This window comes from Saccopteryx leptura, chromosome 11 (assembly GCF_036850995.1).
Source record: "Saccopteryx leptura isolate mSacLep1 chromosome 11, mSacLep1_pri_phased_curated, whole genome shotgun sequence".
Classification (NCBI taxonomy): Eukaryota; Metazoa; Chordata; class Mammalia; order Chiroptera; family Emballonuridae; genus Saccopteryx; species Saccopteryx leptura.
The window spans coordinates 2,070,780-2,212,260 of NC_089513.1; the positions used below are offsets into that span (position 1 = coordinate 2,070,780).

The window sequence follows — 141,481 nt, forward strand, 5'->3', positions numbered from 1 at the left end:
TTGCTTAGAAAAGCTAGCATCATCTGCATATGTTCCCCCGTCAGTTACTCACAGTGAAACATGAATGAGAGTTGGGGACAGAAAAAGTTGATGGTTTTGCCATTTGGAGAGAGGAAGGGTGTTAGTAGGTCACCACCTAACGGTTAAGCCGTGCGCATAGTGTAGGATTATAAGAACAAGTAGTAAAGAAAACATAGCCAAGATCTGGAAACAGCCCAAGTGTCCGTCAGTGGATGAGTGGATTAAAAAGCTGTGGTACATAACATAGTGGAATACTATGCGGCCGTAAAAAAGAAGGCAATTTTACCTTTTGTGACAGCATGGATGGACCTGGAGAGTATTATGCTAAGTGAAATAAGCCAGCCAGAGAAAGACAAATTTCATATGATCTCACTTATATGTGGAATCTAATGAACAAAGTGAACTGAGGAACGGAATAGAGGCAGAGGCGGGGTCACAGGGACCAGAGGGACAGCTGTCAGAGGGAAGGGGGATGAGGGGATGGGATCAGAGAAGGTGAAGGAATTAGTGAAACTATATATACATAACACAGAGATACAGATAACAGGACAGCAAATCCTACAGGGAAGGGGGGAGGCAGTTAGGGAGAGGGGCAAAGGAGGTATAAAAAGGGACACAGGGGTGTGGGATGAGGGAGTTATATTCAGTGGGACACTTGAATCCATGTAAACACAATAAATTAATAAAAATTAAAAAGGAGAAAGAAAACAGGCCCCTTCTTCTCTGACTTAGGAAACCTTTCTTTCTTTCTTTTTTTTCTTAAGTGAGAAGCAGGGAGGCAGAGAGAGACATGTTCCTGCATGCACCCCACTGGGATCCACCCAGCAAGCCCCCTACTTGGGCCATTGCTGCCTTGAGAACCATCTTCAGTGCCCGGGCCAACTTGCTCCAATCAAGTCATGGCTGTGGGAGGGGAAGAAAGAGATAAAGAGAGAGAAAGGAGAGGGGGAGGGGTGGAGAGCAGATGGGCGCTTCTCCTGTGTGCCCTGGCCAGGAATTGAACCCAGGCCATCCACACTCCAGGCTGATGTTCTGCCACTGAGCCAACTGGCCAGGGCCTGGGAAACCTTTCAAATAAAACTCCTTGTTGAGTGTGTTTCTCCTTCCACAGATTCAGCTCTGAGGCCTCCTTCCTTTACTCGTCCAACCAGAATGAACACATCTGTGGAATTCCGTCTGAGCTGTTCTGTAGCCAGCTGCTGCTATATCTTTTATTTCTTTCTTTTTTCCCCTGAAGCTGGAAACGGGGAGAGACAGTCAGACAGACTCCCGCATGCGCCCGACCGGGATCCACCCGGCACGCCCACCAGGGGCGACGCTCTGCCCCTCCGGGGCATCGCTCTGCTGCGACCAGAGCCACTCTAGCTCCTGGAGCAGAGGCCAAGGAGCCATCCCCAGCGGCCGGGCCATCTCTGCTCCAATGGAGCCTCAACTGCGGGAGGGGAAGAGAGAGACAGAGAGGAAGGAGAGGGGGAGGGGTGGAGAAGCAGATGGGCGCTTCTCCTGTGTGCCCTGGCCGGGAATTGAACCGGGGACTTCCGCACGCCAGGCCGACGCTCTACCACTGAGCCAACCGGCCAGGGCCATATATCTTTTATTTCTGTTGAAATCAAGAACAGATCCAAGGACCGTCTACCTGCTGCAAAGGCCTGAGGTAGTGACCTAAGACTGCGAACGGGGAGGTGGGACAAACTGCCCTTAGAGCTTCTATGACGCTTCTGCCTTCGCTGTGAACCCACACTTATACGCTGCGTTACCTCTGCTGTTAACCAAAACAGAGGCATGACCATCAGTGAAATAAAATCGATGTTGCCATAATAATACCGTCGTGGCTTATCATGGCGGGGGGGGAGGTTATCTGAGCAGAAAGCAAGGACTGATTGTTAACAATGCCAGGTTTCCTGGGAGTGTTGTTCAGTTTTCAGCCAGGAGCATAAATGAGTAAGGCATTCTCTGTGTCACACACAGGAATGTTTTGTACAGGATCTCAAAGAGATGCTTTGCTGATTATCAGACTCTCTAAACATGCAGGTACGGCTACCTGTTGGAGTGTCTTCAGACTTGGACACCTTGGAAGAAAGAAAGCTCCATGAATGACTTGCAAACAACCTGCAGGTCTCCACCATGACGAAGGAAGTCTAAAAACTCAGCCAGTTTGACCCTACGTTATCCTGGGTGAGAAGCTATCCTGTTGTGAACATGGGAGTACCAGGGTATAGGTCCCACTAGAGGTAAGGGTGTCTACTACCTATTTCATTGTGGAAGTGTACTCACCACCTTCAACAGAACTAGAATTTCAGAAACGGAACTGAGACAGCTCCTGCCACTGAGGTGAAGAACATCCTATTGGTGAAGTTCAGTTGGAAGCAGTCTCAAAACGTTCTGTCGAGGACTCGTTAAAAGATAATCATAACTTTGCCTCCTGTCTTCGCCAGGGATTTTCATATGTTAAATTCCACACTGATGCACCCAGATGTCCTGTGTCCCTGCTTCCATAATCTTCATGTAGCATAGTCTCCGAGTTTCCAAGTTCTGTGAAAAAAGAAGACTTTAGGGGAGGACAGACAGTATGTTAGGGTTGGGGTGCTATTTTTGAAAACTTTGGTGATGAAATAGCCAATTTCCATTTACTAGGGACATGGTGACAAAGGACAGGCAGCCAGCAGCTGTCTGCTCCTAAAAGACTCCTGATCTAGAAAAAGCAGGTTGACCACTTAAATCAAATTTGTCCCTAATCCACTCTGAAATCTGTAAATTTAAGTTGGTTCAGAGAGCTGAAGATGACTCCTAGACTTAGGTATATAACGCCATTCTGTTTTCTCAGATATAACTTAGGGAATCCTACTAAATTCATAGGGAGATAGCACTCACATTAAATATTTACTAATAAGTAGTGCACTTAAGTTTTTCAGCATGCATATTTAATAAATCTGCTTTAGTTTGTTTGGATTTCATACATAGTTCAGAGAGGTTCACTTTCAGGTTTCACACAGAACAGGCCTTTTTGGGGGGTTATTTTTGTTTACTTTTTTATTATTATATTGCTAGCTATTCTTTAATGGAAACCCTCAAGAACCTTTCTTATCTAAATGGCCACCAATCATGCCACAGCCTGAGTTAGACAAATCACCGAACACCGTTTCACTAAAAGGCTGTGTTCCTTAGCTTGAATAAGCAGAGTCCCAAAATGCTGAACAAAGAATTCATTAGACAATAACAGGCGAAAATATACTGTTCACAAAATATGAGGGGATATTTCAAAATGAATATGAGGCGATAAAATATCCCCTCATTTTTTGTAAGCAGTGTGTTTTCTTCTCCATCTATATAGTTCATGAGCCAGAATTATTGTAAAATTATATATTTATAAATAACTAAATGTATCTGTTTATATTGTTGACTTTTCTCCACCCAAATATTGTCATCTACTTAAACATTTCAAAACAGAAGACTCTGAGGGGGTGGGGAGAGCTCAGGAATTTGTCATTTGCACAGAAAGTGTACTTAATCTTGAACGGCTACTTTCCATGTTTGAAGATACTAAACAGTTGAAATTTTGACAATGTGAGATACGTTACAGGCATAGTAGGGGAACTCTCATTTACATATTTTGCTTTTATACCAATTTTCCTGTGAAACAGGCTATGAAGGGCATTGGCAGATGAACAAGGACGGGTGACTGTGTACAAGTGACTCAGAGCTCATTTCGTCTGTCGTGATGGTTGCTCTGCTGGGTAACAGAGCCGGGCTAGCCGTCCAGCTGCCATTTTCCAGAAAGAACCTGTTGGTCATCTCTCAGATTACACGCTCAGATTACTGTGTGCATTGTAAACACATATGGAAGAAAAGAAATTTCCTAAAAGCACCGTATTTCTGGAAAACAGCCCTAGTTGTGAGTGAAATCACAGGTGGGTAGATGCACAGCTCGTAGTAAAGGAGGCCAGTGCCAGAAATCACCATTGTCTGTGGAGAAGTCTGAAGGTTTGGTCATCCTTTGTTGATCTAACTAATGTGTCAATTTTCAACCCATGGAAGTTTTTGGTACACTACTGTAGTAGTTTTCAACAGACCCTAGTATGCAGATGAATGTAGATTTGTTTTTTGGGGTTTTTTTTGTGTTTTTTTTTTGTATTTTTCTGAAGCTGGAAACGGGGAGAGACAATCAGACAGACACCCGCATGCGCCCGACCGGGATCCACCCGGCACGCCCACCAGGGGCGATGCTCTGTCCACCAGGGGGCGATCCTCTGCCCCTCCGGGGCGTCGCTCTGTTGTGACCAGAGCCACTCTAGCGCCTGGGGCAGAGGCCAAGGAGCCATCCCCAGCGCCCGGGCCATCTTTGCTCCAATGGAGCCTCGCTGCGGGAGGGGAAGAGAGAGACAGAGAGGAAGGAGAGGGGGAGGGGTGGAGAAGCAGATGGGTGCCTCTCCTGTGTGCCCTGGCTGGAAATCGAACCCGGGACTTCTGCACGCCAGGCCGACGCTCTACCACTGAGCCAACCGGCCAGGGCCTGTTTTGTTTTTTAATCATCACCTCAAATCCACTTGAAAAGACTACAAAAAAAAAAAAAAGACTATTAAAATGTCAAGTATTCAAAGTTTAATCTCTTTATGGGTGATAACACCTATGTGTCATAATCTATTCATGTCTAGAGATGCCATTTAGATCCTCACCGTTCATTGACCTGGAGGACACCTTTATTTGTGATTTGTACTGTGCGTTGTAATGAATGGTGGGCACGCGGATACTTTTCTGTGAATCAGACTGACTGCTCACGAGTACTTCCCACTGAGACGTTCAGGCCGGAACCAGCAACAATTGTCACCAGCCCTTACTGACCGTCTGTGCCTGCTTCTCCAGACCAGGGCAGATCATTGATCACCAAGGGGCTAACATGTTAGGATTCTGACTCCTTCTCTCCAAGGCTCTCAGCCCTCTCGTCGTCCCCACCCCCACTCCCTCCACCGAAACACCCACATTGTACGCGAGCACGCGCGCGCACACACGTCGCCCGTGCAGAATGGCCCCTGTGTTTGGAGTCCGGCTTGGCAGGCACAAGCTCCTCCCTGGAAGCTGTGTGTAGTAGTTTCTGTTGTAAATACCCTAAGTTGGAGAGCCCCCCCCCCCCCCCCCCCCCCCGAGCTGCAGCTGCAGAGAGAGTGCTATCCAGCATTAGGCACCGAAGAAATGCCACCACGGAAGGTCTCGCCCGGACTGCAGCGCAGCTGGTGGAGCAGAGAGACGTCGAAGGTGGTGTCTTGGACGGAATCCATCCCCACTGCGGAGTTATCACGAGGAGAGAACAATATGGCCAGGAGCGGTGGGAGAAGACGCTTCCTCCTCCCCAGTTCCCCGCTGCGCCCCCACCGACAGTGGGGGGGTACCCTCCTCGCCTTCCCCCACCTCCTCTCTTTCTTCCTCGCCACCTCCCCCAGCTTACCATTAATACTTTTGGAGGTCAAACTGGAATTTTTTGTTGTTGTTCCCAGAGGCAATTTATTGCAACTAAATACGGCCCACGGGGGATTAAGTGGCTGGGGTGAAGAAATGGAGTTTTTGAAAAACAAAAATTAGAGTTGAACTTCAAGGATAAAAATAAAGACAACAGTCCTTTTAAAATTGCCTTACAGCAGAATCCGGGTTCTGAAGTCTTTCCAGAGGGACCCTTTGATCTTGGTTCAGGACTTATTGACATTGATACGCCGCATCTGAATACCCCCAACACATTTGCCAGGAAGTTGAGTAAATGCACCCCTCCAGGCCGTTTGCAAGGCACATGCCCTGGTACCGCCGTAAGGAGCCCCACAAATCGCTCTGGACTCAGTGCTCAGGTGCCCAAGCCGGCTAAGAGGTGCATCCCGACACGTCTGCACGTATGGATGCGTGCGTGTGTGTGTGGATCCGTGTGTGCGCGTAAACAGCTTCCCATAACTGGAGCTGTGGCGGCGGAGTCCTTGGGAGAAAGGGGCGACGACGAGCCGTTGGGATCGTGATTCAGGGCTATTAGGGGAAGAATGAGCTGCGTCTGAGTCATCGCGAGCTTCCAGACTTTCCCCGCAGTGTGGCAGAACTTTGTGCTGATGAGACAATAGTGGAGCGTGTGCGTTTCCTACAGGGCAGACCATTCCGAGGCTGGGGGAAACCTGGGGCCTACGCCGGGCCGCGGGGGCTCGGCCTCCTCCCCGCGCCGAGCAGCCCCCGGAGCCCGACCGGTGCCGGGGTCCTAGTGGGGCGGGTGCGTCCGGGGCGCGCACGGGCGGCGCGGGGAGGGAGTCCGGTGCGTGGAGGGCTCCGCGCGCCCTCGCGCGTCCCCCGCGCCCGGGCGCAGCTGGCGCGGTCGGTCTAGCGCAGCGATCGGCTCCGCGCCTCCGGCGCTCGGCTTAACCTTCAGAAGCGCGGGGCGTGCGCGTCCTCTTTCCCCGGCCGCCGCCTCCCCGCCAAGGTAGAGGACGCGGTAGGGGGGGCGCCGCGGGCCCGCTAGGGGGCGGGGGGCGCGGGGCCCCGCCCTGACCACGCCGTGGACTGCTGTGTGCTCCGTGGGTGGGGGGCGCCGGGGAGGGGCTCCCGGGCGCAGGGAGGGCGGCTGGGTTTTTCCTGCTGGTAATTGCTGGGCTCTGCAATCCTAAGAGAGGGAAGATGCAACTTCAGGAGGCGAGGCGTGCGCCGGGAGGTGGTTTTTACCGCAGTGGAGGGCCGGGGTGGGGGCCGGGGTGGGAGCGCGGAAGAGGCTCTGGCTTCGTACACTTCGTCAAAGGCGACGCGGGAGGAGGGGAGCTTGGATGCGCTCTCCATCCATTAGGAGACAAAGAGCAAATTGCCTTACTTTAAAGTAAAACACGCTGGCTAATGAAGGTGGGTGATGGCGCTGCGGGGCCCGAGGAGCCGCTTCAATTATTAAGGGTTTGGCTGATGGGATCGATGCAGAGAGCACCGCGCGCTGCTGCCTAGGGGATGTGTTTGCTTACGACCGGGGGGGGGGGGGGGGGGGGGGGGGGGGGGGGAGGGGGGGGCGTGTTGTTTGTCCTTCCCGCTCCCCTGTTTGCCTGCCTATCGGTGGGAATGTATCAGTGACTCTAACATTAAAGAAGTGAGAGTCTGGAAGGGAAGTTAGGGCAAGGGTGGGGGCGAGAGTTCCCGCAATGACTCGGACAGAGGTGGGCAGAGGTGGTCCGGGTGGCAGGGACTCCTCGGAGAAGCACACAGCCAGGCTGGGGCAGGGGCTGTGGCGAGGGTGGGGTTAGAAGGAGGTATTGATCACAGTATATACTCGGGTATATGCAAGAAAAAAAAAAAAGCCATGATGTGTGGTGGGGGTTGTGGGGGTGTGTGGGGGAAAGGGCCTCGTCTTCCATTTCCAGGGAGAACTACCATACTGAATAGTTACGATCGGTGTTTAGATTAAGCCGCCTCGTCAAGTTTTAAAGAAACTTTGTATAGATAAGTTTGCTAAAAGCCAGAGAGTTGGGTATTTAAAACAGTGGTTTATGGAGGAAGGTGGCGCGATGACTATCAGCCCTGGTGGGCTGGGAAGCCAATGGACCCAGCAGTTAGGGACCAGGAAGACCCAGCCTATTACCGGAAAATGTGGGTCCCTAAGCCAGCCCCATTTATTATCAGCATTAATAAGCTCCCTGCAGCAGACCAGGATCAGACCAGCAGCTTCTTGGTTGTGGATCTTGTATGTTACCCATTGCTCTGGGCTTGTTGATAATTACTTGGTCTCCGGTGTGCAAAGATGAACTCACTCAGCCTTATTTGAAAATTATATTCCTTCTGTGCCTTATTTAATCCAGATGCACAAAAAGCCATTTGCTGCTTCATTGTTGGTTTACAATTTTTGAAAAGCCGACTGGTGTAACCTGTGGAATTTGAAATGCAAATAAAAGCCTGTAGGAGTTGAGGCAGAACAAATCGGTGTTTATAAAGTGAAAAAAGATTTAATGTCTTTGAAATCATTGCAGAGGGGAAAAAAAAGGGAAGGGAGGGAGTTATTTTTCAGGGAGTGAATTGTGTTGATGTCAGGTCTTTTTGGAAAAGATATTTTTAAGGTCTGAAACCTGGGTATCTAAAGTGCTTACAGGAAAAACAGATTACAAGATTAACATCTGTTATCATGATCGTTTATCTCCAGCCAAAAATAGGTCAGTTCTTAAGGAAACACGATTGCTGGCGCATGCTTAAATAAAATTAAAATGAGTTCATAAACTAGGACCTGCATTTTTTTAGAATCTGACTTGTAAAATACATTTTTTATATATATATTTCGAGATCAATGAAAGGTCAAAAGTTCCTTGGATGTTGAGAACCGCTGTCCTCCCTGCGTCCACCCCTCCCAGAAGGACCCCCTTCTCCTTACTCTAAGCTCCCTCTTTGCCCCCTCCCGGGATGGCTAATTTCCCTTTTCATCCATTGTGGAAGTACAAAATACACTTAAATGGATATTGTCTGACGCCCTCATGAAAGAAGGAAACCCCTTCGTGCAGATGGCTAACTTTCAGAGCTCTGCTTTTCTTTCACCATTAAATGAAACGGTGGGGAGGGGGAAAAAAGGAAACAGCCCTCGCAAAGTTTCCCTGCCCCTAAGTGAGAGTGACGGCTCTGCCGGCCAATCCGTAGCGGCTTTCTCCATCCCGGAGGTAATTTGGGGTGTGAGTGTGTGTGTGCGCGCGCGCGCGTGCATGCGCTCATGTGTCTGCACACTGTTAAGTCCCACCAGCCCCGCACATCCGCAGGCTCCTAATTTGCACAGCTGTATGCTGTAGACGTGGATCCACGCTTTTATCTGAGTCCCTGCAGTTCCTAGGGCAAGCCGCAGCCCAAATGGAGATCCTGCCTCCTCCAAGTGTCCTGTAAAGAATGGACACAAGAGGCGCTTTCGGATTCAAGTGGAAACCTGCAGAAAAGAGGAATGATGTGATCATGCTTCTTCTCAACAGCTGGGGGAATCGGCTTTTTCTGCCTCGTTCCCACGCGGCAGGCGCGCCCTTGCGCGTCTGGAGCCCGTAAGATGCAGCCCACTCGACGGGCTCCATGCGCACAGAGGACGAGGACTGTTGAAACTGTGATGTTAACTCCGTACAAAAGTGAAGGCAGCGTGTACCTTCCGACTTCAAATTTTATTTTGTCTCCGGAAGTTGTCACTTAGTCCTTGGCAAATTCTAGAGTGTGACCTGCTGCTGGTCAGTGAAAGTTCGGCGGACCACCGACTTAATGAGTGTGGAGCACGGGCCGCATCGCTCGCATCATGAGCACTTTCACGGGTGGAGAGCGTTACGGGCCGCCCGACGCTGGCATACCGGCTTGATCTGGCACCAGTTTCCCTGGGAACGTTGGTAGTGTTGTGTGTGGAAGCGTGTGGACCAGACCAGGCTGTGTACCATCTCTGTCACCGTTGCACTTGCTGGCCTGCCTCACTCCGGGATGGATGGTGATGCCCCAGGGCACGGGTTAAGGACCCACGTGTGCCCCTTCCTCCCCGGAGACCCCTCCTTGGAGATCCCTGGGAGGGACTCGCTCCTGGTCCGCTGAGCCGGACTGAGATCACCTCAAGGCCCATGGACAACCCCAGGCGACCTTCGTTCTCCTTCTGTAACAACCTAACTCGGTTATGAGGCGGTGTCCAGCCCCATGCCTCCAACTTGGGCCGTTTCCGCCCCCCAAGGCGGAGTTGGATCCGATTCTGCCTCCCGTCCTCCCAGTGAGCTCGCCGGTTGAGGAATGGGCTGCAGTGGGGTGTGTAGCTGGATTAAATCATTCCTATTTTTGTATCTTCAAGCGTTTCGGCACTGGGCCTGGGGCGCCGCGGGGTAGGCGTGGACCGGGTGGGGGCGGGGCAGAAGCAGGGGGATCTACCTGCCCGCCTCGGGGGTGGGGGTGGGGGCGGTGGCAGCTTGTTGCTGGGCTTCCTGGGGGCAGGCCGTGGGCGGGGCGGCAGGGAGGGAGGTGGGGGAGGGCCCGGCCCTCGCCCCCGCCCCCGGCGCCCGCCCCCCGCCCCCGTCATGTGGAGCGGACGTCACACGCCTGCACTGTAACCCAAGAAGTGAAAGAGACGGGGACCCACGGCCCAACTTCTCACCGTAACAAAGGCGGGGGTCGGTGTGGGCCGGAGGGGGATCAGCTGGGGAGGGAGCGGGCAAGAGGAAGCGGTTCGGGGCGGGGGCTAGGGGGTGGGGCGGCGGGGGGGGGGTAGGGGCCCGGCTGTGCGGGGTGGGGGTGGGGGTCTGCGCGGGGCGAGGGAATGGGGCCCGGCCTGGCCCGGAGTCCATCGCGGGGCAGGGGTCTGTGCCTGCCTGGCCTGGGGGTCTGCGCCTGGCCTGGGGGTCTGCGCGGCAGAAGGGCTCGCACTCCCGGGGCTCAGGCGCCACGGAGGCCAGGTGATTGGTTTCTATTTTAAACTTCACTTTGTTCTGGTGGAGGTGGGGCGGTGGGAAAGGCGTGGCCCCCAGGAAGATTACATAAGTGTTCACACCTCATTCCGTCCGGGGTCTGGCATCCCGCGCGGATTTGGGTGGGAGATCTGGGGTGCAATGGCCCAGGCGCCTGGCGGGGGCCATTGCGCGTGGGTGTGTGTCCTGCGGTTAGACCTGACTCAACTGGGCTGGAGGAGCCCGGTGGACTGGGGGCCGCCTGGGAAGCCCAGATGTGCCCGTGGGCGTGGGCCGGGCCTGCCAGCTGGGCCCACTTCATAACAAAGGGCAAGGCTACGGGACCCTCGGATGCGCACCGCACTGACCTAACAGCAGGTCACAAAAGGAACTTTAGAAGGTGGTCTTGATTAAACACTGCCCCCTCCCCCCGTGAACCTGCCATTAAGTCACCAATGCTGATTAAAGATGATTTTAAAATGGATATACCTCCTGCTGTGGCTACGTAATCAATACCCTTAAAGAACTCACCGGCGTCGGAGCAGGGCGGGCTGTTCCCCCCAAACAGGACTTTCTCCAGATTATTTTTCAAGCCGCCCTGTGAATAGGATTGGGGTATTTTGGTGGAGGAATGTAAGTGCTACTTTAAGGAAGGAGGCATGCGTGCTATTTGATAGGGTACTCTTTTCTGCCGCGAAAGAAGCTCATTTTATCATTTGTTTGTTCCTCCTTCATTTTCTCTTGCATTCTTTGATTGTGGCATCAAAAATCCCTGTTATTTATATACATATTTACCCAGACCAGCCAGAATTAAACATACCGCATGCCAGAGCTGCGCAGTCAATGGGGAGTTCCCCCTCTTGGTCAAATTTGAGCAAGTTGGGCGCAGTGGGGGTGGTGCCTGGTTGAGAGTTGGGTTGCAAGGAGGACATCTTTGGTTTCACAAGAGCGAGGGGCATGCCATCTTGAATGGGCCCTAGGAGAAACTGAGCTCGGAGCCAGGCTGCTGGAGCATTTTGGTAATGGAATTAGACTTTGGATTTGTTAAGATAACACACGTAGCATGTTTGATATTTTTTCTTAGTTGTTTGTGTGCGTAGGACTGACTTGTTTTCTTCAGCTTGCTGCTTTGAATAGGCTGAAACATTCAGAGCCCATGAACATACATGTTCAACAAATAATAATCCCATGGGATGTGTGATAAAGTGACTCCGTTGGCCTGGGAATTGCTTCTCCAAAGTGAAACCAAACAGGGAAGTGTGTGTTTGGTAGGCACTGTGTTCAGCAGTGGGAAGGCAGGGGTTTTTGCTTATTTTTGTTTTTCAGGGTCATTTTCCATAAGGCTGACTGTAACTGAAACTTACTGGCTGAAAAGAACTTTAACTTTGGGATATATCACTGAGGACCTGGGAATCCTTGACTAAAAGGGGCCTGGGTTAATCCCCTGTATTTGTAAACAACCTTTAAAGTTGCCCTGACCAATTTAGAGATTCATGGGATCTGAAAGCCCACGTCTCTAACTTGACAAGATGTTGTCCCAGAAACCAGCAGGCAGTGAATAGAATGCAGGGTTGATGGTGGAAAGAGGTCAAGGCTCAAAGCTCTGTTGTCTCCACTTCTGCCCTACTAAACTTAACCTTTATTTACCTTTCCTTGTTTCCTACCTGGGGATGTTTGAGTCTTGCAGGTGAAGCAGTTGATGTTGAGATGCATTGAACCAAGAGCAAGGAGACTCCTTTAAAAAGGATGTTTTTTCAAAAGGAGGTGTGTGCTCTCACAGATGGTTTATTAGCCTTACCAAATAGGGAAAAATGGTAATGTAACCCGGAGATTTAAGGAGGGTTTAGTCATGGATTGTTCTTGAAGAACCAGTACTCTGTGTATTGGGTTATGGGGGATTTTTGTTTATTCGATTTCAGAATACGTATTGTTCTTACTCATAATTTACCAGAAGGAATCTTTAAAAAATTTTTAAGGGAGTGTCTGGCTGTAAGGCTGCGTGGGGGCTGTGTTTAGAGTTTCAGCGGCATTATACCTTAATGCCACAGAAATAGGAAACTGAAATATAAGCTGATTACGTGCTGCAGGAAGGAGCTTGTCCAAACGTGTGTGCTTTTCCTTCTGTAACGTGCTTGTTCTCAGTGTTTAAGGTGGTGCTGTTTTTGCTGTTTATTCCCTTTTCACTGGAGAAAAGGTGTGTGTGTGTGTGTGAATTATATAATAGAAAATGGCATTTTTCTTAAGAGTGTACCTAGATTTCTGAGTGCGTGAGGCTTCTCAATCTTACGTGAAGGAAACAATTAACTTTCTGATGGGCATTTGATGGCCAGATAGCTTGGAGGTGTCTCAGCAGTGGGCACGGAGTTAGGCAGAAGTCACAGAACCGATGGAAGAAAGCAGAAGAACGTTAACTTTATTTAATGGCTGTGTTCTACACGTTAGAATGTAGAAGGAACACTCCTTCTTCAAGCAGATATCTTCCGTGCTGTAAATGTTTACATACTTTAGCGCGTGGTTAGAGCTTCTGACACAGTTGATTCGTTCTTTGAAAAATACATCTCTTGGCTGCACTGAAGGTGGTTCACTACCCGTGGGCCCACGGGGGGGGGGGGGGCTTGCATGTGTTGGCCCAACCCTGAACCATGTTCCTCCTTGAGTGTGGGCTCACCTGCGGCCCAGGGAGCACCCAGCACCTTGAGCTGCCCGGGGTTGGCTTACCACATGGCACCTTTGACTTTTACTTCCAGGATTATTAATGTCAAAACCTGAAGAATTAATTGCGTTCCTGTCTTCAGCACCCAGACCCTGCGGTGGCTGGTGGTCGAAAAGTACCTCTTGTGTGGATTTGCGTTTTTCAAGTGAATTTCCCTGGTGGGATGCGAGTGGTTGGAAGACATCTCCTGGTGTCACGGAGATAGATGGCAGGTGGATGCAGCTGTGTGTGTGGACGGCTGACTGGCATCTATGGACTCTGTCCTCTTTGCCTGGGAGCTTAGGGAGCAGCAAATTGTTCCACTTCCTTCTGTGTGGGGCTCGGTGCTAAGGGGGCGCAGGAGCTAACTTCCATAACTGTGGTCTTCCTCTCCCCTCACGCCTTCCCTGGGATTCTTACCTCCCAACCTGTCTGGCCAACAGTGTGCTGGCAGCCGCCTGTGAAGGCTTTTACTGTATCCTGTGGCAGCCTATTCCAGATTCAAGCTTTGGCCTTGGTCCTTTTTGGCCCCAGAAACAAGTGAGTTTGGGATACGGGAGGTGGATAGTTCTCTTTGATGGTTGAGTGATTTCTGCTCTGAGCGGGGTGAGATTACACCCCCTCCGCACTCTCACCAGAGGTGGCAGAGTGACTTATAATGTGTGTGTGGGTCCTCTTTATCCTTGGACTCGAGCCGTGAACGATCCTAACAGTTTTCAGGAATACTGGCAAATGATGACACACCCCTTTCAGGAGAGAGGAATCACATCAGATACTTAGGAAGAATTTATTAAACCAACCTTCTCTTTGGAAGACCAAAGAAAAACTTGTATGAACTTAAAACGTCTCCTCCACTTCTTTCAAAAGCATCTTTCTTCCCCACGAATTGTCTTCCACAGAGGACTGTTCTGGGGGGGAGGCGTGACCTCGCTGTTGGAAGGGCACGTCCTCGGGCACTGTGAATGCGCTGCCTGTATTTGAGGACAGCCAGCTCCGAGGCTCGGTCTGTGGAGGGTGTTTGAGCGGCCTGGGGAATGAGCAGTTGTAACTGTCCGTTTGTGTCGTCTTTGTCCCTCGAATCTGGCCGCACGTGATTTGGAGCAGCTGCAGCTTTTCTTTGCGAAGCCAGCCTGGCTGTCCCGTGGATGTCCAGAACAAGAGGGTGTCCAGTGACGTGCCTTTGAATGATATGAAGTGTAAACCCATGCTGTTTCCCCAAAAAAGAGGACCTGACAATGAGGCTTCCCTTCCAGGGCCACTGAAAACCTCCAAGCAGGGGCAATCAGAAATGCGACTTTTTTTTTTTAGCACGCAAACAGGTCAATACCTGTAGAGTAAGGGAGGAAGGAGCACCCCCCCCCCCCACCCCCGCCCAGGGGCCTAGAAAAATCAATTGTTTAAAAAAAGCAATGGCATCGGATGTGTACATACACTTTGCTGTTTACTTGAAATTTGAGTTCATTCTGGTCGATAGTCTTTCTGGGGTGTGTGTGTGGGGGGTGTGGGTATGTGTTGGCCAGGAGTTTAATCCACTTGTCCAACTCTCAAACTCACTTTGAGAGAAAGGTATCTTGTCAGACGGGGTGGTCCATAGGTAGGTTTATGGTCGTGAGAATGTGAAACACAGTTTATTTAATATTTATTTGCACTGCTCGCAAAAACTAGGGGATCAGGGACAGTGCAGAAGCTCCAGTCCTTTCAGCCTTTTTGTCTACTGCATGCTCACCAATGAAATAAAAGTTGGTTTTGCATCTCACCTGCCTAATCAAACAACTTCCTTTGACTTGTCCTTTGCTTTTCTGATGTTCTTGTTGAATGAAAAAAAATCAAGTGCTGCTTTTTTTTTTATTGCTTCATATTAATTTTGAAATATCCTAATTTCTGTGAGTAGTAGTACATTGTCTTTCTCTTCCATGCAAGCCACTGTGAAATGACTTTTGCCCCACCCTGTATAGGATGGTGAAGTTTAGACAGTTCCTCGACTGAGGCTGGGGAGGAGAGACAACTATGTTTTCTCTTCAAGAGCAGGATTAAGCCGGTGGTGTATTCCCTCTGAAGCAGGTAGACTCCTCTCTCTCACCATGGGGCACCCCAGGGAATTGCTGATGTCAGCTCCACCCTGGACTACAGCTGTCCTCCTATTTTCTTGCTCATTTGGGGGCTTGTGAGTGCAGGCGACATGTGGTGTTGGCTTTCAGGGCCCTGTGAAAGAGAGACTTAGAAATTTGAGGTGCTGTTAAAAGTCAGTATTTAACTGAGGTGCAGTATTTTTTTTTTCCTTGATGAAGAATTAAAACAACAACAACAACTCTTTTTTTTTCAGCATTATTTTGCAACCCTCCTCAAACCCGCTCTTCTCTTTTCCCCCTCATGCAAGGAGAGGATGGTTGTTTAGGAATTTCCCTCTTTGTTTCAGAAAAGGGCAACAATGTGTCTGTCTCTGCCATCTGGCACTATTTAACCTGTGGTGCTCCGGCCTGTGCTGGCCAGTGATTTATTTCGGCATTTGAGAACATTGTCTGAAATTTATAGTGCGGGCGCAGGGCGCAGGGGAAGTTGTGACAGAGGCTGCCCCTGGCACCTACAGCTTGTTGTTGGGCCCATGGGTTGGGGTGGTGAGCTAGTTAGTGTCACTTGTACGGTTCCCGAGATAATTTTTGTGGGAAATAGTTTGACGTTCAATGCGGACGGGTTGAGTCAGTTCAGGCAAGTGTGGAGCCCAGCGTGGGTGGTTAACATTTCTGCCAGTTGCAGACAGACTGAGGTTGGGCTGGTGAGAGAGTGCTTTCCCTGCTTCCTTCCTCATCGCTCAGTGAATTTAACCTCGAGCTCACAAATAGGTTTTTTTTGTCCACCCCTTCAAGACTTGTGTGTTTTTTTTTTTAATGGATGAATTGGCGAACAGATCCTATTTCATAGTATTTTATTTTTTTCTGACTTTAATTCATTTTTTATTTTTTTGGTTCCAGTTAATAACACAGTATTCTATTAGTTTTGGGTATCCAACCCAGCCATGAGACATTGTGTAACTTCCCAAGTGACCATCCAGGTGCATCTGGGATGGGTCTGACACCACAGGCAGTTATCACAGTGTCACGGACTCTGTTCCCTATGTTGTATACTCCACGTCCTTGTGACAAGGCTGTGACGACGACTCTGTTTCATACTTTGAATCTTTGTGGTGCCCTGGCCTGGGAGCTCCGTTGGTTAGAGCATCGTCCCCATATGCAAAGGTTGTCGGTTTGATCCCTGGTGAGGGCGTGTACAGAAACAGATTGACGTACGTGCCCTCTCTTTCTCTCTTTCTTCTTTCCTCTTTCTCTAAAAAATCAATAAAAAACATTAAAAAGAAACTTTTGTGGTGCTGTTCTGGAGTGATCTGGAGGTAGCCCTGGAATGCCGTCACTTACGGATGTGTTTTGAGTACCCATGCTGTACACTTTTGCATTTTGGGGATTGGCTTGCATTTAATTCACAAGGGGACATCTTCAGCCACAATTTGGGGGGGGGGACCCCATGGAGACAGAGCTGCATGGAAGCCTCTCCCTGCGTTTTCCACGTCCCTGCAAGGCTGTGGCCTCACTGCCCGTGCCCGCCCATCTCCGGGCCCCTCGCTGTGGATGGATCCATCTCGTTAGCTCGAATCACACCCCGCTTCCTGGTTTTAAGGAAAGAAGTAAGCACATTGGTACTCCCTCCCGCATGTGCACCCGTCACAGGGCCTCCACACGCGTGTGAGGTGGGGCCTGGGTGTTGCTTGGAGAACCGCAGCTGTGGTCAGGAACGCGGCTTCGGGCGATGCATAATTTATATTGACATTATCAGTGATGCAGGGAGGGACACTTTTATGCCATTTGAGAAAATATCACCACTCACCTGGATAATCCTATCCCGTCCGATTCAGACTCATCACGCCAAGGCGTCTCTGTCTTTAGCGTGACTGTTGGCATCATGATGATCATTTTATCTCTTTGTCACGCCAGGCATCCTTGAACCTGTGTGATTGTGCTGAGGACCGCCCAGCCCAGTTGGGGGCTCATTGTGGCTTCCTGGTTTCCGAAACGGGGCCGGGGGGGGGGGGGGCTTTCACTTTTTAAAATATGAGGTAAGGATGATGATTTCATGCCCAGAGCCAGCTTGGAGAATTGGACTGTTAGTAATTTCGAGCGTCAATGTACTTGCCGTGGTCACATGAACCTGGGACAGGTCTGTGGAGTTGTGGGATAAGGAGGAAGATTAAAATTGTTCTCCATAAATTACCCTGGTGACAGAAAAGCAGAATCTGTTAATGGTTTTATAGGAAGATTGGCTTATCAGTGATTTTCTAGGTTGGTGAAAGATTATGACCTGTTTAGAATGTGAACTTTAGCAGGGAAGGTTAATTTTCCTAATAGCCATGCCTTTTTGTTCATGGTGTGTAGGACTTGGTTGCGGAAGGAGTTTCCTGCAGTTAGGATGCAAGGAGGGAGAGGGGTTTCTACGATCCCTGTTTGTTGTTCACCTAGAGACATGAAGGGACCGGGGCCACTGTGCATGTCAGGCTGTCTGGAAGTCTTATCTACTGTTCCCGGAAGCTACAGGCCATTTTGGAAAGTACCTTAGATCCTTTGGGCCCCAAAGGCACCATTTTGGATGCTTCAGAGGGGATGGTTTACTACCGCACGGCCTCTGCCTGCCCGGAGCAGAGTTCACATGGCACCTTACTCCACAGTGTGGACTTCATACCGGTGTGAAGTGGTACTTGGATTCTGTGGAACGACCGTGAAGGAAAACGTTCATTTTCATCATTATTTACCTTTGTGGATTTCTATTTGGGCTTGTTTTAGAAGGTTAATATTGAGAGTTACGTATATGTTATAATGAGCAAGGAACTTAATGATGATTTTTTTGGAGTGAATTCTGGCATTGTACAGGTACTGAGATGCAGAAGGATTTGGGAACTCAGCCAAGGGCCTAGCGATGGACAGGGCTCTGATCCTGTTTTCTTCTTCTTTTCCAAGTGAGAGGAGGGGAGATAGATTCCCACATGTGCCCTGACTGGGATTCACCTGGCAGCTTCCATCTGCGGCTGATGTTTCACCCATCTGGGACAATGCTTAGCAATCGAGCTATTGTTGGTGCCTGAGACAGAGACTCCAGGGAGCCATCCTCAGTGCCTGGGGCTGATGAACTTGGACCAATTGAGCCATGGCTGCGGGAGGAGGAGAGAGAGAGAAAAGGGGGAGAGGGAGGGGTTGAGAAGAGAAGCAGATGGTTGCTTCTCCTCCGTGCTCTGACCAGGAATCAAACCCAGGACATCCACACACCAGGCAGATGCTCTAACACTGAGCCAGCCAGCCAGGGCAATCCCGTTTTCGTGAGTCCCAGGTTCCACCAGGGTGAATGTGCACAGGAAGCTGTGGGAACAGTCCACATTCCAGATGAGCTTGTTAAGAGTGGACCAGGTGGCAGAGAGTGCAGACCCAGGCCATGGCTGGGGATTGAGGAAGGAGTCAGTGCACTGTCCCTGCCTCCTGTGTGCCCTCTGATGCCCAGCTTGAGATCCAGAGAGAAGAACGTTGACTAAATTTTTTACATCGCTCAACAGGGATGTTGGATCAGTGTGAGAACTAGATGGGCGGTCCCATTCCAAGGCAGCAGGGGTGGGGAGCTGAAACTCAGGAACCCCAGGTCATCAAAGACCCCGCAGCTGTTGGCACGGGCTTCCCAGTTCAGCTCGGGGGCCAGCCACACACGCTTTTTTGGGAAACCCAATGGTCACGCCCACACACAATCACTTTTTAAATTTATTATTATTATTATTATTTGTATTTTTCCAAAGTAAGAAGTGGGGGCAGCAGACAGACAGATTCCCGCATGCGTCTGATTGGGATCCACCCACATGCCCACCAGGGGGCGATGCTATGCCCATCTGGGGTGTTGCTCCGTTGCAACCAGGGCCATTCTAGTGCCTGAGGTGGAGGCCATGCAGCCGTCCTCAGAGCCTGAGCTAACTTTGCTCCAGAGGACCCTTGGCTGCGGGAGGGGAAGAGAGAAATAGAAAGGAGAGGGAGAAGGATGGAGAAGCAGATGGATGCTTCTCCTGTGTGCCCTGTCGGGGAATCGAACCTGGGACTTCTACACGCTGGGCTTCTACTGCTGAGCCAACCGGCCAGGGCCCACAATCACTTTTTATGAGAATAGTAGATAGAGGAAGGAAATGACCAGCATAGGAGAGAAAGTCCTATAAGAAAAAAACCACCAAACGCTGGCAGGGAGAGGGGTCAGAGAAGACAGATGGTAGTTGAGATGGTTCCCTGCTTCTCTTGTGTGACCCTTTCCTGAGCAAAAGAACAATGAGTAGGTTGAGCCCCAGATTTAGAATGTGCTGTCCCTTCTCTGCACTGAGAACTGTCTCATTAATTACCAGAAACTCTATCCCAGGTAGTTTGCTACCTTTCTAGAAATTTCTTAAACTCCCTGATGACCTGTGTGAACTCAGACTGGCCTGGGTGGGTGCAGTCGGCGTCAGACTTGATGGTTCTCCTCCTTTATGAGAATGATGTGTGTGTCAGAGTTTTCACAGCCCTGTCTTGAGTCTCTGGTCATGAAATCTTGTCCTTTGCATGTGAGTTGTGACAGTTTGCTCCGTATACCCACCTCTTTCTGTCAAGGGCGGGAGGTGCACTTGAGGGTACACTTTAGATAGGCAGTAAAACAAAAATGAAAACCAAGAAGAAATGGAATAAGAGGTCACGACAGAGGCGGGGGAGGGGGGCATATTACGGATTATAGTATTCCCTCTAGGGGGTGTACAGGAACCAAATGTCAGAATCCAGTAAATTTCCGGCAAGAAAAGCAAAGAGAGAAACATGGCCCTTATATGTTGAAGAGAAGGACAGAACTCCCATAAAACAAAAGGCTTTTTTTTTTTTTTAATATTTTTCTGAAGTTGGAAACGGAGAGGCAGTCAGACAGACTCCCGCATGCGCCTGACTGGGATCCAGGCCGACGCTCTACCACTGAGCCAACTAGCCAGGGCCAAGGCTTTTTTTTTTTTTTAATGTCAAACCATAAGGAATCTTTTTTACATTGATTTTATCCTGACTGGTTATTGTATGTATTTTTACATAGACATTTGTCTTCAGTAGTGTCTTCAGGGCCGATGCCACAGTGGCCCTTGGCAAAGCGGCAGCATAGGTATGAAGAACCAAGGCCCGTGAACAGAACGTGAGGCATGGAGAGTGAGTTTTTGAATCTCCATGATGGTGTGACCCAGGTTATTGGGCGTGACCATGTCCCATTTTATTGGAAGTTGAACGTTGACTCCTCATGACTGACTGTAGAGTTGAGTCGTCCTTGGTGAGGACGTGATTTGCTCACCTGGTCACAGTCCCATGGCTGGGTTGGCTGAGGGGACCATGTTTTGGACAGTCACCCTGAGTTCCAGTTTTCCTCACTGCTGTTCAGACGTGTAGAGTTTATTTGCGTTCTTGGTCTGCGCCATCTGGAGTTATATCACGTGATAGAAGACCAGGGTCCCCTCTCTTGCCCCCCTCCTCTCTCCTAAGTGGCTGGGGTCACCGATGAGCCACCCAGGAGGAGATGGGAGTTGCTGTGTGGTGTCCTGAGATCGAATGCGTATGGTGACCCTATCTTCTGTGAAGACAAACAGAGGTATTGAGGGACCCATCAAGAAGGAGAAATGTCTAGAAGAGTCAGAGGGTTTGAAGCAGGGAAACAGCGTTCCAGCCAGCCGTAAGGATGCGGCCCCACCCTGGTCCCCTGACCCTCTGCTTCTCTCTCCTCCTTTTCTCCAGTGCGGCTTAGGGAGTGTCCCCTCTCTATGCTCCGGAAACTGGGGGGGGGGGTCTGTATTTCCAGAACTCTAGGACAGGGGTCACTGACGTTTTCTGTGAGGGGCCAAATGCTAAATATTTTGGGCCCCGTGGGCTCACATCTCTGATGGCATTACCCAGCAGAGGCTCATGGCGCGGGAGCAGCAAAAGACTGCTCACCAGCAAATAGATTCCCTTCGTTGGGGGACTTGCACTGGATGTTGTTCATGGGCCACAAAATACTATTACTTTTTGATTTTGTTCCAACTGCTTAAGAATGTGAAAACCATTTGTAGCTTGCTCGCTTTACCAGAATAGGTGTTTGTGCAGGGTCAGGCTTGCTGGCCGTGGTTGGCTGACCCGCGGGGACCGAGTAGCCTGACAGAAATATGACGCACCTGTCATTGGAGATTTTCTGGCGACCATGTGAAAAGTGGTTAAAGAAATGGGGGAAAGTCACGTTCATACGTTTTCTGTAGCCTAATGGTTCCACGCTACTTGTGCACCTAGGTGACGTGCAAATGATTACCGAGATATCTTTTCTTTTACATGAAGTCGGTGAAATCTGGTGTGTTGTTCATGCGTACAGCTCCTCTCCATTTGGTCTCTGCCCCTTTGGTCCCCACAGGGGGCTGAGATGATGGGCCCGTTTGGGGAGCCCCCACCGTAACCATGGCCAGGTGCTGAGGTTGAGTCAGAAATCTACACTCTGCAAGTTCAGCCATTTCTACACAAGGACATTGAGGGAGAGATGTTACTTTGGAACTATCTTAGTTCAATTCTAGCAGTTTCCTTAGACCTCTTTGGGGTCCGTGCCAGGAGCCCAGGGTGGCTGTGTGGGGCACCATGCAGGAGGGTGGGACCGGGCCCCACGGCGGGTCGGCCCCCGAGTCCTGGGTAAGTTGGTTGAGGGTGCTCTTGGGCAAAGACCCACCTGTGTAGGTAGGTGTCTTCCCTGTGTTTCTCGTGGCCGGCCCCCCACCTCTGGTACAATGTCCAGGGAGAGAGGAACCAAGGGAAAACGCACACTCTGTGTTGGACCAGCCTCCAGTCGGAGTGAGTCTGGGCCACATCCTTCACCGTTCAGGTGTGAAATAGGCTGGCGACAGAGAGTGAGAGGTGCTCTGGGGTGAAGGGAGACACAGTCCTTGGTAACAACCAGTTCCAGCACAGACCTTGTGATGGTTGGTATTATTCTCTGTCTCATCCAGCGGAGACTTTACCTCCAGTGTCAAACCAGCATAAGCAGTCTGGTTATTTCTAATCTTTGTGCTTAAAAAAAAAAATAAAATGTTGGCCCTGCCCGGTTGGCTCAGCGGTAAAGCATCGGCCTGGCATATGGAAGTCCCGGGTTCGATTCCTGGCCAGGGCACACAGGAGAAGCGCCCATCCATCTGCTTCTCCACCCCTCCCCCTCTCCTTCCTCTCTCTCTCTCTTTTCTCCTCCCTCAGCCAAGGCTCCATTGGAGCAAAGTTGGCCCGGGCGCTGAGGATGGCTCCATGGCCTCTGCCTCAGGTGCTAGAATGACTCCGGTCGCAGCAGAGCAACGCCCCAGATGGGCAGAGCATCGCCCCCTAGTGGGCATGCCAGGTGGATCCCGGTTGGGCACATGTGGGAGTCTGTCTGCCCCCCTCTTCAGAAAAAAAAGTTTATTTTAGAAGAGTTGAGCATGGTGGTCACGTGGAACGAGGTAGATGTTATAGTTTGGTTCCCCTCACGATGTAGAAGGCACATGCACAGAACGAGGCCACTGTCCCCGGGGCTTGGACTCAAGGTGCACCGGCCGTGAGGACCAGAAGATGTGAGCAGGTGACGGCTTTTCAAGCCTCCCTCCACGCTCCTCATGGACCAGTGCACCTGCTGCTGTGGGGTTCCCCCCACCCCTGGTCCTGTCCCTGAGACCTGGGACATGGTGGTTGCCTCAGAAGTCAGTGCGCCGCCCGTTCTGCGTAAGAGCTGGGGAAGGGCCCACGGTCAGGGTTCTCACTTAGCGAGGCTGTGTGGAGGCTACCACCTTCCTTCCCTGGCGTGGATCTGGAACGCACATATGTCATCAGGCCTTTCTACGGAGCTCGTTGAACTAGAATAATACTAACAATAATAAAAGTGAATACCACTCCACCCCCCAGCAAAAAAGGATCGCAAGCAGTATGGCTCAAAAAAGCTGTTTCTTTTTTTTTTCATTTTTCTGAAGCTGGAAACAGGGAGAGACAGTCAGACAGACTCCCGCATGCGCCCGACTGGGATCCACCCGGCACGCCCACCAGGGGGCGACGCTCTGCTCACCAGGGGGTGATGCTCTGCCCATCCTGGGCGTCGCTCTGTTGCGACCAGAGCCACTCTAGCGCCTGGGGCAGAGGCCACAGAGCCATCCCCAGCGCCCGGGCCATCCTTGCTCCAATGGAGCCTTGGCTGCGGGAGGGGAAGAGAGAGACAGAGAGGAAAGTGCGGCGGAGGGGTGGAGAAGCAGATGGGCGCTTCTCCTGTGTGCCCTGGCCGGGAATCGAACCCGGGTCCTCCGCATGCTAGGCCGACGCTCTACCGCTGATAAAAAAGCTGTTTCTCAGAAGGAAAAGGAAGTAGCTCTGGCAAGGCAAACCAGTCTTCTTTAAAAGGATGCTTTTTTGCAAGGAGATGAGGGCTGAGTACATTGTTATGAATTTCGTTCATGTGCACTGTATTGGTGAGTATGGTTCCTGTATTGTTCCCGGGCTCCTAGGAATTACAGTGAGCTACACGGAGGAAGGTTTCAGGGGTCCTGCCTCAACGGTGTAACTGGGCCAGTGTCTGGGTCCTGGGGAGTGTGTTTGGGGGAGTCTGGAAGGCAGGTGGCAGGGAGGGAATTCATCAGTGTACAAGTGTGAGAGAATCACGGCGTGTTGGTACATTATTGTGGGCCTCAACGTAGGCCCGGAACGCTGGACTGGTTTTTTGGAGATGGAGCTAAGAAGCTAAAGCTAGTCTTGCTCCCCATGTGACCCCAGACGGCTGTTCTGTTTGGCGGTTCCGTTTTGTTCCATTTTCAAGGTGAGACACAGTTACATTGCTGACTCATTCTGGGGCTGGTCCCGTTCTTTGCGACAGGGTGTGTGGCTCACCTCTCCTCCCTTGCCTGTAAGTCCAGGGGTTCAGCTCAACAAGTTGATTATTTTGACTGAGGGTCAAAGTTCCATTCCTCCCCCCTATCAATCACTGAAATGCTCCTTTCGATAGGGAGCCGGTATGGAGACAGACGGGAGCTGGGGGGGGGGGCAGTTTTGTTTACTGTCCTGCCTGTGAATGGCCGTATCAGCATTCAGCCAACTTATCAGATTTTTATTTTTTAATAAGATCGGCCAGCATTTGGGTGGAATGACAAAGTACACAGCAGCGTGGTTCAGCCGTGATACATTGTGCTGCTTATATTTTCGTGTGTCTGTGGCTCAGCCAAACAGCGCTTGGCAAACACGGGCAAAAGGGTATTTCTGCGCCGAGTAGAAAGACCAGCCTTCCACGTACAGGTCACGGTTAGGGTGGGACCTAAAAATCCTCCGGAGAGTTTTGCAAAAATCCACATGTGTCTCGACGAGTTAGATTGCATCAATGAGCCCTTATCTCGAAAATGATTTCAGCCTCCTTAGCCGGTCACCCCCTATTGGCCATCCGTGGCGGGAGGGTTAGGGAGGAGGCCAGGAGCTTAGGCGATTTCCACCTAGTCGTGTGAAATTTATAGGTGTTCAGTTGCCCAAGGATCTGCTCATCAGATGAGACTTGGGCATCGCTGTCAATGAAAGTGTTTTCATGAAAATGGCCCTTTATTAGCTGGTCTGGGAAATTAGTGGGAAATCAGTACCCCCCCCCCCACAGGGGGGGCTTCCTGTTCAGTCGCTCAGGTCAGACTTTCATTTTCCCCTTGCAAGTCACTTTATTTAATTCGCTTTAAGATGTCCGAAGTTGAGCCCTGTCTCTGAGTGGGAGGAATCATCTTTGTGCTGGGTGGGAAGGAATAGGCGTGCTCCCTTCCTGCATGCCCATCTGTCACAACTTTGCTGCTCCTGCAGAAAATCCCTTTGCTGGCCGAGCGTTGGGCCACGTGTCATTATTCCAGGGGATGATGTGATTCTACCCAGTGTCAGTACTGAACTGGAATGAAACATCAGCAACAGGTACCCAGTGTCTTACGGGGTTGTTTCTCCCGCATCAAGGGATCAAGACAGACACGATTACTTTGCTCTTCAGACACTCACAGAGGTTTTCAGCAGTACTATAGATGTTCACAGTCTGAAGATGCCACACTCCCTCCCCCGCCTTGGTGTCATAAAGGGGGCTCGGGGACAGTGTGGGAGTCCCAGGAGGTAACACACAACTTCATTTTCGCCTTCATTTGTCTGAATAATTTAGTTGTGGCCCAATACTTAGTGTTCTCCTGCCCAAACTGAATGCTTTCTTTCCCTAGCTAATTATGTAAAAGGAAGAATTCATCCAAAGTCTTCCTCATCTTTGTGTTCAAGATATAGTTACCATCTAAACTGGAAATTGCATTTTAAAACAAAAGAATGTGTTTTGGACATATGAGGACATTGGATGTAATTTTTATTTTATGCAAGCTACTGTGTATTGAGTGCCTGCTATGTGCCAATCACTGTATTAGGCATTCAAATATATGTATTAGCTTAATGACGGTGAAGCATTTCAGTGTTTATAAACTTTAAAAAATGTATATGAACTTTAAAAAGTTAAAGGCTCCCGTGTCATGCCAACATGACACACTCCCTTTAAGGGGCGCGTGGAGGGCACTTGCCTGCACTTACCCTCGGGGTGGTCCGGTTCTGACCCATGGGGAAGATTTTGGCACCCAGGAGCCAGGTGTCTACCTGAAGAGGCTGTGCTGTTTTCATCTGCCCCACTGGGGGTTTGGGGGACTTGCACCTTGTTGTCTGTGGGTGTAGAGAACCTCTCTGATACATAGTGCTGGGCTATTGTGGGAATATTTCTTCAGGAGAAATGGAATGTTTGGAATGAAAGGGGTAGGTGAATGGGTAGGTCTCCCCAAATTTCCCAGCTGAAATGTCAACATGGCAACAGTCTCTGAGCAGTGATTGGCCTTTCCTTGTACCACTGGGTGTCCTTAGATGAAGTCCCGGCCAACTCGCTAGGGGAAATAACTCGCTGTATTTAACAAACTCAAAGGGGTGTTGATCATTTCCTGTGTTTCCTGATCATTTTATTTTTCTTGTGGACCACCTGTTCACTCATTTGTTCAGTCTCTCCAAGGAGTTTTTCTTGATTTGTTGCTTGATAAACATAAGTGGTTCATCAGGGTCACCACTGTGTGCTTTATATGGATTGGCTTTTGTTTGTCGTTTTTGTGTCTTGCATCCTAGGTGAGTTCTTTTTGCTCTAGAAATAATTAGCTTATATCTAAATGAGCTGTTTCTCAAAAGGTGTCTGATTTTAAGTGATCTTTTCTATTTTTTTTTTTTTTTGCATTTGAGTGGATGGAGGCATGTATAATAAATAGTTCTCTTGGTTGCCTACATGGTCATTGGTCTGCTGACCTTTTCTGTAGATTCCTGAGTAAAATTTGGACACTTCACTAGAATATCAGTCATTTCTTTGGTCCATATTATTCAGTGTATTAATCCAGAATTTTGAAAGACATATTGTTTTCATTTTCCTTTTGTTGGTGGTCAGTACACCGAATTCCCTCCACCCCCAGTCCTGCCTTTTTTCATCATGTCAGCTAATCATTTATCTCATTGGGTTATCAAAGAACCAATTATTGGTTTCATTTATCACTTTTACTTTTTTCCTGGTTTACTTTTTACAATTGACATTGAAAGCCCTGGCCAGTTGGTTCAAGGGTAGAGCATCAGCCTGGCATGTGGATGTCCTGGGTTTGAGTTCCTGTGAGGGCACACAGGAGAAGCGACCACCTGCTTCTCCACTCCTCCCTCCTGCTCCCCCTTATCTCTCTCTGTCTCTCTCTTCCTCTCCCACAGTCAAGGCTCATTCGGAACAACTTGGCCCCGGGCACTGAGGATGGCTCCATGGCCTCCACCTCAGATGCTAAAATAACTATAGCTCAGTTGCTGAGCAACAAAGCAATGGCCCCAGATTGGCAGAGCATCGCCCCGTAGTGAGCTTGCGAATGGATCCTTGTTGGTTGGGCGCATGTGGGAATCTGTCTCTCTGCCTCCATGCTTCTCACTTAAGAAAAAAAAAGAAAGAAACTTAAGGTACTTAGATCTTTTTTGTTGTTGTTGTTACTGTTTGAGTTAGGTGTTTTGTTTGTGTATTTCCTTTGATGGGGTGGCTGGGGACACTGAGTTTTGAGTTTCGGGAGACTTTGCACTTGTACTTTGATTTCTTCTTGCCCCAGAGGTCCTTATGGAGTTTGGAGTTCTCCTAAAGGCTGGACTTTTGTTAATGCTGTTTTTATATGTTAATTTGGGTGTCCTCCTGGTACTCTATCTCAATATCCCTGAGATCGGTGCTGTTGCTGATTTTTGGAACTGAGAGAGGCCGTCTTTGTGGTCAGGAGGAAGTGGCTGTATCTTCTGATGCCCAGTCAGCAGAGGGACAAGTATGGGGTTTGATGCTTGCATGTTACACAAACCTCACTTACTAATGTGAGTCCTTGACCGTTGTTCTTGCCTCTTTAATCTGCCCAGTTTTAGGGCAAGTGGTCATTTCTCCCACACCTCTATGTTTCCTCTCTGTCCATCTCTACTCATAGTTCCTGGGGTGCTGGCCGCGTGGATTTCAGTCTGTGTTAGTTGACATAAAGGTTGAGGACAATTAACCTGCTTTGTGACTCTCCTTTTTCCCCTTGGTAACAACCCCGGGACTTTTGTGCACTTTTGTGCCTTTGTAAAACTATGACTCAGACTTTTTTTTTTTTGGTTTGTTTGTTTGTATTCTTCTGAAGTTGGAAACGGGGAGGCAGTCAGACAGACTACCGCATGTGCCCTACCGGGATCCACCCGGCATGCCCACCAGGGGGCGATGCTTTGTCCATCTGGGGCGTCGCTCTGTTGCAACCAGAGCCATTCTAGCACCTGAGGTAGAGGCCACAGAGCCATCCTCAGTGCCTGGGCCAACTTTGCTCCAATGGAGCCTTGGCTGTGGGAGGGGAAGAGAGAGACAGAGAGGAAGGAGAGGGGGAGGGGTGGAGAAGCAGATGGGCGCTTCTCCTGTGTGCCCTGGCTGGGAATCGAACCCGGGACTCCTGCACACCAGGCCAATGCTCTACCACTGAGCCAACCAGCCAGGGCCAGTGACTCAGACTTTTAATAGTGTTTTTACTTTCGCTGTTGTTTTTATTTGCGTCTTTCTAGTATATTTTGTCCGCCTGTCCAGATGTTCTGAGCGCCTTTGTTCTCGGTGTCTTGTGTAGCGAGTGCACCGTTGGATGTAGGCTTTCGACTTCCTGCAGAGCCTCTTTTCATAGACACTTAGTCCGTGTATTTTAATGCTAAAACCGACTTACTTTATCTTCTTCCCTAAATTTTTTTAAATAAACTTTTATCTTGTTTTACGCTTTCTCTCCCCTACCCCCTTTATTTTCTGCTGATTGGCCCCTGACTAGTTTCCTCACCTTTAATTCTTGAAATCAGAAGACAGGTACAGAAAACCTAATGTTCTCAGCTCGACGCGTGGTTACATTTATAACTTTTACTTCAGCAGTGTCTCTCCACGTATCAGCCTCGGGACGCGGAGCGCGGCTTCCTCTTGGGGAAGGATGAAGAAACGCCTGTTTCTCCTGCTACCTCCTTTCTCTGTCTTCATCCCGTCTGCTGCCTCGCTGCATCCCTGTGCCTCCTCTTTGGGATGTTGTGTTAGTCAACTGTCGTTCATTTGCTTTTTTACATTCTGTGCCTTTGGTTTTAATAACTGTGATCACCACGTGTTTATCCACGTGTGGATCCACAGGTATTTGGGTTCAACGCAGTTTCTACTTACTTGGCATCCTGAGTTTAGTGACCACGGCCAGACTCTCAGCATTTCTACTTTTCTGCTTGTGTGTCCCCCAGTGAATGTGTCCTCTTCTGTGTGACCGCGTGACCTTTCCATGCAGACCAGGGAGGATGTGCCCGTGAGGACGCTAGTCCTGTGGACAGTCAGCTCCCTGAGGGGAAGGTGCTGGCTGAGCCTCTGAGTGGGAAGTGTCCCAGCCCAAGAGCAGATGATTGTGCATGTGTGCTCACATGTGCACATGTGTGTGTACCTGTGCTCATGTGCATGTGTGCGGGGTTGCAGGCAGGTGAGGGGCGGTGAAGGCTGATGTCTACAGCGTCATCAGGGTCAGAGTGTCAGGACTGTGGATGGTGGTAAGGACTCTGGTGGGACTGAGAGCTGTGTCCTGGGGACCTCTCAGGGTCAGCAGTGGGGGCTCCAAGCAGGCGACTGAGAAGATGCTGGTCAGGGCAGCTGGCCCAGGTGGAGGATGGTGCTTGCCACTGGACAAGTGGCCATGAGATGAAAGAAGGGCCGCATTGGGAGGTGTTGTCCTGGACACGGTGAGTGACCCAGGGATCTGAGATGGCACCAGGTCCCTGGGAGGGGCTGCAAGTCATGGGACGCAGGCCGAGGGCTGAGGGCCAGCATCGTGTGGATGTAGTGAGCGTGGGGCCGCCGGGCAGAGGTGACACTGAGACTGGGCTTTGCTTACAGAGAGAGACGACAGTGTCATTGGGCTGGTCTGTCCCCAGAGCTGGGCCAGGATCTCGGAGTGTCTGCTAGATGTGGGACTCTGCTGTCACATGACATTACACAGTCCAGGGAGGCCCTCGATTTGTTCCACAGAGATGCCTGACCACTGCTGCATAGTGGGCTGTTCCAGCTGTGGTGGCCTGGGTCTCCCCAGTCCCAGAAGCACTTGGTGTGGCCCCGTGGCTGGTGGCTGTGGGAGGGGGCTGATCTCTCCCGCCTGCGCAGGATGGCACACGGGTCTCCCCTGGGAGAATTCGGGCACGGAATTCAGCTAGCAGGGCTGAGGCCCCTCCTCTAGTTAGGGAACAGGCTGAGGCTAGACGGTGCCCGATGTGGGAGTGGTGGGGGTGTGGGAATGCAGCTCAGCCTCGTCCCCTTCGACTGAAGTAGCAGATTGAGGGCTTGCTGAATGTCATAACCTGTGGACTGACCATACATCCTCATACGATAGAATTGTTCTTTCAACGTCTGGAACAGGAACAATATCTTTATCTCTGTTTCCTATTTCTTCTGGCCAGCGGACTGGTTCGGAGTCATGTCAATCAGTATCTCGGATGTGAGGAGTAGCATAAACCGTAGGAAAGGTGTCTTTTAACCAGTCAGCTTCCGAAAAGACTCTTGAAGGAAAGAAGATGGCTGAGGAGGAGAGACAAATATGGAAAGCATTTTAAAAATCAGTTTTCATGAACGTGGTGGGAACATTTTCCAGGGCAGGCAGGGTCAGCCTGGCAGCGGGAGGGAGGGGTTTGTAGGTCATCTCAGATGAGGCAACAACCCGCGTGTGAGTTAAGTCAGAACATTTGTGCTTTGGGTTGGGGGTGGTCGTACAATGTCTGTGACGGATCACAGATGAGCTGGATCAGAAGTCTCGGCATGAACCCGAGAGCACAGAGCCGGGTGTGGGGGGCGTCCCCTCCGGGAGGACGTGGGGTGTGCTAAGGCTGGCTTTCAATGAAAAGGCTCCTTGGAGCCCACACCGCAGTGTCCTGTGCAGCACTGCGTCTAAAGTAACTTGAACTTTTGCTTTGTGGAGCCTTCGTGCCAAGGGAGGAGCCCCCCCGCACAGCAGTCTTGGGCTGGGGAGAAGCGCCCCCTTTCCAGAGCTCTTCCTTGTCGTCCGTGGATTAGAATCGTTCCCATAAAAACTTTAGACTTGTTCCAGAGCGAAGGGAGAAATTGTGGGTCGGCTGTGTGTGTGTGTGTGCATGTGCGTGCGTGTGTGTGCACGTGCATAGGTGTGTGTGCGTGTGTGTGTGCACATGTGTGCACGTGCATAGGTGTGTGTGTGTGTGTGTGTGTGTGTGTGTGTGTATTTGGGAGACACTTTCCTGTCAGTGTTTTGGCCCAGAGAACTCAGCACTCAGAACTTGAGGCGGAACAGCAGCATCCCTTAACAGGCCGCTCCGAATTAGGCGTGAGAAAATTGGCTGCCTCGTTTAGAGGAAAAAAAAGTCTTTTAAACAGGTTACGGATTTTCGCTGGGGCCTTGGAGATGTGGACATCCAGCCCTCAGTTGGGGTCAATCTGTCTCAAGAAGTAGCATGTTTCATGTACTCTTCATAATTGATTTTTTACCTGATAAATCTGACAAAGATTATCTTTTGGATTTAAAAAAAATATTTATTCATTTTAGAGAAGAGAGAAAGAGAGAAAGAGAGAGAGAGAAGGGGGGAGGAGCAGGAAGCATCAACTCCCATATGTGCCTTGACCAGGTAAGCCCAGGGTTTTGAACCAGCAACTTCAGCGTTCCAGATCGATGCTTTATCCACTGTGCCACCACAGGCCAGGCCATCTTTTGGATTTTTAAGGGACTATAATATTAAAGCATTTGGAATGATGTTAAGCATTTGAAATGCATATAATTTTATTTTGAATTTTTTATCGTGGTTAAAATATACACGACATGAAACTTGCCGTTCTAACGATTTTTCGGCATACAGGTCAATGACTACATTTGTTTTTTCGTCAGTGATGAATATCCATTAAGAGAAACATGAGGTGATGATCTGACATTGTGAGTACAGTGTGACTTAACCTTTCACGGTCTTGGAGTTCGAATAGCATGAGATAAAAGTAGCCCGTGATGTTTCTGTTCAAGCCCGGCCTGAAATTTTATTCTTTAAAAATATTAACGTTTCTGGCCTGGAGACGAGGGTGGGCATAATCCCTTTTCTCTAAAATGGGGCTCTCGCCCTGGCCGGTTGGCTCAGCGGTAGAGCGTCGGCCTAGCGTGCGGAGGACCCGGGTTCGATTCCTGGCCAGTGCACACAGGAGAAGCGCCCATTTGCTTCTCCACCCCTCCGCCGCGCTTTCCTCTCTGTCTCTCTCTTCCCCTCCCGCAGCCAAGGCTCCATTGGAGCAAAAATGGCCCCGGGCGCTGGAGATGGCTCTGTGGCCTCTGCCTCAGGCGCTAGAGTGGCTCTGGTCGCAAGCAACATGGCGACCCCCAGGATGGGCAGAGCCTCGCCCCTGGTGGGCGTGCCGGGTGGATCCCGGTCGGGTGCATGCGGGAGTCTGTCAGACTGTCTCTCCCTGTTTCCAGCTTCAGAAAAAAAAAAAATAAATAAAATGGGGCTCTCCTCCCTTGGCCCAATCTGGTAATTTGACTTAATAATTTCTTCTTACACTGAAAGACAGAAAACCTCAAGACAGTCCTGGGAGCTACTACTAGGTTTTTGGTTATTTCTATGTCAAAGGGAAAATAGGTCACCCCACATCACAAGGACTTCCTTGTAACTCTCCACTCTGTGTCACACACACATTCACAGACCTTCACTGCAACTTATTTTTAAAGATTCCATTAAATATAAAGATATAATGAGTGTAGCTTTACACTCATTTTTTTTTCATTTTTACACACACACACACACACACACACACACACACACACACACACACAGTGTCCGTAATGTCAAAGGGAAAATAGGTCACCTCACATCACAAGGACTTCCTTGTAACTCTCCACTCTGTGTCACACACACATTCACAGACCTTCACTGCAACTTATTTTTAAAGATTCCATTAAATATAAAGATATAATGAGTGTAGCTTTACACTCATTTTTTTTTTCATTTTTACACACACACACACACACACACACACACACACACACACACACTCTCTGTCCGTAAAGTCATGGTGCACTTTTGACCGGTCACAGGAAAGCAACAAAAGACGATAGAAATGTGAAATCTGCACCAAATAAAAGGAAAACCCTCCCGGTTTCTGTAGGATGATGTGGCAGCATGTGCGCATGCACAGATGATGACATAACACCATGTATACAGTGGAGCAGCCCATGGCCATGCCAGTCGAGATGTGGACGGTACAGAGGAAAGTTCAGTGTATTCTGTGGCTCGCCTAATTAGAATTCGTGACCAAAGTGCAACGTGAATATCGGCACGTTTATAACGAAGCACCACCACATAGGAATAACATTACTCGGTAGGATAAATTTGAAGGAAACTGGCAGTTTGGTGGAGAAACCCCGTTCTGGTAGACCATCAGTCAGTGACGAGTCTGTAGAGGCTATACGGGATAGCTACCTAAGGAGCCCTAAAAAATCTGTGCATGAACCCACATCGAACTGCACTGAATAGGTATGAAACTGGGAGAGTTTTCCTTTTATTTGGTGCAGATTTCACATTTCTATCGTCTTTTGTTGCTTTCCTGTGACTGGTCAAAAAAGTGCACCATGACTTTACGGACACACTATATACATACATACAGGACAGGAGGTCATTAATAATAATAAGTTTGGGTATAATTTTGGGCTGGAGACCTCAGCCCAAACCAGCCCTGCACCATGGTTGCTAATTTTACATTTTGCTGGGACAAGAGAGCTGTCTTCCAGTGGGGGGTGGGGTGGGGGGGGAGGTAGGGGGGGAGGGGGGTGGAGGGAGGTAGTTAACACACCCTCATTTGACAACCTCAGTTATTTATGTTCAGAATTACAGGGCTATACACATGAGGAAACACTATCACTACATTTAAAAAAGAAAAACTTCTCAAGAACGGACCTTCCATGCCTTTTAAAACCAGTCTGGGAAGTGGGCGTCATGACGGCACGTCCAGACTTGAAAGTCCCCTCCCAGTGGGTCATTTCGTCAGTGTTGCACCATGTAGGTCAGGGTCCGCCCTGGGTGCAGAGATGTTCAGGTATGTGAAGGGTAAGGACCAACTGGGCACCCGGGACTCTCCTTGTCCCTGAGGACGAACCCGCAGGATTCATGGGTGTGTCAGTCCACCTTTGTGTGCACGCCCCCAGAGTGAGAGGTTTTACTGTGGAAACGGCGTGTGTGATGATGGTTTTTCTTAGTAAGTGGACCTGGGTCGGGTCTACCCACATCACCCATGTAGGGGGACATTGCTGGTCTTCATTTCGGCATCTCTGATTTCAGACAAAGAAGCATGTTTCTGTGTAAATGGGAAGTGAGTTCCCTGTCCCTCTCTCACGTGTCTTGTTTCCCATGGTCACTGCCCCCCCCCCCCCCGGGACCTGCCCTGTCAGGGGGGGCAGCTGGTGTCTATGGGCACTGCAGGATCTGTGTGCAGGTGGGTGTAGGCTGGCGTTCAGAGTCCCTGCAGGAGTTCCCGTCTCCATGCAGCGTTGTGGGCTGTGCTGCCGCCACCCTCGGGCAGGCCGAGGACTTGGCGGGATAGACATGTCACAGAGAGGCACCGGCCACGGCCTTCCAGTGACGGCTGTGTGCTCGAGGCGTTGCTGCCCCAGGAGGCTGTGTGACTGTGGTGGTTACCCGGGGGGGACAGCTGCGTCTGGGCACAGAAGGCGCAGGAACTGTGTGGCCTGGCGTCTGAACATGGCTGTGAGCGTGGGACATTACCAGCTCTCACTGGGACGAGGCCGCCCGTGCCGGCTGTGGACGGTGCTTCAGGCTCAGACCCTAAACTGGTGTGATGAGCTGTGTCATCCTCAAGGTCTCAGATGTTGCGGAACGGGCACTCGGACCCTGGCTTTAGGTTCCTAGCCAGCGGCTCTTTCCTGAGTGGCAGGGTCACCTGTAGCCCTTGGAGGACGACAGGGTTGCCTCTGCCGCTGAGAGTCTGATTGGGTGGGGAGGTCTGCAGTGCAGTGTTTGCTCAGCCACCTGACCGTGCAGTGGCCTTATCCGCCCCAAGGTTCTAGCGGATAAGAGGGCTTGAGGCCCACAGTTGCCCTGGGTGACCGCTAGTTGCCCTGGGTGACCGCTTCCTGGCATCCAGAGGCTCGTTCTGAGCTTAGCCTGTGTTTTCAGTTCCTCCCGTCCCTGAACCTGGTGTCTCCCCGTCTCCCTGCATGTGGTGGGGCTCCCAGGGTCAGCTCCCCGGCCCCCTCGAGTCTGTTCCTGGTACAGGGCTCTGCTGGTTTCCAGTGTCCTTGCTAGTCCCAGGAGCTCTCATCTAGGCAGTGGGGGCCTTCGTTTCGTCCACCTACTTTTTTGTTTGTTTGGGGTTTTTTTTGTACTTTTCTTTTTTTTTTTTTTTTTTTTCTTTTTCATTTTTCTGAAGCTGGAAACGGGGAGAGACAGTCAGACAGACTCCCGCATGCGCCCGACCGGGATACACCTGGCACGCCCACCAGGGGTGATGATCTGCCCACCAGGGGGCGATGCTCTGCCCATCCTGGGCGTCGCCATGTTGCGACCAGAGCCACTCTAGCGCCTGGGGCAGAGGCCACAGAGCCATCCCCAGCGCCCGGGCCATCTTTGCTCCAATGGAGCCTTGGCTGCGGGAGGGGAAGAGAGAGACAGTGAGGAAAGCGCGGCGGAGGGGTGGAGAAGCAAATGGGCGCTTCTCCTGTGTGCCCTGGCCGGGAATCGAACCCGGGTCCTCCGCACGTGTACTTTTCTGAAGTTAGAAGCAGGGTGTCAGCGAGACAGACTCCCACATATGTCCGACCGGGATCCACCCGGCACGCCCACTAAGAGGCAATGCTCTGCCCGTCTGGGGCGTCGCTCTGTTGCAACCAGAGCCACTCTAGCGCCTGAGGCAGAGGCCATAGAGCCATCCTCAGCTCCCGGGCCATCTTTGCTCCAATGGAGCCTTGACTGCAGGAGGGGAAGAGAGAGACAGAGAGGAAAGAGAGGGGGAGGGGGTCGAGAAGCAGATGGGCGCTTCTCTGTGCCCTGGCCAGGAATTGAACCCGGGGCTTCCACACGCTGGGCCGACACTCCACCACTGAGCCAACTGGCCAGGGCACAGTTCTTTGTCCACTTGTTCCCCACCCCTCTCCCAGACTCTCCCCCACTGCCCTCCGTGCCCTGGGGACACGCTGCCTGCCAGGGCAGCTTCCCAGCACCTTGTCCCCAGGATTGGAGTTCCAGTCCCAGAAGTCCCTCTGCCCTCCGATTGTTTGTACCTAGACCCCCTCCCTCTTCTTGCCTTCCTCCTGGAGGGGCAGGCGTGTACCCCACACAGGTGAAACATAAATGCACACAGATACAAGTGAAGTGGTTACCAGGGGAAAGGGGTGGAGTAAAGAGGGACAAATATGCAGTGACGGAAAATGATCTGACTTTGGGTGACGGGCACACAACGCGATCAACTGTTCAGATGCTACAAAGTCGTTCACCTGAAACCTATGCACTCTTATTGATCAGGCTCACCCCATTAAGTTTAATTTCTCAATAAAAAAAATTAGGATTGATATGAACAGTGCCCATTTCAGACTCTGAGGGGCTGGTGAAGTTGGTTCTCATCCTGAGAAGGGCAGCTTTGGAGAGGGGGGTGGCACCCCTGGAGGGTCTCGTGACTCCTGTACACACTGCCCAGAGAACCGGGTGTGGTTCAGCGAGAACGCCTTCCCGCTGGACACAGCCGGGCGCGAGGCTGGCAACAGCTTTCCCCTCGGCCCTGCTGTGGGCTGCTTCGCCTGTATGGCTGAAGGGGGAGTTGCATGGCATCTGCCCGCCACAGAAAACAACCGGACGAGAACGCTTGGTGTGAAGCCTCCGGTCTGTTCCCCCCTCGTCGTGAACTCACAGGATCACAGAGCGAATCAGAGCAAAGCTGTCCGGGACCTTCCCTGTGAGATGGCTGTGTCGGCGGATCTGAGCGTGGTCCTGGGGTGGAGGAGACAGCACTTTGGTGTTTATTATCTGGGAGGACGATGGTGGAAGGGTATTTGTTGCCGTATGAGTAGAACGACCATTCCCCCCCCCCCCATTGCCCACCCACCCCTACCCCAGGGTGGTGATTTTGGGCAGTGTGCTTCCGAGAGGCAGACAGCTCCCTGCCCCTTGCCTGTGGTGGTGCTGCCCTGGGTTTGAGGGTTCATGGGTCCTAGACCTCTGGGGGTCCCCTCTGTCCTGTGTGTGGGGTCTGTCTGTGTGGGCAGAGGGAAAGCTTTTGGTGTTGGCTGGGTGGGTCCTTTAGGAGCGGGGTTGCTTTTCATTCTGCACACTGGATGTGCTGGGGTGCCTGTGGACTCGGGTGACTGTGTCCACCTCGGCAGACACTCTGGAAGCTACATGCCTTGGGCTTGCAGCTCCTTATAAGGAGAGGTGTGGAGGCTGCCTCCTTCATCGGTCTCTGCGGGCTGTGGGGTGATGACATCTGTGCAGGGCTTTGGTTTGAGTTCGTAGGAAGGGGAGTGTCTGACTTGGAGAAACGGGAAGGTGGACTTGCTGTCCTGTGGGGACCCCATGTGGCACCTGGCCTGGCAGGTCATCGTGGTCATGTAGGGTGGCTGGGCTGGCTTGCCGGGGATGCCTGGAAAGCCCTCTGTGACAGAACTGTGTTCAAAGCAAATGCGGAAGCCCAAAGGGATACTGCTTGTGATGTTAACATGAAGGATGGTTTGATGCGAAATAGGGTCAAGAGGGAAAGCATGTGTCTGACCTCTGGGACAGGAGACAATTACTGGACTCAAGTGTCTGAAGAGCCGGGAACAGAACTGCCTTCAAGGATAAGGCAGATACCTGTCTGCAGGTGTGGATGCCCAGGTGAGGCTGCCGGTGACTTGCCACATTAGACGGGGTGATCCAGGGCTGCTCAGACAAGGTGTGGCCCAGGTGTCTGGAAAGTTTGATACTCTTGATGGTGAGGAGACTGTAGGTAGCTTCGTCCATGTGGCCCATATGCCACACAGATGGCCCTGTTTTCAGTGGCCATGGAGGTGGGAAAGCCAACCATGTTCCCTGAAGGAGGATGCTGTCCTGTTCGTGGTGGTGACCGGTGTCCCCTTAGAAACGGGGCCTCTGCCCCGCTCTGTGGTTCTCTGGATGCCATCCCTGCCAAGTCAAGTTCAGGAGGTTGTAAAATCCACTCCTGCTCCTCTGTTCCCTTCAGAAAAACAAAGGAATAAGTCATCCCCGGTGAAGAAGGGAACGGGAACATCACATGGGTTCAGTGGTTTGAGACGGAGGTCCCTTCCTGTCACTTCTTTTTTGTGATTTCTTTCTTGGGATGAGTTCAGACCCAGTAGACACTGGTTATGCAAATCCGGAAACTCTCATTCTGAGTTAATAACCATCACCCGTGTTTCCTGAGCTACTGCGTTTACTGAACAAAGAAAGAGAAACGGGCCACCAGGTATATCCCCCAGTTTTTGTGTGAGGCCAGTGGCTGATGTGCCAGCTACCCTAAACCTTGCCTCTCGTTTCATGGGTATGGATTTGGGCCCTCAGAGGGTCATGGTTCCTCCCCCCCCATCTCCCACTTGACTGATGGTGATGCTCTGATCACACTGTGGCCATGATATTATTTTGCATTTGGGGTGCAGCCCTTTTACTGGGAGGTTGCAGCCTGTCTGGGTCTGGTAGCATCTGAATAGAAGTTCAGTGTCATTCAACATTTGGGCAAGGTTTGCCCCCACTGCCTTGGAAGGTCGTACTCATGGCCAGCGTGAGCTGCATGGAAGCTCAGAGCAGCGTGTTCTGAGCATCATTTAGTCCTCGTTGTTAGTGGGACTCCTTCCTAGTCGTACGTTGATGGTTGTGAGCTGAGAGGCTCTCGTGACCTGAATGTGGCTGCATTTTTGGGGACTGGTGGCAGGGCCCCCTCCCCCACATCTCTGGTCACTTGACTGTTGTCCGTCTGCTTGGGACTCAGCACTTGGCCATGGGCAAAGACCTGATGCTGATCTGTTTTCTTTGCTGCAGACACATGAGACACGTGGTGTCACGTGCATTTACATGTCAGATCTCAACATGGATGGCATTTTGTTTTCTGTGTGGTATCTCAGGCAGAAACATTCTGACCCTACCTGCGCGCCCTTCAGGCTGGCCCGGAGGAGGGACAAGTCTGAAGCCCCGCAGAGGCATCCACCCCAGCTGTGGCTTTCCTGTTGCCGTCAGCGGTCAGCGGTCAGCGGGCAGGGATCGGCGTGACTTAGCACCGCCTTTCCCCTCCCTCCCATGAATTAGTGAATCTGCCCATTGATCCTAGCAGATGTGCAGAGACCCTGCAGTGCATCTGAAGCCCTGTCCTTGGTTCTGAGGGTCACAGTTTGGCCGAGTGTCCCAGGGCCGTGGGTTCTGGTGGCTGTGGTGGGCCCGGAGGACTTCCTGGGGTGGCTTTGTGCTTCAGGAACAACGGGCCAGGTCATGAGACTCAGCATGAGGCACTTTACACTTTGTGGGTGACCAGCTTGCTCTTTATTGTTCATGGATAAAACGGTGTAGTTGGGGGGGATCAGTTAAGCAAAGCCCCCAATGGGCTTATTCCCCTGAAGATGTCGGGCTGCCCAGGACCCCAGGGCTCAGATAGGTGGACAGGGCCCTGCTTGAGCCGTTTAGGGACGGAGTTCAGTGAGCCAGGCTAGAGGGAGAGCCCAGTCCCGCTGGCCTCCTGTGGCGTGACAGGGCCTGTCTCTAAGGGCGCAGTGGGCTTCATGGCGTCTCAGACCAGTGGACCTGCCTTCATCTTGAGTGAGGGACCGTAGCTGTGCCCCAAATGATGAGCCGCCCTGGCTCCTGTCTTCAGTCATGTCTGTCACGACTGTAATAGCAGCTCGCTGGGTGAGCTGGTGGGAAACGTACTTCGGAGCTGCCATGTTTTGTTTCCCAGGACCTGGTGAACTCGGCGGGCATGCTGCCCACGTTGGGTGGTTTTCTCCCCTGCAGCATCTGTTCTCAGGAGGGAGGACCCATGCAGCATGTTGCCGGCAGGTGGTGACGCAGTGTCTTTGTGGGACAGGCCTGCACTGAGCTGTGTCGTGGGTGCTGCACAGCCAACTGACGAGAAAATGTCCCTCTCACCAGAGAGGCACTTCCAGCGTTGGCTTTGGTGAACTCTACCAGAGTCGTGCTCTTGGACGTGATTGTCCCAGGCTGTGGTGGTCACAGTCCTAGAGGACTCAAGGGCAGGCCTCCCAGGACATCAGCCAGCTGGTTTTGCAGGGGGGACCCTTGGGACCTGTGGTCTGCTGCCCGCAGTGCCCGGCACAGCTGCTCACAGCACCGGTACCCAGCAGACCCGAGAAAGGGACCCGGAGTTGGGGGTTGTGTGTTGTGTGCATGGAGGTAGGGAACGAGAAGGGAGCGAGGAAGGGGACAGCGGTGACAGAATGGATGTGTCGCACAGGGCATGCTCACCACTGTGCCACTCTCCCTGTTAGACTGGCCCTAGCTGGAACCAACGGACGACCTAGAGGTCGTCACTGGATCTGGGTGCTGTGCTCATTAAAGCACACACTCTATTCCCAAACACCTCAGGCAGGGCTGACGGGTTCAAGATTTCAAGTTCAATATGGGTCCTCTCTGGGGACCTGGGGTTGTCAGAAGTCGGGGGGCTAGGAGCTTAAAATTCAAGAACACATCTCGTTGTAGTTTACATTTGCTTTTGTAACCAAAAGCTGTGTCTGGGTAAGGTGCTCTCGGCTTAGGAAAGAAAAATAAAACTGTCTCTCATTTCTGCACGAACCCTTCAGGTATAGCGTTTTCTTAACTTCTATGGCTGCCTAACACACACACACACACACACACACACACACACACACAAACACGTGCACACGCGCACACACACGATTATGGGGAACGAAAATGGAATTTTGCTTGTTTATTCTTTTTGGTGCCTTTCGAGAAGAGTAGAGAAGATGGCCTTTTATCTTGAGAAGTCAGAACCTTGCAGTGATGTGTTATTAACCGGGCCTGAGAATGTATTTTTAGACAGGCAGGCAGGATGGGTCCCAGGGCAATGTGACATCATGTTCCTGTCGAGAACTGCTCTTTGTAAACTTGCCCCCCGCTACTCCTCCCCCCCCCAGTAAATCCGCCTCTTTAAGGGGCTGAACACAGCCCAGCTGCTTTCAGAGAGAGGTGCTGTGTGGGTGAGCGGTGAACTAGGTCACATTATGGCGGTGCCTGGCAGCGTGGCCCTGGAAAATTTAAGCTGGTTAAAATATATGCGTGCTGGACAGTGAAGCATTGTGGGAGCGCCTCTCCAAAGCATTGCCTGGTGTGTGTTCATACAGTGGCTCACCAAACCTTAAATAATTTCTTGTATCGGTGCGCCTTTTGGCTGTTCTGTGGAAATGTCCTCAGTTCGGGGATATCTCTACAGAGAAAGGTTTATAAGCAGTTGGTTAGGATTCAGCAAACTTGATGATGGAAGTGGTTGTTTTTCCCCTCCCCGTGGGCTCTTCAGGAAGGGATTTTGGGCGGGTGGCTGAGTTCGGTGCCAAACCAGTACACCTGGGAAGGTAATGTTTAACAGAACGGTTTATGGCTTGCTGCACATAATTATCTCTCTTTGTGTTCTCGGGTACAATTCTTTCTTTCATTTGGTGGTGGGGACTTCTAGGTTGTTTCACAAAAAAAGCTCAGAGGAAAGAGATAATGTTGTTAGCTAGGTATTAATTGCAGTCTGTTTTCTTATGCTGGGAGAGAAATGGTGGTTTGGGGGAAGAGGCTGGAAAAAAATAGGTCAGTATGTATGTTGGGAGCAAACCTTGCCTGTTGTTGTTGGTTTGTGTGGGATAAAATACAATGGTTGTAACAGATTTTCAGTTAAAATATGTTTTGCAGTCATCTACTGGGAATTTCAAAAAGATCTGGCTGGGAGACCTGGATGTTCAGCGTGGTAAGAAAATACAAGGAGTGTTGCTGTGCGTGATTGTTGCCACTGCTGAGAATTAAACGTGTCCCCCCCCCCCCCCAATGTCTATTAGATACTGAATTGGTGGTAGTTCCTGCACTCTGAGTTTAGGGTCAGTGAACACCGATGAGCCAATTTCAATGGGATATTTCCCCCCCCTCTGTAGTCCTTCTGGGGCCTTCTGGTTGTCCATGTTTGTTTTAAAAACAGGAGTTGGCCAGTCTTCATTTCCTCCGGTGTCCCCCAGTGTCCAATGTGTCTGAATTACTCGCAGCCTGGCTTTAGTCGTGCAGAAGACTCAGGACGGAACGCTCCTGGGACGAGTCACCCAGATCCCTTCTCTGTTTGTGTGAAAAGCCAACGGCCCCTCCGTGAGGACAGTTGTCCCCAGAGCCGCTCAGGTAGGGAGATGTGGTCGTGAGCTTCTGGGTCGTGGGGCTCTTAATGGGACAGTTGCCACGATCCTAACGCTCCCCTTCCCTCCCCTCCAGGGGGCGGCGGTCCCAGGAGGTCCCAGGGCCTATGGAAAGAGCAGGTACTTCACCAGGACAGGCACCTGCCGGAAATTGGGGAACAGGCTCTGAGGCCTGTGCTTGTGTTCTGTGCTGTTCTGGGTGTTTTTTTCCTCCCGTTTAGGTTTTGTGAAGTTTACTTTTTTTAAAAGACAAACTGATTGATAAGGTCACTACTGAAGATAAGACTTGGGAAATGGCAAAAAACAGGTAACACGAAGCATTCATTTTGGAGAGTGAAAGAAAAACAAGGATAAGGGCACTTTTATTTTTTTCTTTTAGTATTTTTCTGAAGTGAGAAGCGGGGAGGCAGTCAGACAGGCTCCCACATGCGCTCGACCAGGATCCACCCGGCATGCCCACCAGGGGGTGATGCTTGGCACATCTGGGGCGTCGCTCTGTTGCAATCAGAGCCATTCTAGCGTCTGAGGCGGAGGCCACAGAGCCATCCTCAGCGCCTGGTCCAACTTTGCTCCAATGGAGCCTTGGCTGCAGGAGGGGAAGAGAGAGACAGAGAGGAAGGAGAGGGGGAGGGTGGAGAAGCAGATGGGCGCTTCTCCTGTGTGTCCTGGCCAGGAATCGAACCCGGGACTTCCACATGCCAGGCCGACGCTCGACTGCTGAGCCAACCAGCCAGGGCTGCTTCTTTTGATACCAACATTCTCGCCTTGATTTCCACATGGACATCTCTTGATTAACGTCTCCATAGTTCCACAGCCTTGGTTTTTTCAGGATGTTATTAGTGGCTGGGAAGAGCCTAGTCCCCCTCCTCCCTTGCTTGCTCTCGGACTTTGTGAGTGTGATTTAGTAACTACATTGTGCATTCATCTGCTTTTTTTGTTTCCATGTCAGGTCAGATTTGAACGCCATTGTATTTTAGTAAAAGGGTATCAGTCCAGGTGCTAGAGGCTTGTTAATTTTTTTTTTTTCATTTTTCTGAAGCTGGAAACAGGGAGAGACAGTCAGACAGACTCCCGCATGCGCCCGACCGGGATCCACCCGGCACGCCCACCAGGGGCGACGCTCTGCCCACCAGGGGGCGATGCTCTGCCCATCCTGGGCGTCGCCATATTGCGACCAGAGCCACTCCAGCGCCTGGGGCAGAGGCCAAGGAGCCATCCCCAGCTCCCGGGCCATCTTTGCTCCAATGGAGCCTTGGCTGCGGGAGGGGAAGAGAGAGACAGAGAGGAAAGCGCGGCGGAGGGGTGGAGAAGCAAATGGGTGCTTCTCCTGTGTGCCCTGGCCGGGAATTGAACCCGGGTCCTCCGCACGCTAGGCCGACGCTCTACCGCTGAGCCAACCGGCCAGGGCGAGGCTTGTTAATTTTAATTTTTCAGAAATATATTGGTCTACCTTCATCAGTCTGTTTGTACCTTCCGTCCAGAGGTGGAGGTAGAGCCTCTCGTCCTGCGCCTGGACTGTCCTTTGGGTTTTTGACAGATTGTGGTCAACAACTGCATGAGAGGTCCCCGATGAGCAAGGACAGTGTTGAGGTCGTCCGGGTGTTTTTGCTGTACATGGGCATGGATTCTAAAGCTGCGGCCAGAGGAACAGACGGAGTGAGTGGAAGACAGTCTGGCCTCAGTAACTGGGGAGTTTAGGGAATCATAACCCTGATTATGGATGGTGGTTCCATGGTCACATTTGGAGACTAACCTCTCAATGCAATTTATCTGGAGGTGTGACATAATATAAAGGAGGCCTTTGTTTAAGGAAATGGTACTTTGCACCGTCCTGTCCGATGATTCGCGTGAGACTTATCTTTAAAAGTGTTTTTGTACCGTGGGGGGCACGTTCTCCGGCCCCCAGGAGCGAAGCCTGTGATAGGCAGCGTGTGTGCCTCAGGCCCCGGGATAGTGGGTTTGTGTCCCCCCCCCCCCCCCGTGGCGAGGGGTGGGTGCGGTGGGGTTTCTTGTGAATGCGGCCGATTCTGGTTGTCCTTATTCATTTTCTCTTATTCGAGTGGAAGTGTAGTTTGCTCATAATGGATTATTGATTGGTCTGAGCGAGGCGGCCCCCAGGCCTCCCGTGAGGGTCCTTACTCTCCTGAGCAGTGAAAGGGTCACTTCATGGAGTCCCTGGAACCCCGGTCTGGGGGACTATAAGCCTGGGATTGTGAATCTCGGGCAGGTTGGTGCGTGGGGAGTGGGATCTCCTCATGGTGGCTCTGGGATTTCTCCCCATTTGTTCAGAGAATGGGCTGTTTGTGCGTGGCGGCCGATAAGCTTGTGCGGGATGTGAAGGATGTATTTTAAATCTGTGGGTCATAACGCTACAGTTTAACCAGTCGAGCTCAGTTCATTGTCAGCGGAACAGACGCCCAGTCTATGCTAGACACACTGGCCCAGCAGCCACGGGGCAATGCCCTGTGGCCAGAGTCCTCTTTCAGAGCCCCCCCCCCCCCCCGCTGAGCTGGAGACTTCTCCTTTCTTCTGAAGCTGCTCTCTGGAACCCCAAGGCCCCGGTCCACGTCCCGGACCGCCTATCTGCTGTGAGCGGTGCTGTCTGTGAGGACGTCATCTCTCCCGCTGGCCCCGCTCCTTCTATTTCTCACGCTCTCCTGTGACCAGCGCTCTGAAGACCCTCTCCCCCAGGACCACAGGGCCCCTGCCCCTCTGGCTCAGGCCGTGCTCATTCTACCCACTGTTCCCTGGAAGGTGACCAGAGCAGGAGAGAAGGATCAGTGATTGCACAGCGTGGAGGAAACCAAGACTCTGTCTTCGTCTCACGATATGCTTAATTAATGAACTAGAACTAAAAACAAAACAACACCCAGAATGTAGAGGGCTCTTTGAGAAACGGCGTGAGCCTCAGGGTTGGCTTCCCTGAACTGCTGGAGACCAGTGACCTTGGTGCATGCAGGAAGCGTCCCGTCCAGGGTTCCAGAGGCTTCTCCAGCCTCCCCTGGGCGCACATGGTCCCTTTGGGTTGCTTTCAGAGTTTCTGTGTTATGGAAACTACGCTACGTGTTCGAGGTGGTTGGAAAGTTGGAAAGTTGAGCCTGCCGATTGCCTTTTGCAGGATAACCGTGGAATAGAATCAGCTCTGATAGTTTTGGGGAGACCAGTATAGAACGGGTGGGCTTTAGCTTTTTTTTTTTTGTATTTTTCCAAAGATAGGAAGGAGTGGGGAGGCAGTCAGACAGACAGACTCACTCCCACATGTGCCCATCCGGGGTCCACCCAGCATGCCCACCAGGGGGCAATGTTCTGCCCAATTGGGGTGTTGCTCTGTTGTAACCCGAGCCATTCTAGTGCCTGAGGTGGAGGCCATGGAACCATCCTCAGTGCCCGGACCATGTTTGCTCCAGTGGAGCCTTGGCTGCAGCAGGGGAAGAGAGAGACAGAGAGGAAGGAGAGGGGGAGGGGTGGAGAAGCAGATGGGTGCTTCTCTTGTGTGCCCTGGCCGGGAATTGAACCCTGGACTTCCACATTCTGGGCCAACACTCTACCACTGAGCCAACCGGCCAGGGCGGGCTTTCCCTTTGCATTGAGTTTAATTCACAGAACAGAAGGGGGCAAGATTTTCTGTCCATTGAGAAATAGGCTCACTGTTTCAAAATGTAGGCTTGTTGACCTTTTCTTCCGATAACACCATCTGAACTGGTTGGAAACTGGTTGTTTATGGAAGAAAGTCCTCCTCAGTGGCATCACTGGTTTCCACCATGGAAAGCATAAACACCGGAGGTGGCCAGGCTGGCTCGTCTGGCTGGCACTGGTCACACTGGGCCCGGGAGCCTGGGGATGGGTTCCTGGGATATCACTGGTCCAGCCTCCTGGGAGATAGCAGCCAGCCGTCTCTTACAATAAAATACTGCTTTTCATTTAAATAGTTCCATATTATCCAGATGCTTTTACTTTCTTTGACTGCCCCACACTAGAATGAACAAAAGGTGCTTACCTGGCTTGCATTGCTTAGAGCCCTCTGAGCTCCTTGGGGGCCCAAGGACGGGGAGGGGGGGAGAGTAGGTGGGAGAGGGAGGGTAGGAAAGGGGTGAGGTGGGGTAGGGCGCCCCCCAGGCTCCCCCAGAGTAGCTCTGCTTTTACTTGTGTTACTGAGGTTGCAAGTGGGAGCCATTGTTTTAACTTCTTTTGTGAAAAACTTAAAAAGAAAAATCCGTCGAAATAGAGTAACGAATAAATGTGCATCCCCCCCCCCCCCCCCACCGGTTGGTCCAGCAGTTTGCCTTCTCTCTCTTTTCTGTCAACCACCTCTAAGGTACTTCATCCTTGGTCTTCAAAAACTGAGAGGGTCTCCAACATCAGCCACCCCACAAACGTCACAGTGGTTTCCCTGGGCTGTCCGCTGTTTATTCCGCAGTGAGGTGGAGTGTCAGGCAGGTTCTGGCCCTGGGCTCCATTGGGCGGGTCTGCTGTGAGGGTCACCGTAGCTGCTGGTAGAAGACCTGGTCCTGCTAGTGACCTGTGGTGAAGCCGGGGGCCCCGTGTCTGCACAGGTGTTGCTAGGGAGCAATTTCTGGGCTAGCTCCCGAAGCTTCTGTTTGTCCTTTTGAATTTATCAAAACAAATACTGCCCTTCCCAGTGACGAGGAGTCTCTGGGTACTCCCCTGACATTCTGTTCATTGATTGCACAGTTATTAATTATCATACCTGACATACCCTGGCCGTTGACTGCGTGCTCAACATTCCAACTTGCTTGCCTTAAACTTCATAAAGTACTGTTATCATGACCGTCATTTCCATGTTCAAGAGGAAGGAATGGACTGGCGAACAGAGAGATTCAGACACTTGTTCAAGGTCACACAGCAGATTCAAGTGAGTGGAAACACTGGGCCTGTCAGGTCATCTGACCTGGAAGCTCACGGTCGAGACCTCCTCTCCCGGGGATTTGGGGTGAGGGCGGAGAAAGCTCTGTGTTTTGTGAGCCTGCCCTCACAGAGTATGTTGTCTAACACACAGGTGTGTGACAGATTAAAGAAGCAGTAACGGGACTGTGTCCAGAGGTGTGCTGTGATGCACCCGGGCCACACAAGAGTGCCTGGGGTCGGAGGGGGTGCTCCAGGGGCCTGATTCAGTCTGCTGCACACGGGGCTTAAGCCAGGCCCTTGAGAAAGTCAGTGACTGAGGTGTCAGGGCTCAGAGGTCACTGTGAGTGTGTGTCCAGTTGGGATGTGAGCAAGACACAGGGTCACGGATTGGGGGAGCTGGGGACAGGCATCCTCGGTGCCGATGTGGCCCTTATAAGCTCAGGTAGGGGAGCCTGGGTCCCGTCTGCAGGATGTGAACACTTGTGCGGGGTTGGAGTCTCAGACTACCCAGATGTGCGTTCTGGAACTGTGGTCTGGGCTTGAGGTAAGAAGGGGGTGTGAATTCAAGACTGAACTGGAGACACAGTCAACAGGACAAGGACTTTTTTTTTTTATGACAGAGAGAGAAAAATAGAGACAGAGAGAAGGACAGATGGAGTGACAGGCAGGAAGGGAGAGAGATGAGAAGCATCAGTTCTTCGTTGTGGCACCTTAGTTGTTCATTGATTGCTTTCTCATATGTGCCTTGACTGGGGGGCTACAGCAGAGCGAGTGATCCCTTGCTCAAGCCAGTGACCTTGGGTTTCAAGCTGGTGAGCCTTGCTCAAACCAGAGGAGCCTGCGCTTTAAGCTGGCGACATCGGGGGTTTGAACCTGGGTCCTCCATGTCCCAGTCTGACGCTCTATCCCTACGCCACCGCCTGGTCAGGCACATTTTTATTTAGTAAACATTTAATTTTCCCTATTTTTATAGATACTACCTTTTTATTTTTATTTTATTTTTTTATGTAATGCATTCAAAATATAGTTTTCTTTGAAAATTACCTAAGGCATTTTTATTTTTATTTTTTATTTTTATTTTTTTTTGTTTTGTTTTTCATTTTTTTTTTCTAAAGCTGGAAACGGAGAGACAGTCAGACAGACTCCCGCATGCGCCCGACCGGGATCCACCCGGCACGCCCACCAGGGGGCGACGCTCTGCCCACCAGGGGGCGATGCTCTGCCCATCCTGGGCGTCGCCATATTGCGACCAGAGCCACTCTAGCGCCTGAGGAAGAGGCCACAGAGCCATCCCCAGCGCCCGGGCCATCTTTTGCTCCAATGGAGCCTTTGGCTGCGGGAGGGGAAGAGAGAGACAGAGAGGAAAGCGCGGCGGAGGTGTGGAGAAGCAAATGGGCGCTTCTCCTGTGTGCCCTGGCCGGGAATCGAACCCGGGTCCTCCGCACGCTAGGCCGACGCTCTACCGCTGAGCCAACCGGCCAGGGCAAGGCATTTTTAAAAAGTAGCTTCAAACTATTTGCTCTTCTGGAGAGAAACACACATGTGTGCGCGCGCATGCGCATTTGGAGAGAAACAATGAGATGTCCATTGGACATCTATTTTACAACCCTAATCAGCAAGCCATTTTTATGCCTAAACGATTAAATTACAGTCTTGTCTGGCAAGTTCCCAGTGGCAGCCTTGGAAAAAGTTTGTAACACAAGTAACAACAAGACTGCGATTTATTATCGGGCCAGTTCCCATGGGGCTGTGCTTCATGCATGTCGGTGGTAACCTGTTGTCATGTGTCAGCTGAGACACACGGACACACGTGTGCTCTTCAACCTCCCCCCCAGCACCTCCTTCCAGATGTGTTCCTGGAGGTCTTTCTTGAGTCCTGGTTTGGGTGAAAAGCTTGTATTTGTTTATGTCCACAGTTGGTAAGGTGTAGGTATCAGTAGGATGGTGCGTTTTAGGGGGGTTGGCACACCTAACCCCCTGGCAGCTCAGGACTGGCATGCTCTGTACTCAAACCAGAAGTGCCACCCTGTCACCTGGTGGCGTGTGGGTGTGAACTGTTTACCACAGGGGCCACGCCAGTGGGGAGAAGCCGCCCGAGACCCTCCCAGCTCACAGGGGTTGGGGGTCTTTTAATAAAAGAACAGCGAAGCCCGGCTGGTTTTGAGGGGGAGTGTGCCAGCAGGGCTGAAAAGGTCCCGTAACCCTGTCACTGGAGTGACTGCCCCAGGGCCCGTTACTAAGTAGGAAGTTCTGATGACAGCATTCTTGTTCTCTTTAGGAAAAGGAGGGAGGGGTGAGTCTGTCTTAACGAGCAGCCTTTGCCGGCAGCTAAGAAGGAAGGAAGGAAGGACCGCAGAGGTCTGCTGACTCGGCCAGGAGAGAGAGAGAGCCAGTGCTGGGAACTACCGTTTTGGCTGTTTCTTAAAAGGTTTTTTGCAGGAAACTTAATCAGTCAACTGTGGGCATTCTGGAGGGGCGGCCGAGTGGGCCTCCTTCACGCAGAGCCGGTTTTTGATGTTCGGATTTCCTTAAGATAATGGCGATTTGGGCTGAAATTGTTTCGACCGTTACAGCACTTTTCCCGTGTTTACTGTTATACATTTTTCCCTTCAGAATGTTGTTCAGTGCTTGAACAACCCTGGGCCATGCCGTTCTGCCGGGGACTGACCACCGGGCTGAGTTTTGGGAGATTGGGGTGGGCACAGGAGACCAGGCTGCCTGGCCGCTGCTGGCCGCCCTCGCGTCCTTTCTCTGGAATGTTCTGTAAAATGGAGGGCCTGCTGGCTTTGGGCCAAGCTTTCAAACTAGGTTTGGAAGGAAGCTGGAGAAGAAATGAAAACTGTCTTCTCTATCTGGATTCTCGGTCTAGGCTTTCATCGGGGTTTGGGGTAATATCCAGGTGGTTGTGAGAACATGGGGATTTTTTTGGGGGAGCAGATGAGGCAGTGCAAAGATTTTTCAAATGTGTAGGAGATTTTGAGCCCCCCACCCCCACACCAGGAAGGAGGGAAACATTGCTGCTGCAACGCATTCTGAGAGACCCAGTGGGCCTGGATGCTGGGAGTGTTTGGGGACCCCTGAGCTTTGTTGTAGTGGCCAGGGGGCTGTGCTCACACCTGTCCTGCCCCTTTGCCCCAGCTCTGGGCCTGGGCAGGACGCTACCTGGTACTGGATGTGACAACCTGTTGGCCAGGTATATTCATCAGCCTGTCAGGCACTGGGGCAGGGATCTGAGTGGCGTTCAGTGGAGGGGCCAGTGAGGAGGTGCTTGTAGGGGCTTTGGTGACACATGGCTGCTCTGTTGTGATATCCTGACTCTCGGCACCTGACACATGAGGAGATGCCCCTGGGGTGTGTAGGATGTGCCCCTTGGAAGCCATGTAGATGGTTAATGGGGGACCATGGCTCTCAGGTTCCACATGGCACCCCTTGGCACTGGTTGGGACCCCAGGACCTGCCACACCTGGATGGCACAGAGACGGGGTCCCTAGGTGCTCACCCTGGAGCTGCTACTCAGCTTTGAAAGATCCCTTTGAGTTGGAGGACGGGCTGACAGTTCATACCGTGATGGACCGTCAGGTTGCGTGGAGTCTAAAATTAGTTCAGAGCCACCGGTTTCCGGTATTTTAGTTGGTTTTTCCCTTCGTAAAATTATTTCTGTATGTTCCTTAGACTCCTAAGATTTTTATACCCAGATGAGGTTTACTAAGTTAAATACAAGTGGCATGCTTCATTCATAATTTTGTATATAACGTCACATTCAATACTTTGGGGGTAAACTAGGTCCTGGGATAGACGAGAATATGTGCAAATTATCTGCCTCATAAAGTCATCACAGATAATGTACAGATACCTAAAACTGGTGCCAAGGCCAACCCCGCTTGGAAAAACAATTTTAAATTAGCTTAAAATGTCATTAAGAGGTATTCTTGGCCTCCTTTGTCCAGTTTTTGGGGGAGTGTTTGTGGATGGACGTGGGCGGAGTCACTAATTTGGGGCTCCGTGTTCCATCAGGGGGACCCGTGTGCACCTGTTGGTTGGGACGGTAATGACCACTGAGCACAGTACTGGCCACGCAGTCCTGGGCAGCTGGTCCAGGGCACACATCTTCAAGGAGCGGAGGGTTCCTTCTCTGCACTTCATGACCTCTCTCTTACTAAATCATCCAACTTCTTAACCGAAGTCTCCTTTCCCTACTCCTTAATGTCTTTGTAAGGCCTTTCTGAACTGGACCCTGTGGCCTCCTGCCCCACCTTTGCGGTGGTTGGCCACTCACCCCCATTACCCTTTGCTCCTCATTGCCAGGCTGTAGCTGTGTGTCTCCCACGCCCAGGAACTCCCCCTAGTCTTTCCTGAAAGATTTTATCTTTTTGACAAAACAATTATTTTAGCACACAGTCAGGTACATTGGTGGTTTATTTTGATTCTTTTCCACTGTTCTCATCAATAATTCATGGCTCGAATGTTGACCTTGGCTTGTGCAGCTTTGTATTTTTGTGGGCGTCTCCTTTCTTCAGTTTGAAGGGATGGATACTTGTATGGAGGACTAGTGCTGGTGGAGGCGAGTGAATCCCTGTCCCTGGGGACACCTTCCTAAGCTCTCCGTGTCTCTCTCTCCCTGTTCCAGGTGCCAGCTGCCCTGCGCCATGCTGTCCAGGTAGGACATGCGGGTGGCGGCGACAGGCATGTCTCTGCAGCCGGGAAGCAGGAGGTTCCTCTGAACATGGAGAGATAAGACCCTGTCCCCCAGGCCTGCCTGACAGAGAGCCGTGCCCGCCTCGGCTGGGCCAGCCTGCAGCGTGCCCCAGATGGATCGCAACCGGGAGGCCGAGATGGAGCTGCGGAGGGGCCCCGAGGGGGCCGGGGACAAGGCCGTGAGTCACAGCTGCTGCATCTGCGGCAAAAGCTTCCCCTTCCAGAGCTCCCTGTCACAGCACATGCGCAAACACACGGGCGAGAAGCCCTACAAGTGCCCCTACTGCGACCACCGGGCTTCCCAGAAGGGCAACCTCAAGATCCACATCCGCAGTCACCGCACAGGGACTCTGATCCAGGGCCATGAGCCCGAGGAGGGCGAGATGCGCGTGTCTGAGGGCCTGGACGGCTGCACCAGCCCCACGAAGAGCACTTCGGCCTGCAACAGGATCCTGAACGGGGCTATCCCGCTGGACAGCAGCAAGATCCTGCTACGGAGCAGCCGGAAGGAGCCGGAGGGCACCACATGCGCCGCGGAGGATGGCAGGGTCGTGGCACAGTGCTCCTTCTGCAAGTGCAAGTTCGAGCGCAAGAAGGACCTGGAGCGGCACGTGCACCGGACGCACAAGCCCTTTAAGTGCCGGCTGTGCAGCTATGTGACGCTGCGGGAGGAGTCCCTGCTGAGCCACATCGGGAAGGACCACATCACTGCGCAGGTGCCCAGCGGCGAGGCCTGCGTGGAGAACGGCAAGGTGGAGCTGCCGCCCGGGGAGTTCCCGTGCGAGGTGTGCGGCCAGGCCTTCAGCCAGACCTGGTTCCTGAAAGCGCACATGAAGAAACACAGGGGCTCCTTCGACCACGGCTGTCACATCTGCGGCCGACGATTCAAAGAGCCGTGGTTCCTGAAAAACCACATGAAGGCGCACGGCCCCAAGGCGGGGAGCAAGAACAGGCCCAAGAGTGAGCTGGACCCAATCGCCACCATCAACAACGTGGTGCAGGAGGAGGCGATTGTGGCTGGCCTGGCCCTCTACGAAGTCTGCACCAAGTGCGGGAACCTGTTTACAAACCTGGACAGCTTGAATGCCCACAACGCGGTCCACCGCCGGGTGGAGGCGGGCTGGCCGCGGGCCCTGGCCGCGGAGGGTGCGCTCGGCCCCGCCCACTCCCAGGAGCTCTTCCTCCAGTGCCTGAACCTGTGTCCCGCCGGGACCGGTGCCGGTGCGCCCGCTCAGGGACAGGCTGGGCAGCGGGTGGCCGAGTTGGACCCGGTCAACAGCTACCAGGCCTGGCAGCTGGCCACCCGGGGCAAGGTTGTCGAGCCGGCTGAGTACCTCAAGTATGGCACATGGGATGAGGTGCAGGCCGGGGACGTGGCCTTCGACAAGGAGCGGCGCGAGTACATCTTAGTGAGCCAGGAGAAGCGCAAGCGTGAGCTGGAGCCAGGGGTGCAGGGCCCCCCGCGCAAGAGGACGGGCACGCCCGGAGATTCTGTGCCTGGACCCCCGGACCCCCGGCCGGCCGCGCGCCCCAGCCGGCGCGCCACCACCCCCGCAGGCCAGGGCAAGTCGTCCGAGTGCTTCGAATGCGGCAAGATCTTCCGCACCTACCACCAGATGGTGCTGCACTCCCGGGTGCACCGCCGCACGCGCCGCGACCGTGACCAGGACGGCCCCAGGGACTGCGCGCCCCACGCCCGCTGCGGCTCGCTCAGCGAGGGGGACTCGGCCTCGCAGCCCAGCAGCCCCGGCTCGGCCTGCGCCGCCCCTGACTCCCCGGGCTCCGGCTTGGCTGAGGAGGCCACAGAGGAGAGCGGAGAAGAGGGCACGGTCGACCATACACCAGGTGAGCAGGACCACCTTTGCCGCCAGGTTACAGGTGGTTGGTGTCTAGGTGTCTCAGGCTCAGGAAGTCCTGGTGCCCAGGCATCTCATGCTCCGGGAGTCTGGGCTCAGGTAGCCCTGTACCCAGGTGGCCCAGGCCTGGGTATTCTCAGCTCAGGTAGCCCTATCCCCAGGTGGCTCTGGAGTCAGATGGCCCCTTGCCAGGTCGTCCTTGCCCAGATGTCCTATGCCCAGGTGGCCCCGTGATCTGGTATCCCTGAGCCCAGGTACCCTCCCTAGCTCATTGTTTAGTACCGAGGTAACCTTGTTCAGGGTAGCCCTTCCCACAGTGTCTCTGAGCCCAGGAGCCTTGCAGCCTTAGAGCCAGATGGCTCAGGCTCAGATGGTTCAGGAGCCCAGGGAAACCTGGTGCTCAGGTGCCCAATGCCAAGGTAGTCAGTGCTCTCATAGTGCCTTGAACCCAAGTGTCCCAGGCCCAGCTGCCCTATAGCCAGGTGGCTCATGGTCCTAAGCCAAATAACCCTGTGCCCAGGCGGTCTGGGCTCAGGTAGGCTCGCACCTGGGTGACTCTGAACCTTGGCTGGCGGGTGAAGACACAGGTGCCTAGGACTCAACCTGCAGGCTCCTCTTTGCTCACTGCTCAGGAGAGTTTGCACAAATGGACACCTTTGTCCGATTGAGTGGATGGTCCCTCTAGGGCAGGGGTCCCCAAACTACGGCCCGCGGGCCACATGCGGCCCCCTGAGGCCATTTATCCGGCCCCCGCTGCACTTCTGGAAGGGGCACCTCTTTCATTGGTGGTCATTGAGAGGAGCACATTGACCATCTCATTAGCCAAAAGCAGGCCCATAGTTCCCATTGAAATACTGGTCAGTTTCTTGATTTAAATTTACTTGTTTTTTATTTTAAATATTGTATTTGTTCCTGTTTTGTTTTTTTACTTTAAAATAAGATATGTGCAGTGTGCATAGGGATTTGTTCATAGTTTTTTTTTATAGTCCGGCCCTCCAACGGTCTGAGGGACAGTGAACTGGCCCCCTGTGTAAAAAGTTTGGGGACCCCTGCTCTAGGGTGTCGGTCATTTGGTTAGACCACACGTGACAGGCCACCTTGGGGCCTGCCTGTCTCTCCTGCTGCCGTCGCAGACCTGGTTCCCTCACCGTGGTGTGCACATGAGGGCAGGAACAGAAGGCACAGTGAGTGCACACGCCCACGTGCCTCCGCCCCTCCTCCCTGGCGCTTGGTAGCCAAGTAAAAGAGGAACTTCAAGTCAGTGCACAGTTCTAATTAATCTCCCTGGGTTCAGGTGACCCGGTGGGTTCAGAGACAGCTAATTGGCAAGGATGACTTTCCAAATAGCCGCTATGGAAACACATCAAGAGGCTCTGCCAACTTTTGTTTTCACCGCTTTCCTACGTTTTATAAATTCTAAACATGTTGACACTTTTTCTTCCTTGTTTTGTGTTCCGGGTGTTTCTTGCAAGTCCCGGGGTCTTGTAACTTTCTCCGCATAGCCAGGAATGTTTCCCCCCCTTCTAACTCTGAAAACTGGGTAATGGGTGTGGCTTTTACCTGAAGGGTCAGGCGTGATGGAAGGAATCCCGAGTTCCTTCAGCAGGGCTGTTTCTGGTTTGTAGGGAGAGAAATGCCCTGGATGAGTGTCTGTACACATAAAGGAACCATCACACATCACTCACTGACCCACATTTCTTACCTGTTGCTTGGTCATTAACCGGTGAGTCGGAGCAGGGGACCGCTTTGTACAGTGCTTGTTCCCTGAGATTTTTTCCTTTTGATTCTTCTAACAACAGCTTGTCATGCAAAACCTGGTGAACCCAGTCGTGACCCCTGCGTGGCGTTTTAAATTTTTGGGTTTCCTCTTGTCAAGTTTTTATGATTGGAGATTTTATTTGGCCACGGACCAATAACACAATGACTACTTTTTTAGAGCCTAATAGGTAAACTCTTTTAAGCTAGTCTTAAATTTTATTTATTTTTACTTTGAAGGCAAATATTTTTAATACTTGGAAGAGCCCTTGGGCCTGGTCCCCATCTGTTATGACAGTGGTCGAATGATTAATCGTGAACTACTTCAAGGGTGTTTTTAAAGGCAAAATAAAGTGGGAAGATCGAATTATTTTCAGTATTAATTAGAGATTACTCTTTGGCTCGGGTTTATTAAAGTTTAAAGACTGTCATCTAATTCTGAATAGAATGATGTATATTTTCTCTCTGTGTTACCTACCGTTGGAGACATTAGATACCGCATTTGAGTCTGTAATGAGATTTTGGATGACAGGTGAATTTAACATGTTGACAGTAGAATGAACAGAATATTGTAGCTCATTGACAGGCTCCAAACAGAAATTTATGGCATGACGATGCCTTAAACCGGTGAAGAACATTGTAGGTCTATATGGGTCACTCTTTGTATAACCCCTGAGGACGGTATCTTTCCTTGTTAAAACCACAGACTTCTCAATCCTCATGACCTTGAATGGTGGAGCGTGGCATGAAATTGCTACGTGACACACGGTTCGGGGTTCAGGAGAGAGATGTGTGTTTTGGCCTGGTCTCTCACCGCTCTCCCTTGCAGAGCTGGGCTGAGGGCCTCTCCAGAGAAGCTACTGTGGAAAAGGGCGGGGGGTATTTTGGGTCCTTGGGGTCCTCGTTCATGATCTGTAGTGTGCCTTTGTCTTCTTAAAAAAACATCGAAGGGACTTGACATTCTCATAGAACACTGAGGAGGTGACAGGTTAAAATTGTTAGAGCAAGCACGGAGCCATGGAGGTCAGAAGATCTCAGGGGTCCTCGTACGAGTGAGTCTGGCAGCTGGGAGCTGGGGCAGCCCAGTTGATCTTTGTGACCCTCCCAGTAAATGTCCATTTTGCCATACTTTTACTCAGAGACCCTTTTTTCTCCGACATCCAGGAATGGATTTGAATGTCCCTTGTGCATCGAGAGATAATTTGCACTAGTAGAGTGAATGTAAGAAACGTCCTTTTTTTCCGTGAGGTGGTAGCTGTCTGTGAGTGTTGCCGCCTGTGATCATCCCGTTACTTTTGTTTCCACGAGACTGGGTCCCTGGCAGCTCTCCTCACTCGGTTCTAATGGGAAGAGCAACATTGTGAATGAAGTTCAGTCATTTCGAGTGTCTTACTGAGCTCCATTTAAATCTTCTTTGGAGAAAGTGACCAGGTCCAGGTTAGAGTCCACTGTCGGTGTTCACAAAATTCATTCTGTTCATTAGGGACGAGGAACGTGGAGAGAGAGGGAGTATGACTGAAGTGTATAAAAAGACAGCATTTCCCAATGCAGAGCAGGGATCGGGGTGCAGAGGTCACCACGGAGGGCCGTGGCTGTTGCTTCATGTCAGCAGGTGCAGAGACCACGGGATGACATAGGGATGTTGGAGGATACCACGTGCTTCTGGAAGGACCTGCCTCACACAGTACCCACCGAGCACCTTCTAGCGGCCCTGCCTGGTGCTGGGGGCCATCGCAGGTGTTTGAATCTGCCTCAAACACCGGACTGCCAGGACTCTGTCTCTACAGTTTATCTGTATATTGTGTCCGCTAAACTTGATGTCACTACCCCAGGTTGGGACCATTTCCTGTTCTGACCTCTTTTATCCCATCAAATCCATGTTCTGTCGAGCTCACCCCCGTTATTTATCTTTGGATAATCGCCACAACTTGATCGATAGTAAAACCCCTAAATTTTAGGTGGAATAGCATAGAAATTGCAAGTAGGTGACTGTTTTTGATGGAATAAGACGGCAAATGAGATGTGTAAACCTCAGGGCCGCAGTAGCCAATGCAGCTGGAGGCGTTAAGGGGACAGTGTTGGCATGGTCACGGGAAGGGAGAATAAATTCAAGTGAGAAGTGGGGTTACTGTAGCAGCAAGTGTCCCCCCCTCTGGGCAGCACTCTTGCAAATTTGCAATTGAATGAAGACCCGCAGTCTCTGGTTATAAAATGTTATCTGAGTCGTGCATTGTGACTGGCTCCTTGTCCCTAGCTGTGTGCTGGCCAGCGGGGAGGGCCAGACTTGGTCGTGCAGTCAGTTCAGAGGCTGAACAGCTGTCGTGTCTTTGTAATAGAGCCACAAGGACAGCATAGGGGACATGTTTCTATATGTCCACCCACTGCAACAGGATTTAGGGTGAATTGTGCTAGAAGTCAGGATGTGGGGTGTAGGGTGGGCTGGTGACAAGGAACCTCTGGACAATGGAGCCGGAGATGGATGGAGGGCAGTTCTGTTCTGAGTCACAGCACAGCAGCCACAAAGTGCTCACAGATGAAGCAAAACCTTGAGTGGTGACAACCATCTTCACACTGCCCTGAGGGCTGAGCAGTTGATTTACAGTAGTTGGGACCAGGTGAGGTCGAGAGTAGAAGACTCTCCTGAAGAAACACTCAGACGTGCTTGACGGTGAGCGCAGTGCTTCAGCCGCATTTTAGCAACCAGAAAATGGCTCTCTGTCAGCGCTGTGTGCACACAGACTCAGGGACGTCTGTGTGACGCCATTGCACCCGTTCGCTCTGAAGGACCCGAGGAATATTGAGTTAGGACAGGAGCAGTGTGTTTTGCTGTCTTCTGACACTGCAAACATTGATCATCTACATATGACGTGCGTGCTCGCATTTGCTTGGAGAGAGCACCACGTTCGCTGCCCTTCCAGAATAAAATTATTATTCTGTGAGAGACATCAGACCCTGGAGATGAGGCTTTGGGATTTTCCTCCTGTCACCGGGAGACATGGATGGGACCTGTGTACTCACTGTTGTAAAAGAAACAACACCGTGCACAGCAAACATTTTGGCTTGCTGGCAAAATAAAGGTGACCTTTATTTATTTATTTTTTCTTTTTATTTTTGACTTGCTATAGAATCATAGCATTTTTGAGCTGGGAGTTGCAAGCTCAGAGTTGTTTATTATGCATTCCCCCCTCCCATTTTACCAGGGAGGAAACTGAGGCACAGGGTAATCTCATACTTTGCCTGGAGCTGAATGCTGTGTTTATTCCCGAGGAACAGAGTGGCTGGAGGAAGGCACGTGAGCTTGGATGCCCTAGGTCGTGATTTTTTTTTTTAATTTGCACTGAATAGAAGTGTGTCTTCCATAAATTCTCCAGCCCTGTGAGTGTTCAGTTTCCATGGTGACAGTGTGGGGCCGTGATTCCATGGAAGGGGTTGTCGTTAATGTGTTCCTGCATGTGCGTGGCATCCTGGGTGTTTGATACACACAACTCTTTCTGACCCTAGTGTTAAAACCAGAACTGGGATCCACAGGGTCCAGTTCACAGCCTACCAAAGGGCTCCCATCTCAGTTTGTCACTCGAGGGGTGAGGGCATGTGGTCAGAGGCTAGCTTGAACCTGAGCTGTCCAGGGTGCAGACCCCCTGTCTGCACTTTACAGCGTCCCCGTGGGCAGGAGGTGGAGGCAGCTGCACTCGCTCTGCGGAAGCCGGTCTTCTGTGTGGAGCGTGCTGGTGTCATCCTGTCATGGGAGGTCACTTGTGGTAAACCCTGAGTGAGCATTCTCTAAAGGTGACCTTAACGATTCTCCTGGATTCCAATAAAAATGCATGTGCTGCGTTTCCAGAGCCCTATTTGACACGACCACTCCGTCTTTGCTCCCATCCGGAGTCCCTTTGTGCCCGCCGTCTTGGCCGGGCTAGACTTCGTGTTCCCAGTCGGCAGTGTGGGTGACGCTATGATTCCAGCTTCTCCTCTGGGGTTTACATGTCACGAAGAGGAGCTCTTGACCTTCTCCATTAGTCAGACTTGAACTGATATGAAATGTCAAGACTCCTACTTTTTCGATTTTATCCACCAATAGTGACTAGAAACAGCTGAATTGGGTTTATCACCCCAGTTCCATGAGGTGTGACCTCACATGTGGAGGGCTGCAATGTACCAGTCCAGGAGTGTCCGCAGAGCAAGTTGCTCCGGTCTTGCTTCTGAGCCATTGGTGGCGGGCCAGTGGGATGTGTACAGGGGTTGAGGGTCAGCCCTGGAGGAGGAAGACCCCCCTGCAGGAGACGTGGGTTCACACCTGGTGAGCGGCGGCCAGGACCTCGCCCCAGAGCTGACGCCTTGTTGCAGAGCCCTGGTCAGTAACAGTGGAGAGCCCTGGTCAGTAACAGTGCAGAGCCCTGGTCAGTAACAGTGGAGAGCCCTGGTCAGTAACAGTGGAGAGCCCTGGTCAGTAACAGTGGAGGGCCCTGGTCAGTAACAGTGGAGGGCCCTGGTCAGTAACAGTGCAGAGCCCTGGTCAGTAACAGTGCAGAGCCCTGGTCAGTAACAGTGCAGAGCCCTGGTCAGTAACAGTGGAGAGCCCTGGTCAGTAACAGTGGAGAGCCCTGGTCAGTAACAGTGGAGGGCCCTGGTCAGTAACAGTGGAGGGCCCTGGTCAGTAACAGTGGAGAGCCCTGGTCAGTAACAGTGGAGGGCCCTGGTCAGTAACAGTGGAGAGCCCTGGTCAGTAACAGTGCAGAGCCCTGGTCAGTAACAGTGGAGGGCCCTGGTCAGTAACAGTGCAGAGCCCTGGTCAGTAACAGTGGAGGTGCCCTGGTCAGTAACAGTGGAGAGCCCTGGTCAGTAACAGTGCAGAGCCCTGGTCAGTAACAGTGGAGGTGCCCTGGTCAGTAACAGTGCAGAGCCCTGGTCAGTAACAGTGGAGAGCCCTGGTCAGTAACAGTGGAGAGCCCTGGTCAGTAACAGTGGAGAGCCCTGGTCAGTAACAGTGGAGGGCCCTGGTCAGTAACAGTGGAGAGCCCTGGTCAGTAACAGTGGAGAGCCCTGGTCAGTAACAGTGGAGGGCCCTGGTCAGTAACAGTGCAGAGCCCTGGTCAGTAACAGTGGAGAGCCCTGGTCAGTAACAGTGGAGAGCCCTGGTCAGTAACAGTGGAGAGCCCTGGTCAGTAACAGTGGAGGGCCCTGGTCAGTAACAGTGGAGAGCCCTGGTCAGTAACAGTGGAGAGCCCTGGTCAGTAACAGTGGAGGGCCCTGGTCAGTAACAGTGGAGAGCCCTGGTCAGTAACAGTGGAGGGCCCTGGTCAGTAACAGTGGAGAGCCCTGGTCAGTAACAGTGCAGAGCCCTGGTCAGTAACAGTGGAGAGCCCTGGTCAGTAACAGTGGAGAGCCCTGGTCAGTAACAGTGGAGAGCCCTGGTCAGTAACAGTGGAGAGCCCTGGTCAGTAACAGTGGAGAGCCCTGGTCAGTAACAGTGGAGAGCCCTGGTCAGTAACAGTGGAGAGCCCTGGTCAGTAACAGTGGAGGGCCCTGGTCAGTAACAGTGGAGGGCCCTGGTCAGTAACAGTGGAGGGCCCTGGTCAGTAACAGTGCAGAGCCCTGGTCAGTAACAGTGCAGAGCCCTGGTCAGTAACAGTGGAGAGCCCTGGTCAGTAACAGTGGAGAGCCCTGGTCAGTAACAGTGGAGAGCCCTGGTCAGTAACAGTGGAGAGCCCTGGTCAGTAACAGTGGAGGGCCCTGGTCAGTAACAGTGGAGAGCCCTGGTCAGTAACAGTGGAGAGCCCTGGTCAGTAACAGTGGAGGGCCCTGGTCAGTAACAGTGGAGAGCCCTGGTCAGTAACAGTGCAGAGCCCTGGTCAGTAACAGTGGAGAGCCCTGGTCAGTAACAGTGGAGGGCCCTGGTCAGTAACAGTGGAGGGCCCTGGTCAGTAACAGTGGAGGTGCCCTGGTCAGTAACAGTGGAGGGCCCTGGTCAGTAACAGTGGAGGTGCCCTGGTCAGTAACAGTGGAGGGCCCTGGTCAGTAACAGTGGAGAGCCCTGGTCAGTAACAGTGGAGAGCCCTGGTCAGTAACAGTGGAGAGCCCTGGTCAGTAACAGTGGAGAGCCCTGGTCAGTAACAGTGGAGAGCCCTGGTCAGTAACAGTGCAGAGCCCTGGTCAGTAACAGTGGAGAGCCCTGGTCAGTAACAGTGGAGAGCCCTGGTCAGTAACAGTGGAGGTGCCCTGGTCAGTAACAGTGGAGAGCCCTGGTCAGTAACAGTGGAGGTGCCCTGGTCAGTAACAGTGGAGGGCCCTGGTCAGTAACAGTGGAGGGCCCTGGTCAGTAACAGTGGAGGGCCCTGGTCAGTAACAGTGGAGGGCCCTGGTCAGTAACAGTGGAGGGCCCTGGTCAGTAACAGTGGAGAGCCCTGGTCAGTAACAGTGGAGGTGCCCTGGTCAGTAACAGTGGAGGGCCCTGGTCAGTAACAGTGGAGGGCCCTGGTCAGTAACAGTGGAGGGCCCTGGTCAGTAACAGTGGAGGGCCCTGGTCAGTAACAGTGGAGAGCCCTGGTCAGTAACAGTGGAGGTGCCCTGGTCAGTAACAGTGGAGAGCCCTGGTCAGTAACAGTGGAGGGCCCTGGTCAGTAACAGTGGAGGGCCCTGGTCAGTAACAGTGGAGGGCCCTGGTCAGTAACAGTGGAGAGCCCTGGTCAGTAACAGTGGAAGTGCCCAGTTAGGAACAGTAGCTGGGCCCAGTTACAGTAGCAGTGGCTTCAGTCAGAGAGTGTACTGTGAGTCCTTGTGTAGTAACACAGTTTTAAAGTTGAAAGTGGGTGAATGTGAAACAGTATCCTATCCTCTTGGATGGGCAGGACTTCCTTACGGTTTTAGCAACTTTTGGTGAGGTGTCAGACTAGGGATCTGGGAGGGTGCCTTTCTCATGGCTTCTGGGCCTGCATGTCTTTGCCGATGCCCTGACCTGGAGTCTGCGTCCATGGCCTTCTTCTGAGCCGTCAGTCCTGTGGTCAAGTAGCAGAAATGGCGGGCCCCCACCGCACGCAGGGCATGGGGAACTCAGAACAGGGGCCTCCCTCATCCTTGACCCGCCTGGTGCTTGGCTGTGGCAGGCAGGACAGCCCAGGCTGTTGTGGCCAGTACCGCTTTGGCGCCCCTGTGGTGGGCGCGGGGTGTTCTGGGGCCTATTGTGAGGTGTCCTGGGGCACAGCATCCAGAGGGACCACAAGGAGCTGTCTTTTCCAGGGGAGGCCTTCCTGTGCAGACAAGCTGCAGGGACCCTTCCAAAGCCGCTGGCCCATGTGACCTATGGTCCCGCCTCGGATCCTCAGGCTGCTGGGAAAGGCAGGCTCTCCTGTCCCCACTTGCTAAGCCCTGGGCAAGTAGGAGTACAGAGTCAGGCATGGCCCGGGGGCTCAGATGCAGCCCCTCCCCCCACCGGAGCTGGAGCTAGGGCGGCCTCTCGGCAGTCAGGGCGCCCCCAGAGCCCAGGCCTGGCTCGGGCCTGTCGGGGCTCCGCTCAGCGGGCTGCTGCTGCGTTCCTGTCCACTTGGTCTGCGTGTTCTTAGGGGGTGCCGCTGAATTATTTAGTAAGTTGAGACTCTTTCCAACCACTTAAGCTTTATTGACTAAGCGTTTTCTTTTCTTTCTTTCTTTCTTTTTTTTTTTTTGGTTGTGAATGCATTTCTGAGACACATCTTGACTTCTTCCTTTGTAAGTTTAGGTTGATTTTCTCTTTTTTTGGTTCTTAACGTCTGGTGTTCCGAACCTAAGTGGAGGCCCAGTTTTGTTTTTGTTTTTTTCCAGAAAATCTCCATAGGCTCCTCAGAGGAGCTAGTATTTGCATAAGCCTCTGCCTATGAAAACGGATGGTGGTTTTTAGATTCGTACTTTACTGGAATTAAAAAGGCTAGGGGGATATTATTCTTCAGAGGAAAGGTTAGAAGGTCACACTTTCATTGCTGCCTGACGCCCTGTGTGTGCTGTCAGCATGGTGGCGTCTATCTAAAGGACACCTGCCTCCCGGTTGATTGACACAGGCAGCCATTGATTTGAGAGGAGCGTTTCCACAGATGAGTAAGACGTTTGGCCTGACAGCGGGCTGCTAGATACGTTCCCGTGGAAATGTCATGGGTCGAAGTCTAAACTCATGTCCTCTCTCCTGATGGCAGAATGTTGCCTTTCTGCACGGTGAATAAACTGTGTGCCAGACTTTTCAGGGTGACTGTTTTATATCTAATAACCTACAGCGGTTATTGAAGTAGATCATTCACAGTGAGAATTCCGTGGTGGCCCCCAATGGCTTGGCCATCCCCTCGGTAGGACTAAGTTTCCTGTGTTGCCAGACTCTTGTATCTGAAACCTCCCGGAGAATGGTCACTTCCCTCCAAGCCATTACCTTGTCCTGACATCGATTCCAATATTAGTGTCATTGGAACTGGTCATTAACTGGACGGGGCTGTTGGAGAGCATCCTCTTTGAAACTGAAATGAAGGGTCAGGTTTCCAGTGTGAGGTCTGGTTGCTGTTGGTCCTTTGGTATAAAACGCGCTTATAAATATCACCGGTTAAGAAAAAGGACTACCGCCCGATTCGTGGGATACAATTTGCCCCCCCCAGACAGTTTTGGTATCAGGCTAGAAATTAGAAGTGGTAGGGTAGATGGAATGTTTTCATTTTCAAGAAATGTTTCTGAGTACTGTATTTTTTTTTTTCCAAAAAGGATGGAATTGGGTAAGGCAGAGAGCTCTGGAGGTTGAAAACAAGGCACAAACCCTTAAAAACCTTCTTGACTGACAGAGGAGGGTCAGCCGTGTCCTCCCATGTGTGTCCCCTGCAGGTGACACTCAGAGTTCCTGTGTGTCAGGGCCGAGGAGAGCTGTCGCCCAGTCCTGACTCGGGAACATTTTGGAAACCAAGCGGAAGCCACTGGACAGGTTGTGCCTGGGCCGAGGAGGAAGAGCCTCAGCAGTTTCCATGGCGATAGCCTGCACACCACTTAGCATCAGATTCCTGAGATGTTTGGAAGCCCAGTGACAAAGGGGCCTATGCCTGGGAGTGAGTTCGAAGAGATGAAATCGTGGAGGCGGGGGCTGCCTGCCTGCTTCCATTCTGGGTCAGACCTTCACGCACTCTCCCCCTCTTTTTTCTCAAGTGAAAGGTCTTTGTCTTTGAATGTGAAGATCTGCTCTCTGAGGGGATGGCTGTGGACGTTTGTACAAGTTTTCAGAGCTGTGCCCGCCTCGGGGCAGCTAGCTGGGCCCATCTAGAGTGGTGGTGACAACCAGGTCTTTCCCTTCCGGGCATCTGTCCCCAGGGGCAGCGATGGAAGCCCAGACAGAGGCCGCTGGACACAGGAGCACCTGGAACCCGCCTTGGTCACCCCCATGGACCCTCTGCCCCATCCCAGTGTGAATGTGTTAGTTCTCAGCTCCTTTGTTGGAAGTAATTCGTTCCAGTAGTGTGTTTGTGTTAAGATGAGAACAAGTTCGAGCTGCCTGATTTAGTGACTAAAAAATACAGGATGCCTGTTAAATACAGATGGGGGAACCCGGTTCTTTTTTTAGTGTCACTGTCCCGTGGCCTGTTGGAGACACACTTAATGCTCAGCAGTTGTTGGTCGCATATCTGAAATTCAGGTGACCTGACCATCATCTGTGTTTCCTCCGGGGCACGTCTCTGCGGGCAGGTCAAGTCGCCTTGTGCAGGTGGAAGTCTGTCTGGTTGCCTGGCTGACGTGTTGGCCCATGAACACCGGCTGAGCAGCCCATCCTGTGATTACTGTAGGCTGGGAGACACTGGTTCTCTCTCCGTGTGGCTGCTACAAGAACCATTAGCCAAGGAAGAAAAGGGGTAAACTTTTGGTGGCGTTTGCTTTTATTTTTTCTCTTTATTTTTTTAGTCCTAGTTGCTAAAATGTTTAAGCCCAGGTGTAGGCTCTGTGGAGGGTCAGAGCAGGGCCGTGGAGAAAGAGAGTCGGAAGAATCAAAGGGGGTCTTCAGTCTGTTCGCTCAATGATAAAGTAACAGGTTTGCTAGCGGTTGTGTCCAGCGTCTCACAAGGACACCAGACACGTGAGTACTCTGTATAGCGCGGGGGAACTTGACCTTTGAAGTTTCCATTCAATCTCTGAAGTGGGACCTGAAGCATTATGCTGTGGGGTTGTGTCCCCAACTCAGAAGTCAGCCCCCAGAGAGGAAGGTTCTTCTGTGTGTGTGTGTGTGTGTGTGTGTGTGTTTTGTAATATTTTCAAAAGTTTTAATGAGTAACTTAAACTTGCAAAAGGAGTGTAGTTATTGTATCAGTTTTGATACTCAGAATGGCCACATACAATCATTTCAACTGGTACACATTTTATTTTTAAATCATTTTTTATCGTTCAATTATAGTTGACGTACAATGTAATACTAGTTTCAGGGGTACACCCTAGAGATTAGACGTTATATAAAATACTAAGTGATCATCCTGATAAGTCTCATACCCATCTAACACAGACATAGTTACTAGAATATTATTTTTTATTTAGAGATGAAATTTAATGGGGTGACATTGATTAATAAGCTTTATATAGGTTTCAGGTGAACATCTCTATAGCATTTGAACTGTTGATTGTGTTATGTGCCCCTCACCCAAAGTCAGATCATTTTCCGTCACCGTATGTTTGTCCCTCTTGACTCCCCTCCCCTGATGACCACTTCACTTTTATCTCTGTGCATCCTTATGGAGTATGATTTTTCACTTTAGTTGTTCATTGATTGCTTCTTATATGTGCTCTGACTGGGCACACCTGGGGTTTCAAACAGGCGACCTCAGCGTCCCAGGTCGATGCTCTGTTCGCTGTGCCACCACAGGTCAGGCTTGAGCATGATTTTTAAGTCATCTCTCTTCAAGATAATAGGAGTTCTCAACATGGACCAACTGGTACAAGTTTTATTTTTAAATTATTTTTTTAAAAATTGTATTTTTCAATGACATTTGACATTCAGTATTACTATGTGTTAGTTTCAGAGTAGTGTCTGGGATGTCAAGTTCAGTGTAGGGACCATCGTCAGTAACATTGTAATAACTACGTAAGGTGCCAGGTGGGAACTTGAATTATCGGGGGTTCACTTTGGAAAGTTCTGTCTTGTTTGGGATCTTGTAGGTGGCGTTTCTGAGTGGAGCCTCTGTGGGCCTCCCTTACGTTGACGCCGTTTCCGCGGTGAAGTGTCGATGCCCCGGGTGTAATGTAGGGTCCACAGATTCTCCCTAATATGTGGCTCACTGACCAGTGCCCCACAGCGTCCAGTAAGGATGAAGGTGTGAACAGAAGACTCCCATCCTAACCACTGAAATTATGTCTCACGTATGGACCTCCCTCCGTAATCCAAAGTCGGAAACGTCCCAGGAATCATACTTGAGATCTAAGCTGCCCGGGGACAAGAGAGAGATGCGCTGTGACTTCCGTGGTCCGTGATATATCTGTAGGCTGAAGTTTTCACAAATAATAGTAAACAAATGCTCCGGAATAGCTATCCCCTCCCCCCAAAGCAGTGTAAGATCAGTGTTTCCTCTGGTTCTCAGTTGATTTTGCCTGGGGTTGGTCTATCTATCCTTACTTAGTTTTGGTTTCAAAAACTGCTAAGCAAATATGTGTGGAAAAAAAAAAGAAAAAAGAAACCAAAACAACTCATGGCAAATAACTATTCTCTTGGGAATCTTTGTCCCATGTTTGAATTGTTGAAGAATGACTGACATATTAGTAGTGGATTCCTCTGCACGGATAGAAAAGTCATAAAAATAGTTCCTCTGCCCTGAACACATGCAGGGAGATCTTGACATCCTTACAATTAGATTGGCTCGTCATTGAAATAGAAGGTTCTGGAACCTGGTAGTTGTGTGGAGGTGAGGTCCTGTTGATCTAGTTGAAGGTCTGAGCCTCATCTGAGTGCGGTTGCGAGGTGAGAGCAACTCCTGACCAGTGCAGTGGACATGCGTGAGAAGGACTGGGGGCCTTGGGAGGAGCCCAGTCTCTCCCGAGGAGCGTAGGGACCTCAGGGCTGGGCCAGTAAGCGCCCCCTTTCCTGTCTGGTGAAGAAACCTGCAGGCTCCTGCTGGGGGTTTCCCTCAAGACGGCTGGTGTGCGGAAGTCTGTGAGTTTGTGTTTGAGTTGGTCTTCACTAGGTCCTGCTACTTGCTGCTGACCAGAATCCTGGAATCTTATTTTTCTTCTAGTGATCTCCTTTGGGAAACCACCAGAATTCAAGGAAACAGACCATTTCTTTTTTTCTTTTTTCGCATCTGTGATCACAGATTGCTGCAGTGTGTAGAAGTTCAGTAACTTTTAGGTACGTTGAAGGTCAGGTACCTGTTTGTGGACTAGTCTGGGAACTTCACTGCTACGTGTAGAATTTTCTGATAAGAACACATTTTTATTTTTGAACAACCAGCTTATAAATGCTTTGTTTTTGGACTCTCACACATTCAAGAGGTATAACCCCCAGCATTTTAAGGTGGAATGAAGGCATGTGAATCAATCAATCAATCAGACATTCTTTTTTTTTTTTTTTGCTACAGGAATTGCTTACGCTCTTGTGTTCTTTTGATCATCTCAGGTTTAGGAAAAGAAAATTCTTTTTTTTTAGCTCTCCACGATACTCTGTGAAATAATGCCACTCTCGTCCCTCTGCATAGAGTAGGTTCCCTCACCTTACAGTGAGACGTGCTTGTGACCATGACCTTGGCTAGCTGGGTGTTCTCCTGTGTCTGGTATTTAGTGTTTTAGCAGTTTGATGACTGTTTCAGCAGCTTTTCGGTAGAGCTCAGTGCACCGTTGTGGATAGTTCTGCCCTCAGGGGCTCAGAGAAGGGCAAGAAGGAACTCTTTTCTGGCATCCAGAGACTGAGGTTGTCTGTGTGGGTGTGGCTGTGACTTCTCTGGGTCCAGGGGACATCCACAGGGAGCCCTGCCCCAGGGGGTTCTGGCCTCGGCTGGCTGTCGGGTCACCACAGGCACTTGGTGTCTGTCATTTCTCACCTGGCAAGCGAAATGGTCAGACTTGGGGGGCGTGCGGGGGCTGTTCTGACCCCTCTCCATGGTGGTCTCAAGGAGGAAGTAAGTTCTCTTCACTTCGTGGCAAATTGGGTCCGTGTTGATTTGTTCAGTTTTTTTTTTCACACTAAAGTCTTTATGTGGAGTTGGGGGTGGCAAAAGTAGATTTATATAGCTGTACTTGTGAGATACAGAATTGATTCTTGTGATTATTACTTACTACTATGTTCTCTTCCATAGGAACAGCTGTAGACCTCCCTTGGCCCCGCCCTATCTTGCAGAGGGGGACAGTTCGTTTTCCTGTCCTTTCTCATGGTTACAGGTTTCCAAAGGGAAAACAATGGAGAGTAATTGCATTAGAAATGAAGTGATTGTTAGAAGGTTTTGTTCTGACCTTAATTCTTTTGTCACATGTGGAGCTAATCCAAGAAGCCATCTTCTTTTTCCTTTCATTTTTATTCATTTATTTCTTTAAGTATCTTAGGTTAGTTTATTTCGGGCAGTGATCTGGGTGACTTAAAATTAGTGAAAGGTGTCCCCAGCAGTGATTCCATAAATGGGGGACTCCCGAAACACTGGGAAAGAGAAATGAAAAAAACAACAACAACTGTTTTATTGACGCATTTATTTTACCAACAAAACCGCCTCTTATCATTTGATTTTAAAAATTGAAAGAATTGTAACTTGATAACGAGCAAAACTGTGGGGTTTCACATTTAATAGGTGAGCACTTTTTTTTTTTAATCTTTGACGATTTAAGTACTATTCAGAGGTTGAGACAATGTCAATAAACAGAGATTCAGGAATTTCTGAAACGTACACAAAACCTCCGATGGCTGCAATAATTCCGTAAAAGGGATGATATGGTTTTTTTGTTTCTTTGTTTTTTTAGGAATATGCAAATCTTCCATGCGCTATTTTCTCTCATTGAAAGCTAGCAAGGTAGTGTAATTAATGGCATTACAAAAGGGAGGGAAAAAAAAAGATTCCTTCTCGATTTTGTGACTGCTTGGCTTTTTATGTAGCCACGATTTTATCAGATGTAAATCCTGAGGCAGGTTTTTAGGGGGTTTCGCTTATTATGGTCGGTTAAAGCAGCGGAAAGTTGTTGTTGGACCCCGCACCGATCTTAATGGGTTAACTAACAGAGCACAGGTTCGAGAGGTCGATGTCTTTGCTGGTACGTACCTTCCTGGGTTGAGACCCAGAGTTGGGCATGCTTTCAGAACTGGGTGAAGGCAGATGTAGTTTCAGGTTTTGAAAGTTTCCCAAGGTTCCCAGACTTTGGTTTCCACGTTTTCAGGGGTTAATAAAACTTCAACGGTGCACGCACCGGGCGGGGCGGCAGGCAGCGTGACCCACGGAGGCTGAGGTGGGCTCCCAGATCTCTGCCCTGGCCGGATGCAGAGCCGGCCTGTTGAAGTCCGGGACCAGGGACCAGAGGCACCGTCAGGGGTTGCAAGGAGTTGGAAGCCTCTGGGTTCAAAGCCGCTCCCAGAGAACGCCCACCAGGTTCCATCTCAGGACGTGACAGCCGCCATCAGATGGTTGCACGCTGAGAAGCATTGTGAAAAGTCTGTTTATTTCTCCGTCTTCCGGACCGCCCTGACCCTGGAGTCTCACAAGTTATTTACGGAGGTCTTTCGGGCTTGGGTTTCCCGCGTGTGAGGACGGCTCAGGAGTCCTGCCTTCCTCTCCTCTTGGTGTGATGATTAACAACAGTTGAAATTGGGGGGTGAAAAGCTGCCCTCTTCCCCTTTTAATTTGGAGGAAGAGAATAGGAAAACAAGGGAGTTCTTTGTTCTTTTGTCTAGAACCAACCCAAGAAGGAGGCGGTATTGAAGAAGGAGGGAAATGTCTATTTCCATTTCTTTTTTTTTTTTTGCTCAAGATTCAGGGTTTTACTTCATATGAGACTTGAAAGCTTGGTTTTGGTCTAAGTGATGGTTAGAGGTTCAGGGGTGTGGATGCTGCTTCTGAAAGATGGCCCGACATTTCCTGTGCGGACACGTTGCAGATGCAGTCTGAGTTGTAAGTACTGTAGGTTCTGTTGGTGTCTGTGTCTTGAACCGACAGAAGGATGCGAATTGCAACATTCTGATCTGGCCTCTGGGGTTGAATCGAGTCTTAGGATGTGAAACTGGATTAGATGTCTAATTAAAAACTCCCCAAAACCCAAAGCGCTAAGTTTGAATAACTTAGAGATCTTGCCTTGGGGTCACTGATGGGAAATTCATGGCTTTTTAACATTGTGTAAAGCCTGTCGCTGGTGCCCAAGAACACGCTATGACATGGACATGGATCCGGGGAACGTCAGCAGCTTTGCCTACAAGAGCCCGTGTGGTTCTTTTCTCGAGTGTGACACAAGAGACTGTTCTTCCTGTGGGAGGGGCCCGTCCCGGGCCACATGCTTTCCAGCGCTGAGTTTTTATGACGTAAAACAGCGGTTGCTTTCCTACCTTGGTCTTTCCTGAGTGCCTGCCCCTCCCTTCCAGTAAGATGTAGTGATTCCATGTGCAGTGCTGGAGTTTGACCTTTTATTCACAATCAGGGTGCGTTTTGTGTGGAAGGATGTGTATTGTTTGGAATAACTGACAGTGTTGTAAGAGTTAGTGAATTTCATCTCCAGTTGTCAAAGACCGTTGCTGCCAGGATATTGACTCATTTACACACTGAACTAATTGGTATTTGGAACTGAAGCAGCTGTTGAAATCCTTAGCTCCCTGGTGGGACGGATGCTGACTTTTGAAGAAGCACCTGGTGACGGGGCTCAGGCTCCGTCACCCTCATGGGAGCGGGGGTGTGGGGACGGAGCTGGAGGCAGAGACTTGGAAATGAACCCCGTGTCCTCAGGACATGGAACTGACATTCCTGGAGCAGTTTCAGACGCTTCTCTGTGCGGCTAAAAAGTGACAGATACGTGACTTCCAGCAAGCTCGACAGAGGCTTCTTCCCACGTGGCCGGGCTCCGAGGGTCCCACACCCTGTTTCTTCCACGGCAACTGTGTCCTCAGAGCCCAGGGACAGGCTCTGCTTCAGAAACCACAGGAGCTGCCGGGGTACTTGCCCCACAGACCTGACAGATGGACACACGAATGGACATCTACTTCCACTCTGTAGTCCCTCAGCGACAGGACCGCAGACGGTAGTGTACGGTGCCGGGAAGGACTCTCGGTGGTAGTGAGAGAGTGGACGCAACGTGGGGTTCGCTTGGTGCCCACGCTGGAGCCGGGGTCGCTGTTACCGCGCCAGAGTCAAGTGACCGACCCATGGATAACGTGGCCGATGTAACTGCGTTCACCTCCCGTGCCCTGGCCCTTCTCCGTCAGCTCTGCTGGGTCTGAGTTTGGTTCCTTGCTCTGTGACCCGATGGCTGGCAGCGTGGACCTGCTGTGACTCCTGCCCGGGGCTGGGGCTCCGTGTGGGCTCTGGGGCTCTCAGTTGGGAGGTGGTGGGGCGTGGGGCGCCAGTGCACCTCCGGCCAAGGAGGAGCATCGCCACGTGTGGAGGGCTGCTCGCCCACCGTCTGCATTCTCGGCGGGGGAGCTGTGGTTTTGAAGACATTGTGACTATTGTGTGTGACTAATAGAATTTTTCCCAGTTTCTAAAAATAAGAATCATTTCATTCTTTTTATTTTTTTGCAGTTACATGTTGTAGATTTGCTGTGGGTGTTATATAATCATAAAAGCTAACAGAAGTCTGAATACAGGAAAAGATGGGACCCTTGTGTACCTGAGGCTTAGCTCACACTGGCTCATAAGATTTGTCACTTTTAAGTTGTTAAGGGGATGGACAGATACTCTCAGCTTTCAAAAGTAGCCTTATCTTTCTCTCTCTCTCTCTCACACACACGTGTGCACATTTTCTTCTTTTAAAGAACAGTGTGTTCCTTTGGTTGAAATTCTGGACTTAGTAATTGGCTGTGGGAAAGGGAGTGAGTTCTCAGGACTCAGGGTCATGTGTGTAATTATCTGGCTGGAGAGTACTGACCACAGCGGTCCTCCCATCCCAAACCCTGCAGGTCTCTTGTGGGAAACTGTGTGTGTCTGTGTGACTCCATCTGTACATGTGACTGTGTGTACATCGCATGTGTGCGTTTCCTGTGGGCGTCTGCATTGAGACAGCACCCATGTGCACACTTGTCTGAGTATGTGAGCAGCAAGGCGTGAGGACAGACAGGAAGACAGAGTGTGGATGGGACAAGGTCTTGCCACGCAGTGTGGAGGCTGAGCACAGCCTCGTTACTTCCGGGTGGTGACAGGGGGACTCAGCAGCGGCGTGGATCATTAACGTCCGGGACTGCGGTCTGTTTTCAGATGTAGTTTATGGCTCGCGACCCAGTGGCTGCCACCCTGCCACCCTCGTCGAGAGGCCTTTCTTCCGTCCTGTCTGCAGTTGTGAGAAATGGGGCTTCTCTGTCCTGGGTGGTGGAAACGCCGGTGCCTGACCCTGACTGAGCTGTGTCTCAGGTCAGAGAGAGGAAAGTGTAAGCTGACCAGCTCGTTAAGTGGCCACTGTTCTTACAGTGGGGTTTGGGGAACAGACCTGTGGCGGCCTTTTCCCGTCACGTCCTGCTTTGCAATCAGGCATGCTTGCCTGTTGCCTTAGCAACCTCACTGTGGGCTTGGGGCGGAGCTGGGTCCCCACCCTCACAGGCACAGTCCCCTCACCTGGGTGCACACTGGGAGAACACCAGTCACACAGCCTGGAAGTGGACTGCAGAGCAGGCAGAGCCCAGGCAGCCTGGAGGAACCTTCTGGTCAGTGCTGGGCCTGCCGCCTTCACCCCTGGGAGGTCAGGCTGGCTCCTGGTTAATTGATAAGCACCTACCTCCCCCCATGGACAGCCGTGTGTGCTTCCTTCACCAGCAAAACCAGCACGGGGTGTGACAGTGACTGGAAAGCCTTTATTTAAAGAACGAAAAGAATGAATTTGTGTCCACCAAGATGGCATCCTTACCAAGTAGAAGACGTGGGGCAGAGAGGTGACTTACACCCTCAAGATGTGTCCTCAGAGAGCCACCCCCAGCCCCTGGGATGCCCACCCCATCACCTCCCATACGTGCACGCGTTTGCACACACTGGCATGTGTTATCCTCGCTGTCCGGAAAGGGCCTGCACAGTCAGTACTCAGCAGTGCTGCTATTCTCTGTCCTTCTTCAGAGCGGGTCACATTCGGGGGGGGGGGGGGGCTGTGGGGGGTGTGGCACTGGCTGAGCGAACAAGGAGCAGGGTGATCCGTTGTTTCCTGACCCGTGTGTGCTCCTCAACTTTGCCCCAGATATCTCCTGTCCCGAGTTATTTCGGGCTGGCTGGGCCAGCTGCATGCTTCTTAGACAGCCGGGGAAAGGAAAGCCACCAGGCGGGGGGGGGGGGGGGGGTGTACAGCAGAGGGACAGGGCCGAGGACACTTATGTTCAGTGCGGCTCATAGGATTTGCTAGAACACCCTTTCCCATCCCGTTAAAAAACCTCTAATTCGTAGATGTGGGGCTCGGGCTTTGGCCAAGGGCTCCTGGCAAATAATCACAGAGAGTAGATTTTGCAGCTCCCTCTCAAAATAGAAATGTGACTAAAAGGTTGAGGAAACTCAGGCCGCCTGGGGCTTTCCAGAGAGTGCTGAGCCCCCGGACGGCTCTGTCTCCTAGGGGCTCATGCTCCCGTCTGCCTTGACTTGTTAAAAAACAATAAAACGGCAGGAATTGAAGGTGTGTGATAAATTAGGAGCAAATCTAAAGACACACAATAAAGGGGAATCCATTTATTCCCTCTTTAGATAAAAAGAAGAGGAAACCAAACTAAGGGATGGATACGTTCACAAAAGAAAGTGTATACACACACACACACACACACACACACGCTTTTTTTTTTTTCTTTTGCGTTTAATGACGAACATTGTAATTACAATCTTAGTTTAGTGCCTACGGTGGGGCAGGCAGCCTGCCTGAGGTTACAGAAACATTTAGGGATGGGGTTTGGGAAGGGTGGCTTGAATGATTAAGCCAAATAGAAAGCAGTTCTTTCCACGAAGTGTAAGAAGGAATGGAGCTTTTGAGATACAGTGTTTACATGAGAGTTAGAACTTGTCCTGTCGGAGAGATAGAGGAGCTACCTATTTTATACTCACTTAGACATTTACAGCCATAAGACGCTGTAAAGATTCCTGCGCCAGCCTTCTGGTGTGGACATGATTACCAGCAGACGAGCAGGTGGTGGCCAGCCCGGCTCACTGTCTCCACGGCCACCTCCTGTCACCTCCTTGCTGACGGCTCCGTGATCCCTGGGTCACGTGGCACTAGCTCGGGGCTCCACACCCCGTGAGAGAGGGGCAGGTGAACGAGGTGAGGCGGGCCACTCTGGTATCTCTACGCTGGCTTCATGGAGTCATCAGGGTTTCCACTTTTTGGGCACGGAGTTCGCACGCCTGTCCTGGCGCGTGTTCAGGAATGGCTGTGCCCGGTATGTTCCAATCGCCCGATGGAAGACACACGTGACGATACCGAAGGAATGAAAATAATTTCAGTTCTGACAGTTCTGTTTGGGAAGGGACGGGGAACATCGCGCCACACCACGTAGGCAGCGTCCCGTGAAGTGTTCCTGTCTGTCTTTGTCGCCCATCTCCCTGCAGACCGGAGGAAAGAGCCAGCTGCCATGTTCCTCCATGCCCCTTACACACATCTCGTTACCCCTCCTGGGTTTCTGACTCAAAGTCCCGGGAGGGTCAGTAATGTGCGTTCCCACTGCGAAGCGGTGTTGGGCGCACAGGGTGAGGGAAGGGGCGGTCCCCCAGCTGGGTACACTGCACGAGGGGATTCTCTGCCTGAGACACGGCATCGGGGTGACCTGGGACTAGGACTCAGACCTTCAGACCTGAGTCTCCTTGTGACAAGAGACGGTGGTCCCACCTTCTTAGACTGGATACCGTGTTCAGGCCCCTGGAACATACCTGTGTTGTAGCTGTGAGGCCAATGTAAAGGTACCTACCGGGAAACATTTCAAAGTCAGTCGCTAAACTACTAAAATAGTTCCTGTCAGTTGCTAGATCTCTAGATTGAATACATTTTTAAAATGTCGGACATTTGAATGTACCATAGATGATGCCAGCTCTGAGTCTTAAGTACATCTGAATTGATTTTTACTAAATAATTCCAGGACACGATTAGTGTCAAGCTGCGTTTTAATCTTCTTACAATATCGATGAAGGAATAGAAACCCGAACAGGAGTTGCTGTGAGACCCCTTGATGAACTCTTTCAGGGATTACATGGGCCCAAGGCCAGGTTTCAGGAGAAACACCCGGAAGTGTACCAGCGGATTTTTAATGCAAGGTCTGGGTGACCATCTTTGACTAATAAATACCTGTTGTTCAGACATGGATGCCTCTGCAGTAAGCTGTCCGGAATCTGGGGACCACCTACGTGGCGCCAGAGAGCAGGTTATACATTGTGAGCAGGCGCCACCCAGCGGTGAAGGTAGCTCATGGCACCCACTGCGCTGTGGGCTGGAGTCCGGCTGCTGGCCATGAGCTGGACTGGCCTCATGAAATGGCCTTTGTTCTTTCTGCAAGTCAGATACGTGCCCGCCTTTCCATTTGAACCCTCTCCTAGTGGATCATCTTTGCCTTCCTCCTCCCTCCCTCCCTCCCTCCCTTCTTTTTTCTCTTTCTCTCCTTCTCTCTCTTTTTCCTCCCTCCCTCCCTCCCTTCCTTCCTTCTTTTTTCTCTTTCTCTCCCTCTCTCTCTTTTTCCTCCTTCCCTCCCTCCTCCCTCCTTCCCTCCCTCCCTCCCTCCCTCCCTCCCTCTCTCCTTTCTTTCTTTCTTTCTTTCTTTCTTTCTTTCTTTCTTTCTTTCTTTCTTTCTTTCTTTCTTTCTTTCTTTCTTTCATCATTACACTTTCCATGGGAAAGACTCAGAATTTGGGTTTTGTATTTTTGGATACTTCATCAGCAGAAACACTTGGAAACCCACTTTAAGGCTGGGGTTGTGGGTGTAGTCACCATCCCTGGGACGGAGACTTACCCAGTTCCTTCTCCTCCAGAGTCTCTCTGCTCCTGTCTTCCAGAAACCCCTCTTGTGGCGGAAACAGCACACGTGCTCTATCTACGTTAAGTGCATGTGTGGTGTAAGGCTCCCCGAGGGGTCCCGGACTCTCCCACTCCTTATGAGAGCTGTGGGATTGGGGGGAGGGGATGTGAAAGTAGGCGTCCTGTGCCCCCTTATTTCTGCCCTTTTTCTTACTGTCCACTTCCTTGTGGACATCTTCCTTGTCCACATCTCCAAGGGCTCTGGGCACCGCTTCTTTGCAACAGAACTGTGGCTCATTGATATTCAGAGCATGGTGTGTCAAGTTCTGTTTAATGATTTCTTTTTATTTTTACACTTCTCTGCATTTTTTTTTCCCGAACGGACCAGTTACAGTTGACTGTGGGTGCAAAGGCGGGTGCATAACACAGGCAGTAACGTTGAAAATAGGCTCGAATTCCTTCACTTCAGCCTGGGTTAGGTTTAAAAACAAAACAACCGCAACAAACCCGAGGGACACGTTTTTATGGCTGAGTCAACGAGGAAGCAATTAGTCAGTGCTGGGCTTCTGGTCGGTGGCTTTATGGCGGACAGACTCCTGTTTAGTCACTGAGAGCTGGTGGGTGGGACTGGGTATTCCATTGACCTTTAAAATGTTGATTTTTTCTGTAGTCACCAAACAGGCAAGCTTTTGAGAAAATTCTTTCCCAGATTTTAAGCATTAAATTTTTCTTGTGTAACATGGTTCCTTTGTTCAGTCAGAAATCCAGTCTTTAATCCCGAACTGTTGTTTCTTGAGACTTCTGGAGTGCTAAAAGTATATTATTATGTTTCTAGTAATGTAAACAAGTTACAGTTTTGTAGGTGATGTTACTATGTTCATTACTGAAAAAAAGGGAACTTCTATACTGTATTTAGTCATACAGGAACACTGTAGCAGGACCAAGTTAAGGGAACAAAATAGACTTTTATGTATAAAAATTTTAATTGGGGATTAGTCAGTTTTCACACAGTGTCTCAGACCTGTGGTTGCCCGCATTGCTTAGACTTTATTATTATTACATTATTACTGTAGTTCATGTTGCTTTGTTGCTTGTATTACACATAGTCTATGTATCGTTTTGTTCCTCACAGAGCTTAACGGTTTTCTTACCATTCTTGTTATTTTTGTAGTTTGCATTGATGCACAGTAGGGGAGGGAGCTTGGACACATAGCTTTGAAACTTCTCTGACCACAGGGCTGAAATGTCCTTGACAGACACGGGACTATGAGAAGGAGTTTTTTTTGTTTTTGTTTTTTTTTTCTCGTTCTCCATGGAAACCAAGGCTATCCTTTCCTGAAGAGTGGAGTGAGATCACGCTGTTAGTTTCACTCTGCTGGGAGTGGCACTTGGTCCTGGGGGCCTTGGGACGTCCTTGTCTGTTGGGATGCTGCCCCTGAACTGGGTCCCCCCACCCGGGGACCACGCTTCCCTGGGGTGGCTCTCCATGTAAGTCCGCAGTCACCAAGTTCACCTCGGGCCCCTGGCTGTTCCCTGTGTCTTCCGGGAGAACTTACAGACACAGCCAGCCCGTGGCTGTGTGCCCCAGCTCTGTCCTGCTCTCTCCTGCCCCGGGAGAACTTACAGACACAGCCAGCCCGTGGCTGTGTGCCCCAGCTCTGTCCTGGTCTCTCCTGCCCCGGGAGAACTTACAGACACAGCCAGCCCGTGGCTGTGTGCCCCAGCTCTGTCCTGGTCTCTCCTGCCCCGGGAGAACTTACAGACACAGCCAGCCCGTGGCTGTGTGCCCCAGCTCTGTCCTGGTCTCTCCTGCCCCGGGAGAACTTACAGACACAGCCAGCCCGTGGCTGTGTGCCCCAGCTCTGTCCTGGTCTCTCCTGCCCCGGGAGAACTTACAGACACAGCCAGCCCGTGGCTGTGTGCCCCAGCTCTGTCCTGCTCTCTCCTGCCCGCAACGCTTACGTCCGGGCTGTTAATTGAAAAGCCCTGTGGAGATGGCAGCCAAAACATTTTCCTAACGCTTTTCTGCTTCATACTCCAAGCCTTTTATGTTAACTGCGACTCCTGCACCGTGTTTTCAGCTGACTGCTAGCTCTCGGTCACATTTTGCTGAGGATCAGGGCTTCTGTTTCTGAGACTGTTTTTTGTTTGTTTTTCAGATGAAATGTCTTTCCAGGGACTCTTTCCCTGAAAGGGAGGCCCTTTCTCTTAATTCCTTGCATTTCCACAGTCTTAGTAATTCCCATGTTTCAACTAAAACTTGATGTCTGTTCTCATTTTTCCCAAAATCTTGTACCTATTTTCGGTCCCGTATTCTTCTGGTTACCGGTTTCCTTTTAAGGCAGGTAAAGATGGATAGGGCAGGGCTCTCCTGTGGAACACTGTTGAATGCCAGAGTGTTCTTGCTGTCCCTTCAAGGCTTGGGCAATAGGAACTATTTGACACAGAAGTGGCTAGACATTCACAAATGCCAATATCACCTACTGAAATCTCAACGCCTTTTTTTTTTAAATCCCATCCCTCATGACGGGAGATTTCCAGGTATGTAGTACGGGGCTCTCTTGTCTTGGGATAGGGTATTGTGTAAGCCGTGTGTGGGCTTGGACCACTAGTATAATTGGGATTTAGGCTATTTATTTTTTAATCTCAAATACCCATCTGCCCCTGCTCCTCCCTGTGCACACTTCTGTGGAGTTTATTAGCTGGATCTTGATTGAATAGCAGGTGGCAGGACGCTGTCCTGTAGTCATGGCCCCCAGCCTGCAGAGCCTGGCACCTGCACATGAGGTTTGCTGGGGGCCCTGCACCAGCTCTCACTGGGGGCCATCACCTGAAGGCCGCAGGATATGAATGAAGCGGCTAACAGAAGCCGCCCCATGGGTTGTACAGGGGGGTTAGGTGGGCGGGGGGGGGACAGCGTCTCTTCCTGCATCACCTGCAGCCCTGTCCCCCTCCATGGTGGGCATGGCAGGGCGGCAGCAGCGGCTGGGAAGTGGCGAGTGGCGAGGTCGTGTCTCTGCAGCACTGAGGCCTGGGAGGCGTGTGTGGGGGGTGGCCCTCCCCGTCTGCTGCGGTGTGAGCAGGGGACCAGTCGTCTGGGCACTGCGCTTTCTCACCCGCGTAGCCAGACTAGGTTCCCATGGTTTGTTGGCAGTCCAGCCTGTGTGGGTCCGTGCTCCACCTGCACCTGCCTCCGCTCCTCACTTTGTCCTTTGAGGCTCCCCTGTGCTCTGAACCTGCTTCGCCATCTCCTGGGTGCATTCTCCTGTGTTACCTGGAGTGTCCTTTCAACCCACGAATGCCACATCCTGGCTGACGAGCCATTTGCCAAGCCCAGGGCCTAGTTGGCTGAGCTCCGAAGCCTGTTGTCGTGGTGACAGGTCCCCACGGCCACATGGTTCTGTCTCATCTGGACACTCAAGTTCTCTGTCCTTCCGCTCCTCCCTCTTTCCTTTTCTGTCCTGTCTCGTGGCCTCCTTCTCATGGGGAACTGAGAACAAAGGGTTAACTCACCTCCATGTCACCACCGGTCTCTGCAGAAAGGGGTGTGGTCCTCTGAGTCCTCAGAGGACACCTTGCATTGGAATAGAATTCCATGTTGCGATTTGGGGACACACTCACAGAGGAGACCAACGGGGAGAGCCTGTCTTGTGCGCACACTGGTCACTCACTGCTTGCACTCTGGCTCATTCACGGAGTGGACTTTGGCCCTGCACTCACAGCCTGCCCCCCGGCTGACCCTGCTTGCGGCCACAGCCGTGCCCCCTCCTCCTCCGGCTTGCCTGATTTGTGTGTTGGAGCCACTGGCCCATCTCTTGTGAGACTGTGCTCACATTGGAATTCTTCATGTGTGTTCACAGCCTGGGGTCAGGCGGGAGCCTCAGTCTGTACAAAACTGTACAAACTCCAGAAATGGAGCTGCTGCTTCTGTGACCACAGGTTTAACATAAAACTTCTGAGGGTGATGGAAGCGGGACGGCCGCACTCCGGTGAAGGTTGACGGTGGTCTGCTTGGTGTATTTATTACATTCATGTGAAGTTTGTTTTCCTTTCTGTTTGTTTTTGTTTTAACTGAAACAGTAGAAATCTACGAAATTAGGATAAACATAAAAAGGAGGCAAACAGCCATGCGCGTGCAGTAACCGCGGATGAACTGTGTGTGCTGGCTTGCTGTTGGGAACGAGGCAGCCTGTGATAGGGACGTGCAGGAACGAGGCTCTTCTTGTAAAACCCCGGGTCCTACCTGGAGATTGGCCCCTCCCTGCGCGCCCCTCACCCCGGGGGCACTGATGGCTGCCCAGGGCTCCTCGCTGCGCAATCACACGGGCTATTTTGAAAGCTATAAATTGAGCAATGACAAAGCACGTTTTTAAAAAAGGTATTTCCACCTTAACATCCCTCCAGCCCGTCAGCAAAGCCCTCGTGCTCGGTGAACTGAGCCCGGAGAGAGGAGGGCAGTGGAGGCGGTAGGTGCCGCCTGGCGGGGTGGGCTCCTTTGCTCCCTCTCAGATCCTCAGCCGAGGGGACTGGAGACCACCTCATGCAGCGACGTGGACAGGCGAGCCCACAGCTCCTGGGGGTTGATGTCCGGCTTTTCCTCTGCCTTTCAGTGACACGGGCTTGCTGGGTCTACCACAGTGCCTTCTCCACATCAGAGTCTCTGATGCCCAGCCTCGGTGACTCCCAGCTGTTTGTCCTATAGGGACCCCAGTGCCCTCTAGTCTTGGCTACAATTGGAATCACCCAGAGTTGCTTTCTTTCTTTCTTTTTTTTTTTAAATAGGGTGTGCAGGCCTCGCCCTCAAAGGTTGGTTCTTGGTCTAGGCACTGACCTTGGAAATTTTTTAACCAATGATGGTTCATTTTTTTTTTTCCAAATGACTCTAGTGTACAGCCAGATGACTGTTTTCCATGAACCATTTATCCACCCATCCACCCACCATCCATCCACCCACCCCTCTACCCACCCATTCCATCCACCCACCCACTCACCCACCTGCCCATCTATCCATCCACCCACCCACTCACCCACCCGCCCATCTATCCATCCATCCCCCCACCCACCATCCATCCCCCGACTCATCCATCCACCATCCATCCACCTACTCACCCACCCACCCACCCACCATCCATCCATCCACCCACTCATCCATCTACCCATCCACCTATCTATCCACCTATCCATCTATCCATCCATCCATCCATCCGTCCATCCATCCATCCACCATCCATCCACCTACTCACCCACCCACCCACCCACCATCCATCCATCCACCCACTCATCCATCTACCCATCCACCTATCCATCTATCTATCCATCCATCCATCCATCCATCCATCCATCTTCTACTGAGTGAAAGTCGAGTTTTGCTGCAGTCCCCCCACCAGCCCCCTTTTAGGAGGAACCACCCACATTTCTGCAGTCGTGCTTCCTATTACTGGGTTTCCAGAGTGTCTCTTGCCCACCGCCTGCAGGCTGTTCTGGACATGCTGACCCCCCATCTTATGTGTCCTCCCTTGATGTCTCAAGCTAAGTCTGGGTTCTTCCAGCCCCATGTGCTTATCTGTGTTCTTGCTTCGCTAGCTGTGGCTCAGGATGCTTCTACTCCGTCGGAAACCCCCCAGGCTGTGGCAGCTCACACTGAGCTTGTGGTCCCCTGGGAGCCTAGGCTCTTTTTCACAGCACATCTCTTAAAGGTGGACCTTTTCCTTCTTATACTTTCTTTTTTTCCCTTATTTTGTTAGTTTTTGAGCCTTTGTTTCCTATTGTTGAAAACTTGGCATCTTTGTTCTTTGCTGAACGTTTGGGCTGTCCCTCCCAGCAGAGTGTCAGTCTTGGGTCTGACAAGCTCATCCAGTTCCATTCTTTCCTCTGATAGGGGAGGACCGGCGCTGTAGTGCCCTGCAGGGACCTTTCTCCCTGTGGACCCCGGGGCTGGGCCCTGGGTCAGCTCCTCGGTCATCTCGGTGTTGTAAACCCACTCACATGCCACCTTGTCTCCCCGATGGTCAGGGTGTCCCCTGAATGACCGTGGTGGTAGCCCTCCCACTCACATGCCACCTTGTCTCCCCGATGGTCAGGGTGTCCCCTGAGTGACCGTGGTGGTAGCCCTCCCACTCACATGCCACCTTGTCTCCCCGATGGTCAGGGTGTCCCCTGAGTGACCGTGGTGGTAGCCCTCCCACTCACATGCCACCTTGTCTCCCTGATGGTCAGGGTGTCCCCTGAGTGACCGTGGTGGTAGCCCTCTCACTCACATGCCACCGTGTCTCCCCGATGGTCAAGGTGTCCCCTGAGTGACCGTGGTGGTAGCCCTCCCACTCACATGCCACCTTGTCTCCCCGATGGTCAGGGTGTTCCCTGAGTGACCGTGGTGGTAGCCCTCCCACTCACATGCCACCGTGTCTCCCCGATGGTCAAGGTGTCCCCTGAGTGACCGTGGTGGTAACCCACTCACATGCCACCTTGTCTCCCCGATGGTCAGGGTGTCCCCTGAGTGACCGTGGTGGTAACCCACTCACATGCCACCGTGTCTCCCCGATGGTCAGGGTGTCCCCTGAGTGACCGTGGTGGTAGCCCTCCCACTCACATGCCACCGTGTCTCCCCGATGGTCAGGGTGTCCCCTGAGTGACCGTGGTGGTAGCCCTCCCACTCACATGCCACCGTGTCTCCCCGATGGTCAGGGTGTCCCCTGAGTGACCGTGGTGGTAGCCCCCCCAGTGGAAGAACTCACCCTATACGGTGAGAGGCTTTCATAGAGCTCTGGCCCGCTCCCCCCAGCTGAACCTGGGATAAAATATTTTGAAACTGTTCCTAGTTTATAAACCAGAACACACAGAATCGAGCTAATATGCTTTCTTGGCAGGTCAAGTGCAAAATATGTTTAGAGCCGTGTTACCATGTCTACAAGGTACTTGCTTTGCCGTTCAGCATGATGTGAGTCCTGCACACGGGCGCTGGTGGGAAGTGCCATAAGGGGCTAGCGTCGTGCCATGGGCGTGCTCACCTGCCCGTGGACGCTGCGCTCAAACCAGCTGCGTGTCTCCACGTCTGTTACATGGTGAAGGCCTGAAAGAAGAAGACACTTATTTACACGTGCGTCCGACCCCACGCTTCCTGGACCGAGGGGAAGGGACGCTGGCGTGTCTTGCTGGGTCTCTCTCGGTTGTCTGGCCGTTCTAGTCCCCACGTCCCTCTGAGTCCTAGGAGCAGGGCCGCAGGCAGGGTGGTGTTCCCCGAGGGGCCGGCCCTGGGGTCGCTGGCTCCCAGCGGCGGCATCCTGGACCCTGCTGGTCTCCTGCAGGAGTTAACAGCACATAGGCCTGCTTTTCAGTTGTGTGGTCTTTTAATTGAGGGGACAAAAAGAGGCCCGGAGATGCACTAAGAATGAACTGCTTTAAAAATGGATATAGTCACCCTGGAAGGTGGTGCAGTGGATGAAGCATTGTCCCCGAGCACTGGCTTGATCCCGGGGTCACTGGTACGGTCAGAGCGTGTATGAGAAGCAATCGGTGAGTGTGCAGCCCAACAGAACAACTGAGTGGAACAGCGAATTGAGGCCTCTCCCTCTCCCTCTCCCTCAAATCAATGGGAAAAATGAAGTGGATATAACAAAACAGGACTGTAAGAGGGAAACTCTAACAATGGTTAAAACAGTCAAGTTTTGGTTATGTGTGTTTCACCACAATAAAAGTTTTTTAAACAGTGAAAGGGGAATGGATTTTTTCCTGCCAAGTGCCCACAATGACTGTATTAGGGCTTCAGGGGGTGGCGGTGTGCTTGTGTGTTTGAGATGCTGCCCCAGGGATTCTAAACTCAGAGAGCTCCTAACTCTCCCCCCCAAAAAAACTTCCTGGGCCGGTTGGGGTCCCAGTGAAAGTGAACCGGCACCCCCCACCCTATATCTTTGGGACACAGGGCTGGCCAGTGCTGGTTTGGAAACCACACCCAGGAAGATCCTACTTGGAACTAGAGGAACTAAGAGCACGTGTGGATCATGTACACGATCACCTGGGCCAAGGAGAGAGCAGGCCATGGAAACATGACTGCGTGTGTGTGTGTGTGTGTGGGTCACACATGCCTGCTGCATGTTTCCCATAGGCTGGTCACCTGCTTCAGCATCCGGATGGCGGCTGGGCCTCCACTAAGGCTCCCTGTGCCTGTGGTGACTTGTGGGGCCTTCCTGGGCCCCTGTCCTGATAATGTCAGTGTGTAGCCTCCTCCTGGTCAAGACCCAGGGCGCAATCTCCCCTCAGCACGTAGTGATATGCTCAGCGCTCTGGGCCGTCCTTCTGGGCACACCTGACAGAGCGCTCGCTGCGTGCTGCTTCTCAAAGTGGCTGCGTGTCCACATGGGGCTTGGTGACTCGTGAAGATGGCTGGGGGACCGTGCAGAGAGGGGGGTAGATGCCTCGTGTGTAGGCTGTGGGGGAGGGTGTCGGCCAGCCCAGCTTTGCCCTGTGTGTGTGCGTGGGGGGGTGGGGTGGCACTTCGTTTTGGGGGAAGTCCACCTTGCAGATGAAAGGCCCCCGTGAAGAAATCAGAAGTGGAACCAAAGAGCCCAGAGCAGAGGCGAGACCTGCTCCCTCGGGGCCAGCAGGGCAGCTGCCCTCTCGGCCTCTGCAGACCCGACAGCGAGGAGGGGCAGCCCTTTCCTGTCCCTCCCTCGGGGGCTCATTCCGGTGGCTCAGGGGCTGCCGGCTCGTCGGTAGTGGTGGGTCAGCGGCAGGTCCCCCGGGGAGCTGCTCTGAGTTCACCTAGAGTCAGCTGTTGAGGGTCAAGTTCACCCGATTCGTGAACCAGAGAACCTCCGTGAGGAAGGGCCCCAGGCTGTGAGGACCGTGGCTGCCCGGTTTTGGGAAGCTCACAGGTCCTCCTCTGCCTTCTTGTCACCCTCGTATGATCTCAGATGATCAACAGTCCCCATTCCTGACTGCCTTCCTGGAGGTGGCTGGCCACCAGGGAACAGTGTGGTCTCGCTTCTTGTTAGCAATTTCCTGAGAAATTGTAATGCTCTGTCCCGGCCCCAAGGGGACTCTGCGTGGTGTCTGTCCTTTGCTGTCTGTTTTGCTGTCCTTGGTGTCTCCCATCAGAGGCACTGAAGTTTGGCTGTGCTGTCTGATGACGATTTGGGGGAGCGTGGTGCTTGGTTGGGGACTTGGGTGGGAACACTAGGTTCCTGGCGCTGGGTGCTGCTATCTAGGAAATTGAAAAGCAAGTTTGACACAATGAGCAGGCAAGTCTGAATTACTTGAAGGCCAGGAAGACAGTCGCCCTTTTAGTTCCAGGTAACACTCCCTTTCCATCAGTGGGGCTTCCTCCTCCTGAGTGGCCCCGGTTCCCCCTGTGACGGATAGGCGCCCCTGACTGTCTGCTTCACGGTGAGCCCTTGGGTGTCCGTGGGAGTTGAATCCGTTTCCCTCCTCTGACTTGGCTCCTCAGCCTTCCTGCTGGTCACCACACACTGGTCATGTTTTGTACGGGGACGTCATCCTTTCACATTGCTTGGGAGGGGCTCGCCGAATCCCTGGGGGTTGTGGGCGAGCCTTCATTCCTGGTCAGGCAGCTCTGCGGATGCTGCCCCCCCCCCCCCCCGAAGGGCAAGGCGGGGCAAGGATTCTTCCCAGTAGAGCAGGACTCCTGAGTCTCAGCCCCAGGAATACACGTAGGAATACTTAAATGAAGAAACAGATACCTACGTTTCACCAGAGCGTTAAAATCCCCAAAATGGTCTTATTTAAAAGCCGCCAGGACTCGGCCGTCTCATAGGAGAGCGCCTGTGCCTCTTGAACCCATCCCTGCAGGGTGGCAGTCACAGGATGACGTTCTTCCTGGGGGGGGAGCAGGATGAATGAAGGTGTGAGGGACCCTGTGCCTCTTGAACCCATCCCTGCAGGGTGGCAGTCACAGGATGACGTTCTTCCTGGGGGGGGGGGGAGGCAGGAAGAATGAAGGTGTGAGGGACCCTGTGCCTCTTGAACCCATCCCTGCAGGGTGGCAGTCATAAGATGACGTTCTTCCCGGGGGAGGGGGGGCAGGAAGAATGAAGGTGTGAGGGACCCAGGTATGTTTCCTATAGACCCTTCCACGTTTTGACTTCTAGAGTTTAACAAACCCAAAGCCCCTGGTGCAGACATGAAACGGGAGGGTTTCTCCTGTCCTGTGGCATCTATACGACTCACAACGAGGGGATATTTTATAGCTTCATCTTTATTTGGAAATATCCCCTCCTTGTTGTGAGCTGTATCCTTGGTGATTGATCCTCTAGTCTGACTTCACAGCAGGGGGTGGAAAACCCCGGGCCTGAGGTGGGGCAGGCCCAAGCTCGGTGTGCTCTCACCAGCACGGAGCGTCCACCTGGGGAGAGAGGCCAGGTCAGGTCACGTGGAGCCCTCCCAAGGAGGCCATCAATCCGTGTGTGCCTGGGCAGGACCCTGCAGGTGTGGAGAGCTGGGGTGAGACTCCATCCCCCAGAAGGAGGGAATGAATGACGCGCCCCTTCCCTTCACACCTCCACAGGAACCTGTCAGTGCCGAGGGTTTGGCCTTGGACATCGGGCTGTCCAAGAGCGAGTCCTCATGACCCTTTTGGGATCGGGCCGCATCCACCTGTCGTGGTTCCTGAGGCAGCGAGGGGCCCTTGGGCGGAGGAAGCTGTTTTCTTGCCCTGCTTTGTGTGGCCATGGCCTGCTTATCGGCCTCTCTGAGTCTTGTTCCCTTAAATAGTCAAGGGTGAGTGTGAGGCCCCAGAGTAGCCCCCAGTGCACCTGCAGTAGAGAGTTCTTTGCAAGCCCTGGGAACCCTTGTGTTGTTGTTGGAGAGAGGTGTTTTTCCTAGTGTCTGATGGAACGGGTCACCCTCTGTTAACTCGTGACTGTGTCGTGACAGGTTGTCAGGACTGCCCGTCACCTGGGCCACCTCCTCCTGGGGCATTGTGGGGAGCCGGCCAGGGCGGGGACCTCTGGCTGCCCATGGGCGCCCCTCTCCGTGCCCGGCACCTGGTGGGCATCTGTGCCTGTTCTGTTCCGATGAGAGATGGTAACTCCCGTTTTACATTTGATCCTCAGGAGCAAAGCCACATGGCTGCTGCTTTTCCGAAGACGTGGCTCCGACCGTGCTCCCCAATGGAGACCGGAGTCACAGCCCTGGGAATACCCCGTCCGAACAAGACGCCCTCTGCGGGCCCCGCACGGAAGCCTCAGCCGCCGTGTCCGCGCGGGGGGGCCACGGCAGAGACTCCTCCCGGAGACCCGAGCCTGCTCGCTGTTCTGTGGACTTGAAGAGGCCAGTGTGTCACCCCAAGCAGGAGGTCGCTGGCTCCAGGGATGCGGCAGACCTCCCCCCAAACGCGGATCAGATGTTTCCGGAAGGAGCAGCCCTGCAGCTCTCGTCCGAGGGCCCAGCCGGCCGCCTGAAAGAGAAGTTGGGTGATTTGCACAATCAGGAGCCCTCTGGGGGCAGCAAAAGGTCACCAGCTCCCGACCTGAGCCCCCTGGACCTCAGTGAAAGGTCGACCCGGGACGACCCTAGCCATCGGGAGCTGGCCGCCTCGCTGCGGGCCGCGCTGGCCGTGCACCCATGTCCCTACTGCAGCCACGAGACCTACTACCCCGAGGTCCTGTGGATGCACAAGCAGATATGGCACCGGGTCAGCTGCAGCTCCATGGCCCCCCCGTGGACGCAGCCCAACGGTTACAAGAGCCTCAGAAACAACTTGGTGTTCCTGGTCCGCAGTGGACGCACGGGTCCCCCGCCCGCGCTTGGAGGCAAAGAGTGCCAGCCCCTGCCCATCGCTCGGTTCACGCGCACCCAGGTGCCGGGTGGGGCTCTGGGGTCTAAAGGCAGCTCCTTGCCCCTGGGTGGGACCACGAAGGCTGCTGGCATTTCTAAGAGCAGGGACAGCCACCCTGGGGGGCCCTGTGTGTTCTGGACAGCCGGCCCCGAGGGACCTCGGCAGACCAAACCTGGCCACCGCCCTGAGCAGCTGCCAGCACCGAGGCCCAAGCAGGAGGCTGGCCCCAGACAGGGGCTGGTGGCAGGTGGTGGGTTCAGCAGAAGTGCCACCCCCACGTCCACTGTCATTGCCCGGGCGGGCTCCCAGCCCCCGGCTCCCAGCAGGCCAGGGGACAAGTATGCCATCCCCCAGACTGGGGCAGGCCTGGGCCCCCCAACTAATAATAAGCACAGTGCCCTGGACCCACTGAAAGCCAAATCGAGCCCCCAGCCTCAGGGTCAGCCGCATGTGAAAGGTGACAGGGGCCCCCTGCTACCTCCCCGAGAGCCCCCCTCCAAGGCTGGCCTGGGCACCAGAGGGAACACTGCCTTGCCCGCTCTGCCCGCCCCTCCGGCCGTGAAGCAGGAGTCCGCCTCTGAGGGCCACGAGAAGCGCCTGGACATCCTCAATATCTTTAAGACCTACATTCCAAAGGACTTTGAGACCCTCTACCAGAGCTGGGGGGCCAGCGGCCCGGCGCTGGAGCACAGAGGTAAGCCGTGCGGGCTGCCCCACCCTACCCGCCAGCCTGCCTGCCCCAACTGTGGCCCCTGCTTGGGTCCCCCACTCTCCTGCTGAAGGGGCGCCCCACCTGCGGCCTGGGGGCTGCCCTCTGGGATGTTCATTCATCCCCCCCCCCCCCCCGTTTCTGTCTCCATACCGCCGTGGACAGGAGGAGGTGGTGGGGGCCTGGGGGCCTGGGGGCTGCCCTCTGGGATGTTCATTCATCCCCCCCCCCCCCGTTTCTGTCTCCATACCTCCGTGGACAGGAGGAGGTGGCGGTGGCCTGGGGGCTGCCCTCTGGGATGTTCACTCAGCCCCCCCCCCCCCCGTTTCTGTCTCCATACCCGCCGTGGACAGGAGGAGGTGGCGGTGGCCTGGGGGCTGCCCTCTGGGATGTTCACTCATCCCCCCCCCCCGTTTCTGTCTCCATACCGCCGTGGACAGGAGGAGGTGGGGGCCTGGGGGCTGCCCTCTGGGATGTTCACTCATCCCCCCCCCCCCCCCGTTTCTGTCTCCATACCGCCGTGGACAGGAGGAGGTGGGGGCCTGGGGGCTGCCCTCTGGGATGTTCACTCATCCCCCCCCCCCCCCGTTTCTGTCTCCATACCGCCGTGGACAGGAGGAGGTGGCGGTGGCCTGGGGGCTGCCCTCTGGGATGTTCACTCATCCCCCCCCCCCCCCCCGTTTCTGTCTCCATACCGCCGTGGACAGGAGGTGGTGGGGGCCTGGGGGCCTGGGGGCTGCCCTCTGGGATGTTCACTCATCCCCCCCCCCCCCGTTTCTGTCTCCATACCGCCGTGGACAGGAGGAGGTGGCGGTGGCCTGGGGGCTGCCCTCTGGGATGTTCACTCATCCCCCCCCCCCCCCCCCCGTTTCTGTCTCCATACCGCCGTGGACAGGAGGAGGTGGCGGTGGCCTGGGGGCTGCCCTCTGGGATGTTCACTCAGCCCCCCCCCCCCCCCCCCCCCCCCGTTTCTGTCTCCATACCTCCGTGGACAGGAGGAGGTGGGGGCGGCCTCCGCTTCCTGGTTGTTTCTGAGTCCTGGTAGACAGCGTGCACCATACCATCCCTTGTTGTTTTCTTCTTATCTGTAACTCATATATGTAAATACACATGTACTTATGTATCTGAGTCGTACGTGTACATATATATGTATATATATATGTAGATCTCAGTACTGTAGCATCAGTAAGCCAAGCCTGGTAGACTGTGAACGTACCAGAAAAGTTTGGAGAATGAACTCTTTCTGGTTCTGGGAAACTTCACCTCCGCGGTGATCTCCTTTCCTTCTGGTGCCTTGGTATTGATACCGAAAGGGATAATAACCTGGACCTGCCAGCAGGTGTGCACACACTCCGCGGGGTACCATGCCCGTGATCGTACATGGAAGTAGCTCTCTCCGTTCATGCCCGACACACTGGAAATCTGAGTATTTCCGACTCACGACAGCCCCGATGGACAGACCCCTATGGGGCTCTGTCTCAACGTTCATACCCAGGCGGTCCTCGCGGGTTCTGGACAGAATCGTATGTCACGCACTCATACTGTCTTAACGCAGGTCTGCACTTGCTGTGCCCTTTGAGAGCCAATCCCTCAACGTCCAGGAAGCTGGAAGCGCTCTGGGGGCATGTGGTTCAGGGTTGGGGAAGTTGTGCCTGCCCAGAGGCACCCTGTATCCACCGGGTGAGGCGACCAGGCAGTCCCGTGCGGGACTGAAGTCCTGCCTTTCTCCTGTGGCCGTGAATTCTGCCACTTTGGTCTGATAAGTGGTGCATTTGGTTCATGTCGACCCTTAGGGAAAAAGCTGGGTGTGTCCTGACTAGCAGGACACGCAGGTGTTGTGGAGTCTTGGTGGCTGACTGGTGGGGCCCTGAGTCCAGGCTGGCCTGGGCTCCTGGCCCAAGAGTGCCCAGCCCGGTGGGTCTGCTCAGAGCCAGCACTTCTTGTGACCTGCCGGGATGAGGCTAAGTGCCCGGATGCCCGGACTTGTTGCGAGGCTTTGGGCCAATGGTTCCAGAGATGCTATGAGAGCCGGTGGGTCACTTTCCTTCTCCTGGCAGAGTGCTGTGTGCACAGTGTCACTGGACACGTGCCCCGTGGTGGGCAGAGACACGCAGCGACACAGCTTAGGGTGCTCAGAGGCCTGTTTCGAGTCAGTTACGTCAGCGTCGCCGTCTGTCGTAGCTTATTTGCTATGAAGTGGGGCAAGAGTATCCAGGTTGGCCTTTTTTGGATCTGACGCGGGCCTCAGTTCTATAGGGAAGGGTTTTCTTGTACGTGGGTGACAGGCGAGAGTCTGTGGATGTCCATGCCCCTTGCCACCCTCCTGTCCAGCCCTTTCCCGCGGCTGCTGCCTCCAGCAAGTGAGTGACATGTCCGCTTGGTGTTTGCATGACCTCTGTCCACCTCGGCACTGGACCTGCGAGGGAGTGCGTTTTACCCCGGCGGCTGCGGAAGTGGCCCAGACCGACTCCGGCCCCATCAGGCCTTGTGAGCGTCTCCCCACACTTCCACGCCCCTGAGCGGCCTGCGCCTGCTTCTTGTCTCCACATCCCCCCAAAGAAGAAATGTGTCTGGAATGAACGTTTTAAGAATTTCAGATGACAGAAATACAAAGTCGCCTGCTATACTTTCCTTGTTCTTTTTAAAGAGGTTAAATATTTATTTCTTAAATATGCCAAGTGCTCGGCGGTCCTTACAGCACCTGAACTCCCTATGGAGTGTCACCCGTCTGACGTCCATACTGGAAGTGTTAGGATGTCGTCCTTACAGCACCTGAACTCCCTATGGAGTGTCACCCGTCTGACGTCCATACTGGAAGTGTTAGGATGTCGTCCTTACAGCACCTGAACTCCCTATGGAGTGTCACCCGTCTGACGTCCATACTGGAAGTGTTAGGATGTCGTCCGCCAGTCTGTGGTGTTTTGTTTGCTGGTGGGGGTTGCTCAGGGGAAGGGTTTGAAGCTTTCTGGCTGTTCTAGATGGAGTACAGGTAGGGAAATCATAGCTTCTGGGGAGCTTAGGGCGGCACTAGGTCAGCTTGTCTGAGACACTCAGCGGTGGTGTTCCCGTGACATGGCCCCATAGTATGAGTGACCACCTGGTGAGGTGGGGACCCGCCTCCCCCCTGGAGGGGTCTGTCCTCTGCTGAGTCCATCTGGGTCGGTCCCAATCTCAACGTGGGGGCCGTTCAGAACCCGCCGGAGCCCGTGCCCACCACGATGCGTTGTCTCCCATCATGACCGTCGTACTTTCCTGGGTCCTGCTCCTGCCCAAGCACCCCACCCTGCACAGGTGCCTGCCGGCCTCCAGGGCCTTTGCTGGTCCCTCTCTCCTTGTGTGGAAGTTTGTTAGTTTATGAGGCTCTCAAGGTACCTACCGGGAGGAAGCCCTAGCCTGGGTGTGGTCTGTCTGAGAGGGGCCCAGGGTATAAAGTCCTCGTTAGGGAGTCTCTACCCTGGTCACTGTCATGGGAACAGGTCACCAGGTGCAGCAGGAGCCCCCCTTTTGAGGTGTGCTATCCACCCTAGCTGCACCAGCTCCTCCTTGACCCTGTGAGCAGCTGGCCTTTGTATCGCGGATCTACGCTGTCCCGTGATTTTCTCTCTTCCAAAAACGATCTTTTGGACTTCGTTCTCTGAGCCCGCTGAGACTCCTTGGGTCTTATTTTGTTGTCTGAGGCGTTCACTCTGCGTCTCCTCCTGGGGTGTCGTCTACCGAGGGATGGTGATGGCCGCCCCACTGTGTGCTGGCCCTCGATGGAACAGGGAGCGTCCCCTGGCAGTGGGGAGGGAGAGATACGCGAGGAGTGAGTTCTGCTGGTGGGTTCATGGTGTTTTGTGGGTGCTGCACCCGAGGGTTCCGTGATGTGTTCAGTGGGTGTTTCCATTTGAAACGGAGGACTTGGCTCTCGGGTGGCGTCTCGGAGACATCAGATGTTCTCAGGAGTGAAGACTGGTCTCAGAGACCCTTTCCACAAAGGCGTGTGTTGACTGACTGACTGATGCATGCGTAGAAACGACTAGTCTGAAAGTCCTGCCCAAATGACCCTTGTCTCTTCCCTCAGGGCCTCGCAGACTAACCTTTTAAGAATGAAAAAAAATAGATCTTCTGTAATCATTCTGCAGGGTGGCCACCAAGCCTGGAAACATCTGACTAGAAGAACATAAAGAGTTTGTTGGTAGAACTGTAATAAAGTAACAAATGACCTGCATTTCCCGACTTGCAGCTAGCCTCCAGTTTTGCAGCATTATAGATTTCAGAAGGAAAATAAAAAAATATTAAAGGTAACAGCATGGGGTAGTGCCAGATAGAAGAACACGCGTGAGGTCTTTCTTACCGGGATTTACAAGTAATCTCACGTAGGCCAGGGACGCATGGATACGATGATGTGAAAGGTGCTACGTCCTTTGTCCGAACCTCTCCAGGCTCTTTGCAGAATCTTTTCAAGGATGAGGGTCTGATGGGTCCCCCAGAAGACGGGCCAGGCCTCCTCCTCACCCCCGAGTCCACGCCGCGCGCACCTCGGGTTTCTGGGTCAGAGTGTCAGAGCGCTGCTCCCCGGGAAGTCTTCAATTCAAATGAAGGGTGTAACCTTTCTGATGCACTCAGAATTTTGCAATAGCTTGCGCATAATATTAGTGAGCGTCAAGGGCAAAGGTCCCTTCTTTAGAAATTAAAAGAGAAAAATGATATGGGAGAATTCAGGGGGAAACTGTGGGGACGCACGCGGATGCATACTTAATTGAGGAAGTTAAGCATGGTGAGTAGAGACGTAGTTTGGATAGGAAGTGGCCAGCTAAGAGATGTCCTCAGGACAAAAGTAGTATAACCACTTGGTGTTTGACAAGTGCCATCCGTGTCCCCACCCTTAGCAGGTGTCTTCTGGAGGCGTGGACGGTGCGTGGGATGCAGGTACCAAGGAAAACCAGAGAGCCACAGTGACTTGTCAGACGTGGTTTCCATGGGAGCACCTCCGGATGGTGGAAAGGTGTGGGGAACAAAGTGCTTTTACAGCTAAGAGTGTCCTCGACCCCAAACCTGAAGGACAGGTGTTCCCGAAAGACGCCGTTAACCATGGTCAAAGCTGTCCATGGGGTCGTTTTCGCCCTGGAAGATATGTGTTGTCAAACCCAGTGCAGGCTAGTGGGTGGTGGCGCCCTCCGGAGTCCGCAGGCCTACTCTGGGGCCCAAGGACACGTTGGTCAGAAGGGATGCCCTCCTGAGCAAGCTTCCCTCCGCCCACTTACTGGCCCAGGGCAGCAGCCAAAGTCGCAGAGTCACGATGTTCACAGCGTACAGCGAAGGGGGTGCCTTGCCAGCACTCGTAAGTGGATTTCCATGAGGCAGAGGGACACGTGCTGGTTAAAATGTGTCCTGTCCTTTTTATGTTTCTGAGCAAGAATGTGGCTGGAGGGCCAGGTCTTAGGTTTCTCAGTGGTTCGTGTTGGTGACTTGTCATGTGGGAATTCAGACAGGGTCTGCCTGACGGGCGGTCTGTGCGTCTCTTGGCTTATTCTCTCCGTGAACGCTCTCTGCAGTGTAGGAAAATGACTTGACGTTATTATCGGTGGGGGCGTCTGGACTGGGAGACCACTGACTTGGTTTTAGCCGATCTGACTGAGAGCCTTCCACATGCAGACCTCGGACTTTTGGTCCATAGACACCCAGCTCACTGAGCGTTGTTTAAAAATATGTTACTTCAGGGATACTCTTTCTGGTTAGCGTTTTCGTTTCTCATTTTTTTTCCCCATTGAGTTGAGTTACCATTGGGCTCAGGCAGGTCTCTGGCACTATTACTGTGAGAATTAGCTTTCTCTTGGAGAGACCCTGCAATAGGATAGACATGCAGACTCCCACTTGATCATGGTGTATGATTTTTTTCATATATTGCTGGATCCGATTTGCTAATATTTTGTTGAGGATTTTAGCATCTAAATTCATCAGGGATATTGGCCTATAATTTTCTTTCTTTGTGTTGTCTTTGCCTGGTTTTGGAACTAGAATTATATAAGACTCACTACTGTAGTCCTGAAAGCTCCCTCCTTCTAAGCGACTCTGCTCTGAGTGCCATGGGAGAGCTTGTTTGGCTGGTGTCCTCCTTCTCTTTGCTGGTATTGCTGGTTTCCAGGGGAAATATTCACTTCAGATTCGGGGAGTGACTCGTCCCAAGGGTTAGGGTGGCTGTCTCTCAAAATGTTTTTCCTTGTGCCTCCTAGATTACACTCTCTTCCTGAAACTCTGGTACTCTCCTCTCTCCCCGTCCCCTGGAGCCCCGGGTGAGTGGTTGTGAGAGAGGTTTTCTGCGCTGTCCCTTTAAGAAGAATCCTGGGTCTGAGAAATCAGTCTCTTTCTCACAAACAGTATCCTGACTTGTTTCCAGCTAATACTGTCCTTATGCCTCTTCTAGGCTCTGGGGCTGCAGGCTGGGGCTTTGTTCCTGGGACTCAGGACCCTCCTCTCTCTGCTAAACTCACTTCCCACCATGGGAGTCTCTCCTGGCTGCCGTTCGCTTTGGGGAGCTGGGCAGCCTTCTCTACGTTTCTGCTTTTCCTGCCAGTCTCGGTGTGGCTTCTTCAGTGTTCCTTGGTTGAAGAGTCCTCATAGTTGAGTCCAAAGTTGGTTTTTCCAGATGATGGTTCTTAAAATTAGTTTTTAATCCACTTTGTTTCTGGGAGGTGGAAGTTGGTACGTCTGCCTACTCTATCACCATATTGTCTCAAAAAAGCCTCTTCTTCATATGCCATTGACAAAATGCTTGGCCATTGGTTCACCGTTTACTAGTGGCTCCTCCCTCTTAATAGAACCTGTATGTTTAGAATGTCAAGTAGTCATCTCACGACGCTGTAGCAGTGTAGGAAAGAGATAACAGCTCACTGAATGCTGAATTCAAAGATTTCTGAACACAGGTGACCTCAGCTCGAATTAGGTGGCACTTCCCTTTTTAACAGAAATCAGTAACCCCTCTGCCCCCGCCTGTGACAGGAGTCAGTGAGGGGTCTGTAGGACGCTGTCACCACAAGGTCAGGCCATCATTGGAGAATTACATATTGAGATCCCACCACGAGTCAATCCGGATGTTCCTGCATGTGCCGGCGACCTGTGAAACCCACCCAAGACATGGCTTTTTGGTGAGCGTTTGGGGGGGGCACGGCCAGGCCGCTCTGTGAATTGCTCAGGGGGCGTCCCCGGGAATCCACGCCCCTGCGTTGGCTCCATGTTCATTCTGCCGAGGCCTCTTGAAAACACTCCGGTTGTGGGGAGGTGTAGCGCCGGAACGCCAGCTGCGCTCGGACTGCGTCGTGAATCGTTTCTGTGCTGCTCACAGTGACGTTGGGCACGCATGGATGGTGTGGCTCTCCCTCTGACTCCGACGGAGAGGGGACGCCTTCGTACAGTTGTCTCCGTCTCTGAAAACTCAAGCTCTGCTCTTTTAGACTTCTTGTGGACTACCCCCCCGTCCCCATTTCCCATGACAGTGACTCAGTCACGGTTAACTCGTGGGGGAAGGTCCTCAGTGCTCAGACGTCCTTCCCAGGCTCATGGTGGTGGCAGGTCAGGCCGGCAGCAGGAGCACGGAGCTGGGTGTATGCGCCTCTCTCGTTAGGGCGGCTCGCTGGTGGAACGCTGTGCCCGGTGGTACTTTTGGTCCTTTGTGATGTGGCAGGTGGCTTTTGTTGGTTCGGTTCTGCATGTTTGGATTCTCTAAGGAAACTCCCAGGGGGGTCTTGGTCTTCTTCCTCAGCCTGTTTCTCTTGGTTCACTAACATGGCAGTCACTGCACTGCATTTAGCTACATGGCGGGGGCATTGTGGATTCAGAGAACCACTCAGTGGCTACTTGTGTACAGAGCAGAATGCTGTGTACTTACCTACCCAGTTCTTTTTCATGTTCACTGTGCTTTACTAACATAACTAACACTTAATTTTTTTATTTATTTTTTTTTTTTTTTTAGAGAGGAGAAAGGGAGGAAGGGAGAGAGAGGGACAGACAGAGAGGAAGGGAGAGATGAGAAACAACAACTCAGTTATAGCACCTTAGTTGTTCATTGGTAGCTTTCTTATATGTGCCTTGACCAAGGGGGCTCCTGCCGAGCCAGTGACCCCTTGCTGAAGCCAGCGACCTTGGACTCAAACCAGCATCCTTTAGGCTTAAGCCAGTGACCATGGGGTCATATTTATGACCCCACGCTCAAGCAGCGACCCCATGCTCAAGCTGGTGAGCCTGTGCTTTAGCCGGCGACCTCAGGGTTTTGACCCTCTGGGTCATCAGTATCCTAGGTCAATGCTCTATCCACTGTGCCACGCCTGGTCAAGTTAAATAAAACTCTTTTCCTATGTGCTTTAGAAGCTGAGGCTGGGGCTGTTTAATAGTAACTCGTAGCACGGTGAGTCCGTGGGGCACGGTGAGTCTGTGGGGCACGGTGAGTCTTTGGGGCACGGTGAGTCTTTGGGGCATGGTGAGTCCGTCTGTGCGGCACGGTGAGTCCGTGGGGCACGGTGAGTCCGTCCGTGGGGCACGGTGAGTCCGTCTGTGCGGCACGGTGAGTCCGTGGGGCACGGTGAGTCCGTCTGTGCGGCACGGTGAGTCCGTGGGGCACGGTGAGTCCGTCTGTGGGGCACGGTGAGTCCGTCTTTGCGGCACGGTGAGTCCGTCTGTGCGGCACGGTGAGTCCGTCTGTGCGGCACGGTGAGTCCGTGGGGCACGGTGAGTCCGTCTGTGCGGCACGGTGAGTCCGTGGGGCACGGTGAGTCCGTCTGTGCGGCACGGTGAGTCCGTGGGGCACGGTGAGTCCGTGGGGCACGGTGAGTCCGTGGGGCACGGTGAGTTCGTCTGTGCGGCACCGTGAGTCCGTGGGGCACGGTGAGTCTGTGCGGCACAGTGAGTCCGTGGGGCACGGTGAGTCCGTCTGTGCAGCACAGTGAGTCCGTGGGGCACGGTGAGTCTGTCTGTGCGGCACGGTGAGTCCGTGGGGCACGGTGAGTCCGTCTGTGCAGCACGGTGAGTCCGTCTGTGCGGCACGGTGAGTCTTTGGGGCACGGTGAGTCCGTCTGTGCGGCACGGTGAGTCCGTGGGGCACGGTGAGTCCGTCTGTGCGGCACGTTGAGTCCATGGGGCACGGTGAGTCTGCCTGTGTGGCACGGTGAGTCCGCCTGTGTGGCACGGTGAGTCCGCGTGGCATGATATATCTGGGCAGCAAGTGTTTGATGACTCCTGCAGTGGATGGACAGGTGTGGACATTCATACTAGATGTGAATGATGTAATTGAAACAATATTTGGGGATTTAGTTCAGTAATCATTTATTCATTCATTAAGTGTCTTGTGAACATCTACGATGGGCCAGGCAGGCTCTGTAATATTGGGGCAACAATTCGGATGTTAGGGAGACAAAGTAAATATTTTTATCTGTTCTGATGGTTTTAAAGGTCTGTGGGTGGTTCAGACAAGAGGGTGGCAGTGCAGAGACATGGCATGGGACTGAAGCTGGGACTTGGGAAGGCCGTGCTGGGATCAGATGCGGGACCCCGAGCACCCGAGTTAGAATGTGTGGGTTTCACCCTGAGGCTGTCGAGAGCCCCGAGCTGGGATAAGGCCTTGCATCATATTCAGAAGGGTTGTCAGGTTAGACTTAGGAGGGATGGATGGATGTGGTTCCGGACGGTCAGCCGAGCAGAGAGAGGGACAGAGGTGGCCCAGAGTGGGGCTGGGGAAGACCAGGTGCGTGGAGATGCTGGGGGAGGGGTGTGGGGTGTGCAGGGCTGAGGGGAGCAGGTCGACCCCAGCAGAGCCTGGGGGTGTGGGGTGTGCAGGGCTGAGGGGAGCAGGTCGACCCCAGGAGAGCCTGGGGGGGGTGCAGGGCTGAGGGGAGCAGGGCGACCCCAGCAGAGCCTGGGGGGGTGTGGGGTGTAGGGCTGAGGGGAGCAGGGCGACCCCAGCAGAGCCTGGGGGTGTGTGCAGGGCTGAGGGGAGCAGGGTGACCCCAGGAGAGCCTGGGGGGGTGTGGGGTGTGCAGGGCTGAGGGGAGCAGGTCGACCCCAGCAGAGCCTGGGGGGGGTGGGGTGTGCAGGGCTGAGGGCAGCAGGGCGACCCCAGCAGAGCCTGGGGGGGGTGGGGGGTGCAGGGCTGAGGGCAGCAGGGAGACCCCAGCAGAGCCTGGGGGGGGTGGGGTGTGCAGGGCTGAGGGCAGCAGGGCGACCCCAGCAGAGCCTGGGGGGGGTGGGGTGTGCAGGGCTGAGGGGGGCAGGTCGACCCCAGGAGAGCCTGGGGGGGTGGGGTGTGCAGGGCTGAGGGGAGCAGGGCGACCCCAGCAGAGCCTGGGGGGGGTGGGGTGTGCAGGGCTGAGGGGAGCAGGGCGACCCCAGCAGAGCCTGGGGGGGGTGGGGTGTGCAGGGCTGAGGGGGGCAGGTCGACCCCAGGAGAGCCTGGGGGGGGTGGGGTGTGCAGGGCTGAGGGGAGCAGGGCGACCCCAGCAGAGCCTGGGGGGGTGCAGGGCTGAGGGGAGCAGGGCGACCCCAGCAGAGCCTGGGGGGGGTGCAGGGCTGAGGGGAGCAGGGCGACCCCAGCAGAGCCTGGGGGGGGTGCAGGGCTGAGGGGAGCAGGGCGACCCCAGCAGAGCCTGGGGGGGTGTGCAGGGCTGAGGGGAGCAGGTCGACCCCAGGAGAGCCTGGGGGGGGTGGGGTGTGCAGGGCTGAGGGGAGCAGGTCGACCCCAGGAGAGCCTGGGGGGGGTGGGGTGTGCAGGGCTGAGGGGGGCAGGTCGACCCCAGGAGAGCCTGGGGGGGGTGGGGTGTGCAGGGCTGAGGGGAGCAGGTCGACCCCAGGAGAGCCTGGGGGGGTGGGGTGTGCAGGGCTGAGGGGAGCAGGTCGACCCCAGGAGAGCCTGGGGGGGGTGGGGTGTGCAGGGCTGAGGGGAGCAGGTCGACCCCAGGAGAGCCTGGGGGGGGTGCAGGGCTGAGGGGAGCAGGTCGACCCCAGGAGAGCCTGGGGGAGGGGGGTGGGGTGTGCAGGGCTGAGGGGAGCAGGGGGACCCCAGCAGAGCCTGGGGGGGTGGGGTGTGCAGGGCTGAGGGGAGCAGGTCGACCCCAGCAGAGCCTGGGGGGTGTGTGCAGGGCTGAGGGGGGCAGGTCGACCCCAGGAGAGCCTGGGGGGTGTGCAGGGCTGAGGGGAGCAGGGCGACCCCAGCAGAGCCTGGGGGGGGTGCAGGGCTGAGGGGAGCAGGTCGACCCCAGGAGAGCCTGGGGGGGGTGCAGGGCTGAGGGGAGCAGGTCGACCCCAGGAGAGCCTTGGGGAGGGGGGTGGGGTGTGCAGGGCTGAGGGGAGCAGGGGGACCCCAGCAGAGCCTGGGGGGGGTGGGGTGTGCAGGGCTGAGGGGAGCAGGGCGACCCCAGGAGAGCCTGGGGGGGTGGGGTGTGCAGGGCTGAGGGGAGCAGGGCGACCCCAGCAGAGCCTGGGGGGGTGTGGGGTGTGCAGGGCTGAGGGGAGCAGGGGGACCCCAGCAGAGCCTGGGGGGTGTGGGGTGTGCAGGGCTGAGGGGAGCAGGGGGACCCCAGGAGAGCCTGGGGGGGTGGGGTGTGCAGGGCTGAGGGGAGCAGGGCGACCCCAGGTCTGGCTCAAGGTCCCCAGCTCCCTGGAGGCCCCACTCCCTGAGCCTGGAGCTGGGCAGAAGGACAAAGCCAGCTCCAGGTCACTCTGAGATGCCTGCTGGGGACCCAAGTAGGAATGTCCTCAGCGAGCAGGTTAACACACGTCTGAAGTGGACACACGGTGTCTCGTCACTGTGACGGTTCCGTCCCGCAAGGTCAGCGCCATCTGCCCCAGCAGACCTCCGTGCAGGTTGCTGAGAGGTTGGGTTTTGCGGAGATGGCTCTGACTTGGACTCTCCGCCTGTGAACTGCCCCCGAGTTTCCCATCTACGAAATAATGACCGTAGCCTCATGTCACCTGCAGTCTTGCTGGGGAAATCAAACACAGAATGTGAACTCTGCCTGGCCCACGTCAGGAAGTGAGCGCCTGTCAGGTGGTTGAAGAATGAACGTCCATCCTCAGTGACTGGAAGAGACCGGGTGCGGGGTGGGCACTTGTGTGCTGTGCATTGTGGGTAGACACAGAGACACACACATTCCCAGGGTGTGCCTACCTGCAGCTGCGGCTAGGGGTGCTGGGGACTCTGCTGCATGATGCTTTTTTGCGCTTGGTGTCTGCGGCCTTGTTGGGCCCTGGCCATGTGCTGGTGGACACTCTGGTCCGGTTTTGTTTTGCAGGCTGTGATCAGGTTGCCCCTTCCAGGGAGGGATGGGGACATGTTAGTTTGGGAACAGTGTTGTCAACCTCAATGTAGTTTCCTTGTGCATTGATCTCGGTTGAGAAGACCTGTCAGTGGGCAGATGTCATCTGGACGTGTACCCCTCCCCTCTGAGGACGCCTGCCCTGGCACTGCCCTGTGAGTGTGGGTGTCTCCTGTGTGGGATCATTCCCACAGATCAGCACGTGCCCTGCGCCGCCGCGAAGAAGGTCCGTGAGCGTGAGGTCCTGGACGTCGGCGGGAAGGGACGCGAGCTTGTTAGGTCAGAATGAACAGGTGCGTTGAAGAGAAGGGACATCCTTTCCTTTGGATGTGTTTATGGTTGTGGTCTCTCTGTCCCTCCTGCGGTTAGAGTCAGCCTCTCCCATGTGACGGACACGTCGTGGGTGGTGTGAGAGCTCCGAGCACGGCTGGGCCTCAGGACACACTCTGCTGGGGGGCGGCGTGGGAAGGCTCACTGAGACCAAAGTTAAAGCTGTGGGCTGAGTATAGTCGGTTTCTTGTGGGAAGTTATGGTCACACTGTCCATTTTCGAGGTGTCCCGTCTTCTTGCATTTATTGTGCACGGGTTTGGGTGCTGGTGGTGGAGAGCCGTCCTCACGGGTGACGTCTTGACAGCTGTGGGGATAGTTCTTCCAGTTCCTGGGCGTAAAGGCCCTTGTTAATGCTTGTGTATTTTGACAATAATTCCAACTATAAAGTTAGCTAAGAGTCCGAAAAAAATTCTAAACGTGAGGAGCAGTTGATGCCTGTTGTCATTTTCAGGTGCTTTGTCTTATGGTGAGGATGATTAATTTCTCGCAATCATTAATAAGTCATTAGAAAGAACACGTTTTGAAAATAATGTGCTGAAAAATGGGTATCATTGTCCTATGGATGTTAGGGAAAAAAAACTAGGAGGTATGTGTGTGTGTGTGTTTTTTTTTTTTTTTAGTGTTGTGGAGAAATGGACTCTCCATTATAAGGTTATTTTTTATTTCTGATGAAATGAAAGTTTAAAACCAGGAAAACTTAACCCTTCCTTCTCCCTCCCCTCCACAACCCCCTGGTTTGGGGATTTAAATGACATGACCAACTTTTGCTGAACCACAAACACTACAGTTCTGATTTGTTTAGATTCTTTGCCAAAATTCAAAGACTATGATTAATTGTTGATTTCTTATTATTCTAAGTGTTATTTTAAAACAGTTTAGCTGGAGAAATAATTTCATTAATCAAAATAACAGGAAACGAGAAAACAATGGCAAGCTAATTTGTCTCATTTTTTTTAGCCGTGGGTATTATTATAATGTGGACAGCGGGAGCTCGCACAGGCTGGCGTACCTGACATGCCTGCGCCCCCCTTTCCAGGGTCCCGTTTAGATTTTCAGCTCATAGGTCACATTTTGGAACCGGGCTCATTTGTGTGAGCAGTTTTCTTTGTGAAAGCCAAATAAACTTACAACAAACACATGGTTCATTTTTCTCTAGGAAGAATGTACCTACCCAAAGTCCTGTCGCGGGTGACGTATCCAGGGTGACCCACCAGTAACATGGGCCCCTGCTGGCGTCTGGCTTGTTGGGTCGGGGCTGTGATCAGTTAAGGTGTATTGTTAGCAGCATCAGACGATGTGTCCTGATGGGAGCCTTGCTCTGAAGGCTGAGGGAGGGGTCTGTGTGCGTCCTGGGGTGGGGGTGGGGACAGGCTTTATTGTGTGCATAGTCTCGACCTCACCACAGGAGCACAAGTCCCATCCTTATAAAGATAGAAGAGGGAAGTCCAGACCGCATCAAGTTCCAGAAGTCAGTACCCTGGCACATTGAAGTGCCTGAGAGAAAGGCGATGTTTCTCTTGGCATCCTTGGGGAGCCCCACACTGCACATGCTGCAGAGGAGAGAAGTCGCCTTTCTCAATAGGCATTCTTCTTGTTTTCTGGTGGCTCTGTGTAGGAGGGAAGGAAACAGCACAATGTGTGTGTGCTCCAAATAGCAAGTGTCCTCTTTAGTTCAGTGTTTCTGCAGCTCCTAGGTGGGGGGGAGCTGCAGTTTCCCCTTGGCCCTGATTTCTCAGGTGAATTTCATACATTTCTTAGAAACCCTGCATTCAGTAGCAACATCTCGGTTTCAATGTATCAACATGTGAAAATGATTCTCTTAAAAAAACAAAAACAACTAGATGCTGTTTGAGCCCATCTCTTTAATTATGCATCTCCGTTTTTTGGGTACTGAATTTAACAGCCTTGTTATTCCGGGTCCCCCAGATGTTGCATGTTGCAGTCCTCCCTAAAATAAATGTTTGTCAAACACTCCGGCCGGTACTTGAACACGGCCGTCAGTCCTCCACAGAGGGACTTGCCTGTTTGCTCTCTCCCTGTCTCTTGTACTCTGCTCAGCGCCAGCTTGTGTCTTCTGGTCCAAAGGACAAGGAATCCCGGTGGATAGCTGGCATGCAGTCCGTGTTGTGTACACGGAATCCAGACATGCATGACACGTGTTCTCACCCGTTCAGGACCCACTTCCTGGAATCCCCAGCAGGTGTGCACCCTACATAGGAGTGGGGCAGAAGCTGGTTTACTGTTGTGAGTAGGTGAAACATGCGATTCTTCTTACACTATTATTTATTTATTTATTTATTTAACTTTTTTTGTATTTTTCTGAAGCTGGAAACGGGGAGAGACAGTCAGACAGACTCCCGCATGCGCCCGACCGGGATCCACCCGGCACGCCCACCATGGGCGACGCTCTGCCCACCAGGGGGCAATGCTCTGCCCCTCCGGGGCGTCGCTCTGTCGCGACCAGAGCCACTCTAGCGCCTGGGGCAGAGGCCAAGGAGCCATCCCCAGCACCCAGGCCATCTTTGCTCCAATGGAGCCTTGGCTGCGGGAGGGGAAGAGAAAGACAGAGAGGAAGGAGGGGGGGGTGGAGAAGCAAATGGGCGCTTCTCCTATGTGCCCTGGCCGGGAATCGAACCCGGGTCCCCTGCACGCCAGGCCGACGCTCTACCGCTGAGCCAACCGGCCAGGGCCACACTATTATTTATTAATTATTGTATTTTCTTTTCCAAATGAATAACTGTACACCTGCTTTTGCCCCGTCCTGTAGTTGCTTCTTAGGGATGGATGTTCAAGGGTAGTCCCCTAACAACCGATGGTAAGTCCTGTTTTCCTCTGTGTGAACACGAAGGCTGCTTCCCCTGTTTGAACGCCTCCAGAACCGAGTGGAGTGAACCCCATCCCCAGTCCGTCTCTGGGGCATGACGTCACCGTGTGGAAATGTGTAGCAGGCTTCTTGCTTTACTGCGGGAGGTGCCCCATTTACCGAAGGACGTCTTTTCCCATTTCATACTCGCTCGGTCCCTGCTTCACGCCCAACCCCACGCAGAGCTGTGACCATTGCCCTGATGTCCACTAGATGTCGACGGTGACATTCTGCAGCTGGTCATGAATGCCAGGGTGCTTTTTAAAACAGGAGTTTTCTGACACTGTTAATAAAAGACAAGCACTGAATTTGTTATGTTAACCAGACACCCCCCTTTCTTCCCACCCTCCCCCACCCCGATTCTGGGGCCCCTGTAGGCATAGCTGGAAACCCCCTGGGATGTTCCAGGAGGGCTCCATTTTGTGTGCATGTTAATTTCCAGTGGTTGGTCTCCCTCAAGCTTCAGCGGAAGGTTAATGCAGTTAAGTCAGATTAATCTTGCCTGCTGTTTTGTCCTTAGAGGGTCAACGCCGCTGTTCAAACAGCGACGCTTCCAACACTACCTGTGAGTGTTCTCTGAGGGCGGCTGGCTGGTGCTGACTCTGTTGTTACCGTGCTGGCTGCCTGGTGTGGCGGGTCCCCTTCCCTTCCTCCAGTGTGGGGATCCGTTATGAAAACCGGGGCTCGTTGCTCAGGTCTCGGTGGGCTGGGTGGGAGCGGCCCTTGCCTTTGCTTGGACCACAGATTCAGCCCTGCCCCGGGGGGCCGTCGTGTGCACCTCCTCTTTGTGCTGCAGAGTTCTGCTTGTCTGAGCCACCCCCCAACCCCTTCCGGCCAGCCTGTGTGCAGCCTTCTCCCCAGCGCCAGCTCAGATATCACGCTTTGCCATTACTTCTGTGTGAGGCCATGCGGGGAGCCTGGCCCCCTCTGAATCGTGGGGACAGTGGGCTATAGCTGCTTTCAGAGGGCAGGCAGGTGCATCATGGGTAAGTCCCACTCACGGGCAATGAGTCGCAGCTGAAGTCAGGGACCTTCGATATCCTGACGAGCGGAGGTCATTGCTTTTCATTCTCAGGGGTTGGTAAAAAAAGTGACGGGAAATACGGAGAAACCGAAAGGCGGGAATGAGCCTCTTTCTCTGTTGTCTCCTTTCCTCACCAGGTGAGAGACCATTCTAATCCAGAGACGGCCCAGTCCAGACAGTGCCTCTCAGCAAGGGAACCCAGAGACTCATTGCCAGCGTGCCCCGTGCCAGGTGACTGCTTCGCAGCCCCCTCCTGGATGTCCCCACAGCCTCCTGTCAGCGACCCTAAGTGCCCGCCCCTGCAAGGAACAGTGGCCGAGTCCTCCCCACCGGACACCTCCCGTCCCGTCCTGGACCTCGGTGCTGGTGCGGCTGCTGCTGCCATGTGGGCCGCTCCTGGTCAGACGTTCGTGTGAACTGGAGACACTCTCTGCTCAAGTTCCACGTCGCCGTGCTGTGCATGTCCGCAGGTCCGACGACCACAGCTCCATGTTGCTTGCGATCAGTGGCGGTGGACATGGGGTTGGGGCACAGACATCTGGGTCGCTCAAGACATATTTGAGACACTGGAGAAGAGCTTCCTGTGCGTGTTGGACTGAGCGAAGCCATGCACGCAAGGCTGTCGGGCAATGGCAGGACAGTTGGAGGCGGGGTTGAGTTGGACACAGCGTTGGTGCTGCGGCTTCTCCTGTCCGCGTGGGTATTGAAGTTGTGAACGAGACAGGACGGAGGAGGCGTGCCGGCTCTGTGCACACTGGGCTGGGTCGGGGAGGACAAGGCCCTTTCTGTTCTGTGGTTTGGTCGTCTCGGGGGAGGGGCCCTTTGCATCCCAGTTGTCCCCCCCTCCCCCCGCTGTGCTCAGAGCATGAGCAGCAGGAGCTCAGCCAGGGGAGGAGGCTTCTGTTCCGCTTTGGAGACGGAGCGCGTTGAACACTAAGAAAAGCAGGCCTCTTTGTTTATTCTCAGGACCTTTTGTAACAGGGCTACATTCTGCAAACCGCTCACCAAGGAAGGCTGCCCGTCTTAAGCAGGTGATCTGGCCACTGCACCCTTCTGGTCTGGACCGTTTTAGTCATGGTAGACGAGTCCCTGGGCATACACAGGCGCCCTGGCCACAGGGGAGCTGGTGCTCCGGAACCTTCTGCTCTCTCTCCCTCTCTTACTCCTTCCCTGCCCCCACCTCCCACCCCAGCAAGTAGGCGTGTTTTCCTTGTGGGCCTGTCCTCCCCAGGACAAGCACCTTCGTTCCCAGAACACGGAGGTCCCCGGGCCCCTGGGTGCCGGCGGCCATATATACCTCTTCCTCAGCCATTGCAAATGCAAGTTTTTGTGGTGGGGGTTAAGGCCTGTAACAAAGGATCTTAAACCTTGCAGTGTACACAGTGGACATTGTATTCCACAGATATAAATTTTTCCTTTTCCCGGTACCGTGACACTCTTCTGTGATGGTCACATTTCTGAGTTTCAGATCTTTGCACATAGGATGTTATGCGTTATCAAAAGTTACTGCTGCCTTGAATGAAAATGTTCTGTGAAATTTTTTGCAAAAGCTTTACTAGGTTTTTTTTAATTGTGAAAATTTTGTAAAGGCAGGAAACGGATTAAGATGAGCATGCTAAATATATTTTTCAAAAAAAGCAATAATTTTACATGTACAGAAATTATCCTTAACCTTTAATACTGGTGAGAGCGACAGTTTACTTCAGTGGATTTAGCGCAGTTTTTGTAGAAAATGGGCTTCTGATACAAAGACTTGTTTAAACACACACACACACACACACACACACACCCTAAAGTATGGTTTTCTTGTTCTAAGATTTGTTGAATTATTTTATTATTATTATTATTGTTATTATTAGTTAGCGTTTGGTTCTGGATTCTACTTGTTACTGAACTTAAATTACTTGATGGTTCAGGTTACTTGCAACACTTGGAAACAATGCAATGTAACTGGCTAGCTTATATATATACATATAGACATACACACGCACATATAACTTGTGTGTGTGTATCTAATTTTCTACTTGTGTTTTTCCTCATATTTTTTTACACCACATATGTACCAGAATGACCCACCTTGTTGGTGCAAGTAGGAATGTCCTTGCAAAATATGGTCAAGCAACGGCACTGGAACGTCCTGTCCCGCGATTTTGAGCAAAAGTTCGCAGACACATTCCTCTCTTCACCTGAGACGTTACGATGCCTTCCTGTTGGCTCACGTTTGCATCATTTCAGCCGTTTCCCCCAAATGATGATCGTTTCTGCATTTCCCGACTTTCAGTTTTCTGGCGCAAAGCAAGCAGCGATCGTGAGGGGCACGCGGGGCGAGGGAGTTGGCCTGGCCTGCTTCTCTGCGTTGCAGTTATTAAAAGAAATTCTGTCCCCACCGGGGACATGGAGGCATCCGGTCCATGCTTGCTGTTTCAAAGCTAGAGGTGTCCTCCCTGGGGGACAGAGGGGACGTCGGTTCCCGAGTCAGTGCAGATAGTCCTGAGCCGCACAGAGCTCAGAAGCCAGGTTCATTAAAGAGGCGAGGGGGGGCCGTCCGAGAACGCCCTCCCCACCAGCATGTCCTCTCTGGACCTGACCGTGGGTCCTTCCCTTCCACTGGTCACCAGTATTGTATTGGTTTGTTAACGCCTTCCTGTTTGTTCTGCCATTGTATTTAATAATGATTTGTTTTCTTATTTATTTAGCCAATGTGTTTTGATTTTTGCTTTTTTCTCTCTCCCACCCCACTCTGCGAATGACATTTTCTGCGTGATCTCTCCTGTAAGTCACCTCCTGACCGTTTGCCGACTCTCTACTACCTCTACTGATCTGCTGTTCCCCTGAGTCCCTGCAGGATTCTTACAGTGTTGGTGTCCAATGTGACTTAGACAATAAAAGGGTTTGGTTGTCTACACACAGCTTCTCCATCTGTCTCCCCTGCCCCGCCCGCTGCGCCCCTCACTTCTCTCCCGCTCACGGCACTGACTACCCTGTCATCTTCAAATTGCACGCCAGCCACGAGCTTGTAGAGACCTCTTTCAGGTTTTATGATTCACTCACACTCCTTAATTTGAAGAATGAACATTTCAATCGTCTGACAGGCTGGCTGGCCAGCATCTCCTCTGGAAAGTGGTTCGCTCTTCTGTCCCTGTTGTGCCTGGTTCTTGGGAGGGTTTAGGACGTTAGGTGAAGAGATCTCATCTTGGTCCAAAAAAAAAAACAAACAAAAAAACGATACAGATTTTCAAGCCAAGTGGGTTTTGCCTTTTTGGTTTTGAAAAGTATGAAGTGCTTTAAGGGGGTCCCCCCAATATTTATTTTTGGGAGCAAGGGAGACACAGGTGTCCTGCAGAGAAGGTGTTCGTGGAAATTTCACTGGGAATTGCTAGCCTGTGGCTTCCTTGGTAAGATAATGGAGGTTGATTTCACCCAGTGTGGCCACTCAATCAACCGGGTCCCTGATGTTCTACAAACACCGACAGGAAGGCACAGGCACGTGTGGGCCCAGGCCCTCGGCACACCTCAGGGTGGGCGCCGGGGGCAGTCAGGAGCAGGGGCCCTCTCCCAGGCACGGCCTCTGGGAGCTGCCTCTTCTTTCCAGTGAGAGAGAGTGTAGCTCAGAGGACAAGTCTGACAGGTAGCGGAAAGGGACGTACCACCCCGCCCCCTGCCACATTTCCACAGACTGGTTCTCTTCACCAACATTCCGTCTTGAAAACGACCCCAACCCTCCCCACCACCCCCAAGAGTTTCAGGAATGTACACAGAAGAAGGACCCGTGTCTTGGTACCTGTTTACCTTAACGCTCTCTGAGAGCGTCTACCTGTCCCGTTTTTCACTTTGCTGAGTCCTGATTACAAGATGTTGACGTCACCGAGCAGAGACAGGGAAACGGTGACAGGCCAGGGCCTCGAGGGACTGAGGGATGGTGGTCCCCGTGTCCACAGAGCCCTGCGTGCCCGGGGTAAGGGGACAGGCTGAATGTTCATTCTTCATCGATTTTGCTGATTATACTTTTGAGGCCGTAAAAATGCAAAAAGACCATAGAATTTGTATTTCTTTTTTTTTAATACAATTTATAACATTATATTTTGTACTCTTTATATTAGAATTTGTAACTAGATTGATGTATTTAACTCTATTTCTGGAAAAGAAAATAATTCCATGTTTCCGTTGTGTGATAAAATATTTAGATAAAGACATATTCTATTGGAAATTTGAAATCAATAAAAAAAATAACAACAAAAAACAAAACCAAACATCTTGGAGTTCTTGCAATTTGTATGACCTTCTTCCCCCCATTTCCAGGAGGTGGCTTACATCCTTTGACAGCCTGTCTTGGTCGGCAGTTTTTTATTTTTGTTGGCTGAACACGCACTGAAGTTTTAGTGGTCTTTATTTATTTAAGCAGAGGAGTTTTTAGGATGATTCACAAGATAGTTCATCCAGAAAGATGCCAAGATGGCTGGAGTATTTTTTTCCAAGTTGTTGGTGGACTCCAGCTATACACACGTTAAAAAAAAAAGATTTTTTTGGAGGGTGACTGTGTTTTTCATTTCCTCCCCAGCCCCACACCCCCGTCTCCCTACCCCCACCAGGATTGTTACCGCTCTTACACCGAATCAGATGAAAACCTCTTATCAAAACCTTGGGGACGTGAAGGGGCTGGGGCCATAGTCGCCAGGGTTCACTGATTAGGTAGCAGAATAGGACCGGTGGGGGTGGGGCCTCAGATGAACTAACAGAATTTTAATTTAAGTAGACAGAATGTATTTCAAAGTTAAAAGGCGTTACTAGGTGTCAATGGGAAGAATAAAGAAGGACCAAGATAAGGACTTGACCTGGCTTTCCGATTGTTCCGGGGAGAAAGCTGGAGACCCGCGCCCCGACCTGCTCGTGAGGCAACGGGGGGGGGGGCACGGAGCTCGCCCCTCCACACCGGACAGCGAGGCACTGTCCAAAGGCCCGTCGCTGGTGTGGACGGCGGAACCAGACGTCGTTAGAGAGAGTGGCTTACGACTCTGGGTTGAGGACCTCTTTTCTCAGGTGCTGCTGATTGGAATAAGGGACCGGAGACACCAAGCCCTTTAACCGAAATGCTGGTGGCCCTTGTGGGGTGACCAAGCAGAACCCCCAGCCCGAGCCTCCGTGTGTCAGCTGACATAGGGGATTCCTTTCAGGTCCATGGGCCAGCCGCGTGGGTCATGGGTTCAAGTCCCAGACAGGCCCCTCTCCTCTGCACATACCATGCCCTTTCCTCCAAGAAAGCAGCCTTCCTTCTCCAGTCCCTGTCCCCATGGTGAGCGCATGGACCCCTGCCATGAGCTGGGGTCCCCTTGGCTCTGGGGAATTAGGAGGGAGATGATGGCAATTGAATATCGCTGTGTCTGTGATCTGTCACATAAGGTGCTAGATGCTGGAACGGGGAGTGGCCCTGGCTGTGCACACGCACTGACCATGCAGACCTGGGCACGAATCGCTCCCACTGACCCACTTCCTGTCCCTGTTGCTGACTTGCTGTTGGAAAACAGCGGAGGCTTTTCTAGGCTGTGCTGGTTTGTGCCCTTCATGGTTCCCAGTTGACCTTTCTAAAAGGTGAGCTGTTATTCAAGAGATGAGCAGCGTTATCAAAAGAGAATGTGATAGGCCATGGTCTTGCCTGTGGGGCAAGTTACTCATGGTCAATGGATGCCCAAGCTGGATTGGGGCTTTCAAGCTGGGGAGCCTCTACAGGACCATGGAGCATAGGATGGTGACCACCCTCCACCTAGTGTTCTTGATGTGGAGTCAGGATAGAGTGGAGTGAAGATTGTGGTGAGAAGGCTCTCTGGTTACCCCCCTTTTTTCTTTTTTTTCCTTTTTTATTAAGTGAGAGGAGGAGAGGCAGAGACCGACTCCTGCATGTGCTCCACCTGGGATCCACCTGGCAAGCCTCCTATAGGATGATGCTCGGCCCATTTGGGGCCACTGCTCAGTTGAGAGCTATTTCAGTGCCTAAGGCAAGGCCATAGAGCCATTCTCAGTGCCCGGGGCCAAATTGCTCTAACCATGGCTGCAGGAGGGGAAGAGAGAAAGAAAGAGAGGGGGAAGGCAGAGGAGGAGGGGTTGCTTCTCCTGTGTGCCCTGGCCGGAAATCAAACCCGGGACTTCTGTACGCCAGGTCGATGCTCTACCACTGAGCCAACCAGCCAGTGCCCCACAGAGGACTTGTGCAGAGAAGCGCCCTAGTCTGGGTCCAACGGATGCACCTTTCCATCCTGATGGACAAAGGCAGAGTGACCACAGACGTGAAGGATGGCCTGGGTACCAGGGACAGGGGTGGAGGTTTTCACATATTTCAGCTCGCTCACGTCTCATGGTGCTTCTCATGGTAGGCTCCTGAACTCACTGGACAGATGGAGCAGGGAGAAGGTGTGAACAGGGCAGCCCTCCCCACAAGGACACAGCCGGCAGCTTGCGGACAGACCTCTGGACCCGAGGAGGGTCGGCTCGCACAGGGCTTCTTGTTCTGCTTTGTTGCTGGGCCTGCAGGTCCGTTATGAGGGCAGACTCTATGTGACTATGTTACCACTTCCAAAACACTTGGACGTCCATTACCCCATGGGCCACGACAGCGCCCTGCAGGAGGAGGTGGCTGCCACCCCCGTGCAAGGGACGGACGGGGACCATCACTAGATCCGAATGAGATGATTTGGATCTCTGAGCCCTTGTTTTTTTGGGGGGATCAACGTTTCTCTTGGTTGACCTTCTGTAGGTTAAGAGCTGACATGCTGAGTGGGATTCCAGAAGACCTGGGTGTGTCACAAACTGAACGCATGCATCCGTGAGCCGCTTTCTCCAGACTCACCCTTAACTTCTTCTCTACTGGTTCCTTTTTTTCACACTCCGGACATCCCCTTCCCCAAAACACCACTGGGTAAGCATCTTCCTGTGGTCTTCTGCTCCCTCCCAATCATTGGGTCCCACCCTGTGTTTAATTGTCCACCTTCCGAAAAGAGGGGGCCGCCATCCCTTCCCCCCATATTCTCCCAGGGTTTCCTAAGGGGATGTGAGCATGGGGACCCTGGATTCTCCAGGTAAATCTTCTGCAAGTGCCTAGTCCCCGGCCGAGTCAGAGGCACAGCCCCAGGACTGCCGCCGGAAGTGCAGGCCCGCAGGCGTGCACAGTCCATGGGCAGGCCCACGGGAAACATGTCCCCGCCGCCCCGTGGTGTCTTGTCCTCCCTGAGGACATGCCAGCTCTGGCCACATAGGGGTGCTCTCAGAACTTCCGCTGGGGGCAGCTGCTGTGGAGGGGACCGTGCTCGTGCTCGGCTGCCCTGCTGGCCTCTGAGGTGCTCTGTCCCTTTCTCCTCCAGAAGCTTCTGGTCCTGAGCTTGCTTTCTCCCACCACTAGATGGTGGGCGGTGGTCAGACATGGAGGCAGAGGACACTGTTTTCAGTTCATTGGCTCATTCGTTACTTGCATCAGCCAACGCGTGGAGCACCTGCCTCGTGCCGAGTGGGGTGGGGTGGGGTGGGCTTGCCGCCAGGGCTTCCAAGGTGAAGGCACAGGAAGGCATTGGGGTTGCGCGGCCCATGGCACAGGATGGGGAATGGCACGCCTCCCTCCCTCGACGTGAGCAGCTGCCTGGTGTCATCCTTGATCCAGGTCTGGGTACTCACGACTTATCCAAGAGGGGGACACACTCTGTTTGCCCACCTCCCCTGGGAGACTGATGCAGGACACACGTGTGTGTGTGTAGCCGGACATTCTCGTCCGTGTCTCCTGTTGGCACCCTTCCCCACCCCTCCCCCTACAGGCGAGGAAACCATGGGAGGGAATGCTGTGGGTGAAGCCTGCGGCTCTTCTGAGACAGTGTGCCCTGTGAGGCACGCACCTAACCACACCCTGAAACAACCAAAAAATCAGCATGCAGGCAAAGCTGCTGGTCCAGCCTCCTGCCCTTCATGTTAAAACCGTGTAAGCTGCTTGTGGTTTCTTGCACACAAGATTGATCTAGTGTCACTATAGGGGCAGGAAACCTCTCTGGAATCGGGCCTCTGCTTTCGAGGATGGTGTGGCTGTCCTTAGCTAGTACAAGGACACTCACACTGTGCCGGGAGCCCCGCAAAGAAGGGCCTTGTCCCCACAAGCAGAGTTCAAGGCGTGTCGCACCCACGGGTCTGCGGAGGTGGGGGTGGGGAGCTTACCAGGAAGGAGCCCTTGTCGATGTCACAGGCGCTCAGACCCTTCCTCTTTTGAAAAATGACCCTTTTATAGGTTTGTCTTGGCAGCAACACCAAACTGCACAAGTGATTTGAAAAAAAAAGAAAAGAAAGAATGAGTATTTCCAGGAATTTGGTTGAGAGAAGCACTATCACACCCGGCCTGCGTTCAGTTGACTTGACTTCACCATAGAAAGGAGGTTAATGGAAGAAAAGACTATTCACGGGGCGGTGGGGAGGGGGCACTGTCATCGCAGCGGTCTAGATATGGATGAGATATCCATGTGCTGAGAGGAGGCTTCCTGGCAGCTGAGTCCTCCTGAGAGTGGGGCCGCTGTCCCCAGGCCAGCGTGGATGCAAACCTCTCCTTTTCCTCACTTGGTGTGTCTAGGCTCCCAGGACAGGGGACAGCTCTCAAGTTCGAGCACCTCTGTGCATAAAGTGTAGGGCATCACTCACCCAAACATCCCTCCATGGTCCCACCAGTGTCCATCTAATCATGGGTTCACTTGGGGCGGCTTTTGCGTCTCACACCCGTGTTTATGTTAAGGCAATGTGGTAAATGCTCACCTGTCTAATGCACTGCTGTGGTACAGGTCATCCTGCCTTGTTTTAAACTGAGTGACAGTGTTATTTTAAATGAATTGGTAGGGGGAATAAAAAAACCAAATCCACAGGGAGAGTGCTCTGTGTGCCGGGTCTCGAGCTAACGATGAACTATTCAGCCCTGGCTACGTGCCTCCCAGAGTCAAGCACATCTCCACCCTCTGCGGCTGCTCAGGCAATGATTTTTGGTTTGTTTTCTATGACGTTTGGAAACAGAGAATGCGGCTGTGGCCAGGGCTGGCTCTCCACTTTGGAAACAAATGAACAGGCTGATCCCAGATGGAGGAAAGAAAGCCCATCGATGGCAGCAGGGGTCACCTTTCTGCCTCTTGCTTCCTCTTTCCTGTGTCTGGGGGTTTCTTTTGTTTCCCCTCCTCCTCTTCCTTCTCCTTCTTCTCCTTCTTCCTTTTCTTCTTCCTCTTCCTCCTCCTCCTCTTCTTCTTCCTCTTTCTCTTCATCCTCCTCATCCTTTCTTCTTCTCCTTTTATTTTGCATTCGTGTTTTTTTAATTTTAATATTCCAAATGACTTCCCCTTTAATATTAGATGGAACGTGTTAATTCTGAAAAACTTAGTGGAGAAAGGTTGGCAGAAAGAAAAGTCGCAGTCTGAAATCGCACCGCGGAGGGATAACGGGCACATTCCAGAAAGAAGACTCTGAAGAGTTCTCGTGTGTCACATGGGAGCGAAGGTAACAGGATCTGTTATGTTCCCTGAAAAGACATTATGTGTTACACACCGTTTTATACTGTTTTTTAAATCTGTTACGTGAACATCTTGCACGCTCATCAACGGCCACCTCTAATATCTTGTGTAGTGTTGCAAAGACATTGGTTTGTGAATGTATCACTTACTTAACCTGTTCTGTTTGGGTCACCTAGAGATTATTTTCTATGGGGAAAAAAAAAAATAATATATATATATATATATATATATATATATCGCCAAGTTCTGGTGATCCTTTGCTCGCCTGTCTCTGATTTATACATCATCCCTTCTTCAGATTTGAAACTGCCACCCTTTAAAAGGCTGTCGAGACCTCGTCCAAAGACCCCTGAGAAAGGCTCCAGCCACTGGTCTCTGGTGAGGCCAAAGGTGGTGGCCCCGTTCACCCGGCACCCTTGCTGAAAGTCTCCTTTTGAAGCAGGGCCCCCTTCTTTCAAATTTTTTTTTTTTTTTTTTATAAAGGATGTCACTTGATGTCCCTTGGCCGTCCTCGTTTGGGGCTTGTTCTCTCCTCACTGGTGAAAAACGAGAAGGCGAGAATTGGGATTCTAAACCAAGACGTGCATTTTGAGTGACCTGAAAGGAATCCAGCCCAACAGCCTGAGAACGACCTCCCTTCCTGTCTCTCCGTCATGCCGCGGTCTGGACTGCCAAGGGGCGCCTGGTCCTCCTGCCGTGCTGCTGCCCCCAGAGAGCCTTTCATCTGTGCTGGTTAACTGTTCCGTCAGCTCCAGAAAGTTCCCACCGATTTTCTCCAGGTGTTACATGCTGATGTTGCTGGAGATGTGTGCCTCTACCCCGTCATTTGTTTTGCTCTCTCTGTAATAGATTTTCGTTTTTTAAAAAATCAGTTTATTTGTTTTGACAAGTTCATGTGCCGCCATTATGTGCCGTGTCATAATATAAAATATAGTCCCTGCAATTAGCTCGGTGGTACTGGCTTGGAAAATGGCTGCTTTTATAATTTTTGATGATTTGAAATTCAACTCAAGTGCTCCCTTACCAACGCCCTCATTTACGAGATGGATGTTTTCTTGGTTTTGACAGGGGCTGGAGCCAAGGTCGGCCACCCGTATGTACCTGTCCCAAGCAGCGGGATAGGGAGCTTCATTTTTGCAGAGTCTGGACCCAGGAAGTCCACAGAGAGGACACGGGATGGAATGTGGACGTGCCCCTGCCCCTGGTTCTGATACATCATCCAGCAGCCTTTGAAATCCTACCTCTTCCCTATCTCAGCCCAGACTTGGACTTAGATCTGAAATATATATATCCTTGCTAGAGTTTCTAGTAATTTCTTCCAGAACAGTAATTATTTTTTATATCTCTTGATGTTTCCGGTGCCATTCTAGCTTTGGTTGGAATCTGATGTTTAAAAATATATACGTCTAGCCTGACCAGGTGGTGGCGCAGTGGATAGAGCATCGGATTGGGATGCGGGGGACCCAGGTTCGAGACCCCAAGGTCGTCAGCTTGAGTACAGGCTCATCTGGTTTGAGCAAAGCTCATCAGTTTGGACCCAAGGTCGCTGGCTCAAGCAAGGGGTTACTCGGTCTGCTGAAGGCCCGCGGTCAAGGCACATATGGGAAAGTAATCAATGAACAACTAAGGTGTCGCAACAAAAAACTAATGATTGATGCTTCTCATCTCTCTCCATTCCTGTCTGTCTGTCCCTGTCTATCCCTCTCTCTGACTCTCTCTCTGTCTCTGTAAAAAAAAAAAAAAAAAAAAAAATCTCTCTCTCTCTCTCTCTCAGTATTTTTAAGGTATGGAATGAAGATGGAGCCAATAGCACACCTCCTCCTCTCTTGGCTCACATGTCTGCAGGAGTTCTGGAGGGGTTCACGATGACTTCTTTTGCAAACATACATCACGCGCCTCCGGGAGGAGCAGGCACAACAACACGAATTCTTCGCTTGCTCTCGAGCACCACGGAAACATCGCGCTTTGTCAGAACATTAGGAGGCTTGTTTTATGTCTTTGCCATCATTAAGCAGAAAATAGAGACCGTGTTATTGTCTGTGTTTGGTAAAATGTCCTCCTCACTTAACATGCTTTATAAATAACAGCATTAATAACAATGCCACTGAATCATGAAGTTTTTTCCGACTGTTTTCTCTTACCAAGTTCAAAGCTGGCTTTTCCTTCTGCCCTCTCTCCTACCCTCACCCTTGATTTTGTGTGTGTGTGTGTGTGTGTGTGTGTGTGTGTGTGTGTGTGTGGCATTTCAATGAGTTATTTTAATCTAAGCCATGTCGTGTGTGCTTCATGTAGATATCTTCTTTATATCTCCTAGCCACCTCTCCAGGATGACTTTATTCTTTGTGTTTTGGAGATATCCAGATATTAATATCTCTACTCTGAGGCTCTGAGAGGTTAATGAACTTATCAAATGTCACCGCATGAAGAAGTGGCAGAACCAGGATTTGAACTTGGGTCTGTCTGGCCCCAGAGTCTGTCTGTTCTGCCTGTGGTACTTTGCCATTCTAACACCTTAGGGGGCATTCAGACTCCACCGCTTGGACCGCTAGGATCTTCTCCAGTGTGACGGAGCGTCTGGGCGGTCACAGATTGGAGCTTCAACAACATGGACATCACGAATGAGCCAGGTCTCTGTTAATGAGTGCGGGCACCACGAGAAGCCTTGCCCACGTCACTATTCTGCTTGCCAGCCTGTTCAGTGAGCACTCGCCATGTGCCAGGAGTGGTGTGAGGGACAAGGATCGGGTGCATGCAGGTGGCGGTGGCCCTGTCCCTTCATGAAGAGACCAGACATGCAAAGGTAAGAAGGACGCCTTCCTAACTTGGAGACCCAAGCACGCATGAATGGGCTTGCAGTTAGACCATGCCATGTGTGGCGTGCAAACGGGCCAGTAGATGGTCTGTGTCACTACAGCTAGCTGACCTCGTGAGGGCGTCTTCTCAAGAAGGGCTAACAGGTCTGAGATGGGGGGGGGGGGGCGGGCAAGGGTCAGCCATGGCAAAGGGGGTAGCTGCTGTCCCAGGCCTCATCCACTGTTCTGCAGTTGTAAGAAGACCCAAGCCTGCCTGGAGAGCCTCTACCCCCACCCCCAGTCTAACAAGGTGGGTCAGAGCCTATGATGAGGCCATTTTTGAAAATCATAAGCTGGTGCACAAATGTGAAGCTGAGCTGTTTACTCTCCTCGTTACTCAGTGTAGCCGTTTGAAAGCTTTAGGTGGTTAAATTTTGAGTGAACCTGTACACCTGAGAAGCTAGTCTCCTAATTCCAGTCTTTAGATAATATCGATAAAGGTTAGGCAGCCCTGGCCAGTTGGCTCAGCGGTAGAGCCTCGGCCTGGCATGTGGAAATCCCGGGTTCAATTTCCAGCCAGGGCACACAGGAGAAGCACCCATCTGCTTCTCCACTCTCCACCCCCCCTCCCTTTTTCTCTGTCTTTCTCTTCCCTTCCTGCAGCCAAGGCTCCATTGGAGCAAAGTTTGCCCCAGATGCTGAGGATGGCTCCATGGCCTCCACCTCAGGTGCTAGAATGGATCCTGTTGCAACAGAGCAACACCCCAGATGGGCAGACCATTGCCCCCTGGTGGGCATGCCGGGTGAATCCTGGTCAGGCACATGCGGGAGTCTGTCTCTCTGCCTCCCCACTTCTGTCTTCAGGGAAAAAAAGTCTTTAGGCAAAACTCTAACTTCAAACTTATTTTTTCATTTTTTCTTCTGCTTTTTTGGTAGGGTAGTTTTCCTTAAGAAAGAACATTTATAAATAAACTCTTCTTCAAGCCCAAATATGTCTTGGTGCTCTGGCCAGCACTCTGGGGTATTCATAGAATGACTATTGAGCTGGACCAGTATTGATGACCTTCGTCTCATACAGGTAAGGGAGAAGAGTCCACACCAGCAACCCTTTACAGTGCAAAACACACACGTGCAACCTTCCCAACAATTCCGAGATCAAACGGCTCTCCACACAGTGTGCTGCCATTTTACCTGCTGCCGCGGGAACGCAGTCCAGACCCTGACGATGGGGCCAGAGTGCAGAGCGCAGTGACCAGCTCCGGGAAGACGGACTGTCTCCTTCACCCCGCAGAAGGCAGGGTTTCCCCTTCTTTTTATTGCAGGGTTGTTTTGTTTTGTTTTTTGGTATTTAATATACAAGAATTTAACACAAGTACTATAGTATCATCAAATAATATCCATTTCACCCCATAAAATTATGATATCCCATCTTAAAACGTTAAAGATGTCACTCTTAGAAGAGAGTCACATAAAACTGGTTTTATAATATGAAACCTCTCATAATGTGACATAGGGCCATCTGTTACCTTCCCAGACAATATTAAACTTTTTCTCATTTTTCTTTGATTTTGCAAGTTTTAGTGTGTAACAAAATGAGATGGAAGTGTAAGGCTTTGTTCATGATTCCGAGGCCGGGCATGGTGGCCGAGAGGGGGCCACCAGCGGCATGATGACAGACACGTCACCTGAACCCCTGTAGTTCCTCATGTTTCCAGTGGGTGCCTGAGATATAAGGTGCTGAGGGGTAGCAGCCCGGGGGCAGTGTGGACGGTCCAGTAATCTCATGACACCGGGTTGGAATCGGTAGACACAATGAGGAAAAAAGGCTTGAATAAAATGGGAAGACATGAAGGTAACCCCTCTAGGAAGTTATAGTTTCTCTTCGTTTTTTTTTTAATTTTTTTATATGAACTCTTCGAATATTATATTTTGAAGGCAGAATGACTGTCAGACTGGGAGTTATTGTTTGGAAAGCACATCTGGGCAGCTGCGCACAGCTGCCTGCCTCTCTGCACACCCCCTCCCCCACCCGGACACCAGAGGGGCACAAACGTTCCCCTTGGGGGTGTTTAAAAATGTCGCGGTTTACTCCCTCCTGTTTCTTAAGAAAGAGCTGTAGGACGTTGCCTTTTAAAAAATTTACTGTTACTCAGGGGAAGGTCTTTTTAAAGATGGGTTCTAAATTGGGGACTGTTGGATTCTAAGGTTTTTAAGAACATGCCATGTAAGTTAGCCGGGCTTTCTCTTGGCTGCCATGGACATCAGTGGCTTCGCGGAGAGTGCAGGGTGTAGCCTCATTCACGCCTGCTACCATTGACCTATATAACCCTAAGACACGAAGAGTTGTTGAGCACAGATGTTAGTTGATGAGCTATAGGCGAGGTTTGTGAGCCCAGCGTCCCGGCCTCGACATCCTTGGTCACATCCGGCCTCTCTAGAAAGCGGTCCCTCCACGGAGGACTCGGGTATGTTTGCTGCAGGTGCGGAATCACTTGCTGATGGGCTCACTTGGCATGATGGAGGTCTCCATACGAGAGAAGACGACTGTACATACCCTCATTTTTACATTGAGCGTTCTCCCCCATCCCCCCTCCATCGCGACTGTGTCCGCATAACCAGAATGGCATGTTCTTAAGGGTGTCTTTGAAATATTTAGTAGGGGTTCGCAGCTCTTCGAGGGTTGTTATGGCCACGGAGTGGAGTGGAGACGCCGGCTGGAGTGCTGGGAGGGCATCGAGCTCACTAGATCAGCTCTTCTCCAGGAGACGTGATTGGTGGTGGGGTGATCACCTCCTGTTTCTTGTCCGCCACACCTGAGATGCAAGGCATGAAAACCAATGGACTGGTAGGAAATGCACGTCATTAATGACCTTGTTCATGGTCGAGAGCACTGGCTTGGGTCAGACCCAAGCTCACATCCCCTTTCTTGCAATCACCAACCTAGCCATGGTTTCAGGCAAGTTAATTTCCATCTCTGAACCTCAGGGTCCCCAGCTGAGAATGAAACCCCAGCCCTGTAGAAGTAGTAACACCGGGGTTTGATTTGGGGCAGAATGTAGGTGGCACCCATATTGGCATACAGTAAGCGCTTCGTAAACGAGAGCTGTCAATTTTACTTTGCTTTGCCAGCCAGCTTCCTGATAGCCACAAATATGTGGAGATGGAGAAAAGAAAAAGTCTAAGTGCTTATATACTAAAATGAAGATCCCTTTCCAATAAAATTTGTATTGTTTTCGACCATGCTTGTTTTTCCTACCAAGCTAAAAAAGTTACCACGTGTTTCTAGACACTAGGGAGAGAGAGCTACTTTTTAATGAATGAATGCAGAGATGATCTCTTTCCTTTTTTTTTTTTTTTTGGTGGGTCAAAGTATCACATATCAGGCATCCCCAAACTACGGCCCACGGGCCACATGCGGCCCCCTGAGGCCATTTATCCGCCCCCCCCCCCGCCGCACTTCCGGAAGGGGCAGCTCTTTCATTGGTGGTCAGTGAGAGGAGCACTGTATGTGGCGGCCCTCCAATGGTCTGAGGGACAGTGAACTGGCCCCCTGTGTAAAAAGTTTGGGGACCCCTGAATACAGTGCTAACTGTGCTATTGCAGTTATGCGCTTCAAAGATGTGGGTTTATGAGACCTCTAATTTTTTTTTTTACAAGGTTCTTGGTGGACCGTCAGAAAGATGGAACAAGTAAGAAAAGAGAGGAACAGGGTTGGAAAATGGAGAATGAGAAGGTCCCACCAGGTGAACGAGGAAGGAAGGAAGTTTACAAGAGGGGGACAGCATTCAAGCTGGAAGCGCGCCTGCGTTTGGGAGGAGGTGTCCTCTGCGGGTGTCGTCCACGCTCGCACGTCACACCCTCCATTGTGCTCTCACCTCCCTTCCACTTCTTCCCACTGTGTCCTGCAGCTCGGCCCTGACACTCTTTCTCTGTGGGAGGCAGAGCCCATGTTCACAATTCAGGGCAGAGGCAACAGCTTGGAGACAGAAAATGAAGTTATTTCTTCACGGACCCCCTCCTCCTTCTCCACTAGATGATGCTTGCTCCAGAGTTCCGGACGGGAGCGAGAGCCTGTCGGAGACAACCCTTTTTGGAACTGGAAGTCGCGTTTGGCAGACAAAAGGTGCTGCTTTTCAGGAGAGAGGCTGTTCTTGGCAGATGACAACAGGAATGTCCATCTTCTCAAAACCGCCGCGCCACTCAAGTGCCAGGTTGGGGGACGTGGCAGATACATCGTTTCTGAAACAAGGGCAGGAGTGTCCCCTGGGTTCTCCAGCGGAGGAATTCCAGTGAGGAGTCTGCAGTCTGTTCTCCGGCAGACCCTCTGCACTGCTACCGACACTGTTCTTTTCTAGTTCCTGTTTAGTTTCAACAGCTTCGCTCGGCTGGCATCACGTTAACAGACCCGTTGAGCCATTGCTCCAAGTGTGGCAGTCTGGGACAGTCTGCTTACTGGCTAATGCGACGGACCAGGTGAAGACGCTGTTGTCGACACCTCAGAAAGTGGAACAGTGTGACCTGGCGAATTATAAAGAGAAAGCAGGTACTCATCCTGGACTGCCAAAACGGTGACGCCTCCTTACATGGGGAGACAGGTCTCGAAGTCTGTGACGGGCAACAGCTTCCTCTAGGGTGACAAGGCTGTCACATTCAACTAGGTCTTTAACACTTCCACCCATTCAGGTCTTACCGAGGCCATGAAATCAAGGTTGATGGGGACGTGGATATGTCTCTTATGTGGGCACGTAGAAATGGGATCAGTCAGTCAAGGTAGTTGGGGTACATGGCCATGATGAATGTTTATTGGAAAGACCTCCTTCTGTGGATGTCCCGGCCTGAAAACCTAGTCCCCGTCTGTGAAGGGTTAACTGGTGTCCCATCAACGGGACACCACCACCAGACAAAGTAACACATCTGAATGCACCCTGCTTTGAATTCCGTGTTCACGCCGGGTCTAGGCTAAAGGCCAAACAAATTTACGGACACTTTACGCCTTGTATGGAGGAGCATCTTTTACTGAAGGGTATGTAAATAGTGCACTAATCAGAGGTTTCTGGAATTCCAAATGCCATAAAAGGTTATGACCCGAAGCCCTGTTAATATACCAGCAAGGGCGCAGACTCAACTCTTTTTGAGTGACAGTGAACACGGAGTGTTTTGCATGAAAAACAACCTCTAATAAATGACCTCTGCTTTTTTCTTGTCAAACCGGTGACAGTAATGAGTGGGAAAGGGGGAGCTTCCTAGGACCGGCCAGTTGCTATTCACACCTGACACAGAGGAAGGCCTTCCTGTTGTGGAGGCCAGGAGCAGAGGATATCACCGGGAACACTGTTTTTTTTTTTCTTTCCTTTTTCGATTTTTTTTTCTTTTTTTGGGTGGGGAGTGCTTCCCAATGAGATCCAAAATAAAAGAGAAAGAGAAAGAAATACCAATGCGTGCATGTTGTTAAAGAGTGTTTCATTTCCTAAAAAGTCCGCCCCATTCCGTTGGCGGGTGTGTGCGGAAGCTCTTGGAATGCTGATAAAACCTCCCCAGCGGAGTTCATGACCTCTCGCCTGCCAGATCTCTGTCTCTTCAGGGGACAGGGCTGGTCCGGCAGCTCGGGGTCCCTGCCAACAGCTCGTGGGCTCCTTGGGGCTGCTCCTCATGCACAGAACGTTCTGGTGTTTCCCCAGATTTCAGATGGATCAAAAGAAACAACATTTAAATAATGAAGATCTTCCCCCCAGCCCCACCCCCCACTCCCCACAACACGCAAGTGTCTTTTCATCTTCATCTTCATTTTTTTTTTAAATAAAGGGTCCTTCATTTTATTTGCCTTTGGTTGCTTGAAGCATTTGACCCAAGCTGGCCTTGGTCTCACTGACCAGATTTAAGGTCGCGACACACCCACGGTCCGGGGCCTGTCCTGAGGGTTCTGACAACGAGCTCTGTCGTGTGGTTTGGCCAGCAGGTTTCTTTCTTTCTTTTTTTTTCAGAGACAGAGAGAGAGAGAGTCAGAGACAGGGACAGACAGACAGGAACGGAGAGATGAGAAGCATCAATCATCAATCATTAGTTTTTTCGTTGTGCATTGCGATGCCGTAGTTGTTCATTGATTGCTTTCTCATATGTGCCTTGACCATGGGCCTTCAGCAGACCAAGTAACCCCTTGCTTGAGTCAGCGACCTTGGGTCCAAGCTGGTGAGCTTTGCTCAAACCAGATGAGCCCACATTCAAGCCTGAGACCTCAAGGTATCGAATCTGGGTCCTTGGCATCCCAGTCCGACGCTCTATCCACTGCACCACCGCCTGGTCAGGCAGCCGGCAGGTTTCTTCACGACATGTAAATCAGACTGCCGCCAGTTCCGTCCCTTTGAATTCCAGTTCCACTCCGGTCTCTCCCGATGTAGGGTGTGTATGCTCTGGCGTGTCTGCAGCACGTGTGGCACTGTCTGCTGTTCTGTTCCCTCCCCACAAACGCTTCTCTGTCCCGTGCCTGGGTGTTCCTGGGTGCGCCCCCTCCCGCTGCTCAAATGCTTCTGATGCTTCTGCACCCCTTTGATGCCCATGCAGGTTCTGTCTGAGCTGCACTTGTGCTCGGTGAAATGCCCCTGAGATCCAATGGCCTTCTTCCTCCGTGAGTTTAGGAAAGCATCCTGGACAGTTTTCCTTGCCCAAAACCTGGCCTCCAGGCACGGCGCTATGATCTGTGTGAAGGAGGTGGCAGCGATGGGCGCCGCAGACCCTGGGCCGCAACTCTGGGCCTCTGGAATTTAACAGGTTGGGACCTGGGACCTGGGGGAGGGCGGGGAGGGGAGAGTGAGCAGGTGCAGCCGGACTGGAGAGTGAGCAGGTGCAGCCAGACTGGGAGAGTGAGCAGGTGCAGCCGGACTGGGGCACTCCTGGGGCGGTGCTTCTGAGCTGCGTTCACTGTCTGCCCCATGTGGGACAAGCGCACTGCCCCTCTCTCCGTGTAGTTCCAGTGTCCAAGCAGGTCTGCACTCTTGTCTAGCAAGACTGATCTCCCTCTGGTCACCTGCAGGAGCAGGTGCCGCTCTCTTTTGGCGTGGACTATGGTTTTCTATCTACCAACCCAAAACTCACCCATTTCCGTAGACGTGGTGGTGGTGCTGTGATGAGTGTCCATCCCCAGAGCCCAACTCTGACTCTGACACCCACCCCGGGGTGTGGCTCTGATCTCCTACAGCACGCGGGCGGGTGGCATGTCCCTGAGCACAGCCAACTCCCGTGTCGCTTATCCATTCGGGAGCTTGGGGACCGCTGAACGGCCTGAGGAAGGAGTGGAGGCCACGCTGGTCACTCCTCAGTATCTGCCACCACATGCCTTGTCTTGCCTTTGGAGAAGTGTCCTAGGATCCAGCCGACGTGCCAAGATGTGTGTGTGTGTGTGCGCGCGCGCATGTGCACATGTGTGTCTGGTGGCTGAGCCAGGAGCATGCCCTGCCCTCTCTTTTTTTTTTTTTTTTTTTTCTGAAGTTGGAAACGGGGAGGCAGTCAGACTGACTCCCGCATGCGCCCGACCAGGATCCACTCGGCACGCCCACCAGGGGGCGATGCTCTGCCCATCTGGGCCATTGCTCTATTGCAACCAGAGCCATTCTAGCGCCAGAGGCAGAGGCCATAAAGCCATCCTCAGCGCCCAGGCTAACTTTGCTCCAATGGAGCCTTGGCTGCAGAAGGGGAAGAGAGAGACAGAGAGAAAGGAGAGGGGGAGGGGTGGAGAAGCAGATGGGCGCTTCTTCTGTGTGCCCTGGCCGGGAATCGAACCCAGTACTCCTGCACGCCAGGCCAACACTCTACCACTGAGCCATCCGGTCAGGGCCAGGAGCATACCCTCTTGAAGGCTGAAATGCTGCACCCTGGAAGGAATCAGAACTCAGACCCACCCTGATCTTTATTCGAATAGATCGAACCTAGGGGAGGGCATGGCGATGTCTCGGGCAGTGGAGAGTGGGGTCATTTCTTGCTGTTTTTCCGGCCAGAGGAGGGCAGCCATTGCACGTCAAGGAGCACCTTGGCTTCGGGCACGCCCAGGAAGCAGCCATGGATGCCACCTGCCCCTCTCATGCCGTTCCTACGGCTCACTCGCTCCCCGAGTCTCTATTGGTCCCGTCTTCCTGCCGCCTCGGACACCTCCGGGTTCTGCAGTCGACTGAGAGGACTGCGGATGTCTTCAGCTCTGCCCCTTTGGGTGATTCCACGGCCCGTTCTAGGTGCTGTGTCTTCTTCCAGAACCCAGCCTTGCCATGTGTCTGTGACCCAAGCTGGGCCACCCAGCTGTGCCCTGCAGTACCAAAGTCACAAGTTTCTGGAGGAACACAGACGACTGCGGCAGTGAGACACAGAAGAGCACGTCTCCCTCCCAGGGACGGCCACCCGATTTTACGGCTGCCCATCTTCTGTTTCCTTCGCCTATCTCAGTGCCTTGCTTGGCGGTTGCGTGGCATGGTCATGCCTTGGAGATGGCCTCTGACACTCCCACCTTGCAAACTCAGCTTGGGTGGGTTTTCCCTCTGTCTGTTTTTCTCAGCAACTTGATACCCCTGTGCCCCAAATATAAACAAAGACAAACTTGTTTTTTCCTCCTCTCCATGTATTTGACTAACAGTGTTTGATTCTGAGACCTCTGAAAGTTGTCCCAGCTTGAGCCAGTCAGAGCAGGACGAAAGTAAATATGCAAACAAACACGGAGATCACAGGCTCTGTTCTCATCTCAGTTTACACAGAGTAGGATATCGTCGTTTAAATATTTAATTCAACTTGACTCCTTGTAAAGCTTCAAGCCAAAACTATACTTTCCTCATTTTTTTTTTCTTTTTGGTCCAGTTGACCTCAACTTAGGTGAGGGAGGAGAGGGAAGCCAGCCCCCCCCCTTCCCCCTGTCAGGCTCGGCGAGACGGAAGTTTCTTTGTGTCCTGGCTTCCGTATCCCAGAGACAGAAGTGCATTAGACATCTGGATGAAAAGGCAACAGCCACGCCAGCTTCCATCACTGGCTGGCTGTGTCCCCGGGGGGGAAGGGGACATGTGCTCTGCCCTGTGAGATCAGCACTCCCTGTCTTGGAAGGGTTTAGATTCACGGGCGTTTAGAGAGGCATCTGAGATTGGCTGGCACCAGATCCCAGGCACCTCAAAGTGGGCCAGGGATGAACGTCTTGTCCTTGTGAGACCAGATCCCAGATTGTTGATCGTTTGGGCAAAGAAAAATAGCTAAAATCATGCTAAAAAATGTTCATGCTTTGATATAACCTCAGTCTTTCAGAGTGCGTTAATCTCTGTGTTCCGGGTGTTCAAGTTTTGTTTTTTGTTTTTTCTTTTTTTTTAATTTTTATTTTTTTTTATTAAATTTAATGCAGTGACATTGATAAATCAGGGTATATATGTTGAGAGAAAACATCTCCAGATTATTTTGACATTTGATTATGCTGCAAACCCCTCACCCAAAGTCAAATTATCTTCTGTCACCTTCTATCTGGTTTTCTTTGTGCCCCCCCTCCCCCCCCTCCTTCCCGCCCCATCCCCCCCCCCCCGTTACCATCACATTCTTGTCCATGTCTCTGAGTCTCATTTTTATGTCCCATTTATGTATAGATTCATATAGTTCTTAGTTTTTTCTGATTTACTTATTTCACTCCGTATAATGTTATCAAGGTCCATCCATGTTATTGTAAATGATCCGATGTCATCATTTCTTATGGCTGAGTAGTATTCCATAGTATATATGTACCAAAGCTTTTTAATCCACTCATTCTCTGACGGACACTTGGGCTGTTTCCAGATCTTCGCTATTGTGAACAATGCTGCCACAAACATGGGGGTGCATTTCTCCTTTTGGAGCAGGTCTATGGTGTTCTTGGGGTATATTCCTAAAAGTGGGATAGCTGGGTCAAAAGGCAGTTCGATTTTCAATTTTTTGAGGAATCTCCATACTGTTTTCCATAGAGGCTGCACCAGTCTGCATTCCCATCAGCAGTGCAGGAGGGTTCCCTTTTCTCCACATCCTCGCCAGCACTTATTCTGAGTTGTTTTGTTGATGAGCGCCATTCTGACTGGTGTGAGGTGATATCTCATTGTGGTTTTAATTTGCATTTCTCTAATGATTAATGATGTTGAGCATTTTTTCATCTGCCTATTGGCCATCTATATGTCCTCTTTGGAGAAGTGTCTATTCATTTCTTTTGCCCATTTTTTGATTGGATTGTTTGTCTTCCTGGTATTGAGATTTACAAGTTCTTTATAAATTTTGGTTATTAACCCCTTATCAGATGTATTGTCAAATATGTTCTCCCATTGTGTAGTTTGTCTTTTTATTCTGTTCTTATTGTCTTTAGCTGTGCAAAAGCTTTTTAGTTTGATATAGACCCATTTGTTTATCCTGTCTTTTACTTCCCTTGCCCATGGAGATAAATCGGCAAATAAATTGCTCCGAGAGTTATCAAAGAGCTTACTGCCTATGTTTTCTTCTAACATGCTTATGGTTTCATGGCTTACGTTTAAGTCTTTTATCCATTCTGAGTTTATTTTTGTTAATGGTGTAAGTTGGTGGTCTAGTTTCATTTTTTTGCAGGTAGCTGTCTAATTTTCCCAACACCATTTATTAAAGAGGCTGTCTTTACTCCATTATATTTCCTTACCTTCTTTGTCGAATATCAGTTGTCCATAGAGCTGTGGGTTTATTTCTGGGTTCTCTGTTCTGTTCCATTGATCTATATGCCTGTTCTTATGCCAGTACCAGGCTGTTTTGAGTACAATGGCTTTGTAGTATAACTTGATATCAGGAAGTGTGATACCTCCCACTTTATTCTTCTTTTTTAAGATTGCTGAGGCTATTTGTGTTCTTTTTTGGTTCCATATAAATTTTTGGAAAATCTGATCTGTATCTTTGAAGTATGTCATTGGTATTGCATTGAATTTATAGATTGCTTTGGGTAATATAGACATTTTAATAATGTTTATTCTTTCTAACCATGAGCAGGGTATGTACTTTCACTTGTTTGTATCTTCCTTGATTTCTTTTATCAATGTTTTATAATTTTCCGAGTACAAGTCTTTCGTCTCCTTGGTTAAATTTACTCCTAGGTACTTTATTGTTTTGGTTGTAATAGTGAAGGGGATTGTTTCCTTAATTTCTCTTTCTGACTGTTTATTGTTGGCATATAAAAATGCCTTTGATTTCTGAGTATTAATTTTATATCCTGACACTTTGCTGAATTCATTTATCAGGTCCATTAGTTTTTTGACTGAGACTTTAGGGTTTTCTATATACAATATCATATCATCTGCAAATAATGATAGTTTTACTTCTTCTTTTCCAACTTGAAGGCCTTTTATTTCTTGTTGTTGTCTAATTGCTGTGGCTAGGACTTCCAGGACTATGTTGAATAAGAGTGGTGAAAGCGGGCACCCCTGCCTTGTTCCTAATCTTAAGGGGATTGCTTTTAATTTATGCCCATTGAGTATGATGTTGGCTGTGGGTTTGTCATAGATGGCTTTTATCATGTTGAGGTATGTTCCCTATATTCCCATTTTGCTGAGAGTTTTGATCACGAACGGATGCTGGATATTATCAAATGCGTTTTCTGCATCTATTGAAATTATCATGTGGTTTTTCTCCTTCCTTTTGTTTATGTGATGAATCACATTGATTGATTTGCAGATATTGTACCAGCCTTGCCTCCCAGAATAAATCCCACTTGATCATGGTGTATGATTTTTTCCATATATTGTTGGATCCGGTTTGCTAATACTTTGTTGAGGATTTTAGCATTTAAATTCATCAAGGATATTGCCCTATAATTGTCTTTCTTTGTGTTGTCTTTGCCTGGTTTTGGAATCAGTATTATGCTCACTTCATAAAAGGAGCTTGGAAGTCTTCCTTCCTCTTCATTTTTTTGAAACAGCTTGAGAAGGATAGGAGTCAGTTCTTCTGTGAATATTTGGTAGAATTCACTTGTGAAGCCATCAGGCCCAGGACTTTTCTTTGTTGGGAGTTTTTTGATACCTGTTTCAATCTCATTTTGTATAATTTGTCTGTTTAGGTTTTCTGATTCTTCCAGATTGGTTTTTGGAAGATTATATGTTTCAAGGAATTTGTCCATTTCATCTAGGTTGTCTAGTTTTTTGGCATACAATTCTTCATAGTATTTTCTTACAATATTTTGTATTTCTGTTGAGTCAGTTGTTATTTCTACACTCTCATTTCTAATTTTATTTATTTGAGTCCTCTCTCTTTTTTTCTTGGTGAGTCTAGTTAAAGGTTCATCGATCTTGTTTACCTTTTCAAAGAACCAGCTCCTGGTTTCATTGATCCTTTGTATTGTTTCTTTAGCCTCTATGTCATTTATTTCTGCTCTGATCTTTATTATTTCCTTCCTTCTACTACATTTGGGCTTTACTTGCTGTTCTTTTCCTAGTTCTTTTAGATGCAGGGTTAAGTTGTTTATTTGAGCTTTTTCTAGTTTCTTAAAGTGTGCCTGTAGTGCTATGAACTTCCCTCTCAGCACTGCTTTCGCTGTGTCCCATAAATTTTGAGTTGTTGTATGCTCATTGTCATTTGTTTCTAGGAATTTTTTTATTTCTTCTTTATCTCATTCTTAATCCATTCGTTATTTAACAACCTGCTATTTAGTTTCCATATGTTTGAGAATTTTTGTGCGTTTCTGTTGTAGTTCATTTCTAGTTTCATGCCATTGTGATCAGAGAAAGTGCTTGATATGATTTCAATCTTTTTAAATTTGTTGAGACCACTTTTGTGCCCTAACATGTGGTCTATCCTAGAGAATGTACTATGAGCATTGAAAAGAATGTATATTCTGCTGTTTTAGGGTGAAAGGTTCTGAAGATATCTATTAAGTCGAGTTGATCTTGTGTGTCCTTTAAGTCTGCTATTTCTTTGATAATTTTCTTTCTTGAGGATCTATCTAGTGATATTAGTGGGGTATTGAAATCCCCTAGTATTATAGTATTTCTGTTGATCTCGCCCTTTAAATCCATCAAAGTCTGCTTTATATATTTAGGTGCTCCTATAATAGGTGCGCAGCTATTTATAATGGTTATATCTTCCTGTTGGATTGCTCCCTTTATCACTATGTAGAGACCTTCTTTATCTCTTACTATATTCTTTGTTTTAAAGTCCATTTTGTCTGATATAAGTATTGCTACCCCAGCTTATTTTTCATTTCCATTTGCATGAAATATTTTTTTCTATCCTTTTACTTTTAGTCTATGTGTAGTTTTTGTTTTAAGGTGTGTTTCTTGTAGACAGCATATGTACGGGTCCTGTTTTCTTATCCATGCAGCTACCCTATGTCTTTTGATTGGATCATTTAATCCAGTTACATTTAAGGTTATTATTGATATGTAGTTGTTTATTGCCATTTTATTCTTTAAAGCTGTATTCCTCTTTTGCTATGTTCTTTTCTTACTTTGATCTGTTTACACCATGCCCCTTAACATTTCCTGCAGCAATGGTTTGGTTGTAATGAATTTCTTGAGGTTTTTTTTTTTTTTTTTTTGTCTGGGAAGCTTTTTATTTCTCCTTCAATTTTAAATGATAGCCTTGCTGGATAAAGTAGTCTTGGTTGTAGGTTCTTGTTCTGCATTACTTTGAATGTTTCTTGCCATTCCCTTCTGGCTTCAAGTGTTTCTGTTGAGAAGTCAGCTGTCATTTTTATGGGAGCTCCTTTGTAGGTGATAGCCTTTTTTTCTTTAGCAGCTTTTAATATTTTCTTTTTATCACTTAGCTTTGGTATTTTATTTATTTATTTATTTATTTTTATTTTTTTCTGAAGCTGGAAACAGGGAGAGACAGTCAGACAGACTCCCGTATGCGCCCGACTGGGATCCACCCAGCACGCCCACCAGGGGGTGATGCTCTGCCCCTCCGGGGCGTCGCTTTGCCGCAACCAGAGCCACTCTAGCGCCTGGGGCAGAGGCCAAGGAGCCATCCCCAGCGCCCGGGCCATCTTTGCTCCAATGGAGCCTTGGCTACAGGAGGGGAAGAGAGAGACAAAGGGGAAGGAGGGAGGGGGGTGGAGAAGCAAATGGGTGCTTCTCCTATGTGCCCTGGCCGGGAATCGAACCCGGGTCCCCCGCACGCCAGGCCGACACTCTACCACTGAGCCAACTGGCCAGGGCTAGCTTTGGTATTTTAATTATGATGTGTCTTGGTGTAGGTTTCTTTGTGTTTCTCTTTAATGGAATTCTCTGTGCTTCTTGAACTTGTGAGAGTTTCTCCTGCATTAAGTTAGGGAAGTTTTCAGCTATGATATGCTTGAGCAAAGTCTCTATCCCTTGTTCTTTCTCTTCTTCTTCAGGAACCCCTATGATGCGATGTTATTTCTCTTCATGTTGTCACAGAGCTCTCTAAGAGTTTCCTCAGACTTTTTGAGTCTCTTTTCTTTTTTCTTCTCTGCTTTCTTGCCTTCATTCAAGTTATTCTCCAACTCACTGATTCGATCCTCAACTCTATCCATCCTGTTTTTAATTCCTTCCATTGTGGTCTTCATTTCTGTTATTGTGTTTGTCATCTCTAACTGATTCTTTTTTAATATTTCAATATCCTTTTTTATACTTGCTATTTTTTTATTTAGGTATTTGTAATGACCATGCATCGTTGTTCTAAGGTCCCTAAGCATCCTTACAATCATTATTTTGAACTCCGCATCCGGAAGTTTGGTTATTTCCATATGACTCTGTTTAACTCCTGAAGGTTTCTCTTGTGGTTTCATTTGGATTGCACTTCTTTGTCTTCTCATTATGTCTGTGTTTGGGTGTTTTGGTTGTAGAGCTGGTTGAGTCTAGGCTTGGTGTTGTCTGCCTCCAATATTCAATTGTGTTATTTCTAGGTCTTCTTGGGTTGGCATCAGCTATTATTTGTAATGCACTTTCGGTTTTAGGCTGCTTTGAAATCTTGATTTGTTTGTTTTCTTAACAGGTGATAGTCTTGTTTACTGATCTCAGCAGGGGGCTTCCTTGAAACTGTATCCAGCAGTGCGATGGGTATAACCTGAGACTCTGAAGGCCTCTTCCACCAACTAATCTCTCTGGGGGCAGGGTGTTTTCTCAGCTTCAGTAGGGGGAGATGTATCTCAGATCTCCATGGAGACCTGAGTTACTGCCCCTTCTCCCCACTTCTTGTTTTCAGCTGTGTCTTGTTTCGCTGATTGGAGCTGGAGAGATGTCAGGAGATCTGTGATCTGGAAGCAATTCAGTTCTGTTTTGTGGAAGAATCAGTTCCTCCCCCAGCTATGGCCGCCTCCAGTACTGGATGAGTCAGTTTTTTTAGGTTGTACCCTGCATTCCTCTGCTCCTCACTGTCTGTCCCTCTCTCTCCCCTTTCTACTTGGAAGATAAGCCAGTCCTTTCAACACACCTCACTCCCTGGACACCAGGCAAGTGACTGTGAGCAGTATTTTCTGCTCTTTTCCCTGGAGTGAGAGCCCCTTTAGGCTCTCAGCCTCACCCTCCCCTCCATTCCTGTAAGCAGGGGAGATTCAGGCGCTCTCTACCAGGTTTGTTGTGGCTTCTTCTTTGCTCCTTGGTTTTTGAGAGCTGGTCTTGTAGTCCAGAGTTGGTTTTTCATGCTGATTGTTCCTAAGTTGATTTGTATTCCAGTTTGGTGGTGAGAGCTGGGAGTCTGTGCATCTGCCTACTCCACTGCCATCTTCAGGTCCTGTTTTTTCTTCTTTTTGAAGAGAGAGGAGGGGAGATAGAGAGGCAGACTCCTGCATGCACCCTAACCAGAATCCACCTGGCAACTCCCATCTAGGGCCATGGTCATAACCGAGATATTTTTAGTGCTGGAGACAGAGACTCCACAGAGCCATCTTCAGTGCCCAAGGCTGATGCACTTGAACCAATTAAGCCATGGCTGCAGGAGGAGAAGAGAGAGAGAGAGAGGGAAGGAGAGAGGAGTGGAGAAGCAGATGGTCGCTTCTCTTCTGTGTGGTTTATATTGTAGCCTGTCTGTTATGAGAAAACGAATTACAATCAAATCCTCCTTTCCTCCGTCTGCAGGTGGGCAAGCTTTCTGTGAACGCTCCACAGTACAATGATTATCCCCGCTTGAGTTTTTGTCCCTTGGCAAACTCCTGGTCTTTGTTTTGGAATAACATAAAACCAAATTTAACCTGAGCTTCAACAAAACTTATTTCAATGGCAAGTCTGCTACAAAATGAGTTCCCTGCCATCTCAGGACAGGGACTTTGTGGCTGCGCACAGTACTGTTGTCCTATGTGAATGCTGTTTCTCTCTCTCTAGGTCCGGAAGGTTACCTTCCTCTGTTTTCTCCTAGAATCTTTATAGCTCAGCCTTTAGGATTGGGTATGTACCGCACGAAATAACTTCTGTGTATTGTGTGAAGTAGAGGTTGAAGGTCCTTATTTTTTTCCCCAAATGGACATCCAGTTTCTGTGGAACCATTAAGAAAAAAAAATTAAAAAGATGTCTTTTCTCCATTTCAATGCTCTGCTGTCTTTGTCAAGATTACTCGGTTGCACAAGTGTGGGTCTGTTTCTGGAATCGACGCATTTTTAAGGTAACAGAAGAGCGTGTTAGAATTGAGCTAACGGACTGGACACCCACCTGTGTCATAGAACCGCTTGTTGTGGGAACCCTGCACCAGGTGCTAGAGGTCTTGTGATTTGGTGTGAGCCTAGAGCAGGGAAAAGCCACAGGAGTAGACGTGAGTTTTTCCTAGTCAATAATGAATTAAATTTCCTTAATGCATGGAGGTCTATCTGACACTCAGTTTCATTTGTGTGAATTGTGGTAAGTTGTGTTTGTCAAGGACTTTGTTCAGTTGTCTAATTCATTAGCATAAAGTTTTTTTTTTTCTTTGAGATCTTTTTTGTTTTTTTTAATAGCCTATTTTTAGAGCCATTTCAGGTTCACGGCAGAATTGAATCCTACTTATTTTATATTTAATTTGCTCTTCCTTTTATAGCTTCTTAAGGTGGACACTTAGGTTATTTATTTTTAAACCTTTCTTCTTCTTTAAGAAAAACTTAGAAATCTATACATTTCCTTCTAAGCACTGCCTTAATTTCATTTAACAATTTTGGATAGGGTGTTTTTTTTTTAAATTATTATTCACTTGAAGATATTTTCTAATTTCCTTTTTACATTTACTTTTAATTTTCCTGGTGTTCCTCAGAGAAACAGAACCAGTAGGGAACAGAGAGTCTTGCATTATTAAGTTGATACTTTTTACTAAATTGGGAAATTTTCACCCACTATTTCTTAAAAAATTTTTTTTTTCTTTTTCTTTCAGGGACTGTGTTAGACCACTTGAAATTTTCCTTCAGGTCTTTGAGATTTTCTCTCTTTGTTTTTCCTCCCCTTCCTGTTACTCAGGTTGGATTATTCTATCAACCTGTGTTTAGTTCACTGAACTTTTTCTCTGCTTTTAAATCACATTCAGTCAATTTTTATTTCCAACGCTGTGGTTTTTGGTTCTGTAATTCCCATTTGGCTGCTTTAATAGATTCTCTTTCTACACTGTATTTCCCCATTTTTATCCATTCATTCAATATTTTGAATCATATTTGTAATATCTGACTTAAATTTGTTTTCTGCTAATGTAAACATCTAAGTCATCTGGGAGCTGATTTTTATGGACTGTTTTTTGTTTTTTTCTTTTTGCTTGAGTATGGTCACAATTTTACAATTCTGTCCTTGTGTACTGATGTTTGATTGTGTACTTGAGGGGGTGGGTATTACATTGCAGAAACTGTATTGTGTTATAGTCTTTTGAAGAGTGTTATAGTGGTTAGCAAACCTGGGTAGACTCAAACTCCAAATTTATTTTCAAAAATCTCCCCTTCTAACCCTGGCTGGGTAACTCAGTTAGTTAGTGTTGTCCTGATGAGCCAAGTCTGTGGGTTTGATGCTGAGTCAGGGCACATACAGGAATCAACCAATGAATGCATAAATAAATAGAACAAAAATGGATGTTTCTCTCTCTCTGAAATAAATGAATAAATAAAAACAAAAACTAAAAAACTAAAAAAATAATCTCCCCTCCTAACTCCAATTGTCCCGAAGTTTCCCCTGTGTGAATACAAATAGGCTAAGGGTTTGGGCCGAATTATATATCCGGTCACTTGACGTCCCACCGTCGTCTTGTGAGATTCCTCTGCTAGCTGTAATTTGGAATCAGCTAATTGATTTTAACTTCTCTTAGGGCATCAGTTGGGATTTTATGGAGCTCATCCTGTCAAGCAGGAAGAATAGCATGTTTCAGCCTCCGGCCGTCTCACGATGTGATTTTTCATTTAGTTTATATTTTCTTTTTTTGGTCGGTCAGTAAAGTCTGTATTTTCTTCAATGCAGGTATTGTCCCTCTCTCCTTAGTCCTGTTCCTGGGAATTCATAGCTTTAGTTATATATAAAAAGTGCATTTTTTGTTTTTATTTTCTGGCATATATTAACTTTCGGATCGTCACACAGCAGCACCAAGTCAAGGACTGTTTCCACTTATCGCCATGGATGTTCTAGAGAAAACTGAATTTGTCTTTACGTGTATCTCCTTTTTAAAAAAATAATTCACTGCATTATTAAAAAGGAATACTGATTAACAGTTCTCTTGGCAGTGTCTGTTTTGCTGTGATTGGAACGGGAATGGTGTGTGTGTGTGTGTGTGTGTGGTCTGCAGAAATTCGCTTTGAATCGCCTGTATGCCTGCACTGTTTTGAACTGAATTAAAATGTCTGGGGAGGGTGTGCCCCAGGACATGGACTTTGGAGAGCATCTTTCAGTGACTCTAATATGCAGCCGGTTTGGGACTAAGAGTATAAAACTGTACCCGATTGCGGAAAAACCTTTTACTCTCTTGTTTTTCTGGTCTTGAACAAACATTCATTCATGTTGAAAAATTTTAGAAAATAAGCCACCTGCATGCACAGTTTCTGTGGAAAAGATCAAGGTCACTAAATAGAAGAAGAAGTCTCATAGCAGAAATGTTAAAACTTTCAGATTTAAATATAGGAATCCACACTCTTATCAATGTGTGTGGTCCTCTCTGCAGCTTATTGGTGCCTTTGCCTGTCAGTCAAAGGATATGTGGCCACTCAGGTCCAGGGTCAGGTGAAGAAAGAATTATGAGTTGCATGGCCTTAAGCAGGTAGGTTCTCAGCCTCAGTTTCTCTGTAAAACAGGATAAGAACTAATTAATTTGTAAGGCTGGGTGTGAATTGGAGATGGTAAGTAAAGCATCTAGCCTAAAAGCGGCTTGGGAAATGACATTTTTTTTTTTTTGCTACGTGTAAACACTAGGTAGTGAATTGACTTTTCTTCTTTGTCGTGACCCCAGACAGAGCAGATGTTTTTCTGTAAATAGCCTCTCACAGGTGCAATTATTTATGTACCTGGGTCTGCTATTTGAAGAATGGATACACACAGAGGTATTTATAGGGAAAGCGAATCTACACTTCATTAATACAACCCTGATTCTTAAGGTCCCTCTCTAAGATTAAGAAAATAATTTCACTCAACCTGCTCCAAAGGACCTTGGGCAATTGGCATGAGCACTCTTTATGAGTGACAGATGGGCAGGTTGTCTCGAGAATCACCCGAGAAAACCTCTTTAGCTTGCGAACTGGCTGGGATGGTTGCAAAGTCTTCCCACCATAATAAACTATTTTGAAAATGAGACCAACAAACAAAACCTGTTAGTTAAAAAAAAAAAAAGGGAACATAATTGTGGAATATTGAGTCTTGTTTTCACGATGATTTCCAGGGCTTTTGTTATCGTTTTTTTTCTGGCATTGAATCAGTCAGGCTGCCCTCAAATTCAGCTTGGATGGAGATGCATGTGCTAACAAAAAATGCACGCACCCAACAAGTCACACTCCCTGTGAACGGACTTGTCCCTGGTTAGGAGCCTTTCCTTTCTTTACGTAAAAGGTTTTTTATATGCTGCAAAAAAATGATTCTCTCATTTTCAGGCTTGCACATTGGATTCATTTCAGCCGCCCTCCAAAATTTCTCATCTGCGAAATCCTGCTCCTTCTTGGAGCAAACTTATTGAAGTTGAAGTGCCGTTTCCCTCCCCCGCCTGCGAAGCTCGTCATGTGGAGAAGCACTAATGAGACATGACGGAGGAAGGGCACACAGGTGTATTCTCCGGGCTCAGATTGGCAACTATCTCTGATACACACTGCACAGGCACGCAGACACACACACACACACACACACACACACACACACACACACACACGTACGCATGCACACACAGACGCCCAGAGCTGGGCTTGATCAAAGGCTTCCATTTGGTTGAACTTGGCAATGATTTTGAAATGTTGACAACTGTCAAATTAAGATCACCCAAGCCATTTCACAGGCTCAAATTTGGATGCAGGTCTCAGAACAGAAGGAGAGAGCGACTGGCGACCACCCAAGTGACTTCACCATCTATCATTCAGTTAGCTGTGCTTTATGAAATGAAGCCATGCAGAGATGGGGGAGGTCAGCATCCAACCTAGAAGGCACCCCCCACCCCATACATTTACCTGGGTTTCGGAGGCAGCAAAGAGATTCGTCCTTTGTGGAAAATGTGCGTAGAAGGAGCTTGGTTAGGTTTGCGTAACTCCTCTCTCTCTCTCTCTCTCTCTCTGGCCCCACCTTCTCTCTTCCTGCCCTAACCCTGGAAGACGCAAGCATGAGGGTCCTTCAGTGGGGTGGGGATGGCGTGGAGGGGGCTCTCCAGTTCTCCGAGGGGCTGCATTCCCCATGTTCATGGTCATGGTGATGTGTTCTACACCTCATGTTTCTCTGTCAGTCCTGGTTAAAATGTCCCTGTGTCTTTGGATTTTAAGCCTTTTTTTTTAAAGAGCAATGGCTGTGCCATCTCAGGCTCAGTCCACATTTAACACCTCGTAAGGCATTCTGCACAGTACAGGGGCTTTTTCACCAGGGGGGCCAATATGCGGAGCAGAACCGAGGATCTTGGTGTGTGAGAATCAGACTGGTTCTCTGGACTTGCCGGTCTTTATTGGGATGGGTGGCAGGACAGACAGAGTCAGATGACTTACAGAAAACTTTGTGAGGTGTCATTAGTTACCTGTCTGTGAGCTACTCAGCTAATGTTCGAATGGGATCCTCTTTGTTAGGAAAAAGAGCATTCTGATGGTTCACAGGAGGGTTTCTCGTCTGGGGAGGTATCTCCAGACTTCAAGTTCAAGGTCTGAGATGTTCTCTGCCCACATCGTAGATGCCATTGCGAATGTCGCTGGGGAGAGGGCCACACCAGGCGCTGCCCAAAGCCCATTTATCCAGGGATGTTAGTGAATTGACATCTAGGTGGTAGAAGAAATCAAACCACCAGCTAAGTTCAGGGTCAGTGGTAAATGTATGAAGTGACTGAGGGTGAAGCTAATAGCCATGGTGATAGCAGTCCTCACCTGTGGTGTGGACCACCCAGACCTTTGAGCTGCAACAGCAGGTGGACCTCTGAGTATCCAGAACACAGGACAGTCGACTGTGGAATGCATGGAGAAACCGTCAAGACATTGTAATATTTTTGGTGTTTTTTTTTGTGGGTGTGCATTAGAATTTACTTGGGGTCTCTGGGACAGTGAAATAAATGACTGTATAGTGTCGGCTAAAAGCACACCTGTCAGTTACATACCCAAGTTTTCTTGCTTGTGGGGTGAGACTAGATAACTGTGTGCACATCGAGTCGCTGTTTGTGGTGACTCGTGCACACACTCCTCCCGTGTGTGGCACCCAGAGAACAGGTGCAGGGTCCACACACCTGAGACTCCCCATGGCCAGATCTCTGCCTTGTTGTTTCTCCCTGTCTTTGGAAACTTGAATAGGGAAGAGAAGTCCCCTGAGGCACCTGTGACCAAAGGTTCTTTCCTTTTCTGTTAGGGAACCTGCACCTTAGGCCAGTGGATAGGAACCTCTGTAGAAAGAGTCAGGTCTCAGCTTGACTAAGTCCCACCATTGCCTCCCTCCCGGGCACCAGGCAGAGTGCAGTGTCAGGTGCTCAGAGGCTGCTGCTGAAACAGCAGGTTGGGTATCACACCCCGTCAGGACTGGACACCGACACAGACCAAGGGTGACCCTCTCTCTGCTGCGCAGGGCGCAGCCTGAACCCCCGTAGTTGGGATGCAAGGGAGGGTGGGCCTTCTTCTTGGAGCGCTCCTTCTCTTGAACTTGAAGCAACAGCCGGGCTTTTCAGCACCCTAAGTAGTCCACCCCTGCCACACGCTGCAGGCTGGGTTGCTCACAGGTTGTTGAGGGAGAACTTGAATTTAGAAGGGGTGCTGGCCCCAGAAGAAGGGAGGAAGGGGTGTCTAGGTTGTTTTTATTTTCTTTTTTCAATTACAGATGACATACATCATTATATTAGTTTTAGGTGGACACTCCAGTGATTAGACATTCAAATAACTTACTAGGTGTTCATCCTGATCAACCCCATACCCACCTGGAGCCATCGATAGTTATTAGAATATGATCGACTCTCTTCCTTATGTTGTACTTTGACCCTCAGGACTGTTTTCTGAACACCAGTGTGTACTTCTCAATCTCTTCAGCCTTTTTCACGCATCTCCCAACACCCTCCCCCACCGGGAAACAGTCAAAATGTTCTCCGCACCTGTGAGTCTGTTTAGCTTCTGCTTGTTTGTTTACTTTGGTTTTTTTTAGAGTCAAGTATTGATAGTTATGTCTGTGTTGCAATTTTATTATTCATATTTTTGTTTCCTTTTCTTCTCCTTCATCTTCTTAGAGAAGACCCTTTAACATTTCATGGAATACTGGTTTGGTGGTGATGAACTCCTTTAGCCTTTTCATTTCTTTTCTTTTCTTTTCTTTTTTTCCCTGAAGTGAAAAGCCGGGAGGCAGTCAGACTCTCACATGTGCCTGACCAGGATCCACCCACATGCCCACAGGGGATGATGCTCTGCCCATCTGGGGTGTTGCTCTGTTGCAACCAGAGCCACTCTAGCACCTGAGGTAGAGGCCATGGAGCCATCTTCAGTGCCTGGGCCAACTTTGCTCCAATGGAGCCTTGGCTGCGGGAGGAGAAAAAGAAACAGAGAGGAAGGAGAGGGGGAGGGGTGGAGAAGCGGATGGGCACTTCTCCTGTGTGCCCTGGCCGGGAATTGAACCCGGGACTTCCTCATGCTGGGTTGATGCCCTACTGCTGAGCCAACTGCAGGGCCTACCCTTTTCTTGTCTGGGAAGCTCTTTATCTGTCCTTTGATACTAAATGATAGCTTTGCTGGGTAGAGTAATCTTGGTTGTAGGTCTTTGCTTTCCATCACTTGGAATATTTCTTGCTACTTCCTTCTACACTGCAAAGTTTCTGTTGAGAAATCAGCTGACAGTCTTATGGGAGTACCCTTGTAGGTAACTAACTGTTTTTCTCTTGCTTCTTGTAAGATTCTCTTAAGGCCATTAATTGCATAACTTTGGAGATAAATTCTTTCTTTTTCCATTTACTCTATTGAAAAAACAAAAACAAAAACGGGAATTGTAATGTCTTCATTTCCTGCCTTAAAAGATGGTCCTGTAGGCAAATTAAACAATAGTTATAAAAATGCCTCGAAGGGGAAAAATCGGTACAGTCAAAATGATATGCGATGGTCATTATCCTCGGAAATAATGTGGTGTGTTTAACAGGTCAGATTTGAAAGATCGTATGTGTTCAAAGTAAAGCAAATTCATTTGTATTCAGGACCTCGGTGGGTCCAAACATGAGATGTGGTTTCTTTTAAAGAGATACCTTCTACCATGTGCTTCCATTAAGTAATGTTATGTTTTATTTATTTTTATTTTTTTCTGTGCATTAAAAATGATCCTTCCCCAGAATGCATTGCTTCAAAAATCATCCCTTAAAACCATCTGAATAAAACAGAAGTGCTGGGAAGAGGCATGGGGAGGGGACATGACTGCATGTCATCAGGATCTTTCCTATCT

General features: G+C 51.1%; 1 protein-coding gene and 2 non-coding genes across 9 annotated transcripts; 1 reads left to right on the forward strand and 2 right to left on the reverse strand.

Annotated features, from left to right (window-relative positions):
• Positions 1 to 6,288: 6,288 nt before the first annotated feature.
• On the forward strand, positions 6,289 to 109,497 carry ZNF516 (zinc finger protein 516). 7 transcript variants are annotated; one of them, XM_066353632.1, is made up of 4 exons: positions 6,289 to 6,463; positions 51,534 to 53,446; positions 87,315 to 88,733; positions 105,385 to 109,497. In XM_066353632.1, exons 2-4 carry the CDS (start codon positions 51,715 to 51,717, stop codon positions 105,399 to 105,401), a joined length of 3,168 nt encoding a protein of 1,055 aa, XP_066209729.1. In that variant the 5' UTR covers positions 6,289 to 6,463; positions 51,534 to 51,714; the 3' UTR covers positions 105,402 to 109,497. The 7 variants fall into 7 exon arrangements, with proteins under 7 accessions (XP_066209729.1, XP_066209733.1, XP_066209730.1 ...); XM_066353636.1 differs by lacking the exon at positions 6,289 to 6,463 and adding an exon at positions 6,793 to 6,873; XM_066353633.1 differs by lacking the exon at positions 6,289 to 6,463 and adding an exon at positions 8,562 to 9,753.
• Positions 45,535 to 45,610, reverse strand: TRNAS-AGA (transfer RNA serine (anticodon AGA)). Its single transcript has one exon. It is a non-coding gene; the product is annotated as a tRNA-Ser (tRNA).
• Positions 66,038 to 66,114, reverse strand: LOC136383639 (small nucleolar RNA SNORD115). Its single transcript, XR_010747457.1, has one exon. It is a non-coding gene; the product is annotated as a small nucleolar RNA SNORD115 (small nucleolar RNA).
• Positions 109,498 to 141,481: the final 31,984 nt, after the last annotated feature.

Excerpts from the sequence above, each read along its gene's own strand:
- ZNF516 (XM_066353632.1), top strand. The coding sequence starts at position 51,715 with ATGGATCGCAACCGGGAGGCCGAGATGGAGCTGCGGAGGGGCCCCGAG. Across the intron at positions 53,447-87,314 it reads CACGGTCGACCATACACCAG|GAGCAAAGCCACATGGCTGC; the intron begins GTGAGCAGGACC and ends TTTGATCCTCAG.